This window comes from Ranitomeya variabilis, chromosome 7 (genome assembly GCF_051348905.1).
Source record: "Ranitomeya variabilis isolate aRanVar5 chromosome 7, aRanVar5.hap1, whole genome shotgun sequence".
NCBI classification, from domain to species: domain Eukaryota; kingdom Metazoa; phylum Chordata; class Amphibia; order Anura; family Dendrobatidae; genus Ranitomeya; species Ranitomeya variabilis.
Window position 1 is genome coordinate 245708164 of NC_135238.1, and position 144179 is coordinate 245852342.

Here is a 144179-nt window from a genome sequence, read left to right on the forward strand (position 1 = left end):
ACTTTCCTAAATGGTCAGTGCAGGGGCGCCGCTATCATGGGGCAAGTTGAGCCCTTTGCTTCAGGCGGCAGTCGTCACTGAAGGACAGGGGGCGGCAGAGCGGCGGTCAGAGCACCTGGTGCCGACTCCCCATAATCACTGACACTTGCAGTCAGTCACTAGCGCGCCCCTGCTCACAACCCACCAGCCGGTCATCCCTGCACCGTGGCTGCTCTGTGCAAACAGGACCTGTGATGAGGTCACAGGAGGGGAGGAGTCAGAGGTCACATGATCAGGGCCTCCATAGATTGCAGGACTCTGCTGTGCTGGTTGCCATGGTAAGTGTGTGTGTGCTAGGTGTATGGAGCGGAGCCAGGTGTGTATGAGGTGTACGGAGCGGAGCCGTGTGTGTATGAGGTGTATGGAGCGGAGCCGCGTGTGTATGAGGTGTATGGAGCAGAGCCGGGTGTGTATGAGGTGTATGGAGCGGAGCCGCGTGTGTATGAGATGTATGGAGCAGAGCCGGTTGTGTATGAGGTGTACGGAGCGGAGCCGTGTGTGTATGAGCTGTATGGAGCGGAGCCGCGTGTGTATGAGGTGTACGGAGCGGAGCCGTGTGTGTATTCAGTGTATGGAGCAGAGCCGGGTGTGTATGAGGTGTATGGAGCAGAGCCGGGTGTGTATGAGGTGTATGGAGCAGAGCCGGGTGTGTATGAGGTGTATGGAGCAGAGCCGGGTGTGTATTCAGTGTACGGAGCAGAGCTGCATGTGTATGAGGTGTATGGAGCGGAGCCGGGTGTGTATGAGGTGTATGGAGCGGAGCCAGGTGTGTATTCAGTGTATGGAGTGGAGCCAGGTGTGTATTCAGTGTATGGAGCAGAGCCGGGTGTGTATGAGGTGTACGGAGCGGAGCCGGGTGTGTATGAGGTGTACGGAGCAGAGCCGTGTGTGTGTATGAGGTGTATGGAGCTGACCTGCATGTGTATGAGGTGTATGGAGCGGAGCCAGGTGTGTATTCAGTGTATGGAGCAGAGCCGGGTGTGTATGAGGTGTACGGAGCGGAGCCGGGTGTGTATGAGGTGTACGGAGCGGAGCCAGGTGTGTATTCAGTGTATGGAGCGGAGCCAGGTGTTTATTCAGTGTATGGAGCAGAGCCGGGTGTGTATTCAGTGTACGGAGCGGAGCCGGGTGTGTATGAGGTGTACGGAGCAGAGCCGTGTGTGTGTATGAGGTGTACGGAGCTGAGCTGCATGTGTATGAGGTGTATGGAGCGGAGCCAGGTGTGTATTCAGTGTACGGAGCTGAGCTGCATGTGTAAAGAGGAGTGGGTCAGAGACCCAAAAACGACCCAAAATTCACAAATACCAATATATAAAAATAGTCTTTATTAGAAAACATTTATTAAAATGAAAACAGGTAGGGGCATGGCGCCGCATGGCGCACAAAACACACCGCACAGTCATGTATAGTTACCAAGGGCGCATGGAACCGAGAAACCAAACATCCATAATCAAACTACAATTCAGCAGAGAACCATATTTTCCCCGTAATGGGTGAGTTAACATGTAATGTATAGTATAACATGCTACGCTGCCCCCTGAGGAAGGTGTGTTACCGAAACGCGCGTCGGGGTGGGTGCACGGACCCTGGAAGTCTTGCATCCTATTTAGAGGTAATGAGCACTCCTTATATATTATGGTATTTACATTGAGATAGTGCATCCATTTTGTAGCATGTTATACTATACATTACATGTTAACTTACCCATTACGGGGAATATATGGTTCTCTGCTGAATTGTAGTTTGATTATGGATGTTTGGTTTCTCGGTTCCGTGCGCCCTTGGTAACTATACATGACTGTGCGGTGTGTTTTGTGCGCCATGCGGCGCCATGCCCCTACCTGTTTTCATTTTAATAAATGTTTTCTAATAAAGACTATTTTTATATATTGGTATTTGTGAATTTTGGGTCGTTTTTGGGTCTCTGACCCACTCCTCTTTGTTAATATAATTAGCGACTAGTTCGTTCATTTAGTCCTCACGTTTATTAGCATAGCCATATTTTTCTTTATTGTATTAGGTTTTTTCTGAGGATATCTGTATTATGCTGACTTTTGTCGTGTTCCTGTTTAAATGTGTATGAGGTGTACGGAGCAGAGCCGGGTGTGTATGAGGTGTATGGAGCAGAGCTGGGTGTGTGCGAGGTGTATGGAGTGGAGCCGCGTGAGTAAGGAGTGGAGCCATGAGTGCAAGGTGTAGGGGAGCGCAGCCGTGTGTGTAGGAGTAACTATGTGTGGCCATTATACAGTATGGAGCATCATGTGGGACCATTATACAGTATGGCACATCATGTGTGCCCATTATACTGTATGGCACATCATGTGTGCCCATTATACTGTATGGACCATCATGTGTGACCATTATACAGTATGGAGCATCATGTGTGCCCATTATACTGTATGGAGCATCATGTGTGGCCATTATACAGTATGGAGCATCATGTGTGCCCATTATACTGTATGGAGCATCATGTGTGACCATTATACAGTATGGAGCATCATGTGTGCCCATTATACTGTATGGAGCATCATGTGTGGCCATTATACAGTATAAAGCATCATGTGTGCCCATTATACTGTATGGAGCATCATGTGTGGCCATTATACAGTATGGCACATCATGTGCGGTCATTATACAGTATGGAGCATCATGTGTGCCCATTATACTGTATGGAGCATCATGTGTGACCATTATACAGTATGGAGCATCATGTGTGCCCATTATACTGTATGGAGCATCATGTGTGGCCATTATACAGTATGGAGCATCATGTGTGCCCATTATACTGTATGGAGCATCATGTGTGGCCATTATACAGTATGGCACATCATGTGCGGTCATTATACAGTATGGAGCATCATGTGTGACCATTATACAGTATGGAGCATTATGTGTGTGCCCATTATACAGTATGGAGCACTGTGTGGCCATTATACAGTATTGAGCATAATGTGTGGCTATTATACAGTATGGAGCATCATGTGTGACCATTATACAGTATGGAGCACTGTGTGGCCATTATACAGTATGGAGCATCATGTGTGGCTATTATACAGTATGGAGCATCATGTGTGACCATTATACAGTATGGAGCACTGTGTGGCCATTATACAGTATGGAGCATCATGTGTGGCCACTATACAGTATGTAGCACCATGTGGGGCCACTATACAGTATGGAGCATCATGTGTGGCCATTATACAGTATGGAGCACTGTGTGGCCATTATACAGTATGGAGCATCATGTGTGACCATTATACAGTATGGAGCACTGTGTGGCCACTATACAGTATGTAGCATCATGTGTGACCATTATACAGTATGGAGCATCATGTGTGGCCACTATACAGTATGTAGCATCATGTGTGGCCATTATACTGTATGGAGCACTGTGTGGCCATTATATTGTATGGAGCATCATGTGGGGCTCATACTGTATGGAGCAATATATGGGGCTCATTATACTGTATAGAGCAATATATGGGGCTCATTATACTGTATAGAGCAATATATGGGGCATGTTATTCTGTATGGGGCGCTGTGCGGTGCCCACAATACTGTATGGAGCAATATATGGGGCTCATTATACTGTATGGAGCAATATATGGGGCTCATTATTCTGTATGGAGCACTGTGGTGCCCAGAATACTGTATGGAGGACTATACTGTCTTATTTATGACCTATTGTAGAATGTACAATATGTATCACTCATGTAATGTATGGGGGGACTGTATATGAGATGGGAGCCCTATAGGGGGGCTGTACTGTATATGTGTTTGGGGGGGCGCCGTTTTGAAGTTCGCCTCAGGCAGCAGTGTGGCTAGGTTCACCCCTGGGTCAGTGCAAATGACAGTCAGTCTAATAAGTCATCACCCGTTAGATTATACATCACATTTTATTGAAGAAACCTCCCAATGATAACAGTATAATCTCCACAATGAATAAAACCCCACAATGCACTGCTCCATGTTATTAGGCCCAGTAGAATTTCTAGACATTTGATATGTTTTAACCCCTTAATGACCGCCAATCCGTCTTTTTACTGACCGGAGATATAAGAGCGTATCATCCCCATACAGGTACAATCCCGCAGCTGTCGGCTGTACACTACAGCTGACAACTTGCTGCATCAGCCACGATCAGTGTTTGCACCGTCCAAATCTGTGTTAACCCCATAGATGCTGCTCTCAATAGTGACTACATCATTATAAATGGTTAACAGAGTGTGGGGGCTTCTCCCTCTTTATCCCAGTTGGTGCCCTCAGATCATGATTGTGTGGTCCTGATGTTTGCCGGCAATTCATGACCAAATAGCGGCCTCGGAGTCTGACTGTAGTAATCTGTTCAGAAGTTACCGACATGTAGGTGGTAAAAATACACATTCTCATTTCTGTCATGTCACTTTTTATTAATTCCTGAAAATCACCTGAAGGGTTAATAAATAAATACCTGACTGCAGTTTTCAATATGTCAGGGGGTGCTGTTTTTAAAATGGTATCACTTTTGGGGGTTTCCCAATATATGGGACCCCTAAAGGCACTTCAAACATGGATAATTACCTAAAAAAATAAATGTTGTAAATTTCATTGAAGAAATAAAAAATTGCTGCTACATTTTTAAACCTCCTAAAATGCTAACAAAATAAAAGAACATTTTACAAATGGCGCTGATGTAAAGCCGACATGTGGGAAATGTTATTTATTAATTTTTTGCTGTGGTCTGACCATCTGGATTAAAGGGATAATCATTCAAACTTTGAAAATTGCTAATTTTTTTACATTTTTCTCAAATTTTTGATATTTTTAATAAATAAAAACAAAACATATTGACCTAAATTTACCATTATCATAAAGTATAATGTGTCACGAAAAAACAATCTCAAAATCACTGGGATTTGTTGAAGCATTTCAGAGTTATTACTACATCAAGTGACACCGGTCAGATTTCAAAAATTTGGCTCCGTCACTAAGGGGTTAAAGAACTGAAAATGCTCATTTGTGGAATTTGCAGCATTAGGAGGTCACATTCACCGAACAAAAAAGCTATTTAACTCCAGAACCTCCTAACAGGCCACATTACATGTAACATAGGAGCCTTCTTTGATGTCACCTTCATAATTCTTGCATCCATTGAACTTGTGAGTTTTTGGAGAGTTTCTGCTTGTATTTCTTCCCTCCCTGAGCTGCTGTTTTGATGTGAACGGCCTCCCACCCTCATAGATCTTTGGCTTGATGATCCTCCAAAGGTTCTCTATAGGGTTGAGGTCAGGGGAAGATGGTGGTCACTCCATGAGTTTATCTCTTTTTATGCCCATATCAGCCAATGGCTCAGAGGTTTTCTTCACAGCATGAGATGGGGCATTGTCAGCATGAAGATGATGTTGCTCCTGAAGGCACGTTTCTGCTTTTTATACCATGGAGGAAAGTTGTCAGTCAGAAACTCTATATACTTTGCAGAGGTCATATTCACACCTTCAGGAACCTTAAAGGGCCCTACCAGCTGTTTCTCCATGATTCCGGCCAAAAACATGACTCCTCCACATCCTTGCTGACATTACAGCCTTGTTGGGACATGGTGGCCATCCACCAATCATCCACTATTCCATCCATCTGCACCATCCAGGGTTGCTCAACACTTATCAGTAAACAAGACTGTTTGGAAATTAGTCTTCATGCATGTGTGGGCCCAATACAACAATTTCTCCTTGTGAACACTGTTTAGGGGTGTCTGAATGGTAGGTTTATGCACCACAGCAAGCCTTTGAAGGAGCCTACACCTTGAGGTTCGAGGGACTCCAGAGGCAACCAGCAGCTTCAAATATCTGTTTGCTGCTTTGTATTGGCTTTTTAGCAGCTGCTCTCTTAATCCGATGAACTTGCCTGGCAGAAATCTTCCTCATTATGCCTTTATCAGCACGAACACATTTGTGCTCAGATACAGCCACAAATCTCTTAACAGTATGATGATCACTCTTAAGTTTTTGGGAAATTTCTAATGTTTTCATCCCTTTACCAAGGCATTGCACTATTTAATTTTATTTAATTTTATTTAATTAATTATCACATGTGTTTAAGATTGACTTCAGTGATCCATTGAGCCCTGAGACACAATACCATCCACGAGGTTATTTGAAAAACAAAACAATTAAATCTTTATGACACTTAAATCCAATTTGCATAATAATTTGGAACACAGTGTATGTGGATCAGTCACCAAAACTTAACCAAACGTGGATGTGGAAACCACAAATATGACAAAAACTATCCAATATACAGGACAGACCAAAAGTTTGGACACACCTTCTCATTTAAAGATTTTTCTGTATTTTCATGACTATGAACATTGTACATTCACACTGAAGGCATCAAAACTATGAATTATCACATGTGGAATTATATACTTAACAAAAAAGTGTAAAACAACTGAAATTATGTCTTATAGTCTAGGTTCTTCACAGTAGCCACCTTTTGCTTTGATGACTGCTTTGCACACTTTTGGCATTCTCTTGATGAGCCAAGGACCGGCAAAAATGTAAGGACCCTTGACGTGGGTTGTCGGCTTACGTATTGAGGCCCCAATATAAACTAATACCTTACATACATTTATATGTGCTTTTTTGCACTTTATCTTGCAGGGCGCAGTAGGACCAAGATGGCTCTGTAAACTGTAGGCCTCTATTCACACAGCATGCATTTTGTAGCACTGGGCAGCCCGCCTGTATGTGCATTAGTAATAGGCTGTAGACCAGATGCTCTGCATTGCTTGTGTGAACAATGCCACATACAGACTATTATCGCTTATCTCTTTGTGCACTAGTGCCAAACAACCAATACTGGATTGAAAGTGGTTGTTTCATCAGTATTTTTTGCACCTGTGTTGTTGCCATCATTAATCGGGTCCGATGCGCCCTGCTGGTGCATTTGTTTGGAGGCTTCAGCAGGTAACCATCTCTGCTTTTTTCTCTGAGCTTCAAGAGGTAGTCACCGGGAATGGTCTTCACTTCACAGGTGTGCCCTGTCAGGTTTAATAAGTGGGATTTCTTGCCTTATAAATGGGGTTGGGACCATCAGTTGTGTTGAGCAGAAGTCTGGTGGATACACAGCTGATAGTCCTACTGAATAGACTGTTAGAATTTGTATTATGGCAAGAAAAAAGCAGCTCAGTAAAGAAAAACGAGTGGCCATCATTACTTTAAGAAATGAAGGTCAGTCAGTCCGAAAAATTGGGAAAACTTTGAAAGTGTCCCCAAGTGCAGTTGCAAAAACCATCAAGCGCTACAAAGAAACTGGCTCACATGAGGACCGCCCCAGGAAAGGAAGACCAAGAGTCACCTCTGCTTCTGAGGATAAGTTTATCCGAGTCACCAGCCTCAGAAATCGCAGGTTAACAGCAGCTCAGATTAGAGACCAGGTCAATGCCACACAGAGTTCTAGCAGCAGACACATCTCTACAACAACTGTTAAGAGGAGACTTTGTGCAGCAGGCCTTCATGGTAAAATAGCTGCTAGGAAACCACTGCTAAGGACAGGCAACAAGCAGAAGAGACTTGTTTGGGCTAAAGAACACAAGGAATGAACATTAGACCAGTGGAAATCTGTGCTTTGGTCTGATGAGTCCAAATTTGAGATCTTTGGTTCCAACCACCGTGTCTTTGTGTGATGCAGAGAAGGTGAATGGATGGACTCTACATGCCTGGTTCCCACCGTGAAGCATGGAGGAGGAGGTGTGATGGTGTGGGGGGGCTTGGCTGGTGACACTGTTGGGGATTTACTCAAAATTGAAGGCATACTGAACCAGCATGGCTACCACAGCATCTTGCAGCGGCATGCTATTCCATCCGGTTTGCATTTAGTTGGACCATCATTTATTTTTCAACAGGACAATGACCCCAAACACACCTCCAGGCTGTGTAAGGGCTATTTGACCAAGAAGGAGAGTGATGGGTGCTACGTCAGATGACCTGCCCTCCACAGTCACCAGGCCTGAACCCAATCGAGATGGTTTGGGGTGAGCTGGTCGCAGAGTGAAGGCAAAAGGGCCAACAAGTGCTAAGCATCTCTGGGAACTCCTTCAAGATTGTTGGAAAACCATTCCCGGTGACTACCTCTTGAAGCTCATCAAGAGAATGCCAAGAGTGTGCAAAGCAGTCATCAAAGCAAAAGGTGGCTACTGTGAAGAACCTAGAATATAAGACATATTTTCAGTTGTTTCACACTTTTTTGTTAAGTATATAATTCCACATGTGTTAATTCATAGTTTTGATGCCTTCAGTGTGAATGTACAATGTTCATAGTCATGAAAATACAGAAAAATCTTTAAATGAGAAGGTGTGTCCAAACTTTTGATCTGTACTGTATACAGTGCCTTGCGAAAGTATTCAGCCCCCTTGAACTTTTCAACCTTTTCCCACATATCGTGCTTCAAACATAAAGATACCAAATGTAAATTTTTGGTGAAGAATCAACAACAAGTGGAACACAATTGTGAAGTTGAACGAAATTTATTGGTTATTTCAATTTTTTGTGGAAATTCAAAAACTGAAAAGTGGGTGTGCAATATTATTCGGCCCCTTTACGTTCAGTGCAGAAGTTCATTGTGGATCTCTGAATGATCCAATGTTGTCCTAAATGCCTAATGATGATAAATATAATCCACCTGTGTGTAATCAAGTCTCCGTATAAATGCACCTGCTCTGTGATAGTCTCAAGGTTCTCTTTGAAGCACAGAGAGCATCATGAAGACCAAGGAACACAACAGGCAGGTCCGTGATACTGTTGTGGAGAAGTTTAAAGCCAGATTTGGATACAAAATGATTTCCAAAACTTTAAACATCCCAAGGAGCACTGTGCAAGCGATCATATTGAAATGGAAGGAGTATCATACCACTACAAATCTACCAAGACCCGGCCGTCCCTCTAACCTTTCATCTCAAACAAGGAGAAGGCTGATCAGAGATGCAGCCAAGAGGCCCATGATCACTCTGGATGAATTGCAGAGATCTACAGCTGAGGTGGGACAGTCGGTCCATAGGACAACAATCAGTCATACACTGCACAAATCTGGCCTTTATGGAAGAGTGGCAAGAAGAAAGCCATTTCTCAAAGATATCCATAAAAAGTGTCGTTTAAAGTTTGCAACAAGCCACCTGGGAGACACCAAACATGTGGAAGAAGGTGCTCTGGTCAGATGAAGCCAAAATCGAACTTTTTGGCAACAATGCCAAACGATATGTTTGGCGTAAAGGCAACACCACTAATTAGCCTGAATACACCATCCCCACTGTCAAACATGGTGGTGGCAGCATCATGGTTTGGGCCTGCTTTTCTTCAGCAGGGACAGGGAAGATGGTTAAAATTGATGGGAAGATGGATGGAGCCAAATACAGGACCATTCTTGAAGAAAACCTGTTAAAGTCTGCAAAAGACCTGAGACTGGGCTCGTATAAGGAGAAGGTGAAGGAGCAGGTAATGGAGCAGCCATAGCTCCTGTATATGAGAAAGCACAGCCTCAGCTCAGACAGCGGTGTGCTCAGGACGGTGAGTATAAGGAGAAGGTGAAGGAGCAGGTAATGGAGCAGCCATAGCTCCTGTATATGAGAAATCACAGCCTCAGCTCAGACAGCGGTGTGCTCAGGACGGTGCGTATAAGGAGAAGGTGAAGGGGCAGGTAATGGAGCAGCCATAGCTCCTGTATATGAGAAAGCACAGCCTCAGCTCAGACAGCAGTGTGCTCAGGACGGTGAGTATAAGGAGAAGGTGAAGGAGCAGGTAATGGAGCAGCCATAGCTCCTGTATATGAGAAAGCACAGCCTCAGCTCCGACAGCGCTGTGCTCAGGACGGTGCGTATAAGGGGAAGGTGAAGGAGCAGGTAATGGAGCAGCCATAGCTCCTGTATATGAGAAAGCACAGCCTCAGCTCAGACAGCGGTGTGCTCAGGACGGTGCGTATAAGGAGAAGGTGAAGGAGCAGGTAATGGAGCAGCCATAGCTCCTGTATATGAGAAAGCACAGCCTCAGCTCAGACAGCAGTGTGCTCAGGACGGTGAGTATAAGGAGAAGGTGAAGGAGCAGGTAATGGAGCAGCCATAGCTCCTGTATATGAGAAAGCGGAGCCTCAGCTCAGACAGCGGTGTGCTCAGGACGGTGAGTATAAGGAGAAGGTGAAGGAGCAGGTAATGGAGCAGCCATAGCTCCTGTATATGAGAAAGCACAGCCTCAGCTCAGACAGCGGTGTGCTCAGGACGGTGCGTATAAGGGGAAGGTGAAGGAGCAGGTAATGGAGTAGCCATAGCTCCTGTATATGAGAAAGCACAGCCTCAGCTCAGACAGCGCTGTGCTCAGGACGGTGAGTATAAGGAGAAGGTGAAGGAGCAGGTAATGGAGCAGCCATAGCTCCTGTATATGAGAAAGCACAGTTTCAGCTCAGACAGCGGTGTGCTCAGGACGGTGAGTATAAGGAGAAGGTGAAGGAGCAGCCATAGCTCCTGTATATGAGAAAGCACAGCCTCAGCTCAGACAGCGCTGTGCTCAGGGTGGTGCGTATAAGGGGAATGTGAAGGAGCAGGTGATGGAGCAGCCATAGCTCCTGTATATGAGAAAGCACAGCCTCAGCTCAGACAGCGGTGTGCTCAGGGTGGTGAGTATAAGGAGAAGGTGAAGGAGCAGGTAATGGAGCAGCCAAAGCTCCTGTATATGAGAAAGCACAGCCTCAGCTCAGACAGCGCTGTGCTCAGGGTGGTGCGTATAAGGGGAAGGTGAAGGAGCAGGTAATGGAGCAGCCATAGCTCCTGTATATGGAGAAAGCACAGCCTCAGCTCAGACAGCGGTGTGCTCAGGGTGGTAAGTATAAGGAGAAGGTGAAGGAGCAGGTAATGGAGCAGCCATAGCTCCTGTATATGAGAAAGCACAGCCTCAGCTCAGACAGCGCTGTGCTCAGGGTGGTGCGTATAAGGGGAATGTGAAGGAGCAGGTGATGGAGCAGCCATAGCTCCTGTATATGAGAAAGCACAGCCTCAGCTCAGACAGCGGTGTGCTCAGGGTGGTGAGTATAAGGAGAAGGTGAAGGAGCAGGTAATGGAGCAGCCAAAGCTCCTGTATATGAGAAAGCACAGCCTCAGCTCAGACAGCGCTGTGCTCAGGGTGGTGCGTATAAGGGGAAGGTGAAGGAGCAGGTAATGGAGCAGCCATAGCTCCTGTATATGGAGAAAGCACAGCCTCAGCTCAGACAGCGGTGTGCTCAGGGTGGTGAGTATAAGGAGAAGGTGAAGGAGCAGGTAATGGAGCAGCCAAAGCTCCTGTATATGAGAAAGCACAGCCTCAGCTCAGACAGCGCTGTGCTCAGGGTGGTGCGTATAAGGGGAATGTGAAGGAGCAGGTAATGGAGCAGCCATAGCTCCTGTATATGAGAAAGCACAGTCTCAGCTCAGACAGCGGTGTGCTCAGGACGTGTTATGACCCCAATGGCGAGGGTCTCAGAGGTACGTGGAAGTCTGCAGAATACAAAAATCCAGCTCATAGGGCAGTGGTAACTGGGTTGACCATATATCTACTCCTAACGCCAACACTAGAAGTAGCCGGGGATCATTCCTACGTTGATTCTAGATGACACGCTCCAGCCGGAGAATCTAGCTACCCCTAGTAGAGGAAAACAAAAGACCTTTCTTGCCTCCAGAGAAGGGGACCCCAAAGCTGGATAGAAGCCCCCCACAAATAATAACGGTGAGGTAAGAGGAAATGACAAACACAGAAATGAACCAGGTTTAGCACAGAGAGGCCCGCTTACTGATAGCAGAATAAAGAAAGGTAACTTATATGGTCAACAAAAACCCTATCAAAATCCACACTGGAAATTCAAGAACCCCCGAACCGTCTAACGGTCCGGGGGGAGAACACCAGCCCCCTAGAGCTTCCAGCAAAGGTCAGGATATAGATTTGGAACAAGCTGGACAAAAATACAAAACCAAAACAAATAGCAAAAAGCAAAAGGCAGACTTAGCTGATATAACTGGAACCAGGATAAGTAGACAAGAGCACAGCAGACTAGCTCTGATAACTACGTTGCCAGGCATAGAACTGAAGGTCTAGGGAGCTTATATAGCAACACCCCTAACTAACGACCCAGGTGCGGATAAAAGGAATGACAGAAAAACCAGAGTCAAAAAACTAGTAACCACTAGAGGGAGCAAAAAGCAAATTCACAACAGTACCCCCCCCTTAGTGAGAGGTCACCGAACCCTCACCACGACCACCAGGGCGATCAGGATGAGCGGCATGAAAGGCACGAACTAAATCGGCCGCATGAACATCAGAGGCGACCACCCAGGAATTATCCTCCTGACCATAGCCCTTCCACTTGACCAGGTACTGAAGCCTCCGCCTGGAGAGGCGAGAATCCAAGATCTTCTCCACCACGTACTCCAACTCGCCCTCAACCAACACCGGAGCAGGAGGCTCAGCAGAAGGAACTACAGGCACAATGTACCGCCGCAACAAGGACCTATGAAATACATTGTGAATAGCAAACGACACAGGAAGATCCAGACGAAAAGATACAGGATTAAGGATTTCCAATATCTTGTAAGGCCCAATAAAACGAGGTTTAAATTTGGGAGAGGAGACCTTCATAGGAACAAAGCGGGAAGAAAGCCATACCAAATCCCCAACGCGTAGTCGGGGACCCACACCGCGGCGGCGGTTGGCAAAGCGCTGAGCCCTCTCCTGTGACAACTTCAAGTTGTCCACCACATGATTCCAGATCCGCTGCAACCTATCTACCACAGAATCCACCCCAGGACAGTCAGAAGGCTCCACATGACCCGAAGAAAAGCGAGGATGGAAACCAGAGTTGCAGAAAAAAGGCGAAACCAAGGTGGCGGAACTAGCCCGATTATTAAGGGCAAACTCAGCCAACGGCAAGAATGTCACCCAATCGTCCTGATCAGCAGAGACAAAACACCTCAAATAAGCCTCCAAAGTCTGATTGGTTCGCTCCGTCTGTCCATTAGTCTGAGGATGGAAAGCAGACGAAAACGACAAATCAATGCCCATCCTACTACAAAAGGATCGCCAGAACCTAGAAACGAACTGGGATCCTCTGTCTGACACAATATTCTCAGGGATGCCGTGCAAACGAACCACGTTCTGGAAAAACACAGGAACCAGATCGGAAGAGGAAGGCAGCTTAGGCAAAGGAACCAAATGGACCATCTTGGAGAAGCGATCACATATCACCCAGATAACGGACATGCCCTGAGATAGCGGAAGATCAGAAATGAAATCCATGGAGATATGTGTCCAAGGTCTCTTCGGGACAGGCAAGGGCAAGAGCAAACCGCTGGCACGAGAACAGCAAGGCTTAGCTCGAGCACAAGTCCCACAGGACTGCACAAATGACCGCACATCCCTTGACAAGGAAGGCCACCAAAAGGACCTGGCCACCATATCTCTGGTGCCAAAAATTCCCGGGTGACCTGCCAACACCGAGGAATGAACCTCGGAAATGACTCTGCTGGTCCATTTATCCGGGACAAACAGTCTGTCAGGTGGACAAGACTCAGGCCTATCAGCCTGAAATCTCTGCAACACACGTCGCAGATCCGGAGAAATAGCTGACAAGATAACTCCATCTTTAAGAATACCAACAGGATCAGCGACTCCAGGAGCCTCAGGCACAAAGCTCCTAGAAAGAGCATCGGCCTTCACATTCTTTGAACCTGGTAAATACGAGACAACAAAATCAAAGCGGGAGAAAAACAATGACCAGCGGGCCTGTCTCGGATTAAGGCGTTTAGCAGACTCGAGATACATCAGATTTTTGTGATCAGTCAAGACCACCACACGATGCTTAGCACCCTCGAGCCAATGACGCCACTCCTCAAATGCCCATTTCATGGCCAACAACTCCCGATTGCCCACATCATAATTTCGCTCGGCAGGCGAAAACTTCCTGGAGAAAAAGGCACAAGGTTTCATAACAGAGCAACCAGGGCCTCTCTGCGACAAAACGGCCCCTGCTCCAATCTCTGAAGCATCCACCTCAACCTGAAAGGGAAGTGAGACATCGGGCTGGCACAAAACAGGCGCCGAAGTAAACCGGCGCTTCAACTCCTGGAAAGCCTCCACGGCAGCAGGAGCCCAGTTAGCTACATCGGAGCCCTTCTTGGTCATATCCGTCAACGGTTTCACAATGCTAGAAAAATTAGCGATAAAACGACGGTAGAAGTTAGCGAAACCCAAGAACTTCTGAAGACTCTTAACCGACGAGGGCTGAGTCCAATCAAGAATAGCTCGGACCTTGACTGGGTCCATCTCCACAGCAGAAGGGGAAAAAATGAACCCCAAACAGGGAACCTTCTGTACACCAAAGAGACACTTTGAGCCCTTGACAAACAAAGAATTTTCACGCAAAATTTTAAAGACCAACCTGACCTGCTCCACATGCGAATCCCAATCATCAGAAAAAACCAAAATATCATCCAGATAAACAATCAAAAATTTATCCAGATACTTCCGGAAAATGTCATGCATAAAGGACTGAAAAACTGAAGGCGCATTGGAGAGCCCAAAAGGCATCACCAAGTACTCAAAATGACCTTCGGGCGTATTGAATGCGGTTTTCCATTCATCACCTTGCTTAATGCGCACAAGGTTGTACGCACCACGAAGGTCTATCTTGGTGAACCACTTGGCACCTTTAATCCGGGCAAACAAGTCAGACAACAGCGGTAAAGGATACTGAAATTTGACAGTGATCTTATTTAAAAGCTGATAATCAATACAAGGTCTCAAAGATCCGTCCTTTTTTGCCACAAAAAAGAATCCCGCACCAAGGGGGGAAGAAGACGGACGAATATGTCCTTTCTCCAGAGACTCCCTGATATATGAACGCATAGCGGTATGTTCAGGTACCGACAGATTAAACAGTCTTCCCTTAGGAAACTTACTGCCTGGGATCAAATCTATAGCACAGTCACAGTCCCTATGAGGAGGCAGTGCACTGGACTCAGACTCACTGAAGACATCCTGATAATCAGACAAATACTCCGGAACTTCCGAAGGCGTAGAAGAAGCAATAGACACAGGCAGGGAATCCCCATGAATACCACGACAGCCCCAACTTGAGACTGACATAGCCTTCCAGTCCAGGACTGGATTATGGGTCTGTAACCATGGCAGCCCTAAAACAACCAAATCATGCATTTTATGTAAAACCAGGAAACGTATCACCTCGCGGTGTTCAGGAGTCATGCACATGGTAACCTGTGTCCAATACTGCGGTTTATTTGCTGCCAATGGCGTAGCATCAATACCCCTAAGAGGAATAGGATTTTCTAATGGTTCAAGAGTAAAACCACAGTGCTTAGCAAATGACAGATCCATAAGACTCAGGGCGGCACCTGAATCTACAAACGCCATGACAGGATAAGACGACAGTGAGCAAATCAAAGTTACAGACAGAATAAATTTAGGTTGCAAATTACCAACGGTGACAGGACTAACAACCTTAGCTATACGTTTAGAGCATGCTGAGATAACATGTGTAGAATCACCACAGTAGTAGCACAAGCCATTCCGGCGTCTATGAATTTTCTGCTCATTTCTAGTCAGGATTCTATCACATTGCATTAAATCAGGTGTCTGTTCAGACAACACCATGAGGGAATTTGCGGTTTTTCTATCACATTGCACCGAATTAGGTGTCTGTTCAGACAACACCATGAGGGAATTTGCGGTCTTGCGCTCCCGCAACCGCCGGTCAATTTGAATAGCCAGTGCCATAGTATCATTGAGACCTGTGGGAATGGGAAAACCCACCATAACATTCTTAATGGCTTCAGATAGGCCATTTCTAAAATTAGCGGCCAGTGCACACTCGTTCCAATGTGTCAGCACGGACCATTTCCGAAATTTTTGGCAATACACTTCAGCCTCGTCCTGCCCCTGAGACATAGCCAGCAAGGCCTTTTCTGCCTGAATCTCAAGATTGGGTTCCTCATAAAGTAAACCGAGCGCCAGAAAAAACGCATCAATATCAGCCAATGCCGGATCTCCTGGCGCCAGCGAAAAAGCCCAATCCTGAGGGTCGCCCCGTAAGAACGAAATAACTATTTTTACTTGCTGAGCAGAGTCTCCAGATGAACAGGGTCTCAGGGACAAAAACAATTTACAATTATTCACAAAATTCCTAAACTTAAACCTGTCTCCAGAAAACAGTTCAGGAATCGGTATTTTAGGTTCTGACCTAGGATTTCTGATAACATAGTCTTGTATGCCCTGCACACGAGTAGCCAGCTGGTCCACACTTGTAATCAAGGTCTGGACATTCATGTCTGCAGCAAGCATAGCCACTCTGAGGTAAAGGGGAAGAAGAAAAAAAAAAACTCAGAATCTTCTTTCTTATAATCCCTCTTCTGCAATGCATTAAACATTTAATACTGGCCTGGCAAACTGTTATGACCCCAATGGCGAGGGTCTCAGAGGAACGTGGAAGTCTGCAGAATACAAAAATCCAGCTCATAGGGCAGTGGTAACTGGGTTGACCATATATCTACTCCTAACGCCAACACTAGAAGTAGCCGGGGATCATTCCTACGTTGATTCTAGATGACACGCTCCAGCCGGAGAATCTAGCTACCCCTAGTAGAGGAAAACAAAAGACCTTTCTTGCCTCCAGAGAAGGGGACCCCAAAGCTGGATAGAAGCCCCCCACAAATAATAACGGTGAGGTAAGAGGAAATGACAAACACAGAAATGAACCAGGTTTAGCACAGAGAGGCCCGCTTACTGATAGCAGAATAAAGAAAGGTAACTTATATGGTCAACAAAAACCCTATCAAAATCCACACTGGAAATTCAAGAACCCCCGAACCGTCTAACGGTCCGGGGGGAGAACACCAGCCCCCTAGAGCTTCCAGCAAAGGTCAGGATATAGATTTGGAACAAGCTGGACAAAAATACAAAACCAAAACAAATAGCAAAAAGCAAAAGGCAGACTTAGCTGATATAACTGGAACCAGGATAAGTAGACAAGAGCACAGCAGACTAGCTCTGATAACTACGTTGCCAGGCATAGAACTGAAGGTCTAGGGAGCTTATATAGCAACACCCCTAACTAACGACCCAGGTGCGGATAAAAGGAATGACAGAAAAACCAGAGTCAAAAAACTAGTAACCACTAGAGGGAGCAAAAAGCAAATTCACAACAGGACGGTGCTTATAAGGAGAAGGTGAAGGAGCAGGTAATGGAGCAGCCATAGCTCCTGTATATGAGAAAGCACAGCCTCAGCTCAGACAGCGGTGTGCTCAGGACAGTGAGTATAAGGAGAAGGTGAAGGAGCAGGTAATGGAGCAGCCATAGCCCCTGTATATGAGAAAGCACAGCCTCAGCTCAGACAGCGGTGTGCTCAGGACGGTGCGTATAAGGAGAAGGTGAAGGAGCAGGTAATGGAGCAGCCATAGCCCCTGTATATGAGAAAGCACAGCCTCAGCTCAGACAGCGCTGTGCTCAGGGTGGTGCGTATAAGGGGAAGGTGAAGGAGCAGGTAATGGAGCAGCCATAGCTCCTGTATATGGAGAAAGCACAGCCTCAGCTCAGACAGCGGTGTGCTCAGGGTGGTAAGTATAAGGAGAAGGTGAAGGAGCAGGTAATGGAGCAGCCATAGCTCCTGTATATGAGAAAGCACAGCCTCAGCTCAGACAGCGCTGTGCTCAGGGTGGTGCGTATAAGGGGAATGTGAAGGAGCAGGTGATGGAGCAGCCATAGCTCCTGTATATGAGAAAGCACAGCCTCAGCTCAGACAGCGGTGTGCTCAGGGTGGTGAGTATAAGGAGAAGGTGAAGGAGCAGGTAATGGAGCAGCCAAAGCTCCTGTATATGAGAAAGCACAGCCTCAGCTCAGACAGCGCTGTGCTCAGGGTGGTGCGTATAAGGGGAAGGTGAAGGAGAAGGTAATGGAGCAGCCATAGCTCCTGTATATGGAGAAAGCACAGCCTCAGCTCAGACAGCGGTGTGCTCAGGGTGGTGAGTATAAGGAGAAGGTGAAGGAGCAGGTAATGGAGCAGCCAAAGCTCCTGTATATGAGAAAGCACAGCCTCAGCTCAGACAGCGCTGTGCTCAGGGTGGTGCGTATAAGGGGAATGTGAAGGAGCAGGTAATGGAGCAGCCATAGCTCCTGTATATGAGAAAGCACAGCCTCAGCTCAGACAGCGGTGTGCTCAGGACGGTGCTTATAAGGAGAAGGTGAAGGAGCAGGTAATGGAGCAGCCATAGCTCCTGTATATGAGAAAGCACAGCCTCAGCTCAGACAGCGGTGTGCTCAGGACAGTGAGTATAAGGAGAAGGTGAAGGAGCAGGTAATGGAGCAGCCATAGCCCCTGTATATGAGAAAGCACAGCCTCAGCTCAGACAGCGGTGTGCTCAGGACGGTGCGTATAAGGAGAGGGTGAAGGAGCAGGAAATGGAGCAGCCATAACTCCTGTATATGAGAAAGCACAGCCTCAGCTCAGACAGCAGTGTGCTCAGGACGGTGCGTATAAGGGGAAGGTGAAGGAGCAGGTAATGGAGCAGCCATAGCTCCTGTATATGAGAAAGCACAGCCTCAGCTCAGACAGCGGTGTGCTCAGGACGGTGCTTATAAGGAGAAGGTGAAGGAGCAGGTAATGGAGCAGCCATAGCTCCTGTATATGAGAAAGCACAGCCTCAGCTCAGACAGCGGTGTGCTCAGGACAGTGAGTATAAGGAGAAGGTGAAGGAGCAGGTAATGGAGCAGCCATAGCCCCTGTATATGAGAAAGCACAGCCTCAGCTCAGACAGCGGTGTGCTCAGGACGGTGCGTATAAGGAGAGGGTGAAGGAGCAGGAAATGGAGCAGCCATAGCTCCTGTATATGAGAAAGCACAGCCTCAGCTCAGACAGCAGTGTGCTCAGGATGGTGCGTATAAGGGGAAGGTGAAGGAGCAGGTAATGGAGCAGCCATAGCTCCTGTATATGAGAAAGCACAGCCTCAGCTCAGACAGCGCTGTGCTCAGGACGGTGAGTATAAGGGGAATGTGAAGGAGCAGGTAATGGAGCAGCCATAGCTCCTGTATATGAGAAAGCACAGCCTCAGCTCAGACAGCGCTGTGCTCAGGGTGGTGCGTATAAGGGGAATGTGAAGGAGCAGGTAATGGAGCAGCCATAGCTCCTGTATATGAGAAAGCACAGCCTCAGCTCAGACAGCGGTGTGCTCAGGACAGTGAGAATAAGGAGAAGGTGAAGGAGCAGGTAATGGAGCAGCCATAGCTCCTGTATATGAGAAAGCACAGCCTCAGCTCAGACAGCGGTGTGCTCAGGACGGTGCGTATAAGGAGAGGGTGAAGGAGCAGGAAATGGAGCAGCCATAACTCCTGTATATGAGAAAGCACAGCCTCAGCTCAGACAGCGGTGTGCTCAGGACGGTGCGTATAAGGGAAAGTGAAGGAGCAGGTAATGGAGCAGCCATAGCTCCTGTATATGAGAAAGCACAGCCTCAGCTCAGACAGCGCTGTGCTCAGGGTGGTGCGTATAAGGGGAATGTGAAGGAGCAGGTGATGGAGCAGCCATAGCTCCTGTATATGAGAAAGCACAGCCTCAGCTCAGACAGCGGTGTGCTCAGGGTGGTAAGTATAAGGAGAAGGTGAAGGAGCAGGTAATGGAGCAGCCATAGCTCCTGTATATGAGAAAGCACAACCTCAGCTCAGACAGCGCTGTGCTCAGGACAGTGAGTATAAGGAGAAGGTGAAGGAGCAGGTAATGGAGCAGCCATAGCTCCTGTATATGAGAAAGCACAGCCTCAGCTCACACAGCGATGTGCTCTGGATGGTGAGTATAAGGGGAAGGTGAAGGAGCAGGTAATGGAGCAGCCATAGCTCCTGTATATGAGAAAGCACAGCCTCAGCTCAGACAGCGGTGTGCTCAGGACGGTGAGTATAAGGGGAAGGTGAAGGAGCAGGTAATGGAGCAGCCATAGCTCCTGTATATGAGAAAGCACAGCCTCAGCTCAGACAGCGGTGTGCTCAGGACGGTGAGTATAAGGAGAAGGTGAAGGAGCAGGTAATGGAGCAGCCATAGCTCCTGTATATGAGAAAGCACAGCCTCAGCTCAGACAGCGGTGTGCTCAGGACGGTGCGTATAAGGAGAAGGTGAAGGAGCAGGTAATGGAGCAGCCATAGCTCCTGTATATGAGAAAGCACAGCCTCAGCTCAGACAGCGGTGTGCTCAGGACGGTGAGTATAAGGGGAAGGTGAAGGAGCAGGTAATGGAGCAGCCATAGCTCCTGTATATGAGAAAGCGGAGCCTCAGCTCAGACAGCGGTGTGCTCAGGACGGTGCGTATAAGGAGAAGGTGAAGGAGCAGGTAATGGAGCAGCCATAGCTCCTGTATATGAGAAAGCCCAGCCTGAGCTCAGACAGCGCTGTGCTCAGGATGGTGAGTATAAGGAGAAGGTGAAGGAGCAGGTGATGGAGCAGCCATAGCTCCTGTATATGAGAAAGCACAGCCTCAGCTCAGATAGCGCTGTGCTCAGGACGGTGAGTATAAGGGGAAGGTGAAGGAGCAGGTAATGGAGCAGCCATAGCTCCTGTGTATGAGAAAGCACAGCCTCAGCTCAGACAGCGGTGTGCTCAGGACGGTGCGTATAAGGGGAATGTGAAGGAGCAGGTAATGGAGCAGCCATAGCTCCTGTATATGAGAAAGCACAGCCTCAGCTCAGACAGCGCTGTGCTCAGGACGGTGAGTATAAGGGGAAGGTGAAGGAGCAGGTAATGGAGCAGCCATAGCTCCTGTATATGAGAAAGCACAGCCTCAGCTCAGACAGCGCTGTGCTCAGGACGGTGAGTATAAGGGGAAGGTGAAGGAGCAGGTAATGGAGCAGCCATAGCTCCTGTATATGAGAAAGCACAGCCTCAGCTCAGACAGCGGTGTGCTCAGGACGGTGAGTATAAGGAGAAGGTGAAGGAGCAGGTAATGGAGCAGCCATAGCTCCTGTATATGAGAAAGCACAGCCTCAGCTCAGACAGCGGTGTGCTCAGGACGGTGAGTATAAGGAGAAGGTGAAGGAGCAGGTAATGGAGCAGCCATAGCTCCTGTGTATGAGAAAGCACAGCCTCAGCTCAGACAGCGGTGTGCTCAGGACGGTGAGTATAAGGGGAAGGTGAAGGAGCAGGTAATGGAGCAGCCATAGCTCCTGTATATGAGAAAGCACAGCCTCAGCTCAGACAGCGGTGTGCTCAGGACGGTGAGTATAAGGAGGAGGTGAAGGAGCAGGTAATGGAGCAGCCATAGCTCCTGTATATGAGAAAGCACAGTCTCAGCTCAGACAGCGCTGTGCTCAGGACGCTGCGTATAAGGGGAAGGTGAAGGAGCAGGTAATGGAGCAGCCATAGCTCCTGTATATGAGAAAGCACAGCCTCAGCTCAGACAGCGCTGTGCTCAGGACGGTGCGTATAAGGGGAAGGTGAAGGAGCAGGTAATGGAGCAGCCATAGCTCCTGTATATGAGAAAGCACAGCCTCAGCTCAGACAGCGGTGTGCTCAGGATGGTGCGTATAAGTGGAAGGTGAAGGAGCAGGTAATGGAGCAGCCATAGCTCCTGTATATGAGAAAGCACAGCCTCAGCTCAGACAGCGGTGTGCTCAGGACGGTGAGTATAAGGAGAAGGTGAAGGAGCAGGTAATGGAGCAGCCATAGCTCCTGTGTATGAGAAAGCACAGTCTCAGCTCAGACAGCGGTGTGCTCAGGACGGTGAGTATAAGGGGAAGGTGAAGGAGCAGGTAATGGAGCAGCCATAGCTCCTGTATATGAGAAAGCACAACCTCAGCTCAGACAGCGGTGTGCTCAGGACGGTGCGTATAAGGAGAGGGTGAAGGAGCAGGAAATGGAGCAGCCATAACTCCTGTATATGAGAAAGCACAGCCTCAGCTCAGACAGCAGTGTGCTCAGGACGGTGCGTATAAGGGGAAGGTGAAGGAGCAGGTAATGGAGCAGCCATAGCTCCTGTATATGAGAAAGCACAGCCTCAGCTCAGACAGCGCTGTGCTCAGGGTGGTGCGTATAAGGGGAATGTGAAGGAGCAGGTAATGGAGCAGCCATAGCTCCTGTATATGAGAAAGCACAGCCTCAGCTCAGACAGCGGTGTGCTCAGGACAGTGAGAATAAGGAGAAGGTGAAGGAGCAGGTAATGGAGCAGCCATAGCTCCTGTATATGAGAAAGCACAGCCTCAGCTCAGACAGCGGTGTGCTCAGGACGGTGCGTATAAGGGAAGATGAAGGAGCAGGTATTGGAGCAGCCATAGCTCCTGTATATGAGAAAGCACAGCCTCAGCTCAGACAGCGCTGTGCTCAGGGTGGTGCGTATAAGGGGAAGGTGAAGGAGCAGGTAATGGAGCAGCCATAGCTCCTGTATATGAGAGAGCACAGCCTCAGCTCAGACAGCGGTGTGCTCAGGGTGGTAAGTATAAGGAGAAGGTGAAGGAGCAGGTAATGGAGCAGCCATAGCTCCTGTATATGAGAAAGCACAGCCTCAGCTCAGACAGCGGTGTGCTCAGGGTGGTAAGTATAAGGAGAAGGTGAAGGAGCAGGTAATGGAGCAGCCATAGCTCCTGTATATGAGAAAGCACAACCTCAGCTCAGACAGCGGTGTGCTCAGGACGGTGAGTATAAGGAGAAGGTGAAGGAGCAGGTAATGGAGCAGCCATAGCTCCTGTATATGAGAAAGCACAGCCTCAGCTCAGACAGCGATGTGCTCAGGATGGTGAGTATAAGGGGAAGGTGAAGGAGCAGGTAATGGAGCAGCCATAGCTGCTGTATATGAGAAAGCACAGCCTCAGCTCAGACAGCGGTGTGCTCAGGACGGTGAGTATAAGGGGAAGGTGAAGGAGCAGGTAATGGAGCAGCCATAGCTCCTGTATATGAGAAAGCACAGCCTCAGCTCAGACAGCGGTGTGCTCAGGACGGTGAGTATAAGGGGAAGGTGAAGGAGCAGGTAATGGAGCAGCCATAGCTCCTGTATATGAGAAAGCCCAGCCTGAGCTCAGACAGCGCTGTGCTCAGGATGGTGAGTATAAGGAGAAGGTGAAGGAGCAGGTAATGGAGCAGCCATAGCTCCTGTATATGAGAAAGCACAGCCTCAGCTCAGACAGCGGTGTGCTCAGGATGGTGCGTATAAGGGGAAGGTGAAGGAGCAGGTAATGGAGCAGCCATAGCTCCTGTATATGAGAAAGCACAGCCTCAGCTCAGACAGCGGTGTGCTCAGGACGGTGAGTATAAGGAGAAGGTGAAGGAGCAGGTAATGGAGCAGCCATAGCTCCTGTGTATGAGAAAGCACAGTCTCAGCTCAGACAGCGGTGTGCTCAGGACGGTGAGTATAAGGGGAAGGTGAAGGAGCAGGTAATGGAGCAGCCATAGCTCCTGTATATGAGAAAGCACAGTCTCAGCTCAGACAGCGGTGTGCTCAGGACGGTGCGTATAAGGAGAAGGTGAAGGAGCAGGTAATGGAGCAGCCATAACTCCTGTATATGAGAAAGCACAGCCTCAGCTCAGACAGCGGTGTGCTCAGGGTGGTGCGTATAAGAAGAAGGTGAAGGAGCAGGTAATGGAGCAGCCATAGCTCCTGTATATGAGAAAGCACAGCCTCAGCTCAGACAGCGGTGTGCTCAGGACGGTGCGTATAAGGAGAAGGTGAAGGAGCAGGTAATGGAGCAGCCATAGCTCCTGTATATGAGAAAGCACAGCCTCAGCTCAGACAGCGGTGTGCTCAGGACGGTGAGTATAAGGAGAAGGTGAAGGAGCAGGTAATGGAGCAGCCATAACTCCTGTATATGAGAAAGCACAGTCTCAGCTCAGACAGCGGTGTGCTCAGGACGGTGAGTATAAGGAGGAGGTGAAGGAGCAGGTAATGGAGCAGCCATAGCTCCTGTATATGAGAAAGCACAGCCTCAGCTCAGACAGCAGTGTGCTCAGGACGGTGCGTATAAGGGGAAGGTGAAGGAGCAGGTAATGGAGCAGCCATAGCTCCTGTATATGAGAAAGCACAGCCTCAGCTCAGACAGCGGTATGCTCAGGGTGGTGCGTATAAGGAGAAGGTGAAGGAGCAGGTAATGGAGCAGCCATAGCTCCTGTATATGAGAAAGCACAGCCTCAGCTCAGACAGCGGTGTGCTCAGGACGGTGCGTATAAGGGGAAGGTGAAGGAGCAGGTAATGGAGCAGCCATAACTCCTGTATATGAGAAAGCACAGCCTCAGCTCAGACAGCGGTGTGCTCAGGATGGTGAGTATAAGGAGGAGGTGAAGGAGCAGGTAATGGAGCAGCCATAGCTCCTGTATATGAGAAAGCACAGCCTCAGCTCAGACAGCGGTGTGCTCAGGACGTTGAGTATAAGGGGAAGGTGAAGGAGCAGGTAATGGAGTAGCCATAGCTCCTGTATATGAGAAAGCACAGCCTCAGCTCAGACAGCAGTGTGCTCAGGACGGTGCGTATAAGGGGAAGGTGAAGGAGCAGGTAATGGAGCAGCCATAGCTCCTGTATATGAGAAAGCACAGCCTCAGCTCAGACAGCGGTGTGCTCAGGACGGTGCGTATAAGGAGAAGGTGAAGGGGCAGGTAATGGAGCAGCCATAGCTCCTGTATATGAGAAAGCACAGCCTCAGCTCAGACAGCGGTGTGCTCAGGACGGTGCGTATAAGGGGAAGGTGAAGGAGCAGGTAATGGAGCAGCCATAGCTCCTGTATATGAGAAAGCACAACCTCAGCTCAGACAGCGGTGTGCTCAGGACGGTGAGTATAAGGGGAAGGTGAAGGAGCAGGTAATGGAGCAGCCATAGCTCCTGTATATGAGAAAGCACAACCTCAGCTCAGACAGCGGTGTGCTCAGGACGGTGCGTATAAGGAGAAGGTGAAGGAGCAGGTAATGGAGCAGCCATAGCTCCTGTATATGAGAAAGCACAACCTCAGCTCAGACAGCGGTGTGCTCAGGACGGTGCGTATAAGGAGAAGGTGAAGGAGCAGGTAATGGAGCAGCCATAGCTCCTGTATATGAGAAAGCACAGCCTCAGATCAGACAGCAGTGTGCTCAGGACGGTGCGTATAAGGAGAAGGTGAAGGAGCAGCCATAGCTCCTGTATATGAGAAAGCGGAGCCTCAGCTCAGACAGCGCTGTGCTCAGGACGTTGAGTATAAGGAGAAGGTGAAGGGGCAGGTATTGGAGCAGCCATAGCTCCTGTATATGAGAAAGCACAGCCTCAGCTCAGACAGCAGTGTGCTCAGGACGGTGCGTATAAGGAGAAGGTGAAGGAGCAGGTAATGGAGCAGCCATAGCTCCTCTATATGAGAAAGCACAGCCTCAGATCAGACAGCAGTGTGCTCAGGGTGGTGAGTATAAGGGGAAGGTGAAGGAGCAGGTAATGGAGCAGCCATAGCTCCTGTATATGAGAAAGCACAGCCTCAGCTCAGACAGCGGTGTGCTCAGGACGGTGAGTATAAGGAGAAGGTGAAGGAGCAGGTAATGGAGCAGCCATAGCTCCTGTATATGAGAAAGCACAGCCTCAGCTCAGACAGCGGTGTGCTCAGGACGGTGCGTATAAGGAGAAGGTGAAGGAGCAGGTAATGGAGCAGCCATAGCTCCTGTATATGAGAAAGCACAGCCTCAGCTCAGACAGCGGTGTGCTCAGGACGGTGCGTATAAGGGGAAGGTGAAGGAGCAGGTAATGGAGCAGCCATAGCTCCTGTATATGAGAAAGCACAACCTCAGCTCAGACAGCGGTGTGCTCAGGACGGTGCGTATAAGGAGAGGGTGAAGGAGCAGGAAATGGAGCAGCCATAGCTCCTGTATATGAGAAAGCACAGCCTCAGCTCAGACAGCGGTGTGCTCAGAAATGTTGGTAGAAAAACCTTCTCTCCTCCAGACGCAGAGAATGCCCCTTGTGACCGTCACCTTCCTTGGTATAAACAGATCCTTGGAGAGATATTTGTATTGTCCCCTTCACCAATGCCAGGTTGTATTCTCCAGCTCACGGCCTCATCTGCAGAGCATCGCTCTTCTGTGCACATGGGAATACGGAAACATCTGCAACTGAATGCACAAGTTCAAATGAAATTTCACAGCAAAGTCGAATACGTGCAGCTCAATTTGTGTCAGGAAAAGAAGATATCATGTCTTACTGTCTGCTCCATGTCAGCTCCTCAGGTTCAGATCTTAATGCTTCATCTGATGGAGAGTGGCCACAAGCCTGACAAGCCATGGTTCAGCCAGAGTTCAGAGAACCACAGAGAAGCCCTTCCAGCTCCTCCGCCACCCTCTGCTTTATATTGCACACACTGTGTAAAACACAATATTCTGTTTCCTGTTGATAGGAGCCTCGCAGCCCACCATATTGTCTGCAAGAAGAGCCTAGTCTTCACAAACTCAAGATGATCACATGTGCCTGACTCCACGACATGTGCCCAGTGTCCGGTGCGGAGCGTGGACGACCAATAGCCCCACTCCTCATCCTGATGTCTCATCGGTGCAGCTCTGGGCATTGTCTACTGGACGCTCTGTGCTGAAAGGAGAGAAGTCTCAAAAGTGACAGAAGTCTGGTTCTTCAAAGCTGAGATCCCAGGGACCAAAACCTTACACTTCCCTGCAGGGGACTCCACAGTTTACATCACCATCTAAACTCAGCCTCCTCCTTTATAAGGTGATAGATGACGTTGATGTCCTCTGCACGAGCAGTCTCTGACTCATCCCAGAGTGCCGTATAAGTGCAGCGCCCCAGAGTCCTGGTCGTTGCAGTACTGATGCTCCGCCGCTAAGGGGAGTGTTGGTACGTCTGATGGCACTGAAGGAGTTCACCTGACCAGGTATCACAGACACCAATACACTTCACAGTCTGGCCTCCAGGGGGAGCTAAGGGTGCTATGTATTAGGCCACTCCTCACAATCTGGTAAAACTGGGGGTTAGATAGAAAGTTAGACAGAAGCTGACTGGGTTGGAACCAGGCAACATCCTGTGGCAGAGGGTGTTGCAGGGGAAGATTCAGGGGGGTCCCTGTCAGGGGTGGGATCCTGACAGAGGCCTAGCGAACAGAAAGAACGTTACGGGACCGCGCCTGCACTTCATTGCGGCGGTACCCCAAGAAAGGACAAGAAGCGAGGTATATTGTGAAGAGTGAGAAACGAGATCAACGCAACAAGGAGAAAACACCAGTAGGAGTCGTGCTGTAAGATCGAGGCAACATCCTACTGAGGCGCGTAGCCAGTGGCCGGAAACGCCGAGGAAGTACTGGCTCCAAGCCTTACTTCAAACCAATGGCAGGACAGTCAGTTATAGGTTGGCTGTCTCACCTAAATCACCTAAGCAGACATAGGGGGCAACAGTGGGAGAGGGCGACTCTAGGGTCCCGGAAGAACTCCAGGCCTACCCGTCATACAGGTGCGTCCTAGCCATATCATCTGGGGGACGAAGAAGAACATCAGAATCAGTTGTGAGGGAACATCAGAAACAGACACAACAGTTGTGAGGACTATCCCGTAAGCACAGCAGGGAAGGACTACAACACACAAGCGCTAGAAGGTAGGCACAGATTTCCACCTGCAAAGGGAACTCTGGAGGTGCCATCGGACCGGCCGGTCTCAGACAGCCCTGTTAACCGTACTCTGGATTGAGGATCCTGAAGCCTTCAGTAAAGAGGTAAAGAGACTGCAACTCTGTGTCCTCGTTATTCATCGCACCCTGCACCACACTTCATCATTCTCAACTTTTATTGGATGCTCCTTAGCAGGGTCACGGACCGGGTCTAGCCACCGTGAAAATCCCAGAACCGAGACAGAGAGGCCCGGTACCGGGTACCCCTCGGCCCTGTGACAGTGGGGGCGCTCCATATGCGTCCGCCCATCCCAGAGTGCCGTATATATGCGTCCGCCCATCCCAGAGTGCCGTATATGCGTCCGCCCATCCCAGAGTGCCGTATATATGCGTCCGCCCATCCCAGAGTGCCGGATATGCGTCCGCCCGCTTCACATCCTTTTATTTTAGCTATTGATCTTTTCTATTAACTTTTATTTGTTGATGATACTCACCATCGCCTCCAGCCACCGCCGCCTCACAACCGCGCTCTTCTCCACAGTGGCTTTACACCCACGCTCTCCGCTGCCATCACCTCATGTCCTCACTCTCCGTTACCTCACTCCCACGCTCTTCGCCGTTTCACACCTGCACTCTCAACTGCCATTGTTTTACACCCATGCTCTCCGCCACCATTGCCTCATGTCCGTGCTCTCTGCCTCCATTGCCTCATACCCAGGTTCTACGTGACCTCACGCCTGCTCTCTCTGCTGTCCTCGCATCACGGCCTCGCTTTCTGTCACTTCATACCCACTTTCTCCACCGCTGTCGCCTCATGCCTGCTTTCTCTTCCGCCATTGCCTCATGTCTGTGCTCTCCGCCACTGTTATCTCAAGCCCAGGTTCTCTGTTATCTCATGCTCGCCCTCTCTGCTGCCTTCGCATCATGTCTTCACTTTCCGTCACTCCACACCCACTCTCTCTGCCTCATGTCCTTGCTCTCTGCTGCTGTTGCCTTTTGTCCACATTTTTTGTTGCCTCATGCCCATGCTCTCCACTGCCGTCGCCTTATGCTCCGCTTCTCCATCGCCTCACACCTGTGGTCTCTGCCACTTTCAGTTAACACCCACACTCTCTGTTGGCATCGCCTTGAAGCGATAACCGGGGGACCACCACGGTGCAGGAAGTCTACTGTACACAAGATGAGGTGCAAACAACAAAGGGTAGATTTATTGGGAGGCAAGGGCTGAAGGGAATGAGAAAGATGCAAACAGGGGTTTACAATGGCAAAAGACAATTTACAAGAGTAATAAACTTTATCTTTTCCATAAAATAGCACGGTGCGCTCCAACTATTACAGACTCAAAATATGTCTAACCAGCAAATGTAAACAATAACCAAGTGATGATGCTACTCTACGTATAACCTCCCTGGCCTTTACTAAGCAGGCCACACGGCTCCCGTGTACTGACTATTGAAGCCTACACTAGGCCCTAACAGGTGCACCAAACAGGAACAAACTCATGGTGATGTTGGAGAATCAGCTCCAGTCCCAGGGGGGCCCCCAGCAGTTTAATATGGTGGTGCGCACAGCTTCCTGTCAGCTCTGTGAAGCGTGGTCTTCTCCTTGCTTCTGGATCCTAGGGATGCTCTTGGAAACTGTAAATCCCTTTCTCTGTATCTTCGTGGCTCTCTTGCAGCTATATCAGGACACAGTTCTCTCTTTCAGCTATCAGCACAAAAAGTCCTCTCTGCAGCATCAGTTCACACACCCTGCTACAACTCCACACCTGCACAGAGTAGTTCATTACACCGAATATTGCAGGGGAGAAGCAGAACATTCCATCACGCCAGACAAGGGGGTGCAGCCTCTTAAAGTGACAGCGTGTTCCTTACTGTCCATAACAGCATCACCCTCTTACATGCCTCCCTTCTTAATGATGGTCGTCCTCGGCCATCACAGCATCAGGGTCAAAGTGTAATGGAGGAACGTGCAATGCGGAAACAGCACCTATAGAGGAGGCAACAAAGGTGTAAAAACAGACAGGGCACACTGTTCTACATATCGGACTGGTAGAACCCCTGCATTAGACCTCTGGGTGTAATAATTATAGGGGATAACTCAGGAGACTCTGCGTGGAACAAGACAACTACAGGACACAGTTTTATAAGTGGTAAAGTCTATATTATCACACGGTGATTCAAACAGGTGCAGAGAGAAACTCAAGTCCACAACACTTGATGCAAATATCAAATGCAGCTCAGCAGTCTATAGAAACTTCAGAGGAAAATGCAATCACGCAGAAAGTCTATGAAGCACAATTATTCTTGAGGATACTTGACACGAAAAAGTCCTTGCTTAGTCCAAAACACAGATAGATATGTTATAAGGCAGTTCAAATAATATCTTAGCTCAACCAGGGAGGTCTGGGTAATAGTCTCAGGTTCTTGCAGAGCAGAAACAGGGGAGTGCAGCGCCCCAGAGTCCTGGATGCTGCAGTAATGTCACTCTTCCACCAGGGGGAGTGATATTACATCTGAAGGTAACAAAGGAGATCTTCCTACCAGGTATCACAAACCATACACTACACTTCACACTCCAGACCACCAGGGGGAGCCTTGCTCCTATCTACTAGGGCACTCCTCACAGAAGGGTAAAACTGGTGGGCTGGATAGAAAGAGGGAGAGATGCTGGCTGGGCTTTGCCCAGGCAACACCTGTCAGACAGACAGGAGGAAAGGAGGAACATCTGAGCTGCAGACAGAGGGTCCCTGTCAGGGGTGGGATCCTGACAGAGGCCTAACAAGACAGAAAGCCACAGAGCTGCGCCTGCCCCACGTGCGGCAGCATCCTAAGAAAGGACACAAAGTGAATTGTATTGTAGCACAAGGAGAAAACACCGGGAGGAGTTCTGCCCTGAAATAGGCTGCCTCCTTCTGAGGCGCGTAGCCTGTGGCCGGAACACCGAGGGAGTAATTGACTCTACACATTACTTCAGAGACCGGCAGGACAGTCAATTCCAAGTTGGCTGCCCGACCTTAATACCTAAGAAGACACGGTGGCAAATTGTGGGGGTCGGGGCATCTCTAGGGTCCCTATAAACAAGCCTCAGGCCATCAGTCATACGGGATTGTCCTATCCATACCATCTGGGGGACAGAGAGGAAGAAATAACATCTAGAACATCTACAAGAGTCGTGAGGACCTTACCGAGTTTCTCAGCAGGGAGGGACTACAAACACACAGGCGCTAGTAGGAAGGCTACTGATTTCCACCTGGATAAGGGGACTCTGGATTTGCCTTCGGACCGGCCGGACTCTGCCTGCCCTGTGGTCTGTACCCTGGACTGTGGATGCTGAAGCCTCCAGTAAAAGGTAAAGAGACTGCAACCTTGTGTTCTCGTTATTCCCGGCGCCTTACATCATCCACCATCACCATCTACACTTCTGGGAAGCCCTTGAGACACACTTCACCTGTGGGAAGGTATACCATCTAGCTACCATAACATCACCCCAGCGAACCCCTCACCGCAGCGTCGGTCACCCTGACCAAATACCACAGGTGGCGTCACAAACTTCCCCTTTAAAGACCTTTCCCAAAACCATAAAAACTCTATTCCTTTATTGGACGCCTCTCAAAGGGCCACGGACCGGGTCGGGCCACCGTGACATCCCCCGAACCGAAGGACCCGGTGCCGAGTACCCCATTGCCCTAACGTGGGGGCGCTCCAGTACTACCAGAAAGCCTGAGAGTGGACTTACCAGGTAGGTCAGAAGGTGTGGGTGCTGGTCCCCATACCAAAAGACAAACTTCAGGTGGCCTGGGAAGGCCCGTACATCATACACCAACAGCTCAACCCAGTCATCTATGGAGCGCCCCATCAGGGCCGCGGGGTACTATTTACCGGGTCCTGCGGTTCACAGGGGGATGTCACGGTGGCTGACCCGGTCCATGGCCCTGGGACAGCCGTATAAAAAGGGAAAGGTCTTTAAAGGGATAAAGCTTATGTTCGTGACGCCACCTGTGGTATTCGGTCCAGGTGACCGACACTGCTTTAAGGGGTCTGCTGGGGTGATGTTATGGCAGCTAGATGGTATACCTTCCCACAGGTGAAGTATATCCCCAGGGCTTCCCCATGTGTAGATGGTAGAATGGTGAGAGGTGCGGTGAAGAACGAGGACACAGGTTTGCAGTCTCTTTACCTCGTTTACTGAAGTCTTCAGCAGCCACAGTTCAGGGCACCAGATCACAGGGCAGGAAGAGTTTGACGCACATAAAGGAGCAGGCGTCTGCAGCCGAGGAAGAGGAAAGCCTTGATGACAGTCAGCCATTGTCTGGTCAGGGCCGTGTAGAGGACGCGGTAGCGGGCGAAGAGGAGGAGGAGGACGAGGAAGATGATGGGGATGAGTACTTTTTTAATGAGGAAGCTTCTCCTGGGCCAACAGAAATTAGTGGCGTTGCAAGGCCGGGTTCTGTTTTTGTAAGGGAGACAAGTGACATAGATTTGCCTGTAACTGCCCCTCAAACCAGCACAACCGCAGATTTGCCAACTGGAACTTTGGCCCACATGGCGGATTATGCCTTACGTATCCTCAAAAAGGACCCACGCATTATTAAAATGATGAGCGATGACGATTACTGGTTGGCCTGCATCCTTGACCCTCGCTATAAAGGCAAATTGCAAAATATTATGCCACATGAGAACCTCGAACAAATATTAGCAACCAAACAAGCTACTCTTGTAGACCATTTGATTCAGGCATTCCCAGCACACAGCGCCGGTGATGGTTCTCACACGAGCTGCAGGGGGCTACAGGGCAGAGGTGTTAGAGGTGCACAGATCAGAAGTGGCGTTGGACAGAGGGGTTTTCTGACCAGGTTGTGGAGTGATTTCGCAATGACCGCAGACAGGACAGGTACTGCAGCATCTATTCAAAGTGACAGGAGACAACATTTGTCCAGTATGGTTACTAACTATTTTTCATCCCTTATCGATGTTCTCCCTCAACCGTCATTCCCATTTGATTACTGGGCATCCAAATTAGACACCTGGCCTGAATTGGCAGAATATGCGTTGCAGGAGCTTGCTTGCCCAGCAGCTAGTGTGCTATCAGAAAGAGTATTCAGTGCTGCTGGTTCAATATTAACCGAAAAAAGTACTCGTCTGGCTACCCAAAATGTGGATGATCTCACCTTCATTAAAATGAACCACTCCTGGATTTCAAATTATTTTGCCCCACCTTTCCCGGCTGACACCTAGCTTTCCTATAAAAAGGTCTTGCTTGTGGACTGGTCTTACTGAGTGTTCCAATCTGTTAATTTGCAGCAGCTGTTTGTCCAGCATACGACATGTTTACACCTCCCCCAATGGGAAAAATCCCCCCACGGGGCCGTTGTCTCACTCTCGACACTTGGCGCAAGCCCCCGTTAGTTACAGTGCTGATTGTCTGAAGAGGTGGGTGTGCTCGCTTTTGGTCGACGGCACTGCCACTGGGTCCCTCATAGTACAATGTAGTGTCTCTGGCGGTGGTGGCGCGCACCCAACGTCAGACACACCATTGTAACATGAGGGGCCCTGGGGCGGTACCGCCGGCCACAAGAGAGTTCCCCCCCCCCCCAGCTCAAACTGTGCTCTACCACGTGCAAAATTATCTCGCACAGCTCCACCAATGTTTAGTCTATGCGCTGACATCATTCAATGCCTGGCACTGACAAACAATACCAATTTGTTGACATCTATGATGATAGTTAAAGTAGTCTGGGTCAGTGTCCTATATTGACACCAGTAAATAGTAATTTACTGCCAAATTACTATGTCAGAAACTCAGCAGATGAGCCCACCCCTGTACCTAAGCATGCCACCTTTTTTTTATTTATAGTTGTTTTGCGTGACATTAACATCTATTTATTTTTTGGGAGTACTAACTGTGTCAGACACTCCTTGCAATACTCCTCCACTGACCACAATGCTGCCTGTGTATCCATGTAACCGATTTAAAACTGCCATGACTGCCTACTGTTTGTTATTTTAGGCCTTCGTTAGCCTGTCTGCGGCCCCTACTTGCAATACTCCTCCACTGACCACACCAATGCTGCCCGTGTACCCCTGGAACCTATTTAAAAGTTCATAGAGCCTAGTTATATATTTTATTTACTATTAATAAGGCCATGATGGACTACGCTGTACCACGCTACAAGCTAACCTGTCGACACTTCTTTTGCGAGAAAAGCCATCCCAACCCTCCACCAGCATGTAAAAGACCGCATTGTCCATGCACTCTGGCAATCTGTGAGTACAAAGGTGCACCTGACAACAGACGCATGGACCTGTAGGCATGGCCACGGAAGATTACGTGTCCATTACGGCGCAATGGGTTAATGTGGTGGATGCATGGTCCACAGGGGACAGCCTACTAAGTCTGTCTGCAGTCCCTAATTCAAATTGTCCTCCACTGTCTAAATCGGAGCTTCCACCTTCTGGCTTTCGGCCTATAGTATCAGAAATTAAACTGCATTTGGCCTTCAACTTTGGTTCCGGCCTACTAACGGTATCTGCCCCTCCCTGGTGTTTGTCCTCAACTGAATAAAGCTGAGCTTCAACCTTCTGGCTCTAATTTTTTTTTTTTTTTTTTAAGTGCTGGTTGGGGCATAATACCTCTGTTTGCTGCTCCCTGGTGTTGACCTCAACTGAATAAAGCTGAGCTTCCACCTTCTGGCTTTCGGCCTATAGTATCAGATATTAAACTGCATTTGGCCTTCAACTTTGGTTACGGCCTACTAACGGTGTCTGCCCCTGCCTGGTGTTTTTCCTCAACTGAATAAAGCTGAGCTTCAACCTTCTGGCTCTCATTAAGTGCTGTGTTTTTAAAAATTGGTGGTTCCAGCCTACTAACGGTGTCTGCCCCTGCCTGGTGTTGTCCTCAACTGAATAAAGCTGAGCTTCTACCTTCTGGCTTTCGGCCTATACTATCAGATATTAAACTGCATTTGGCCTACTAGTGTGGTTGGGCCCTTGAAACAGTGTCTGCTGCTCTTGGGTTTGCTACTCCACTGAACAAAGCAATGCCGCCTGTTTAGTCCTGTTACCAATTTTGAACTGCATTTAGCCCACTTTATTCTTTGGCCCTATATCTGTTTCCTCCTCATCCTGCCCATTGCCCAGCCACTGCTAGATGAGTCTGCTGGTACATTGACCTAGACCACTACATTCCCCTTATACTCTACACAGCCAGAATCTGACCCTGCTGAAAGTAAGGTTCCCCTTCCCGCATGTTATACCACCTTACACAGGGACAAAGAGGAAGGTGCAGATGAAAGTGCAGGTTCCTTCATCAGGTGGGGGGGGCATACTCGTTGGCGACGTCACTGGCACAGGGCCCCTCAGAGTACGCAAAAGTGTCGCTGCTGGTGGGAGGCGCCCCCGCCGTGCAAACACACCGCTGTACTTTGAGGGGCCCTGTGCCAGTGCCAATGCAAACGAGTGTGCCCCCCTGCTTGCTCAGGATCACAGCACTTGCAACGTTGAAATACTTACCTCTCCCTGCTCCACCGCCGTGACGTAGTCCACGATTCCTGGGCCCACTAAAACCTTGAACCAGCCCTACCCCCCACAACTTTTGCCAAATGACCCCCAAGTTCCATTGAACAACTATTATTATAAAGTTAATTAAGATTGACAAGCTTCAGAAACAAGAATGGATGTTTTTGGCATTAAAATGGGCACTGTAGGTGTTTTCCTGGCCTCCACTCACTGCCGACTATGCTTCCCCATTGACTTGCATTGGGTTTCGTGTTTCGGTCGATCCCCGACTTTTAGCGATAATCGGCCGACTGCACTCGACTCGACTCTGGACAAAGTCGGGTTTCACAAAACCCGACTCGATCTTTAAAAAATGAAAGTCGCTCAACCCTAATGGTAATAGCTGCTGCTGCAGTTTGTCTTGAGGGCAGGTTAAACGGGTATTGTTCTTGTGTTCTCTGAATGGAGAGAGGGGCAGTCAGACCCGAAGAACTCTGACTGCTGAGGGAGTTTGAGTTTTGCAAGTTAATCAGCATGTTGCTGCCATAGGGCCTAGTGCCCTCTCTGTTAAAGGGACATGAAAACTATGTTCCAGGGTTCCAACCCAGTGGCACCAGAATCATGATGACTCAAAGAGAGGAAGACATAATTCTGCTGGAGATGAAAAGTGTAAAAATGGTGTTTAATGTGTCATATTGTTTCTATGTGTTCCAGATGTCAGTATGGTCAGGGACAACCATCTTTAAAGTATGGAGATATGTAAGAGGGTGACCAAGGAGTCCTGTCCCCCTCAAGAAGATATCATGGCAAGAGTGCTGAAGGTTACTTTTCTGTATTGTTATATTTCTGCTTATAATGTAAGAAATGTATTTATCCCTATGGCTGTTGTCTGTGTCAGGTTCCTGCAGTGTTAACTGCGAGGCTAGCCTCTGGAGAGAAGGGGCAAAAGGTGGCCCTGTGGGCAAACCAGTGGGAAGGTTTTAGGAAGTAAGTAGTTAGTATTGAGGAGGAGAGTGTTGGAGAGGAGGTGAAAGGGAGAAGACAGGTTTACCCGTGGTGGACCTACAAAGCGCAGCATGGAAAGGAACTAGTTACAGAGGTGGCAGGACATCACAGGCAAGTGGGGACCCCTTGAAGAGGAAAGCTTATAAGTCTGGGAAATGTACTGTCCAGCAAAAAGGGAACCTTGAGACAAGGTAGCGCCCTGCTATGGGTACTGAAACAGGGAGCAACACCTCTACGAGCGGCCCCTGGGTCTGATATAGGCAAGGACTCAGGGTCAGGGTCATAGTGATACACCAAGACCGTATGACCCCACCCCAAGGAGAATGCAGGCAATTCCAACTTGCTCCCATTCCCCTGATATAAAATGCAGACTGTAACTCTAAGAAAGGAGCCGGTGTATTGTGTGGAAGATGGCGAAGGAGACTGTGCAACCTGTTATCCCGTTCACCATTTGGCCGTGCATAAAATGGACATTGTGAGAACTGGTCTGGCTTCCTGAATGAAAGGGTTGAAGGGAGTGATGGAGCACTAAGTACATCAAAATGGACGGTGGCGGTAGCATACACAGGGATAATGCACATCCACAACACTCATGTCTCTGAAGCGTGATGGCGTGTCGGACATTCGACACTCACTTATAGCTACTGCCCTGGGTACACTTACAATGGCCGCCCCTTCTTGTCTCATCAGAGCTGGGACTTATCACAATTTCTGAGTTTTACTTCTCACTCTCTGAGGATTGACCTCAGGGTTTCAATGGGACTGAGATCTGGGAGTTTCCAGCCGTGGACCCAAAAGATAAATGATTTGTTCCCTGAGCCACTTAGTGCTCACTTTTGCCCTGTGACGTGGTCCCCATCATGGGGGGAAGAAGGATCATCATCACATTGTCCTGAAGGAGGGGAGAAGTTGTTCTTGGAGGAGGTTTGCCCTACACACTGTGAGGGAGCCCCGCCATGGATGAGTAGCCCTCACACATTAGTGGTCTTAGAAGGCTTTATTGCCCACAGACACAGGACTCATGGTAACGTCACCTTCTTTTCTCCGGACACTTATTTTACATGATACCCCTATACTATATACATACGGTCCCTGCATGGCACAGCTTCCTCAGGCTGCAGACCTGTTTCCTTACTGCCATACATGGCTGGTCCTCCTGATCCGCAGCTGGCAGGGGCCCAGGGCCAGTTGACCAGACTTGGGCCGCAGACACAAGTAATGAGCTGTTTCTCCTCTCGTGTTGCATCAAAGGAAAGTTCTGATCTCCAGAAGTCAGTATCACTGAGGTGGATGAGGAGCTATGTGCGCCGGATGCCCGACATAACGCTCGGAGGAGAGCGCTGCTGGCCCGCTGCTCACAATCATTACCAGGCATTGTCTTGATTAAAATTCCTTTTGCTCGAGTTGGAGGAATGTATCTGTATCAGATGACAGGACGGTGCGATCACCTCTAATGAAGACATCTCTCATCCTGTCAGTGCAGAGCCGCTCACTTTACAGGAGACGAACTTCCAAATAATGGATCTTCTGAGGAAAAAACGGAGCGCACAACATTATATGGAAGATCAGATGTCCGCGCTGTGTGCCGTCACCCACAAAATCTCCACACGGCACCCAAGAAACCTCCACACTGCACCCAAGAAACCTCCACACTGGACCCAAGAAACCTCCACACTGGACCCAAGAAATCTCCACACTGCACACACAAAATCTCCACACTGCACCCAAGAAACCTCCACACTGCACCCAAGAAACCTCCACACTGCGCACACAAAACCTCCACACTGTACCCAAGAAACCTCCACACTGCACCCAAGAAACCTCCACACTGGACCCAAGAAACCTCCACACTGGACCCAAGAAACCTCCACACTGGACCCAAGAAATCTCCACACTGCACACACAAAATCTCCACACTGCACCCAAGAAACCTCCACACTGCACCCAAGAAACCTCCACACTGCGCACACAAAACCTCCACACTGCACCCAAGAAACCTCCATACTGCACACACAAAATCTCCACACTGCACCCAAGAAACCTCCACACTGCACCGAAGAAATCTCCACACTGCACCCAAGAAACCTCCACACTGCACACACAAAATCTCCACACTTCAGCCAAGAAACCTCCACACTGCGCCCACAAAATCTCCACACTGCACCCAAGAAACCTCCACACTGCACACACAAAATCTCCACACTGCACCCAAGAAACCTCCACACTGCACCCAAGAAATCTCCACACTGGACCCAAGAAATCTCCACACTGCACACACAAAATCTCCACACTTCAGCCAAGAAACCTCCACACTGCGCCCACAAAATCTCCACACTGCACCCAAGAAACCTCCACACTGCACCCAAGAAACCTCCACACTGCACACACAAAATCTCCACACTTCACCCAAGAAACCTCCACACTGCGCCCACAAAATCTCCACACTGCACCCAAGAAACCTCCACACTGCACCCAAGAAACCTCCACACTGCACACACAAAATCTCCACACTTCACCCAAGAAACCTCCACACTGCACCCAAGAAACCTCCACACTGCACCCAAGAAACCTCCACACTGCGCCCACAAAATCTCCACACTGCACCCAAGAAACCTCCACACTTCACCCAAGAAACCTCCACACTGCACCCAAGAAATGTCCAAACTGCACTCACAAAATCTCCACACTGGACCCACAAAATCTTCACACTGGACCCACAAAATCTCCAGACTACACCCAAGAAATCTCCACACTGCACCCAAGAAACCTCCACACTGCACCAAAAAAGTGTCCACACTGAATCCAAGAAACCTCCACACTGCACCCAAGAAACCTCCACACTGGATTCAAGAAACCTCCACACTGCACACACAAAATCTCCACACTTCACCCAAGAAACCTCCACACTGCACTCACAAAATCTCCACACTGCACCCACAAAATCTCCACACTGCACCCAAGAAACCTCCACACTGGATTCAAGAAACCTCCACACTGCACAAACAAAATCTCCACACTGCACCCAAGAAACCTCCACACTGCACACACAAAATCTCCACACTGGACCCAAGAAATCTCCACACTGCACCCAAAAAATCTCCACACTGCACCCAAGAAACCTCCACACTGCACACACAAAATCTCCACACTGGACCCACAAAATCTCCACACTGCACCCAAGAAATTGCCACACTGCACCCACAAAATCTTCACACTGGACCCACAAAATCTCCACACTGCACCCATGAAATCGCCACACTGCACCCAAGAAACCTCCACACTGCACCCAAGAAACCTCCACACTGCACACACAAAATCTCCACACTTCACCCAAGAAACCTCCACACTGCATACACAAAATCTCCACACTGCACCTAAGAAACCTCCACACTGCACCCAAGAAATCTCCACACTGCACACACAAAATCTCCACACTTCAGCCAAGAAACCTCCACACTGCGCCCACAAAATCTCCACACTGCACCCAAGAAACCTCCACACTGCACCCAAGAAACCTCCACACTGCACACACAAAATCTCCACACTTCACCCAAGAAACCTCCACACTGCGCCCAAAAAATCTCCACACTGCACCCAAGAAACCTCCACACTGCACCCAAGAAACCTCCACACTGCACACACAAAATCTCCACACTTCACCCAAGAAACCTTCACACTGCGCCCACAAAATCTCCACACTGCACCCAAGAAACCTCCACACTGCACCCAAGAAACCTCCACACTGCACCTAAGAAGCCTCCACACTGCACCCAAGAAACCTCCACACTGCACACACAAAATCTCCACACTTCACCCAAGAAACCTCCACACTGCACCCAAGAAATGTCCACACTGCACTCACAAAATCTCCACACTGGACCCACAAAATCTTCACACTGGACCCACAAAATCTCCAGACTACACCCAAGAAATCTCCACACTGCACCCAAGAAACCTCCACACTGCACCCAAAAAGTCTCAACACTGGATCCAAGAAACCTCCACTCTGCACCCAAGAAACCTCCACACTGGATTCAAGAAACCTCCACACTGCACATACAAAATCTCCACACTTCACCCAAGAAACCTCCACACTGCACACACAAAATCTCCACACTGCACCCAAGCAACCTCCACACTGCACACACAAAATCTCCACACTGCACCCAAAAAATATCCACACTGCACCCAAGAAACCTCAACACTGCACCCAAGAAACCTCCGGACTGCACACACAAAATCTCCACACTTCACCCAAGAAACCTCCACACTGCGCCCAAAAAATCTCCACACTGCACCCAAGAAACCTCCACACTGCACCCAAGAAACCTCCAGACTGCACCCAAGAAACCTCCACACTGCACACACAAAATCTCCACACTTCACCCAAGAAACCTCCACACTGCACCCAAGAAATGTCCACACTGCACTCACAAAATCTCCACACTGGACCCACAAAATCTTCACACTGGACCCACAAAATCTCCAGACTACACCCAATAAATCTCCTGTTATGGTTCTCAATGGCAAGAGAACATAGCCCAGCAAACATAAGAACTAGCTCTTGGAAGGATGGAAACTAAACTGACCATGAACTAAACCTGTCGCACAACTAACAGTAGCCGGGTAGCGTAGCCTGCATTTTATCCCTAGACGCCCAGCGCCGGCCGGAGGACTAACTAATCCTGGCAGAGGAAAATATAGTCCTGGCTCACCTCTAGAGAAATTTCCCCGAAAGGCAGACAGAGGCCCCCACAAATATTGGCGGTGATTATAGATGAAATGACAAACGTAGTATGAAAATAGGTTTAGCAAAATTGAGGTCCGCTTACTAGATAGCCGGAAGACAGAAAGGGCACTTTCATGGTCAGCTGAAAACCCTATTAAAACACCATCCTGAAATTACTTTAAGACTCTAGTATTGACTCATAACATCAGAGTGGCAATTTCAGATCACAAGAGCTTTCCAGACACAGAAACGAAACTACAGCTGTGAACTGGAACAAAATGCAAAAACAAACAAGGACCAAAGTCCAACTTAGCTGGGAGTTGTCTAGCAGCAGGAACATGCACAGAAAGGCTTCTGATTACAATGTTGACCGGCATGGAAATGACAGAGGAGCAAGGCTAAATAGCGACTCCCACATCCTGATGGAAACAGGTGAACAGAGAGGATGATGCACACCAGTTCAATTCCACCAGTGGCCACCGGGGGAGCCCAAAATCCAATTTCACAACAGTACCCCCCCCTCAAGGAGGGGGCACCGAACCCTCACCAGAACCACCAGGGCGATCAGGATGAGCCCTATGAAAGGCACGGACCAAATCGGAGGCATGAACATCAGAGGCAGTCACCCAAGAATTATCCTCCTGACCGTATCCCTTCCATTTGACCAGATACTGGAGTTTCCGTCTGGAAACACGGGAGTCCAAGATTTTTTCCACAACGTACTCCAACTCGCCCTCAACCAACACCGGAGCAGGAGGCTCAACGGAAGGCACAACCGGTACCTCATACCTGCGCAATAATGACCGATGAAAAACATTATGAATAGAAAAAGATGCAGGGAGGTCCAAACGGAAGGACACAGGGTTAAGAATCTCCAATATCTTGTACGGGCCGATGAACCGAGGCTTAAACTTGGGAGAAGAAACCCTCATAGGGACAAAACGAGAAGACAACCACACCAAGTCCCCAACACAAAGCCGAGGACCAACCCGACGCCGGCGGTTGGCAAAAAGCTGAGTCTTCTCCTGGGACAACTTCAAATTGTCCACTACCTGCCCCCAAATCTGATGCAACCTCTCCACCACAGCATCCACTCCAGGACAATCCGAAGATTCCACCTGACCAGAAGAAAATCGAGGATGAAACCCCGAATTACAGAAAAAGGGAGACACCAAGGTGGCAGAGCTGGCCCGATTATTGAGGGCAAACTCCGCTAAAGGCAAAAAAGCAACCCAATCATCCTGATCTGCAGACACAAAACACCTCAAATATGTCTCCAAGGTCTGATTCGTCCGCTCGGTCTGGCCATTAGTCTGAGGATGGAAAGCAGACGAAAAAGACAAATCTATGCCCATCCTAGCACAGAATGCTCGCCAAAATCTAGACACGAATTGGGTACCTCTGTCAGAAACGATATTCTCCGGAATACCATGCAAACGGACCACATTTTGAAAAAACAGAGGAACCAACTCGGAAGAAGAAGGCAACTTAGGCAGGGGAACCAAATGGACCATCTTAGAGAAACGATCACACACCACCCAGATGACAGACATCTTCTGAGAAACAGGAAGATCCGAAATAAAATCCATCGAGATGTGCGTCCAGGGCCTCTTCGGGATAGGCAAGGGCAACAACAATCCACTAGCCCGAGAACAACAAGGCTTGGCCCGAGCACAAACGTCACAAGACTGCACGAAGCCTCGCACATCTCGAGACAGGGAAGGCCACCAGAAGGACCTTGCCACCAAATCCCTGGTACCAAAGATTCCAGGATGACCTGCCAACGCAGAAGAATGAACCTCAGAAATGACTCTACTGGTCCAATCATCAGGAACAAACAGTCTACCAGGTGGGCAACGATCAGGTCTATCCGCCTGAAACTCCTGCAAGGCCCGCCGCAGGTCTGGAGAAACGGCAGACAATATCACTCCATCCTTAAGGATACCTGTAGGTTCAGAATTACCAGGGGAGTCAGGCTCAAAACTCCTAGAAAGGGCATCCGCCTTAACATTCTTAGAACCCGGCAGGTAGGACACCACAAAATTAAACCGAGAGAAAAACAACGACCAGCGCGCCTGTCTAGGATTCAGGCGTCTGGCGGACTCAAGATAAATTAGATTTTTGTGGTCAGTCAATACCACCACCTGATGTCTAGCCCCCTCAAGCCAATGACGCCACTCCTCAAAAGCCCACTTCATGGCCAAAAGCTCCCGATTCCCAACATCATAATTCCGCTCGGCGGGCGAAAATTTACGCGAGAAAAAAGCACAAGGTCTCATCACGGAGCAATCGGAACTTCTCTGCGACAAAACCGCCCCAGCTCCGATTTCAGAAGCGTCGACCTCAACCTGAAAAGGAAGAGCAACATCAGGCTGACGCAACACAGGGGCGGAAGAAAAGCGGCGCTTAAGCTCCCGAAAGGCCTCCACAGCAGCAGGGGACCAATCAGCAACATCAGCACCCTTCTTAGTCAAATCAGTCAATGGTTTAACAACATCAGAAAAACCAGCAATAAATCGACGATAAAAGTTAGCAAAGCCCAAAAATTTCTGAAGACTCTTAAGAGAAGAGGGTTGCGTCCAATCACAAATAGCCTGAACCTTGACAGGATCCATCTCGATGGAAGAGGGGGAAAAAATATATCCCAAAAAGGAAATCTTTTGAACCCCAAAAACGCACTTAGAACCCTTCACACACAAGGAATTAGACCGCAAAACCTGAAAAACCCTCCTGACCTGCTGGACATGAGAGTCCCAGTCATCCGAAAAAATCAAAATATCATCCAGATACACAATCATAAATTTATCCAAATAATCACGGAAAATGTCATGCATAAAGGACTGAAAGACTGAAGGGGCATTTGAAAGACCAAAAGGCATCACCAAATACTCAAAGTGGCCCTCGGGCGTATTAAATGCGGTTTTCCACTCATCCCCCTGCTTAATTCGCACCAAATTATACGCCCCACGGAGATCTATCTTAGAGAACCACTTGGCCCCCTTTATGCGAGCAAACAAATCAGTCAGCAGTGGCAACGGATATTGATATTTAACCGTGATTTTATTCAAAAGCCGATAATCAATGCACGGCCTCAAAGAGCCATCTTTCTTAGCCACAAAGAAAAAAACGGCTCCTAAGGGAGATGACGAAGGACGAATATGTCCCTTTTCCAAGGACTCCTTTATATATTCTCGCATAGCAGCATGTTCAGGCACAGACAGATTAAATAAACGACCCTTAGGGTATTTACTACCCGGAATCAAATCTATGGCACAATCGCACTCCCGGTGCGGAGGTAATGAACCAAGCTTAGGTTCTTCAAAAACGTCACGATATTCAGTCAAGAATTCAGGAATCTCAGAGGGAATAGATGATGAAATGGAAACCACAGGTACGTCCCCATGCGTCCCCTTACATCCCCAGCTTAACACAGACATAGCTTTCCAGTCAAGGACTGGGTTATGAGATTGCAGCCAAGGCAATCCAAGCACCAACACATCATGCAGGTTATACAGCACAAGAAAGCGAATAATCTCCTGATGATCCGGATTAATCCGCATAGTTACTTGTGTCCAGTATTGTGGTTTATTGCTAGCCAATGGGGTGGAGTCAATCCCCTTCAGGGGTATAGGAGTTTCAAGAGGCTCCAAATCATACCCACAGCGTTTGGCAAAGGACCAATCCATAAGACTCAAAGCGGCGCCAGAGTCGACATAGGCATCCGCGGTAATAGATGATAAAGAACAAATCAGGGTCACAGATAGAATAAACTTAGACTGTAAAGTGCCAATTGAAACAGACTTATCAAGCTTCTTAGTACGCTTAGAGCATGCTGATATAACATGAGTTGAATCACCGCAATAGAAGCACAACCCATTTTTTCGTCTAAAATTCTGCCGTTCACTTCTGGACAGAATTCTATCACATTGCATATTCTCTGGCGTCTTCTCAGTAGACACCGCCAAATGGTGCACAGGTTTGCGCTCCCGCAGACGCCTATCGATCTGGATAGCCATTGTCATGGACTCATTCAGACCCGCAGGCACAGGGAACCCCACCATAACATCCTTAATGGCATCAGAGAGACCCTCTCTGAAATTCGCCGCCAGGGCGCACTCATTCCACTGAGTAAGCACAGCCCATTTACGGAATTTCTGGCAGTATATTTCAGCTTCGTCTTGCCCCTGAGATAGGGACATCAAGGCCTTTTCCGCCTGAAGTTCTAACTGAGGTTCCTCATAAAGCAACCCCAAGGCCAGAAAAAACGCATCCACATTGAGCAACGCAGGATCCCCTGGAGCCAATGCAAAAGCCCAATCCTGAGGGTCGCCCCGGAGCAAGGAAATCACAATCCTGACCTGCTGAGCAGGATCTCCAGCAGAGCGAGATTTCAGGGACAAAAACAACTTGCAATTATTTTTGAAATTTTGAAAGCAAGATCTATTCCCCGAGAAAAATTCAGGCAAAGGAATTCTAGGTTCAGATATAGGAACATGAACAACAAAATCTTGTAAATTTTGAACTTTCGTGGTGAGATTATTCAAACCTGCAGCTAAACTCTGAATATCCATTTTAAACAGGTGAACACGGAGCCATTCCAGGATTAGAAGGAGAGAGAGAGAGAAAGGCTGCAATATAGGCAGACTTGCAAGAGATTCAATTACAAGCACACTCAGAACTAAAGGAAAAAAAAAAAAAAAATCTTCAGCAGACTTCTCTTTTCTCTCCTTTCTCTGTCAATTAATTTAACCCTTTTTGGCCGGTCAAACTGTTATGGTTCTCAATGGCAAGAGAACATAGCCCAGCAAACATAAGAACTAGCTCTTGGAAGGATGGAAACTAAACTGACCATGAACTAAACCTGTCGCACAACTAACAGTAGCCGGGTAGCGTAGCCTGCATTTTATCCCTAGACGCCCAGCGCCGGCCGGAGGACTAACTAATCCTGGCAGAGGAAAATATAGTCCTGGCTCACCTCTAGAGAAATTTCCCCGAAAGGCAGACAGAGGCCCCCACAAATATTGGCGGTGATTATAGATGAAATGACAAACGTAGTATGAAAATAGGTTTAGCAAAATTGAGGTCCGCTTACTAGATAGCCGGAAGACAGAAAGGGCACTTTCATGGTCAGCTGAAAACCCTATTAAAACACCATCCTGAAATTACTTTAAGACTCTAGTATTAACTCATAACATCAGAGTGGCAATTTCAGATCACAAGAGCTTTCCAGACACAGAAACGAAACTACAGCTGTGAACTGGAACAAAATGCAAAAACAAACAAGGACCAAAGTCCAACTTAGCTGGGAGTTGTCTAGCAGCAGGAACATGCACAGAAAGGCTTCTGATTACAATGTTGACCGGCATGGAAATGACAGAGGAGCAAGGCTAAATAGCGACTCCCACATCCTGATGGAAACAGGTGAACAGAGAGGATGATGCACACCAGTTCAATTCCACCAGTGGCCACCGGGGAGCCCAAAATCCAATTTCACAACAATCTCCACACTGCACCCAAGAAACCTCCACACTGCACCCAAAAGTCTCCACACTGGATCCAAGAAACCTCCACACTGCACACACAAAATCTCCACACTGCACCCAAGAAACCTCCACACTGCACCCAAAAAGTCTCCACACTGGATCCAAGAAACCTCCACACTGCACACACAAAATCTCCACACTGCACCCAAGAAACCTCCACACTGCATACACAAAATCTCTACACTTCACCCAAGAAACCTCCACACTGCACCCACAAAATCTCCACACTGCACCCACAAAATCTCCACACTGCACCCAAGAAACCTCTACACTGGATTCAAGAAACCTCCACACTGCACACACAAAATCTCCACACTGCACCCAAGAAACCTCCACACTGCACACACAAAATCTCCACACTGCACCCAAGAAACCTCCACACTGCACCCAAGAAACCTCCACACTGCACACACAAAATCTCCACACTGGATTCAAGAAACCTACACATTGCACAATCAAAATCTCCACACTGCACTCCAAAAATCTCCACACTGCGCCCAAGAAATCTCCACACTGCACCCACAAAATCTCCACACTGGATCCAAGAAACCTCCACACTGCACACACAAAATCTCCACACTGGACCCACAAAATCTCCACACTGCACCCAAGAAATCGCCACACTGCACCCAAGAAACCTCCACACTGCACCCAAGAAATGTCCACACTGCACTCACAAAATCTCCACACTGGACCCACAAAATCTTCACACTGCATCCAAGAAATCTCCACACTGCACCGAAGAAATCTTCACACTGCACCCAAGAAACCTCCACAATGCACACAAAAAAATCTCCACACTGCACCAAAGAAATTTCCACACTGCCCCCAAGAAACTTTCACACTGCACCCAAGAAATTTCCACACTGCACGAAAGAAATCTACACACTGCACCCCAGAAATCTCCACACAGCGCCCAAGAAATCTCCACACTGCACCCAAGAAATCTCCACACTGCGCCCAAGAAATCTCCACACTGCACCCAAGAAATTTCTACACTGCACCCAAGAAATCTCCACACTGCACTCAAGAAATCTCCACACTGCACCCAAGTAATCTCCACACTGCATCCAAGAAATCTTCACACTGCAACCAAGAAATCTCACTGTGCCCAAGAAATCTCCAAACTGCACCCAAGAAACCTCCACACTGAAATCACAAAATCTCACTGGACCCACAAAATCTTCACACTGCACCCACAAAATCTCCTCAGTGCACACACAAAATATCCAAACTGCACCCAAGAAAACTCCACATTGCACCCAAGAAACCTCCACACTCCACCCACAAAATCACCACACTGCACCCAAGATATCTCCACACTGCACCCACGAAATCTTCACACTGCACCCAAGAAACTTCCGCACTGCAGGAAAGAAATCTACACACTGCACCCAAGAAACTTCCACACTGCACGAAAGAAATCTCCACACTGCGCCAAAGAAATCTCCACACTGCGCCAAAGAAATCTCACTGTGACCAAGAAATCTCCAAACTGCACCCAAGAAAGCTCCACACTGCACCCAAGAAATCTCCACACTGAAATCACAAAATCTCCTCACTGGACCCACAAACTCTTCACACTGCACCCACAAAATCTCCACACTGCACACACAAAATATCCACACTGCACCCAAGAAAAGTCCATATTACACCCAAGAAATTTCTACACTGCACCCAAGAAATCGCCTCACTGCACCCACAAAATCTCCACACTGCACACACAAAATATCCACACTGCACCCAAGAAAAGTCCATATTGCGCCCAAGAAACCTCCACACTGCACCCAAGAAACCTCCACACTACACCCAAGAAACCTCCACACTACACCCAAGAAACCTCCACACTGCATCCAAGAAACCACTACACTGCACTTAAGAAATCTTCACACTGCACCCAGGAAACCTCCACACTGTGCCCAAGAAACCTCCACACTGGACCCACAAAACCTCCAACTGCACCTAAAAAAATCTCCACACTGCGCCCAAGAAATCTCCATACTACACTCAAGAAATCTCCACACTGCGCCCAAGAAATCTCCATACTGCACTAAAGAAAGCTCCACACTGCGCCCAAGAAATCTCCATACTGCATCCAAAAATCTGCACACTGCACCCAAGAAACCTCCAAACTGCACCCAGAAAATCTCTACACTGCGCCCAAGAAATCTCCACACTGCGCCCAAGAAATCTCCACACTACACCCAAGAAATCTCCATACTGCACCCAAGAAATCTCCACACTGCACCCAAGAAACCTCCACACTGCACCCAGGAAATCTCTACAATGCGCCCAAGAAATCTCCACACTGCACCCAAGAAATCTCCACACTGCACCCAAGAAACCTCCATACTGCACTCAAGAAATCTCCACACTGCGCCCAAGAAATCTCCATACTGCATCCAAGAAATCTCCACACTGCACCCGGAAACCTCCACACTGCACCCAAGAAATCTCCACACTGCACCCAAGAAATCTCCACACTGCGCCCAAGAAATCTCCACACTGAAATCACAAAATCTCCTCACTGGACCCAAGAAAAGTTCATATTGCGCCCAAGACATTTCTACACTGCACCCAAGAAATCGCCTCACTGCTCCCACAAAATCTCCACACTGCACGCACAAAATATCCACACTGCACCCAAGAAAAGTCCATATTGCGCCCAAGAAACCTCCACACTGCACCCAAGAAACCTCCACACTACACCCAAGAAACCTCCACACTACACCCAAGAAACCTCCACACTGCATCCAAGAAACCACTACACTGCACTTAAGAAATCTTCACACTGCACCCAGGAAACCTCCACACTGCACCCAAGAAACCTCCACACTGGACCCACAAAACCTCCAACTGCACCTAAAAAAATCTCCACACTGCGCCCAAGAAATCTCCACACTGCACTCAAGAAATCTCCACACTGCGCCCAAGAAATATCCATACTGCATCCAAAAATCTGCACACTGCGCCCAAGAAACCTCCAAACTGCACCCAGAAAATCTCTACACTGCGCCCAAGAAATCTCCACACTGCACCCAAGAAATCTCCACACTGCGCCCAAGAAATCTCCACTGCACCCAAGAAACCTCCACACTGCACCCAAGAAATCTCCACACTGCACCCAAGAAACCTCCACACTGCACCCAAGAAACCTCCACACTGCACCCAGGAAATCTCTACACTGCGCCCAAGAAATCTCCACACTGCACCCAAGAAATATCCACACTGCACCCAAGAAACCTCCATACTGCACTCAAGAAATCTCCACACTGCGCCCAAGAAATCTCCATACTGCATCCAAGAAATCTGCACACTGCACCCAAGAAATCTTACTGCGTCCAAGAAATCTCCACACTGCACCCAAGAAACCTCCACACTGCACCCAGGAAATCTCTACACTGCACCCAAGAAATCTCCACACTGCGCCCAAGAAATCTCCACACTGCATCCAAGAAATCTGCACACTGCACCCAAGAAATCTCACTGCGTCCAAGAAATCTCCACACTGCACCCAAGAAACCTCCACACTGCACCCAAGAAACCTCCACACTGGACTCACAAAACCTCCAACTGCACCTAAAAAAATCTCCACACTGCGCCCAAGAAATCTCCACACTGCACTCAAGAAATCTCCACACTGCGCCCAAGAAATATCCATACTGCATCCAAAAATCTGCACACTGCGCCCAAGAAACCTCCAAACTGCACCCAGAAAATCTCTACACTGCGCCCAAGAAATCTCCACACTGCACCCAAGAAATCTCCACACTGCGCCCAAGAAATCTCCACTGCACCCAAGAAACCTCCACACTGCACCCAAGAAATCTCCACACTGCACCCAAGAAACCTCCACACTGCACCCAAGAAACCTCCACACTGCACCCAGGAAATCTCTACACTGCGCCCAAGAAATCTCCACACTGCACCCAAGAAATATCCACACTGCACCCAAGAAACCTCCATACTGCACTCAAGAAATCTCCACACTGCGCCCAAGAAATCTCCATACTGCATCCAAGAAATCTGCACACTGCACCCAAGAAATCTTACTGCGTCCAAGAAATCTCCACACTGCACCCAAGAAACCTCCACACTGCACCCAGGAAATCTCTACACTGCACCCAAGAAATCTCCACACTGCGCCCAAGAAATCTCCACACTGCATCCAAGAAATCTGCACACTGCACCCAAGAAATCTCACTGCGTCCAAGAAATCTCCACACTGCACCCAAGAAACCTCCACACTGCACCCAAGAAACCTCCACACTGGACTCACAAAACCTCCAACTGCACCTAAAAAAATCTCCACACTGCGCCCAAGAAATCTCCACACTGCACTCAAGAAATCTCCACACTGCGCCCAAGAAATATCCATACTGCATCCAAAAATCTGCACACTGCGCCCAAGAAACCTCCAAACTGCACCCAGAAAATCTCTACACTGCGCCCAAGAAATCTCCACACTGCACCCAAGAAATCTCCACACTGCGCCCAAGAAATCTCCACTGCACCCAAGAAACCTCCACACTGCACCCAAGAAATCTCCACACTGCACCCAAGAAACCTCCACACTGCACCCAAGAAACCTCCACACTGCACCCAGGAAATCTCTACACTGCGCCCAAGAAATCTCCACACTGCACCCAAGAAATATCCACACTGCACCCAAGAAACCTCCATACTGCACTCAAGAAATCTCCACACTGCGCCCAAGAAATCTCCATACTGCATCCAAGAAATCTGCACACTGCACCCAAGAAATCTTACTGCGTCCAAGAAATCTCCACACTGCACCCAAGAAACCTCCACACTGCACCCAGGAAATCTCTACACTGCACCCAAGAAATCTCCACACTGCGCCCAAGAAATCTCCACACTGCATCCAAGAAATCTGCACACTGCACCCAAGAAATCTCACTGCATCCAAGAAATCTCCACACTGCACCCAAGAAACCTCCACACTGCACCCAAGAAACCTCTACACTGCACCCAGGAAATCTCTACACTGCGCCCAAGAAATCTCCACACTGCACCCAAGAAATCTCCACACTGCACCCAAGAAATCTCTACACTGCGCCCAAGAAATCTCCACACTGCGCCCAAGAAATCTCCATACTGCATCCAAGAAATCTGCACACTGCACCCAAGAAATCTCACTGCGTCCAAGAAATCTCCATACTGCGCCCAAGAAATCTCCACACTGCACCCAAGAAATCTCCACACTGCCCCTAAGAAATCTCCACACTGCACCCAAGAAACCTCCACACTGCGCCCAAGAAACCTCCACACTGCGCCCAAGAAATCTCCACACTGCGCCCAAGAAATCTCCACACGGCACCCAAGAAACCTCCATACTGCACCCAAGAAATCTCCACACTGCACCAAAGAAACCTCCACACTGCACCGAAGAAACCTCCACACTGCACCCAAGAAACCTCCACACTGAACTCACAAAATCTCTACAATGTACCCACAAAATATCCACACTGAACCCACAAAATATCCACACTGCACCCAAGAAACCTCCATATTGCACACAATTAATCTCCACACTGCACCCAAGAAATCTCCACACTGCACCCACAAAATCTCCACACTGTGCCCAGGAACCCTCCACACTGCACCCAAGAAATCGCCAAACTGCACCGAAAAAATTGCCACACTGCACTCAAGAAACCTCCACACTGCATTCAAGAAATCTCCACATTGCACCCAAGAAACCTCCACACTGCATCCAAGAAACCTCCACACTTCACCCAAGAAACCTCCACACTGTATTCCAAAAATCTCAACTCTGGTCCCACAAATCCTCCAAACTGCACCTAAAAAATCTCCACACGGCACGAAAGAAACCTCCATGCTGCACCCAAGAATCCTCCACACTGTATTCAAAAAATCTCAACTCTGGACCCACAAATCCTCCAAACTGCACCCAAGAAACCTCCACACTGCACTCAAGAAATCTCTATGCTGTGCCCAAGAATTCTCCATACTGCACTCAAGAAATCTCCACACTGCATCCTCAAAATTTCCACACTGTGCCCAAGAAACCTCCACACTGCACCCAATAAGTCTCCACACTGCACCCAAGAAACCTCCACACTGCACCCAAGAAACCTCCACACTGCATCCAAAAAACCTCTACACTGCACCCAAGAAATCTCCACACTGCACCCCAAAAAATCTCCACACTGCACCCAAGAAACCTCCACACTGCACCCAAGAAACCACTACACTGCACCTAAGAAACGTCCACACTGCACCCAAGAAACCTCCACACTTCATCCAAGAAATCTCCACACTGCACAAAAGAAACCTCCTCACTGCGCCCAAGAAACCTCCACACTGCACCCAAAAAACCTCCACACTGCACTCACAAAATCTTCAAACTGCACCTAAGAAACCTCCACTCTGCGCCCAAGAGATCTCACTGCATCCAAGAAATCTCCATACTGCTCCCAAGAAATGTCCACACTGCACTCACAAAAAATCTCCACACTGGACCCACAAAATCTCCACACTGAACCCAGGAAACCTCCACACTGCGCCCAGGAAACCTCCACAATGCACCCAAGAAATCTCTACACTGAACCCAAGAAACCTCCACACTGCACCCAAAAAAATATCCATACTGCACTCTCAAAATCTCCACACTGGACCCACAAAATCTCCACACTGCACCCAAGAAATCTCCACACTGCACCCATGAAATCTCCACACTGCGCCCAAGAGATCTCCATACTGCACTCAAGAAATCTCCACACTGCACCCAAGAAATCTCCACACTGCATCCAAGAAATCTCCACACTGCACCCAAGAAATCTCACTGGGTCCAAGAAATCTCCATACTGCACTCAAGAAATGTCCACACTGGACTCACAAAATCTCCACACTGCACCCAGGAAACCTCCACACTGCGCCCAAGAAACCTCCACAATGCACCCAGGAAATCTCCATACTGCACCCCAAAAATCTCCATACTGCACTCACAAAATCTCCACAGTGGACCCACAAAATCTCCACACTGTGCCCAAGAAACCTCCATACTGCACTCAAGAAACCTCCATACTGCATCCAAGAAATCGCCACACTGCACCCAAGAAATCGCCACACTGCACCCAAGAAAAATCCACACTGCACCCAAGAAATCTCCATACTGCACTCACAAATCTCCACACTGGACCCACAAAATCTCCACACTGCACCCAAGAACTCTCCACACTGCACCCAAGAAATCTCCACACAGCGCCAAAGAAATCTCCACACAGCGCCCAAGAAACCACACTGCACCCAAGAAACCTCCACACTGCACTCAAGAAATCTTTACACTGAATCCAAGAAATCTCCACACTGCGCCCAAGAAATTTCCTCACTGCGCCCAAGGAAACTCCACACTGCAACCGAGAAATCTCCACAATGCTCCCAAGTAATTTCCTCTCTGCACCCAAGAAACCTCCACACTGCACCCACAAAATCTTCACACTGCACCCAAGAAACCTCCTGTTAGAATCTGTTTAGTTTGTGACTATCATTTTCTTGTGGAGTTCTGGCTGCTGGTCTTTTTCCTCTGGTGCTGGGTTTGTCTTGGGTCAGGTGTTTGTTTCACTCTTTATTACCCAGCACCTTCCTCCCAGTCCTTGCTGGACAATAGTGTTTATCTGCTTGAGCTCTCAAGCTACTTTCACACTAGTGTCGTGCACTGCACGTCGCTATGCGTCGTTTTGTTGAAAAAATGCATCCTTCAAAAGTGCTTGGAGGATGCGTTTTTTCTACATAGACTTGCATTAGCGACGCAGTGCAACGCATTGCCACACGTCGCAACCGTCGTGCGAAGGTTGCGTCGTGTTGCGTTGGACCGTCGCCACCAAAAAACGTTGCATGTAACGTTTTTTGGTGCGTCGTGCCCGTCTTTTCTGACCGCGCATGCGCTGCCGGAACTCCGCCCCCTCCTCCCCACACATCACAATGGGGCAGCGGATGCTAGCATCGGTACGTCGCAACGACGCATTGCGACGTGCAGTGCACGACGCTAATGTGAAAGTAGCCTAGCTTGGTGCTTTGCTTTGTCTTCTGTGTGTGTTATTTGTGCAGTGCTGGTACCTCTGGTTCTGCTAGCCTTACTTTCTGTTTTTATTGGTTTCTGCAGCCTTCTCTTTGTTTTCTATTAGGAGGTGACCCGTTTTTGTACCCAGTCCTTAGTTCTTTTAGGGAACCCCTTCCCGTTATCTATAGGTCTTCGCTTGAGATTCTCCTAGGATCGTCGGTGGGTCTATTTGCAAGGAATGGGTCGCCCACTCCATCGTAGGGTTTCAGCCTAGTCATAGTGCAGGGTCAGTTTTCCCCCTTCTACCTGAGTCCTGTGTTGCAGATCCATAAGACCTCCACACTGCACCAAAGAAATCTCCACACTGCACCCACAAAATCTCCACACTGCACCCAAGAAACCTCCACACTGCACCCAAAAAATCTCCACACTAAGCCCAAGAAATTTCCTCACTGCACCCAAAAAATCTCCACACTGTGGCTAAGAAATCTCCACAATGCGCCCAAGAAATCTCCACACTGCGCCCAGGAAATTTCCACACTGGACCCAAGAAACCTCCACACAAGAAATCTCCACACTGCACCCAAAAAATCTCATTGCACCCAAGAAATCTCCACACTGCACCCACAAAATCTCCACACTGCGCCCAAGAAATCTCCACACTGCGCCCGGGAAATTTCCTCACCCAAGAAACATGTCAGAGACCGGGTGCCCCAGTTGGAAGAAGCTTGAATGCAAAACGGTGCTCGTTGGGCGCAGGGCTGGCCACAGCAGGCTCCCTCCATTGCCTTTCCATTCCATCTTTTTTCTTTTGTTGTTGTGCTGCTTATTATTCCTAAATCAGCCTTGATAGAGGCTGGTATGACTTCCTAAGTCACTTTAGGAAAAAAAACCTTTTCTTGTTCATGGCTTTTATTTATCTATTTGTATGTAGTCAGCCTAGATGGTGGCTTATTATGCATACTTCTAGCCCTCTATCTGTATAGCCACATTCAATTACATTTTTTTTTATATATATATAGTAGGTGCGTGTCTTTGTTAATTTTTGAGGAATCCTTTGCCCTCCCCTGGTTCTTTGGAGGTTGCTTTTCCCCTGTCTTCTTAACAATTTTTAACTTTGGATTAATAAAGAATCATTGATTTTATTCTTATATCCTTTCTAGTCACTTTGTATCACCATGGCACCTTTCCATGGTGGTTTTCTGTGTTAATTACTGTTTGAAGTGCATTTAGCCTGATTTAAAGAGGATTATGGGACAGCCTGAGAAATCTCCACCCTGCACCCAATAAATATCCACACTCTACTCAAGAAAACCCCACACTGCACCAAACAAATCTAAGTAAAAAAAAGGGGAGAAGCCAGCGCTGCTTAAGGTCAGAACGCAAACATAAAGTGCACATGCACATATTGATTTCTAACTGTATTTCAAAATGAGACATTTAGCAAACAATTGATCAATTCTTTGAGCCATCCCACCACGCCAAGGCATTCTCATAATGGGGCAGTCCTACTCTACGTTTTTTATATTCGCTGTGCCATTACGGCCTCCTAAATGTATTAAAAGCACGACCACATAAAATGCAAACTGTACCTAAAGCGTTTCTGGATCACTCCCATGGTGCCAGAAAGGGCAAGCGCAGATAAAGGTTGGCCAGGTCTGGACACAGACATTTTAGGACCAACCTCCACACTGCCTGACCAGCACCACAGATAAAGGGTGAGACAGGCTTGGATACAGGTGCACAATCAAAGAAAGGGTTTCAGAAATGCTTCATGTACAGTTTGCATATAATGTGGTCGTGCTTTTAATACATTTAGGAGGCCGTAATGGCACAGCGAATATAAAAAAAATGTAGAGTAGGACTGCCCCATTATGAGAATGCCGTGACATGGCGGGGTGGCTCAAAGAATTGATCAATTGTTTGCTAAATGTCTCATTTTGAAATACAGTTATAAATCAATATGTGCATGTGCATTTCATGTATTGTGTTCTGACCTTAAGCGGCGCTGGCTTCTCCCCTTTTTTTTAACAAAGAAATCTCCCACACTGCACCAGACTCTCCTCCTGGGTATTTTGGCCATTGCCTGGTGCAGCCTCTCTTGAGTGTTTTCGCCATCACCTGGTGCAGCCTCTCCTCCTCTGTAGGGTTGAGCGAAACGGATCGGACAAATTGAAAAATCGCCGACTTTCAGCAAAGTTGGGTTTCATGAAACCAGACCCGATCCCAGTGTGGGATCGGCCATGCGGTCGGCGATCTTCGCGCCAAAGTCGCGTTTCGTATGACGCGTTCAGCGCCATTTCTCAGCCAATGAAGGAGGACGCAGAGTGTGGGCAGCATGATGACATAGGTCTCGGTCCACACCATCTTAGAGAAGGGCATGACAGTGATTGGCTTGCTTTCTGCGGCGTCACAGGGGCTATAAAGGGGCGTTCCCGCCGACCGCCATCTTACTTCTGCCGATCTGAGCATAGCCAGAGTTTGCTGCAGCTTCGTCAGAAGCAGGGATATAGTTAGGGAGGGAAGATTAACCCCCAAACCGCTTTTGCTGTAGCGATTTCCACTGTCCAACACCTTTTCTTTGCAGGGACAGTGGAGGCTATATTTTTGTGCTTCAGCTCTGTAGCTTATTAGGCTCCCTGATAGCTGCATTGCTGTGTGTACGCCGCTGTGCAAACCAACTGCTTTTTTAAAAGCAAAAATCCTGTTGCTCCTTTCTGCAGTTATCTTGTTTATTTGTCCACACTTTTGTGTGCAGCAGTCCTTTTTATTGCTGCCATACTTGTCCTGAGATCATTGTAGGGAGATTGTTATTGTACTACAGTCCTTGTATTTTTTCATATATCTTCCAGCCACGTTCTGCCACTTACATTGTGTAGTGTAATACAGTGGGCCTGATTTTTGCAACAGTCTCCCACACAAAAAAGGAAGATTTAAATTGCGAACAAGTTTATATACACCTTCTACCTTGTTTTACAGTACCATATAATGTTTGTTAGTTTGGTTACATTTTCCCAAAAATGAGGAAGTCTGGTGGAAGAGGCCGTGGGCGGTCGTTGCCAGCTGGTAATGATGGTGGTGGTGGTGGTGGTGGTGGAGCATCTGGTGGTAGTGGGAAAAAGCACAATAGCACCTAAGGCTGGAGGTGTTGAGCCAGCGTCATCGTCTGGCTACACAAGGCATCAAAGGCTCCCTTATCTGGGAGTAGGAAAACATCTTTTAAAGCCGGAGCAGCAGGAACAAGTTTTGGCTTTCATTGCTGACTCAGCCTCTAGCTCTTTCGCCTCCTCTTCAGAAAGTTCGAAATATAAAAGCAGCGCGTCGTCAGTGGATGCTCCCGGTCAGGAACAAGATGCTTCCTTGTGTCCTTCACCCAGAACAACAGTGAAGGATGCGTCAGGCGACACAACAGGTTACTCCATGGAGCTCTTTACACATACCGTGCCTGGGTTAGAAAGGGAAATAGTTCACAGCCCATTACAAGATGACATGGAGTGCACTGATGCACAGCTACAGCTAGATTATTATGCTGTTCCATTGACTCAGATCACTACATTGCCCTAGCAGTGTACTGAGCCAGAATCTGACCCTGATGAGACTATGGTGCCACGTCCCGAACGCTATAGCCCCTTACACGGTGACACAGAGGAAGGTGCACATGACATTGAAGAGGAGGTGATAGATGACCCAGTTGTTGACCTAGATTGGCAGCCATTTTGGGAACAGGGTGCCGCTGGCAATAGCTCAGAAGCAGAGGAGGATGATCCGCAGCAGTCATCTACATCGCAACAGCTGTCATCTGGCAGGCCCGTATCAGGCCAAAAACGTGTGTCTAAAACAAAAACAGTTTTAGGACAGCGTGGCCCTCCGGTGAAAGTAGCACAGCGTGCAATGCCTGAAAAGGTATTCGATAGTAGGAAGAGTGCAGTGTGGCAATTTTTTAACCAAGATCCGAATGATCAGTGCAAAGTTATCTGTAAGAATTGCTCAAAGACCTTTAGCAGAGGGAAGAATCCCCTAAATTTAAATACAACGTGCATGCGTAGACATTTAACCAGCATGCACTTGCAAGCCTGGACTAACTATCAAACGTCCCGTAACGTTGGTGAACCTGCTCAGAATGAAGGTAGTCAGCAACGCTATATTGCTTCCCTCACTGTAAGCCCACCGGTTAGGACACCACCAGCAGCAAATGTGGAGGTATCGTCGCAAGACCAAGGCAGTCAGGGAATCACAAGGTTATTGGTAGGAAACATTGTATGTAGGCCAACATCAAGAATACCATCACCAACCCTCTCTCAATCTGCCATGTCCACCACCACCCCTGCTAGTCCCACCATATGCAGCTCTCCAGTCCAGCTCACCCTACAAGAGACTCTTGTTAGGAAAAGGAAGTACTCATACTCTCATCCATGTACACAGGGTTTGAACGCCCACATTGCTAGACTAATCTTGATAGAGATGATGCCCTACCGGTTGGTTGAAAGCGAAGCTCTCAAAGCCCTGATGGCCTACGCAGTACCACGCTATGACCTACCCAGTCGGCACTTCTTTGCGAGAAAAGCCATCCCAGCCCTCCACCAGCATTGTCCATGCACTCAGGCAATCAGTCAGTAGAAAGGTGCATCTCACAACAGATGCATGGACCAGTAGGCATGGCCAGGGACGTTACGTGTCCATCACGGCGCACTGGGTTAATGTGGTGGATGCAGGGTCCACAGGGGACAGCCATAGTGGGACTGTAATAATTATAGGGGATAACTCAGGAGACTCTTTTGGTGGATGCAGGGTCCACAGGGGACAGCCATAGCGGGACTGTAATAATTATAGGGGATAACTCAGGAGACTCTTTGCATGGAACAAGACAACTACAGAACACAGTTTTATAAGTGATAAAGTCTATATTATCACACGGTGATTCAAACAGGTGCAGAGAGAAACTAAAGTCCACAATAGGGTTGAGCGACTTTTATTTTTATAGGATCGGGTCGGGTTTCACGAAACCCGACTTTCTCAAAAGTCGGGTCGAGTGAAATCGGACGATCCTATAAAAAAAGTCGGGGTCGGGGTCGGCCGAAACATGAAACCCAATGCAGTGCAATGGGATACTATGGTTCTCTCTGTTGTCTGTATAAGTCCCCTCTATAAGTTGTAAAGCGCTGCGGAATATGTTGGCGCTATATAAATAAAATTATTATTATTATTATTATTATTAAACTCTCCTTCAGGCCCTGGGATCCATATTAATGTGTAAAATAAAGAATCAAAATAAAAAATATTGATATACTCACCCTCGGACGCGCCCCGGTACTAACCGGCAGCCTTCCTTCCTAAGAATGAGCACGTGAACGACCTGCGGTGACGTCGCGGCTTGTGATTGGTCGCGTGAGCGGTCACATGGGCGGTCACGCGACTAATCACAAGCCGCGACGTAATCTAAGGCCCTTCACGCGCTCATTCTTAGGAAGGAAGGCTGCCGGAAAGAAGCAGGGCGCGTCCGAGGGTGAGTATATACCTAATAGGAATATACTCACCCTCGGACGCGCCCTGCTTCTTTCCGGCAGCCTTCCTTCCTAAGAATGAGCGCGTGAAGGGCCTTAGATGACGTCGCGGCTTGTGATTGGTCGCGTGACCGCCCATGTGACCGCTCACGTGACCAATCACAAGCCGCGACGTCACCGCAGGTCATTCACGCGCTCATTCTTAGGAAGGAAGGCTTCCGGTTAGTACCAGGGCGCGTCCGAGGGTGAGTATATCAATATTTTGTATTTTGATTCTTTATTTTACACTTAAATATGGATTCCGATACCGATTCCCGATATCGCAAACATATCGGAACTCGGTATCGGAATTCCGATACCAGATTCAGAAGATCGCCGACCTCATGGCCGACCCCACACAGGGGTCGGGTCGGGTTTCATGAAACCCGACTTTGCCAAAAGTCGGCGACTTCTGAAAATGGCCGACCTGTTTCGCTCAACCCTAGTCCACAACACTTTGTGCAAATAATAAACGCAGCTTAACAGTCTATAGGAAACTTCAGAGGAAAATGCAATCAACCAGAAAGTCTATGAAGCACAGTTATTCTTGAGGATACTTGACACGAATAAATCCTTGTCTTAGTCCAGGCACAGATAGATATGCTTATAAGGCAGTTCAAATCATATCTTAGCTCAACCAGGGAGGCCTGGTTAAGTCTCAGGTTATTGCAAAGCAGAAACAGCTTACATGACCAGCAAATGCAGATGGAAGTAAACACGAGCAGCAGATGAAGGAGGATTACTGGAAACTTGTGTATGCAGCAGGAACTCAGAGCAGAGTAGCAGGATCACCACACAGGTTCACTGGAGCAGGTGTATAGCCATGGAGTAATCAGAGGTCAGGAGCTAGATGCAAGGCAGAATACTCTAGCACAGACTGAAGGCTGGGGTGGAGTTTTATAGCAGGAGACACAGTGCACATGAGAACAAAGATGCCATCTTGAAAAAGGGCAGTAATGCCCAAACTTTAAAAAATGTCCAGAGTCCTGACTTTACTCCCTCCTTAGAAGCGGCCTCAGGACGATCCTGTACCTGGTTTCTCAGGGAATCTCTGATGAAAACGAGAAATCTTCTGTTGGGCATTGATGTTTTCCACAGGTTCCCAAGAGTCTTCCCCAGGGGGATATCCCTGCCATCTTATCAGATATTGGAGCCGATTCCTGCGAATCCTGGAATCAATAATTTCCTCCACCACGAATTGTTCTTGCCCATCAATCACCACAGGCTGCGGAGGTGGCACAACACATCCCTGGAAGGTATTAGGAAATACAGGCTTTAGTAAAGATACATGAAAAACTGGGTATACCTTCATTGTCCTAGGCAGCTTCAGCCGGCAGGCCACAGAGCTCACAATACCGTTGATCTTGAAAGGGCCAATGAATTTCTGTCCAAGTTTTTGTGAAGGAACGTTTAACTTCAGATTCTTAGTTGGTAACCACACGGAATCTCCTACCTTGAACATGGGTGCAGGTTTATGGAATCTATCAGCCGATCTCTTATAACGTTCTTGAGCTGTGGTCAGGGATTCCTTGAGAACCTCCAGATTCTTTCTCATCGCAGTCAGCCTTTCCTCCACTGCCGGAACCGGAGAATTAATTGGAGACCTAGGTAAAATACACGTATGATAACCCAGATTGGCAAAGAAAGGTGTAAATTTAGTGGAGACGCTCTGAGAATTATTATATGAAAATTCGGCTAACGGCAACAACTCCAACCAATCGTCCTGGAGATGGCTGACATAACATCTTAGATATTGTTCCAGCGTTTGGTTGGTACGCTCTGTCTGACCATTTGTCTGGGGATGGTAAGCAGAAGAGAGACAGACATTAATATTGAGTGCAGAGCAAAACCCCTTCCAGAATCTTGAAGTGAACTGTACTCCACTGTCAGAGATGATCTCATCCGGAACCCCAGGCAAACGAAAGACATTCTGTATAACCAAGTTCACTGTATCTTTAGCTGAGGGGAGGCCGGTGCACGGAACAAAATGAGCAGCTTTAGTCAGGCGATCAACTACCACCATGATTGTATTCATGCCCCCCAATGTAGGCAGCTCCACAATAAAGTCCATTGATATAGACCCCCAAGGGTGGGACAGAACAGGTAATGGTTGTAGAAGACCTGTAGGTGCCACATGAGGAGTCTTGTAACGGGCACATACCTCGCAAGAGAGGACATAGTCCTTGGTATCCTTCAGGCAAGTTGGCCACCAGAAGAATCGGCTCAGGAACTCTTGTGTCTTCTGCACCCCCCTGTGACCAGCCAACTTGGAGTCATGTACCAACTTGAGGATCTGCAGACGGACGACCTCCGGGATCTAGATACGTCGATCTCTGAACCACATGCCACCCTTAAAGACAAGATTAATATCCACAGGTAAGTTGGCCAGAAATACATCACCTTCATAGGCCTCCCTGCACTCCTTCCACAAGTCCTGATCGTGGATTACTCCGATGAAATTGGCATCAGATAGAATGGTCTTGGACGGGGATCCAGGTGCGGAATCCGCAGCATGGATTCGGGATAAAGCATCAGCCTTCCCATTACGAGAACCTGGACGGTACGAGATAACAAAGTTAAATTGATTTAAAAATAAGTTCCAACGAGCCTGACGAGGAGAAAAACATCTAGCGGATCTAAGAAACTCTAGATTGCGATGGTCAGTTAGCACTATGATCTGTTGTGCAGCTCCTTGCAGATGATGCCTCCATTCTTTGAAAGCCGCAATAATAGCCAGCAATTCGTTGTCTCCCACATCGTAATTCTTCTCTGCTGAGGTTAGTCTACGGGAAAAGAAAGCACAAGGATGTAGCAGACCCTTCTCTGCAGTTCTTTGGGAGAGAATAGCCCCCAAAGCATTATCAGAAGCGTCCACCTCCACAATGAGAGGAAGTGTTGGATCTGGGTGTCTCAACAGCGGTGCTGATGTGAAACAGACTTTAAGCCGATCAAAAGCTTCTTGAGCCTGTGATGACCACTTAAAGGGCTTTTCCTTCTTTGTCAAGGAAGTAATGGGACGGACAATATCAGAAAAATTTCGAATGAAGCGTCTGTAGAAATTTGCAAAACCAATAAAACGTTGGACCTCCTTAACGTTCTTGGGTACCGGCCAGTCAAGGATAGTCTGAATCTTACCAGATTCCATGTTCAGCCCCTGGGGAGAGATGATATAACCTAAGAACTGTATCTCAGAACGATGGAACTCGCATTTCTCCGGCTTAATATACAGATGGTTCTCTTTCAGACGTCTTAAAACAGTGTTGACATGTTCTTCATGTTCCTGTAGAGAGTCAGAAAAGATTAGTATATCGTCCAAATAGATCACTACAAACTGGTCCAACAAATCTCTGAAACTGTCATTAGCAAGGTGTTGAAATGTTGCAGGGGCGTTACAAAGCCCGAAGGGCATCACAAGAGATTCAAAGTGTCCATATCGGCATCTGAATGCTGTCTTCCACTCATCCCCTGGACGAATACGCACCAAATTATAAGCCCCACGAAGATCCAGTTTAGAGAACACCTTAGCATGGCAGACTCTTTCCAGTAATTCGGGAATCAGAGGCAAAGGGTAACGGTTTCGTACGGTTACCTTATTGAGTTCTCGATAGTCAACACAGGGTCTCAGGGTCCCATCCTTCTTCTTTACAAAAAAGATAGGTGCCCCTGCTGGGGAGGAAGAAGGACGTATGAAGCCTTTGGCCAGATTTTCATCAATATACTCTTTTAAGGCTTGAAGCTCAGGTGCCGCCAAAGAGTATACGTTACCAAAAGGAATGGCTGCCCCGGGAAGCAGCTCAATGGGACAGTCATAATGCCTGTGTGGAGGAAGCTGATCTGCATTCTTCTTGTCACAGATGTCAGAGAACTCTTTATAAGCTGGAGGTAAAGAAAATACCTGTACATGTGGTTCCGCAGCCGTGGACTCAGGGACAGCTTCTGTTAACGCTGAGTTGCTCCTTGTTGGGAAGATAATCTCCTTGGTCTCCCAGTTGATAATTGGGTTCTGAGAACACAACCAAGGAATGCCTAAAATCACAGAAAAATGAGGAGAAGAAATTAGCAAGAAAGAAAGTTGCTCCTGATGCTTAGTCTCCAACAAAATTTCAAGGGGTACGGTCTCCTGATCCACAGGCCCAGAGATTAAAGATGACCCATCCACTGTGTCTATGGTAATTGGAAAGGCTCTTTGCTGAATTTTAATACCATGTTCCTTGGCAAATGCGATATCCATGAAATTTCCACCTGCACCAGAGTCAATCATAGCTGCACTGGAAATCCACTGTCCTGAACACAGGATCTTAATAGGGAGAGAACAGTGAGAGTTCTTTTCCTTCAGCTCCTTGGGGGGTGAAGTCATAGAAAGTGAATGGAATACAGCGTTTAAAGGCAGGCTACATTCAGAGATGTCAGATTCATCATCACAGTTGTCATACTCCCCTATTGCTGCTAGCACCTTGTTAGGCCGTCTAGGACACTTAGGACAATTGATCAAGAAGTGGTCAGACTGGCCGCAGTAAAAACATAGACTTTCACGCAGGCGATGCTCCCGGCGCTCATTGATCTCACGCCTCTGAACAGAATCAATTTGCATGGGCACCTCCTCCACCTCCCGAGAGGTTTTACCTGCAGGCTCTTTGGAAGGAGGGGAAAAGTTAGAAACACGGTTATATGCAGCAAATTTCTCCTGCCAACGCTCAGTATGGCGAGTGTCTATGCGCACACAATGCTGTATAAATGTCTCTAGCTCTTGTAGTGACTCAGAGCGGGCTAGTTCATCTTTTACAATACTAGACAGACTCCTTTTAAAAATATGTTTGTAGAACAACTTGGCACACACGTGATACGATGCAAATGTGGTTTTTTAATAAGAGAGTACATACATAGTGACGTTTCGGTCATAGACCTTCTTCAATGTACCTCTCTCAAGAAGATAACAGGTGAACGGATTTTATCAGGTAAATAACCCCTGGTTTTGGTATAGTTAGGTTCAGTCTGTGTGCTTTCAAGGCACTAATGGTTCCTGCACTGGACGCGGCATCCACCGTTAGTCCTGGAGGTCCTGAAGGACCTCCAGGACTAACGGTGGATGCCGCGTCCAGTGCAGGAACCATTAGTGCCTTGAAAGCACACAGACTGAACCTAACTATACCAAAACCAGGGGTTATTTACCTGATAAAATCCGTTCACCTGTTATCTTCTTGAGAGAGGTACATTGAAGAAGGTCTATGACCGAAACGTCACTATGTATGTACTCTCTTATTAAAAAACCACATTTGCATCGTATCACATGTGTGCCAAGTTGTTCTACAAAGAGATACGGTTTGGGCACCTACTTGTGCACCACCCCCAATAGTAGTGCCTACTAGGGTTGAGCGACTTTCATTTTTTTAAGATCGAGTAGGGTTTTGGGAAACCCGATTTTGTCCAGAGTCGAGTCGAGTGCAGTCGGCCGATTATCGCTAAAAGTCGGGGATCGACCGAAACACGAAACCCAATGCAAGTCAATGGGGAAGCATAGTCGGCAGTGAGTGGAGGCCAGGAAAACACCTACAGTGCCCATTTTAATGCCAAAAACATCCATTCTTGTTTCTGAAGCTTGCCAATCTTAATTAACTGTATAATAATAGTTGGGCATAGGGAATTGGGGGAAAGTTGTGGGGGGAGTAGGGCTGGCTCAAGTTTTTCGTGGGCCCAGGAAATGCGGACTACGTCACGGCGGTGTTGCAGGGAAAGGTAAGTATTTAAAAGTTGCAAGTGCTGTGATCCTGAGCAAGCAGGGGGGGCCCACTCGTTCGCATTGCCACTGGCACAGGGCCCCTCAAAGTACGGCGGTGTGTTTGCATGGCGGGGGCGCCTCCCACCAGCAGCGACACTTTTGCGTACTCTGAGGGGCCCTGTGCCAGTGACGTCGCCAACGAGTATGCCCCCCCACCTGATGAAGGAACCTGCACTTTCATCTGCACCTTCCTCTTTGTCCCTGTGTAAGGTGGTATAACATGCGGGAAGGGGAACCTTACTTTCAGCAGGGACAGATTCTGGCTGTGTAGAGTACAAGGGGAATGTAGTGGTCTAGGTCAATGTACCAGCAGACTCATTTAGCAGTGGCTGGGCAATGGGCAGGATGAGGAGGAAACAGATATAGGGCCAAAGAATAAAGTAGGCTACATGCAGTTCAAAATTGGTAACAGGACTAAACAGGCGGCATTGCTTTGTTCAGTGGAGTAGCAAACCCAAGAGCAGCAGACACTGTTTCAAGGGCCTAACCACACTAGTAGGCCAAATGCAGTTTAATATCTGATAGTATAGGGCGAAAGCCAGAATGTGGAAGCTCAGCTTTGTTCAGTTGAGGACAACACCAGGGAGGGGCAGACACCTTTAGTAGGCCGGAAAAGCCTATTGCATTTTTTAAAATGGTAATTTGGAGCAGAAGGTTGAAGCTCAGCTTTATTTAGTTGAGGGCAACACCAGGGAGGGGCAGAAGCCGTTAGTAGGCCCTAACCACCATTTTTTTTTTTTTTAAAACCACTTAATGAGAGCCGGAAGGTTGAAGCTCAGCTTTATTTAGTTGAGGACAACACCAGGGAGGGGCAGAAGCCGTTAGTAGGCCCTAACCACCATTTTTTTTTTAAAACCACTTAATGAGAGCCGGAAGGTTGAAGCTCAGCTTTATTTAGTTGAGGACAACACCAGGGAGGGGCAGAAGCCGTTAGTAGGCCCTAACCACCATTTTTTTTTTTTAAACCACATAATGAGAGCCGGAAGGTTGAAGCTCAGCTTTATTTAGTTGAGGACAACACCAGGGAGGGGCAGAAGCCGTTAGTAGGCCCTAACCACCATTTTTTTTTTTAAAACCACATAATGAGAGCCGGAAGGTTGAAGCTCAGCTTTATTTAGTTGAGGGCAACACCAGGGAGGGGCAGAAGCCGTTAGTAGGCCCTAACCAAAGTTGAAGGCCAAATGCAGTTTAATTTCTGATACTATAGGCCGAAAGCCAGAAGGTGGAAGTTCCGATTTAGACAGTGGAGGACAATTTGAATTAGGGACTGCAGACAGACTTAGTAGGCTGTCCCCTGTGGACCATGCATCCACCACATTAACCCATTGCGCCGTAATGGACACGTAATCTTCCGTGGCCATGCCTACAGGTCCATGCGTCTGTTGTCAGGTGCACCTTTGTACTCACAGATTGCCAGAGTGCATGGACAATGCGGTCTTCTACATGCTGGTGGAGGGTTGGGATGGCTTTTCTCGCAAAAGAAGTGTCGACTGGTTAGCTTGTAGCGTGGTACAGCGTAGTCCATCATGGCCTTATTAATAGTAAATAAAATATATAACTAGGCTCTATGAACTTTTAAATAGGTTCCAGGGGTACACGGGCAGCATTGGTGTGGTCAGTGGAGGAGTATTGCAAGTAGGGGCTGCAGACAGGCTATCAAAGGCCTAAAATAACAAACAGTAGGCAGTCATGGCAGTTTTACATCGGTTACATGGATACACAGGCAGGCACTCCAGGCAGCATTGTGCTCAGTGGAGGAGTATTGCAAGTAGGGGCCGCAGACAGGCTATCAAAGGCCTAAAATAACAAACAGTAGGCAGTCATGGCAGTTTTACATCGGTTACATGGATACACAGGCAGGCACTCCAGGCAGCATTGTGGTCAGTGGAGGAGTATTGCAAGTAGGGGCCGCAGACAGGCTATCAAAGGCCTAAAATAACAAACAGTAGGCAGTCATGGCAGTTTTACATCGGTTACATGGATACACAGGCAGCTAGGTGGTGAGTGGAGGAGTATTTAAAGTAAGGACCGCAGACAGGCTATCAAAGGCCTAACATAACAAACAATAGGCTCATGGCAGTTTTACAGCGGTTACATGGATACACGGGCAGGCAGCTTGGTGGTGAGTGGAGGAGTATTTAAAGTATGGACCGCAGACAGGCTTCGAAGGCCTAACACAATAAAATGGGCTGGCTGTAGGCACTTTAAAATTGGTTCCAGGGGTACACGGGCAGCAGTGGTCTGGTCAGTGGAGGCCTAGTGGAAGTATGGACCGCAGACAGGCTTCGAAGGCCTAACACAATAAAATGGGCTGGCTGTAGGCACTTTAAAATTGGTTCCAGGGGTACACGGGCAGCAGTGGTCTGGTCAGTGGAGGCCTAGTGGAAGTATGGACCGCAGACAGGCTTCGAAGGCCTAACACAATAAAATGGGCTGGCTGTAGGCACTTTAAAATTGGTTCCAGGGGTACACGGGCAGCAGTGGTCTGGTCAGTGGAGGACTAGTGGAAGTATGGACCGCAGACAGGCTTCGAAGGCCTAACACAATAAAATGGGCTGGCTGTAGGCACTTTAAAATTGGTTCCAGGGGTACACGGGCAGCAGTGGTCTGGTCAGTGGAGGCCTAGTGGAAGTATGGACCGCAGACAGGCTTCGAAGGCCTAACACAATAAAATGGGCTGACTGTAGGCACTTTAAAATTGGTTCCAGGGGTACACGGGCAGCAGTGGTCTGGTCAGTGGAGGACTAGTGGAAGTATGGACCGCAGACAGGCTTCGAAGGCCTAACACAATAAAATGGGCTGGCTGTAGGCACTTTAAAATTGGTTCCAGGGGTACACGGGCAGCAGTGGTCTGGTCAGTGGAGGACTAGTGGAAGGAGGGAGCGCAGAAAGGCTTCAAAGGCCTAACATAACAAACAATAGGCTCATGGCAGTTTTACAGCGGTTACATGGATACACGGGCAGGCAGCTTGGTGGTGGTGAGTGGAGGAGTATTTAAAGTAGGGACCGCAGACAGGCTATCAAAGGCCTAACATAAAAAAACAATAGGCTCATGGCAGTTTCACAGCGGTTACATGGATACACGGGCAGGCAGCTTGGTGGTGGTGAGTGGAGGAGTATTTAAAGTAGGGACCGCAGACAGGCTATCAAAGGCCTAACATAACAAACAATAGGCTCATGGCAGTTTTACAGCGGTTACATGGATACACGGGCAGGCAGCTTGGTGCTGAGTGGAGGAGTATTTAAAGTATGGACCGCAGACAGGCTTCGAAGGCCTAACACAATAAAATGGGCTGGCTGTAGGCACTTTAAAATTGGTTCCAGGGGTACACGGGCAGCAGTGGTCTGGTCAGTGGAGGCCTAGTGGAAGGAGGGACCGCAGACAGGCTTCGAAGGCCTAACACAATAAAATGGGCTGGCTGTAGGCACTTTAAAATTGGTTCCAGGGGTACACGGGCAGCAGTGGTCTGGTCAGTGGAGGCCTAGTGGAAGTATGGACCGCAGACAGGCTTCGAAGGCCTAACACAATAAAATGGGCTGGCTGTAGGCACTTTAAAATTGGTTCCAGGGGTACACGGGCAGCAGTGGTCTGGTCAGTGGAGGACTAGTGGAAGGAGGGAGCGCAGAAAGGCTTCAAAGGCCTAAAATAACAAACAATAGGCTCATGGCAGTTTTACAGCGGTTACATGGATACACGGGCAGGCAGCTTGGTGGTCAGTGGAGGAGTAGGGACCGCAGACAGGCTATCAAAGGCCTAAAATAACAAACAATAGGCTCATGGCAGTTTTACAGCGGTTACATGGATACACGGGCAGGCAGCTTGGTGCTGAGTGGAGGAGTAGTGCAAGGAGTGTCTGTCCCAGTACTCCCAAAATATAAATAGATGTTAATGTCTCGCAAAACAACCAAAACAAAAAAAAAGATGGCATACTTAGGTACAGGGGTGGGCTCATCTGCTGTGTTTCTGACATAGTAATTTGGCAGTAACTATTTAATGGTGCCAATATAGGACACAGACACAGACTACTTTAAGTTGCATCATAGATGTCTACAAATTTGTATTGTCAGTGCCAGACATTGAATGATGTCAGCGAATAGACTAAAGATTGGTGGAGCTGTGCGACATAATTTTGCACGTAGTAGAGCCCAGTTTGAGCTGGGGTAGGGGGGAACTCTCTTGAGGCCGGCGGGACCGCCCCAGGGCCACTCATGTTACAACGGTGTGTCTGACGTTGGGTGCGCACCACCACCGCCAGAGACACTACATTGTACTATGAGGGACCCAGTAGCAATGCCGTCAACCAAAAGCGAGCACACCCACCTCTTCAGACAAACAGCAGTCTCACGGGTGCTTGCGCCAAGTCGCGATACCACGGCCCCGTGTGGGGAGTTTGGCCATTTAGGGAGGTGTAAACATGTCGTATGCTGTACAATCTGCAGCAGCAAATTAGACATTAGAAAAGTAATTCACAGGCAAGAGCTTTTCATAGGAAAGCTAGGTGTCGGCCGGGCAAGGTGGGGCAAAAGATTTTGAAATCCAGTTGTGGTTCATTTTAATGAATGTTAGATCGTCAACATTTTGGGTAGCCAGACGAGTCCTTTTTTCGGTTAATATTGACCCTGCAGCACTGAATACTCTTTCTGATAGGACACTTGCTGCCGGGCAAGCAAGCTCCTGCAATGCATATTCTGCCAATTCTGGCCAGGTGTCTAATTTGGAGGCCCAGTAATCAAATGGGAATGACGGTTGAGGGAGAACATCGATAAGGGATGAAAAATAGTTAGTAACCATACTGGACAAATGTTGTCTCCTGTCACTTTCAATTGATGCAGCAGTACCTGTCCTGTCTGCGGTCATAGCAAAATCACTCCACAACCTGGTCAGAAAACCCCTCTGTCCAACGCCACTTCTGATGTGTGCACCCCTAACACTCCTAGTCTGCTGCCCCCTGGAGCTCGTGTGAGAACGATCACGTGCGCTGTGTGCTGGGAATGCCTGAAGCAAACGGTCAACAAGAGTTGATTGTTTGGTTGCTAATATTAGTTCCAAGTTCTCATGTGGCATAATATTTTGCAATTTGCCTTTATAGCGTGGATCAAGGAGGCAGGCCAACCAGTAATCGTCATCGTTCATCATTTTCGTAATGCGTGTGTCCCTTTGTAGGATACGTAAGGCATAATCCGCCATGTGGGCCAAAGTTCCACTTGTCAAATCTCCGGTTGTGATTGGTTGAGGGGCAGTTGCAGGCAAATCTACGTCACTTGTGTCCCTCAAAAAACCAGAACCCGGCCGTGACACGCAACCAATTTCCTGTGCCCCCGTGAAAGTTTCCGCATTAAAAATATACTCATCCCCATCATCCTCCTCGTCCTCCACCTCCTCTTCGCCCGCTACCTCGTCCTGTACACTGCCCTGACCAGACAATGGCTGACTGTCATCAAGGCTTCCCTCTTCCTCTGGTGCAGACGCCTGCTCCTTTATGTGCGTCAAACTTTGCATCAGCAGACGCATTAGGGGGATGCTCATGCTTATTACGGCGTTGTCTGCACTAACCAGCCGTGTGCATTCCTCAAAACACTGAAGGACTTGACACATGTCTTGTATCTTCGACCACTGCACACCTGACAACTCCATGTCTGCCATCCTACTGCCTGCCCGTGTATCCTCCCACAAATAAATAACAGCACGCCTCTGTTCGCACAGTCTCTGAAGCATGTGCAGTGTTGAGTTCCACCTTGTTGCAACGTCTATGATTAGGCGATGCTGGGGAAGGTTCAAAGACCGCTGATAGGTCTGCATACGGCTGGCGTGTACAGGCGAACGTCGGATATGTGAGCAAAGTGCACGCACTTTGAGGAGCAGGTCGGAGAACCCAGGATAAGTTTTCAATAAGCACTGCACCACCAGGTTTAAGGTGTGAGCCAGGCAAGGAATGTGTTTCAGTTGGGAAAGGGAGATGGCAGCCATGAAATTCCTTCCGTTATCACTCACTACCTTGCCTGCCTCAAGATCTACTGTGCCCAGCCACGACTGCGTTTCTTGTTGCAAGAACTCGGACAGAACTTCCGCGGTGTGTCTGTTGTCGCCCAAACACTTCATAGCCAATACAGCCTGCTGACGCTTGGCAGTAGCTGGCCCATAATGGGACAACTGGTGTGCAACAGTGTCATCTGCCGATGGAGTGGTTGGCCGACTGCGTTCTGTGGAAGAGCTGTAGCTTCTGCAGGAGGACGAGGAGGAGGAGGAGGGGGTGCGAACGCCTACAGCCAACTGTTTCCTAGACCGTGGGCTAGGCACAACTGTCCCTAAATTGATGTCGCCTGTGGACCCTGCATCCACCACATTCACCCAGTGTGCCGTGATGGACACATAACGTCCCTGGCCATGCCTACTGGTCCATGCATCTGTAGTCAGGTGCACCTTTGTACTCACAGATTGCCTGAGTGCATGGACGATGCGCTGTTTAACATGCTGGTGCAGGGCTGGGATGGCTTTTCTGGAAAAAAAGTGTCGACTGGGTAGCTCGTATCGTGGTTCAGCGTACTCCATCAGGGCTTTGAAAGCTTCGCTTTCAACTAACCGGTAGGGCATCATCTCTAACGAGATTAGTCTAGCTATGTGGGCGTTAAAACCCTGTGTACGCGGATGCGAGGATAAGTACTTCCTTTTTCTAACCAGAGTCTCATGTAGGGTGAGCTGGACTGGAGAGCTGTAGATCGTGGAACTTTCGGGTGTGCCGGTGGACATGGCAGACTGAGAGACGGTTGGAGACGGTATTGTTTCCGCCGGTGCCCTACATGCAATATTTCCTCCTACAAAACTGGTGATTCCCTGACCCTGACTGCTTTTGGCTGGCAAAGAAACCTGCACAGATACTGCCGGTGGTGCGGAAAATGGTGGCCTTACAGTGACGGAAGGGATGTTGCGTTGCTGACTAGCTTCATTGGCCGAGGGTGCTACAACCTTGAGGGACGTTTGGTAGTTAGTCCAGGCTTGAGAATGCATGGTGGTTAAGTGTCTATGCATGCAACTAGTATTTAGACTTTTCAGATTCTGACCTCTGCTTAAGCTAGTTGAACATTTTTGACAGATGACTTTGCGCTGATCAGTTGGATGTTGTTTAAAAAAATGCCAGACTGCACTCTTCCTAGACTCTGATCCCTTTTCAGGGATTGCAGACTGAGCTTTAACCGGATGGCAACGCTGTGCTCCAACAGGTTTTGGCTTTGACACGCGTTTTGGTCCAGATACGGGCCCGGCAGATGGAACCTGTTGCGATGTTGATGCCTGCTGCGGCCCCTCCTCCACCTCCGCTTCTGAACTACTGCCGCCTGCACCCTGTTCCCCCAATGGCTGCCAATCGGGGTCAATAACTGGGTCATCTATTACCTCCTCTTCGAGCTCGTGTGCAACTTCGTCTGTGTCACTGTGTCGGTCGGTGGTATAGCGTTCGTGGCGGGGCAACATAGTCTCATCAGGGTCTGATTGTGGATCTGTACCCTGAGAGGGCAATGTGGTGGTCTGAGTCAAAGGAGCAGCATAGTACTCTGGCTGTGGCTGTGCATCAGTGCACTCCATGTCAGAATCTACTTGTAATGGGCATGGCCTGTTAAATGTTTCACTTTCTAAGCCAGGGACGGTATGTGTAAAGAGCTCCATGGAGTGACCCGTTGTGTCGCCTGCTGCATCCTTCTCTCTTGTTGTAGTTTTTGCTGAGGAGGACAAGGAAGCGACTTGTCCCTGACCGTGAACATCCACAAGCGACGCGCTGCTTTTACATTTACCAGTTTCGGAAGAGGAGGCAAAAGAGCTAGAGGCTGAGTCTGCAATGTAAGCCAAAACTTGCTGTTGCTGCTCCGCCTTTAAAAGCGGTTTTCCTACTCCCAGAAAAGAGAGCGTTCGAGGCCTTGTGTAGCCTGACGACGAAACTGGCTCCACAGCTCCAGACTTAGGTGGAATATTTTTATCCCCACGACCACCTGATGCTCCACTACCACTACCATCATTACCAGCTGACAATGAACGCCCACGACGACCTCTTGCACCAGACTTCCTCATTGTTTTAAAATCTTAACCAAAGTAACTTTATTTGTTGCTATCAAACAACTTACACGGTGAGCTATAACTTCAGTATGATTTCAATATCCCTTAACAGGTTGGTGAGACCACAAGGAAAATCAGGCACAATGTTACACACTCTGTTTTCTGTGGCACAAAATCACAGAGATGACACACACGCAGGACTGTCACTCAAGCACTAATGTCAATATTAATCTCCCACCTAATTTATTTATTTTTTTTTCTCAGGGAGACTTTAGAAACCAAATAATATTAAAAAAAAAAAAAAAAAAGGCTTTCTATGGCCCACAATTAGAGAGAGAGAGGTGGCACAACCAGGAGTCAAGACTGGCGCACAAGCTGAAAGGGCAATATTACTCTCCCACTGTTTTTTATGTTTTTTTTGTTTTTTTCAGGGAGACTTTAGAAACCAAATAATATTAAAAAAACCAAAAAAAAAAAAGGCTTTCTATGGCCCACTGAATGAGAGGGAGAGAGGTGGCACACCCAGGAGTCAAGACTGGCACACAAGCTGAAAGGGCAATATTACTCTCCCACTGTTTTTTTATGTATTTTTTGTTTTTTCAGGGAGACTTTAGAAACCCAATAATATTTAAAAAAAAAAATAAATAGGCTTTCTATGGCCCACTGAATGAGAGGGAGAGAGGTGACACACCCAGGAGTCAAGACTGGCACACAAGCTGAAAGGGCAATATTACTCTCCCACTGTTTTTTTAGGTTTTTTTTTTTTTTTCAGGGAGAATTAGAAACCAAATAATATTAAAAAAAAAAAAAAAATAGGCTTTCTATGGCCCACTGAATGAAAGGGAGAGAGGTGGCACACCCAGGAGTCAAGACTGGCACACAAGCTGAAAGGGCAATATTACTCTCCCACTGTTTTTTTATGTATTTTTTGTTTTTTCAGGGAGACTTTAGAAACCCAATAATATTTAAAAAAAAAAATAAATAGGCTTTCTATGGCCCACTGAATGAGAGGGAGAGAGGTGACACACCCAGGAGTCAAGACTGGCACACAAGCTGAAAGGGCAATATTACTCTCCCACTGTTTTTTTAGGTTTTTTTTTTTTTTTCAGGGAGAATTAGAAACCAAATAATATTAAAAAAAAAAAAAAAATAGGCTTTCTATGGCCCACTGAATGAAAGGGAGAGAGGTGGCACACCCAGGAGTCAAGACTGGCACACAAGCTGAAAGGGCAATATTACTCTCCCACTGTTTTTTTATGTATTTTTTGTTTTTTCAGGGAGACTTTAGAAACCCAATAATATTTTTAAAAAAAAAAAAGGCTTTCTATGGCCCACAATTAGAGAGAGAGAGGTGGCACAACCAGGAGTCAAGACTGGCGCACAAGCTGAAAGGGCAATATTACTCTCCCACTGTTTTTTATGTTTTTTTTGTTTTTTTCAGGGAGACTTTAGAAACCAAATAATATTAAAAAAACCAAAAAAAAAAAAGGCTTTCTATGGCCCACTGAATGAGAGGGAGAGAGGTGGCACACCCAGGAGTCAAGACTGGCACACAAGCTGAAAGGGCAATATTACTCTCCCACTGTTTTTTTATGTATTTTTTGTTTTTTTCAGGGAGACTTTAGAAACCCAATAATATTTAAAAAAAAAAAATAAATAGGCTTTCTATGGCCCACTGAATGAGAGGGAGAGAGGTGGCACACCCAGGAGTCAAGACTGGCACACAAGCTGAAAGGGCAATATTACTCTCCCACTGTTTTTTTAGGTTTTTTTTGTTTTTTCAGGGAGACTTTAGAAACCCAATAATATTTAAAAAAAAAAATAAATAGGCTTTCTATGGCCCACTGAATGAAAGGGAGAGAGGTGGCACACCCAGGAGTCAAGACTGGCACACAAGCTGAAAGGGCAATATTACTCTCCCACTGTTTTTTTATGTATTTTTTGTTTTTTTCAGGGAGACTTTAGAAACCCAATAATATTTAAAAAAAAAAATAAATAGGCTTTCTATGGCCCACTGAATGAGAGGGAGAGAGGTGGCACACCCAGGAGTCAAGACTGGCACACAAGCTGAAAGGGCAATATTACTCTCCCACTGTTTTTTTAGGTTTTTTTTTTTTTTTCAGGGAGAATTAGAAACCAAATAATATTAAAAAAAAAAAAAATAGGCTTTCTATGGCCCACTGAATGAAAGGGAGAGAGGTGGCACACCCAGGAGTCAAGACTGGCACACAAGCTGAAAGGGCAATATTACTCTCCCACTGTTTTTTTATGTATTTTTTGTTTTTTCAGGGAGACTTTAGAAACCCAATAATATTTAAAAAAAAAAATAAATAGGCTTTCTATGGCCCACTGAATGAGAGGGAGAGAGGTGGCACACCCAGGAGTCAAGACTGGCACACAAGCTGAAAGGGCAATATTACTCTCCCACTGTTTTTTTAGGTTTTTTTTTTTTTTCAGGGAGACTTTAGAAACCAAATAATATTAAAAAAAAAAAAAAAAAAAAAAAAATAGGCTTGCTATAGCCCACTGAATGAGAGATAGCACACACAGCAGTGGCACACAAGCCCTGACTGAGGCCAATATTTTTCTCCCACTGATTGATGTAGTGTTTTTGTGTTGAGGTAGAATTTAGAACACAAATCACGGAAAAAATAAATAGGCTTTCTATGGCCCACTGAATGAAAGGGAGAGAGGTGGCACACCCAGGAGTCAAGACTGGCACACAAGCTGAAAGGGCAATATTACTCTCCCACTGTTTTTTTATGTATTTTTTGTTTTTTCAGGGAGACTTTAGAAACCCAATAATATTTAAAAAAAAAAAAAAGGCTTTCTATGGCCCACAATTAGAGAGAGAGAGGTGGCACAACCAGGAGTCAAGACTGGCGCACAAGCTGAAAGGGCAATATTACTCTCCCACTGTTTTTTATGTTTTTTTTGTTTTTTTCAGGGAGACTTTAGAAACCAAATAATATTAAAAAAACCAAAAAAAAAAAAGGCTTTCTATGGCCCACTGAATGAGAGGGAGAGAGGTGGCACACCCAGGAGTCAAGACTGGCACACAAGCTGAAAGGGCAATATTACTCTCCCACTGTTTTTTTATGTATTTTTTGTTTTTTTCAGGGAGACTTTAGAAACCCAATAATATTTAAAAAAAAAAATAAATAGGCTTTCTATGGCCCACTGAATGAGAGGGAGAGAGGTGGCACACCCAGGAGTCAAGACTGGCACACAAGCTGAAAGGGCAATATTACTCTCCCACTGTTTTTTTAGGTTTTTTTTTTTTTTCAGGGAGACTTTTGAAACCAAATAATATTAAAAAAAAAAAAAAAAAAAAAATATAGGCTTGCTATAGCCCACTGAATGAGAGATAGCGCACACACAGCAGTGGCACACAAGCCCTGACTGAGGCCAATATTTTTCTCCCACTGATTGATGTAGTGTTTCTGTGTTGAGGTAGATTTTAGAACACAAATCACGGAAAAAATAAATAGGCTTTCTATGGCCCACTCAGTGAGAGATGGCACACACAGGGATGGCACTGTAGCAGAAATGCCAATCTTAATCTCCCACAAAAAAAAAACAAAAAAAAAAAAAAAACTGTCCTACAATTACTATCTCCCTGCAGTAATGTAAGCCAGGTATGGCAGGCAGCAATAGGAGTGGACTGATGCACAAATTAAATAAAAAGTGTGGACAAACAAAAAAGATAGCTGTGCAGAAAGGAAGGAACAAGAGGATATGTGCTTTGAAAAAAGCAGTTGGTTTCCACAGTGGCGTACACACAGCAATACAGCTATCACGGAGCCTTCTAGGGCAGCCCAATGAGCTACAGCGCTGAGGGGAAAAAAAAAAAAAAATAGCTTCCACTGTTCCTGCACACCGAAGGTGGTGTTGGACAGTGGAAATCGCTGCAGCACAAGCGGTTTGGTGGTTAGTGGACCCTGCCTAACGCTCTCCCTGCTTCTGATGAAGCGGCAGCAACCTGTCCCTAAGCTCAGATCAGCAGCAGTAAGATGGCGGTCGGCGGGAACGCCCCTTTATAGCCCCTGTGACGCCGCAGACAGCAAGCCAATCACTGCAATGCCCTTCTCTAAGATGGTGGGGACCAGGATCTATGTCATCACGCTGCCCACACTCTGCGTTCACCTTCATTGGCTGAGAAATGGCGCTTTTCGCGTCATTGAAACGCGACTTTGGCGCGAAAGTCGCGTACCGCATGGCCGACAAGCACAGGGGTCGGATCGGGTTTCATGAGACGCCGACTTAGCCAAAAGTCGGCGACTTTTGAAAATGATCGACCCGTTTCGCTCAACCCTAGTGCCTACGGCTATCTACCATATCCTTTTAAAAATAGGCAATTGTGCATAACTGTCCCAACTGGTATCTACCGCCAATCTCCTGAATTCAGTGGCATACTCAATAACAGAACGTTTAGCCTGGCGTAAAGACAACAAAGCAGATTCAGCAGTTGCACGGTGATTAGGGTCATCAAACATTAATGCCATAGCGGCCAAGAAATCATCCAAGTCATTTAACACGAGACTCAATCATCGGATACGCCCAGGCGAGCGCTCGTGAGGTCAGTAGCATTATTACACATAATACTTTGGATCTATCAGTAGGAAAACGGTCAGCATGCACATCAAAATATAGCATATATTGATTCACAAAGCCACAAAATTTGTCGCGATCACCATTAAATCTGAATGGGGGCAACTTAGGTGGGCCAGCCGGTGGCGGTTGCCCACAGGGTAAAGTCACTTGTGCAGCTATTTGCGTGCTTATGTCCTGAAAAGCCCATCCATACTGGGACTCTATGCCAGCAAATTTGTTTTCCTGGGCTGCCATGCAGTTGCTCAAGTCCTGCAAAGTTTGTGCAAACACTTGTTGATTGTGTTCAAAGCTTCCAAACTTCTTTTGCAGACCTTCCACTTCTTTCTGCAGTGATCTAATTATGGAAAACACCTGCTCTAATTTGCTTTCTGCAGTCATTGTTCCAGCAGTCTCCTTTTTTTTTTTTAGGCTAGAGTATCCTGTAATAATTATAGGGGATAACTCAGGAGACTCTTTGCGTGGAACAAGACAACTACAGGACACAATTTTATAAGTGGTAAAGTCTATAATATCACACGGTGATTCAAACAGGTGCAGAGAGAAACTAAAGTCCACAACACTTGGTGCAAATAATAAACGCAGCTTGGCAGTCTATAGGAAACTTCAGGGGAAAATGCAATCACGCAGAAAGTCTATGAAGCACAGTTATTCTTGAGGATACTTGACACAAATAAATCCTTGTCTTAGTCCAGGCACATATAGATATACTTATTAGGCAGTTCAAATCATATCTTAGCTCAACCAGGGAGGTCTGGTTAATAGTCTCAGGTTATTGCAAAGCAGCAACAGCTTACATGACCAGCAAATACAGATGGAAGTAAACACGAACAGCAGATGAAGGAGGATTACTGGAAACTTGTGTATGCAGCAGGAACTCAGAGCAGAGTAGCAGGATCACCACACAGGTTCACAGGAGCAGGTGAATAGCCAGGGAGTAATCAGAGGTCAGGAGCTGGATGCAAGGCAGAATACTCTAGCACAGTCTGAAGGCTGGGGTGGAGTTTTATAGCAGGAGACACAGTGCACATGAGACCAAAGACGCCATCTTGAAAAAGGGCAGTAATGCACAAAAGGTAAAAAATGTTCAGAGTCCTGACAGGGACAATTCTGCCTAGCCCACGGTCTAGGAAACAGTTGGCAGTAGGCGTTCGCCACCCCTCCTCCTCCTCCTCCAGAAGCAACAGCTCGTCCACAGAGCGCAGTCGCACGACCACTCCATCCGCAGCTGCCAGAGTTGCACAAGAGGTGTCCCATTATGGAACAGCTAGTGGTAAGCGTCAGCAGGCTGTGTTGGAAATGAAGTGTTTGGGCGATAACAGACACACCGCGGAAGTACTGGCCGAGTACTTGCAGCAAGAAACTCAGTCATGGCTGGGCAGTGTACATCTTGAGGCAGGCAAGGTAGTCAGTGATAACGGAAGGAATTTTATGGCTGCCATAGCCCTTTCAGAACTGAAACACATACCTTGCCTGGCTCACACCTTGAACCTGGTGGTGCAGTGCTTCCTGAAAAGCTATCCAGGGTTACCAGCCCTGCTCCTGAAGGTGCGAAGACTTTGCTCGCACATGCGCCGGTCGCCCGTACACTCCAGCCGTATGCAGAACCATCAGCGATCGCTGAAGCTTCCCCAGCACCGCCTAATAATTGACGTTGCAACAAGGTGGAACTCCACACTGCACATGCTTCAGAGGCTGTGCGAACAGAGGCGTGCTGTAATCTATTTGTGGGAGGATACACATACACGGGCAGGCAGTTGGATGGCAGACATGGAGTTGTCAGGTGTGCAGTGGTCGAAGCTACAAGACCTCTGTCAAGTCCTTCAGTGTTTTGAGGAATGCACACGGCTGGTAAGTGCGGACGACGCCATCATAAGCATGAGCATCCCCCTAATGCGTCTGCTGATGCAAAGTTTGACGCACATTAAGGAGCAGGCATCTGCAGCCGAGGATGAGGGAAGCCTTGATGACAGTCAGCCATTGTCTGCTCAGGGAACTCTCCTGGATGAGGTGGCGGACGAAGAGGAGGAGGAGGAGGATGATGGGGATGAATATTTATGGGAGGAGAATGCTTCTCAGGGGGCAATAGAAACTGGTACAGGGTTTTTGCGGGAGACAAGTGATGTTGATTTGCAAGAAAGTGCTCCTCAACCCAGCACAAGCAGTGAATTGACACCTGGAACATTGGCCCACATGGCTGATTATGCCTTGCGTATCCTAAAAAGGGACCCCCGCATTATAAAAATGATGACTGATGGCGATTACTGGTTGGCCTGCCTCCTGGATCCACGCTACAAAGGGAAATTACAAAATATCACATGAGAACCTTGAGCAAATATTGGCTACCAAACAAGCAACTCTTGTAGACCATTTGGTTCAGGCATTCCCAGCACACAGCGGCGGTGATGGTTCTCACACGAGCTGCAGGGGCAACATGGCACAGGTGTTAGAGGTGCACAAATTCGAAGTGGTGTTGGACAGAGGGGTTTTATGACCAGGTTGTGGAGTGATTTCGCAATGACCGCAGACGCGACAGGTACTGCTGCATCAATTCAAAGTGACAGGAGACAGCATTTGTCCAGTATGGTTACGAACTATTTTTCCTCCCTTATCGATGTTCTCCCTCACAGGTCTTTCCCCTTTGATTACTGGGCATCTAAAATAGACACCTGGCCTGAATTGGCAGAATATGCATTACAGGAGCTCGCTTGCCCAGCTGCTAGTGTGCTATCAGAAAGAGTCTTCAGTGCTGCTGGTTCAATACTGACCGAAAAATGGACTCGTCTAGCTACCCAAAATGTTGATGATCTAACCTTCATTAAAATAACCCAATCATGGATTTCAAATTATTTTGCCCCACCTTCCCCTGCTGACACGTAGCTTGCCTGAAAATGTCTTGCTTTTGGCCTCCTCTTACTGACTTCTCCAATTCCTCCGTTTGCAGCTGCTGAATGTCCACCATAGGCCATTTTTTTACCTCCCTAAATGGGCTGACTCCCCCCACAGGGCAGTGGTCACCACCTAGCGCAAGCACCCGTGCGAGTGCCGTTTGCCTGGACAGGTGGGTGTGCCCACTCTTGGGCGACGGCACTGGCACAGGGTCCCTCATAGTGCAATGCAGTGTCTCTGACGGTGGTGGTGCACAACCAACGTCAGACACACCGTCTTAATATGACGGGCCCTGTGCCAGTGCGCCGCCCACGAGTGTTCCCCCCAGCTCAAACAGTGCTCTACCACTTGCAAAACTTACCTCTCACTGCTCCACCACTGTTTAGTCTGTGCTGTTAAATCCTTCAATGGCACTGCCAATACAAATTTGTTGAAATGATAGATGATAGTTAAAATATACAGGGGCCCTGGCCTCCATTTAGACTAGTTAATACTTTGTGCCTACTACCACTGTCTGCTACTCAGCAGAGGAGCCCACCCCTGTACGTAGCTATGCCACCTGTTTATTTTGGAAAGAAATTTTGGCAGACATTTACCTCACTTTAGTATTTTGGCCTACTAACTGTGTCAGCCACTCCTTACAGTTGTCCTCCACTGAACAAAGCTATGCCGCCAGTTTACTGCTGTTACCAATTTTGAACTGCATTTAGCCTACTTACTTTTTTGGGCCTACTAACTGTGTCTGCCACTCCTTACAATTGTCCTCCGCTGAACAACGCTATGCTGCCAGTTCACTCCTGTAACCCGTTTTGAACTGCATTGAGCCTACTTTTATATTTTAGGCCTACTACCTGTGTCTGTCTGCGCCACTCATTACAATCGTCCTCCGCCGAACAATGCTATGCAGCCTGTGTACCCCTGTAACCAATTTTAAACTGCATTTGGCCTACTTGTTTGGTTGGGCCTACTAATGGTGTCTGCCGCTCCTTGCTTTTCTCCTCCACTGAGCAAAGCTGAGCTTCAATTTTCAGCCTATATCACATATTAAACTGCATTTGGCCTACTTGTTTGGTTGGGCCTACTAACGGTGTCTGCCGCTGCTTGTTGTTCTCCTCCACTGAACAAAGCTGAGCTTCAATTTTCAGCCTATGTCAAATATTAAACTGCATTTGGCCTACTTGTTTGGTTCGGTCTACTAACGGTGTCTGCCGCTCCTTGCTTTTCTCCTCCACTGAACAAAGCTGAGCTTCAATTTTCAGCCTATATCACATATTAAACTGCATTTGGCCTACTTGTTTGGTTGGGTCTACTAACGGTGTCTGCCGCTCCTTGCTTTTCTCCTCCACTGAACAAAGCTGAGCTTCAATTTTCAGCCTATATCACATATTAAACTGCATTTGGCCCACTTTATTACTTGGCCCTACTAACTGTGTCTGCCACTCCTTACAGTTGTCCTCCACTGAACAAAGCAATGCCGCCAGTTTACTCCTGTTACCAATTTTGAACTGCATTTAGCCTACTTACTTTTTTGGGCCTATATCTGTGTTTCCTCCTCATCCTGCCCATTGCCCAGCCACTGCTAGATGAGTCTGCTGGTACATTGACCCAGACCACTACATTCCCCTTGCATTCTACACAGCCAGAATCTGACCCTGCTGAGAGTCAGGTTCCCCTTCCCGCATACTATGCCACCTTACACGGGGACAAACAGGAAGGTGCAGATGAAAGTGCAGGTTCCTTCATCAGGTGGGGGGCATACTCGTTAGCAACGTCACTGGCACAGGGCCCCTCATAGTACGCAAAAGTGTCTCCGCCGGTGGGAGGTGCCCCCGCCGTCAAACACACCGCCATACTTTGAGGGGCCCTGTGCCAGTGCCAATGCGAACGAGTGAGCCCCCCCTGCTTGCTCAGGACCACAGCACTTGCAAAGTTGAAATACTTACCTCTCCCTGCTCCACCGCCGTGACGTAGTCCGCGTTTCCTGGGCCCACGGAAAACTTGAACCAGCCCTACCCCCCCACAACTTTAGCCAAATGACCCCCAATTTTCAATGCCTAACTATTACTATAAAGTAAATTAAGATTGACAAGCTTCAGTAATAAGAATTTATGTTTTTGGCATTAAAATGGGCACTGTAGGTGTTTTCCTGTCCTCCACTCTCTGCCGACTTTGATTCCTCATTGACTTGCATTGGGTGTCGTGTTTCAGTCGGCCCCCGACTTTTCGCAATAATCGGCCGATTTCACCCAACCCGACTTTTGACAAAGTCGGGTTTCGCGAAACCCGACTTGATCCTAAAAAAGTATAAGTCGCTCAACTCTACTCCTGGGTATTTCGACCATTGCCTGGTGCAGCCTCTCCTCCTGGGTATTTTGGCCATCACCTGGTGCAGCCTCTCCTCCTGGGTATTTTGGCTATTGCCTGGTGCAGCTTCTCCTCCAGGGTATTTCGACCATTGCCTGGTGCAGCCTCTCCTGCTGGCTATTTTGGCCGTCACCTGGTGCAGACTCTCTTCCTGGTTATTTTGGCTATTGCCTTGTGCAGCCTGTCCTCCAGGCTATTTTGACCATCACCTGGCACAGCCTCTCCTCCTGGGTATTTTGACCATTGCCTGGTGCGACCTCTCCTCCTGGGTGTTTTGGCCATCACCATGGACAGCCTCTCATCTTGGGTATTTTGGCCATTGCCTGGTGCAGCCACTCGTCCTGGGTATTTTGGCCATCACCTTGTGCAGCCTTTCCTCCTGGGTATTTTGGCTACTGTCTGGTGCAGCCTCTCCTCGGTATTTTAGCCATCACCTGGTGCAGCCTCTCCTTCTGGGTATTTTGGCCATTGCCTGTTGTAGCCTTTCTGCCTTGGTATTTTTGCTACTGCCTGGTGCAGCCTATCCTCCTGGGTATTTTGACCATCACCTGGTGCAGCCTCTCCTCCTGGATATTTTAGCCATCACCAGGTGCAGCCACTCCTCCTTGGTATTTTGACCATCACCTGTTGCAGCCTCTCCTCCTGGGTGTTTTGACCATCACCTTATGCAGCCTCTTCTGGATATTTTAGCCATCACCTTGTGCTGCCTCTCCTCCTGGGTATTTTGGCCATCACCTTGTGCAACCTCTCCTCCAGGGTATTTTGGCCATCACCTTGTGCAACCTCTCCTCCAGGGTATTTTGGCCATCACCTTGTGTAGCCTCTCCTCCTGGGTATTTAGGCCATCACCTGGTGCAGCTTCTTCTACAGGATATTTTATCCATCACCTTGTGCTGCCTCTCCTCCTGGGTATTTTGGCCATCACCTTGTGCAACCTCTCCTCCAGGGTATTTTGGCTATTGCCTTGTGCAGCCTGTCCTCCAGGCTATTTTGACCATCACCTGGCACAGCCCCTCCTCCTGGGTATTTTGACCATTGCCTGGTGCGACCTCTCCTCCTGGGTGTTTTGGCCATCGCCATGGACAGCCTCTCATCTTGGGTATTTTGGCCATTGCCTGGTGCAACCTCTCCTCCTGGGTATCTTGACCATCACCTTGTGCAGCCTCTTCTACAGGATATTTTAGCCATTGCCTGGTGTAGCATCTCCTCCTGGGTATTTTGGCCATCACCTGGTGCAGCCTCTCCTGGGTATTTTGGCTATTGCCTGGTGCAGCTTCTCCTCCTGGGTATTTTGACCATTGCCTGGTGCAGCCTCTCCTCCTGGGTATTTTGGCCATTGCCTGTTGCAACCTCTCCTCCTCTCCTCCTGGGTATCTTGACCAACACCTTGTGCAGCTTCTTCTCCTGGAAATTTTAGCCATTGCCAGGTGCAGTGTTATGATCCGGTGACCTTGGAGCCGCATGAAAACTTTCTCTGGAGTCGGTGGAACCTGTACTGACCGCAAATCCTGAACTAACACCGCAACTAGAAGTAGCCGTGGGGTGTGCCTAACAAACCCTAGACACCTCGACACAGCCGGAGGACTAAATACCCCTATAGATGGAAATAGGTATGCTATCTTGCCTCAGAGCAGACCCCCAAAGGATAGGCAGCCCCCCACGAATAATGACTGTGAGTGGGAGAAGAATAGACACACGCAGGTAGAAAACAGGATTTAGCAAAAGAGGCCACTCTAGCTAAATAGGAAAGGATAGGACAGATTACTAGGAGGTCAGTATTAAAACCCTTCCAAAAATATCCACAACAGATAATACAAAAAGTTCCACAATCTAACTAAAGACATGGAATGTATATCTGCCACTCCAGAGAATCCAGCAAGACTGAGAAAATACTGACACAATCTAAGCTGGACAAGAAAACACAAAGAATAGCACTGAATTGTGAAGCACACAGCATGTGTGCCACAGGAAAAAAAACTCAGACACTTATCTTTGCTGATTTGGCAGAAAGACAGGAGGAACCAGGCAGAGGTCCAACACCTCCCAACAATAATTGACAACTGGCAAGGGCTAATGAATCCTGCACACCTAAATACCCCAGTCAGAACTGCAATCAGCAGACACACCTGACCAGGACTGCAACCCAGGGACAACTGCATTACCACCTACTACCACCGGAGGGAACCCAAAAGCAGAATTCACAACAGTACCCTCCCCTTGAGGAGGGGTCACGGAACCCTCACCAGCGCCCCCAGGCCGATCAGGACGAGCCAGATGAACGGCACGGACCAAATCAGCAGCATGGACATCAGAAGCAAAAACCCAAGAATTATCCTCCTGGCCATAACACTTCCATTTGACAAGGTACTGAAGCCTCCGCCTCGAAAAACAAGAATCCAAAATCTTCTCAACCACATACTCCAACTCCCCATCAACCAAAACAGGGGCCAGAGGATCAACAGAGGGAACAACGGGCACCACATATTTCCGCAATAAAGATCTATGGAAGACATTATGGATAGCAAAAGAGGCCGGAAGCGCCAATCGAAAAGACACCGGATTAATAATCTCAGAAATCCTATAAGGACCAATAAACCGAGGCTTAAACTTAGGGGAAGAGACCTTCATAGGAACATGACGGGAAGACAACCAAACCAAATCCCCAACCCGAAGCCGGGAACCAACACACCGACGATGGTTAGCAAAACGTTGAGCCTCCTCCTGAGACAACACCAAATTGTCCACCACATGAGCCCAAATCTGCTGCAACCTGTCAACCACAGAATCCACACCAGGACAGTCAGAAGGCTCAACCTGCCCAGAAGAAAAATGAGGATGAAAACCAAAATTACAAAAAAAAGGCGAAACCAAAGTAGCCGAACTAGCCCGATTATTAAGGGCAAACTCGGCCAATGGCAAAAAGGCCACCCAATCATCCTGATCGGCAGACACAAAGCATCTCAAATAAGTCTCCAAAGTCTGATTAGTTTGTTCGGTCTGGCCATTTGTCTGAGGATGAAATGCAGAAGAAAAAGACAAATGAATGCCCAGCATAGCACAAAAAGCCCGCGAAAACCTAGAAACAAACTGGGAACCTCTGTCGGACACAATATTCTCCGGAATACCATGCAAACGAACCACATGCTGAAAAAACAAAGGAACCAACTCTGAAGAGGAAGGCAATTTAGGCAAAGGCACCAAATGAACCATCTTAGAAAACCGGTCACAAAAAACCCAGATAACCAACATCCTCTGGGAAACCGGAAGATCAGAAATAAAATCCATAGAAATATGCGTCCAGGGCCTCTCAGGGACCGGCAATGGCAAAAGTAACCCACTAGCACGGGAACAACAATGCTTGGCCCGCGCACAAGTCCCACAGGACTGCACAAAAGAACGCACATCACGTGACAACGAAGGCCACCAAAAGGACCTACCAACCAAATCTCTGGTACCAAAAATACCAGGATGACCAGCCAACACAGAACAGTGAACCTCAGAAATCACTCTACTAGTCCATCTGTCAGGAACAAACAATTTCCCCACAGGACAGCGGTCAGGTCTATCAGCCTGAAATTCCTGAAGAACCCGCCGTAAATCAGGGGAAATGGCAGAAAGGACCACCCCTTCTTTCAGAATGCCAACCGGTTCAAGGACCTCAGGAGAATCAGGCAAAAAACTCCTAGAAAGGGCATCAGCCTTAATATTCTTAGAACCCGGAAGATACGAAACCACAAAATCAAAACGGGAAAAAAACAAGGACCATCGAGCCTGTGTAGGACTCAGCCGTTTGGCAGACTCGAGGTAAATCAAATTCTTATGATCGGTCAGGACCACAATACGGTGCTTAGCTCCCTCAAGCCAATGTCACCACTCCTCAAACGCCCACTTCATAGCCAACAACTCCCGATTGCCGACATCATAATTGTGTTCAGCAGGCGAAAACTTGCAGGAGAAGAAGGCACACGGTTTCATCAAAGAACCAACATAATCCCTCTGAGACAAAACGGCCCCTGCCCCAATCTCAGAAGCATCAATCTCAACCTGAAACGGAAGAGAAACATCTGGTTGGCGCAACACCGGAGTAGAAGTAAATCGGCGTTTAAGCTCCTGAAAGGCAGAGACAGCCGCAGAGGACCAATTCGCCACATCAGCGCCTTTTTTCGTCAAATCAGTCAAGGGTTTAACCACGCTGGAGAAGTTAGCAATGAACCGGTGATAAAAATTTGCAAAACCCCAAAATATCTGAAGGCTCTTCACGGATGTGGGTTGAATCCAATCATGAATGGCCTGAACCTTAACCGGAGCCATCTCCATAGATGAGGGAGAAAAAATAAAGCCCAAAAAAGAAACCTTCTGCACCCCAAAGAGACACTTAGATCCCTTCACAAACAAAGCATTGTCACGAAGGATCTGAAATACCATCCTGACCTGTTCCACATGAGACTTCCAATCATCGGAAAAAATCAAAATATCGTCCAAATATACAATCAAGAATTTATCAATATAAGTCCGGAAGATATCATGCATGAAGGATTGAAAAACAGATGGAGCGTTAGTGAGCCCGAATGGCATCACAAGGTATTCAAAATGGCCTTCGGGCGTATTAAACGCAGTTTTCCATTCATCACCCTGCTTAATACAAACAAGATTATATGCCCCCCAAAGGTCAATCTTCGTAAACCAACTAGCCCCCTTAATCCTAGCAAACAAATCGGAAAGCAAAGGTAAAGGGTATTGAAACTTGACCGTGATCTTATTCAAGAGGCGATAATCAATACAAGGTCTCAAGGAGCCATCCTTTTTAGCAACAAAAAAAAAAACCTGCTCCCAACGGTGAAGAAGATGGCCGAATATGCCCTTTCTCCAAAGACTCCCTAACATAACTCCGCATGGCGGTATGTTCAGGCACAGACAGGTTGAAAAGTCGGCCCTTAGGAAACTTACTGCCTGGAATCAAGTCAATCGCACAATCACAGTCCCTGTGTGGTGGAAGGGAACTGGACTTGGGCTCATCGAATACATCCTGAAAATCAGACAAAAACTCTGGAATTTCAGAAGAGGAAGAAGAGGAGATTGACATCAAAGGAACATCATTATGAACCCCCTGACAACCCCAACTAGTCACAGACATAGTTTTCCAATCCAACACAGGATTATGTACCTGCAACCACGGGAAACCCAGCACGATAACATCATACAAATTATGCAACACCAGAAATCGACAATCTTCCTGATGGGCTGGCGCCATGTGCATGGTCACCTTTGTCCAAAACTGGGGCTTATTTTTAGCCAAAGGTGTAGCATCAATCCCCCTTAAAGGAATAGGGTTCTGCAAAGGCTGCAAGGGAAAACCACAACGCCTGGCAAACTCAAAATCCATTAAGTTCAAGGCGGCGCCTGAATCCACAAACGCCATGACAGAAAATGATGACAATGAGCAGATCAAGGACACCGATAACAGAAATTTAGGTTGTACAGTACAGATAGTAAACGAACTAGCGATCCTTTTTGTCCGCTTAGGGCAGACTGAAATGACATGAGAAGTATCGCCACAATAATAACACAACCTATTCTGACGTGTGAATCCTTGTCGCTCCGTTCTAGACAAAATCCTATCACACTGCATTGGCTCAGGACTTTGCTCTAAGGACGACGCCACAGCGCGCACAGTTCTACGCTCCCGCAAACGCTGACCAATCTGAATGGCCAGAGACATAGAATCACTCAGACCGGAAGGCGTGGGAAACCCCACCATAACATCTTTAACGGATTCAGAAAGACCCTTTCTGAAAACTGCCGCCAAAGCATCATCATTCCATTTAGTCAACACAGACCATTTTCTAAATTTCTGACAATACAATTCTGCCGCCTCTTGACCCTGAGACAGGGCCAACAAGGTTTTCTCCGCTTGATCCACAGAATTCGGTTCATCATATAATAATCCTAAAGCCTGAAAAAAGGAATCTACATTAAGCAAGGCCGGATTCCCAGATTCCAGGGAAAATGCCCAATCCTGTGGATCGCCACGCAGCAGGGAGATGACAATTTTGACCTGCTGAATGGAATCACCGGAGGATCGCGGTATCAGAGCAAAAAACAGTTTACAATTGTTTTTAAAACCCCAAAATTTGGACCTATCACCAAAAAACAAATCAGGAGTAGGAATCTTCGGCTCTAAAGCAGGAGTCTGAACAATATAATCAGAAATATCCTGTACCCTAGCAGCAAGCTGGTCTACACGAGAAGCTAATTCCTGAACATCCATGGTGGCACAAGACTCCTCAGCCACCCATAAATAAAGAGGGAAGAGAAGACAAAACAGACTGCAGAAAAAAAAATGGCTCAACACATTTCTTCCCTTCTTCTGAGATGCATTTAACTCATTATTGGCCATTTGTACTGTTGTGATCCGGTGACCTTGGAGCCGCATGAAAACTTTCTCTGGAGTCGGTGCAACCTGTACTGACCGCAAATCCTGAACTAACACTGCAACTAGAAGTAGCCGTGGGGTGTGCCTAACAAACCCTAGACACCTCGACACAGCCGGAGGACTAAATACCCCTATAGATGGAAATAGGAATGCTATCTTGCCTCAGAGCAGACCCCCAAAGGATAGGCAGCCCCCCACGAATAATGACTGTGAGTAAGAGAAGAATAGACACACGCAGGTAGAAAACAGGATTTAGCAAAAGAGGCCACTCTAGCTAGATAGGAAAGGATAGGACAGATTACTAGGAGGTCAGTATTAAAACCCTTCCAAAAATATCCACAACAGATAATACAAAAAGTTCCACAATCTAACTAAAGACATGGAATGTATATCTGCCACTCCAGAGAATCCAGCAAGACTGAGAAAATACTGACACAATCTAAGCTGGACAAGAAAACACAAAGAATAGCACTGAATTGTGAAGCACACAGCATGTGTACCACAGGAAAAAAAACAGACACTTATCTTTGCTGATTTGGCAGAAAGACAGGAGGAACCAGGCAGAGGTCCAACACCTCCCAACAACAATTGACAACTGGCAAGGACTAATGAATCCTGCACACCTAAATACCCCAGTCAGAACTGCAATCAGCAGACACACCTGACCAGGACTGCAACCCAGGGACAACTGCATTACCACCTACTACCACCGGAGGGAACCCAAAAGCAGAATTCACAACAGTGCAGCCTCTCCTCTTGGGTATTTTGGCCATCGCCATTTGAAGCCACTCTTCCTGGGTATTTTAACTATCACCTGGTGCAGCCTCTCCTCCTGAATATTTTGGCCATTGCCTGGTGCAGTTTCTCCTCCTGGATATTTTGGCCATCACCTGGTGCAGCATCTGCTCCTGGGTATTTTGGCTATTGCCTGGTGCAGCTTCTCCTCCTGGGTATTTCGACCATTGCCTGGTGCAGCCTCTCCTACTGGCTATTATGACCATCACCTGGTGCAGACTCTCTTCCTGGTTATTTTGGCTATTGCCTGGTGCAGCCTCTCCTCCTGGCTATTTTGACCATCACCTGTGCAGCCTCTCATCCTGGGTATTTTGGCCATTGCCTAGTGCAGCCTCTCCTCCTGGGTATTTTGGCCATCACCTGGTGCAGCCTCTACTCCTGGGTATTTCGGCTATTGCCTGGCGCAGCCTCTCCTCCTGGGCATTTCGACCATTGCCTGGTGCAGCCTCTCCTCCTGGGTATTTTGGCAATCACCTGGTGCAGCCTCTCCTCCTGGGTATTTTGGCCATTACGTGGTGCAGCTTCTCCTCCTGGGTATTTTGGCAATCACCTGGTGCAGCCTCTCCTCCTGGGTATTTTGGCCATTACGTGGTGCAGCCTTTCCTCCTGGGTATTTTGGCTATTGTCTGGTGCAGCCTCTCCTCTTGGGTATTTTGACCATCACCTGGTGCAGCCTCTTCTCCTGGATATTTTAGCCATCGCAGGTGCAGCCTCTCCTCCTGGGTATTTTGGCCATTACGTGGTGCAGCTTCTCCTCCTGGGTATTTTGGCAATCACCTGGTGCAGCCTCTCCTCCTGGGTATTTTGGCCATTACGTGGTGCAGCCTTTCCTCCTGGGTATTTTGGCTATTGTCTGGTGCAGCCTCTCCTCTTGGGTATTTTGACCATCGCCTGGAGCAGCCTCTGCTTCTGGGTGTTTTGACCATCACCTTGTGCAGCCTCTCCTCCTGGGTATTTTGGCCATCACCTTGTGCAACCTCTCCTCCAGGGTATAAATTTTGGCTATTGCCTGGTGCAGCTTCTCCTCCTGGGTATTTCGACCATTGCCTGGTGCAGCCTCTCCTCCTGGGTATTTTGGCCATCACCTGGTGCAGCTTCTCCTCCTGGGTATTTTGGCTATTGCCTGGTGCAGCCTCTACTCCTGGGCATTTCGACCATTGCCTGGTGCAGCCTCTCCTCCTGGGTATTTTGGCAATCACCTGGTGCAGCCTCTCCTCCTGGGTATTTTGGCCATTACGTGGTGCAGCTTCTCCTCCTGGGTATTTTGGCCATCACCTTGTGCAGCCTTTTCTCCTGGGTATTTTGGCTATTGTCTGGTGCAGCCTCTCCTCTTGGGTATTTTGACCATCACCTGGTGCAGCTTCTTCTCCTGGATATTTTAGCCATCGCAGGTGCAGCCACTCCTCCTGGGTATTTTGACCATCACCTGGGGCAGCCTCTGCTCCTGGTTGTTTTGACCATCACCTTGTGCAGCCTCTTCTCCTGGATATTTTAGCCATCACCTTGTGCAACCTCTCCTCCTGGGTATTTTGGCCATCACCTTGTGCAACCTCTCCTCCAGGGTATTTTGGCCATCACCTTGTGTAGCCTCTCCTCCTGGGTATTTTGGCCATCACATGGTGCAGCCTCTTCTCCTGGGTGTTTTGGCTATTGCCTGGTGCAGCCTCTCCTCCTGGATATTTTAACTATTGCCTGATGCAGCCTCTCCTTCTGGGTATTTTTGCAATCACATGGTGCAACCTCTCCTCCTGGGTATTGTGATGCTGCGGTAGCATCGTAAACAGTTAAGAGGCAGTGACCCACAAAGTTCAAACACAAAAGTCTCTTTAATGTGTTACTTCACACATACAGGTGCATAGCATTTTTAGTACACGACATCAAAGTTCATTACACACAGTTCATCCTGACTCAGTGCCCGTTTCATAGCACTACAAATCATACGGCTTTAGATTGCAGTCCGTAAACAGACCAGACCTCTCTTTGTCCAGTATCCGTGGGGTGACCGCATGCCATATTACAGTCTCCAAACACAGCCTCATATGTTGCAGACACTACAGACACCAGCCCTCCTCTGACTAGTTCCCGTGGGTGGCCTTCATCACTGTATCACAGTCTCTTTACTCACACCGTCGTACACAGCCCAGGATATCCTCCGGATAGCAGCTGGGCACCATATCCAACTGTTTGCAATCGTTACACATGCTAGCCCGCTTTCGGGCACAGGACATCTACCTCAGGGCACTGGACTGTCCACATCTGACTCTTTTGGGCACAGGACATCCACTGTTATGGCTGGACCTGATGGTTAGGAGCACCAGGAATTACCTGATAGTCAAAACTGCAAAATAGAGCGAGCTCTGGGAAGTGGGAGCTCTGCTGACCGCAGCCCTAATCTATTATCACACACACTAGAATTAGCCGTGGATCGTACCTGACTCTGCCTAGACGACTCTTCACAGCCTGAGAGGTAACTACCCCTAAAGAGAAATATAGCCTCACCTTGCCTCAGAGAAATTCCCCAAAGGAAAAGAGCAGCCCCCCACATATATTGACTGTGAGTTAAGAGGAAGGCACAAACATAGGAATGAGACAGGTTTCAGCAAAGGAGGCCCGACTTACTAAATAGACAGAAGATAGATAAAGGGGTCTTTGCGGTCAGCATAAAAAACTACAAAAAGCCACGCAGAGTGAGCAAGAAACCCCCCGCACCGACTCACGGCGCGGTAGGTGCCACTCTGCAACCCAGAGCTTCCAGCTAGCGAGACAATATCATGATAGCCAGCTGGACAAAACTTAGCAGGTACTCAGAAATATATTCAGCACACAAATGAACAACAAATGAGCTTAACAGGGACTTAGCTTCTGCTGAAGTAGACAGGTCATCAGGAGATCCAAGTGAGATCTGAACCAGTACAGATACATTGACAACTGGCATCAGGTAACGATCTGAGCAGAGTTAAATAGAGGAACCAGCCCAGTCTTAAACGATGCAGCTGAGGAAGCCACCTCCAGACCAGCAGCTCCACTTTCAGCCACCAGAGGGAACCCACGGACAGAACTCACAGAAATACCATTCCTGACCACAGGAGGGAGTTCGAGAACAGAGTTCACAACAGTACCCCCCCTTGAGGAGGGGTCACCGAACCCTCACCAGAACCCCCCGGCTGATTAGGACGAGCAAAATGAAAGGCACGAACCAAATCGGCAGCATGGACATCAGAGGCAAGAACCCAGGAATTATCTTCCTGACCATAGCCCTTCCATTTGACCAGATACTGAAGTTTCCGTCTCGAGATACGAGAATCTAAAATCTTCTCCACCACATACTCCAATTCTCCCTCGACCAACACCGGAGCAGGAGGGTCAACGGAAGGAACCATAGGCGCCACATATCTCTGCAACAACGACCTATGGAACACATTATGGATGGCAAAAGAAGCTGGAAGGTCCAAACGAAATGACACAGGATTGAGGATTTCAGAAATCTTATAAGGCCCACAAAACGAGGCTTAAACTTAGGAGAAGAAACCTTCATAGGAACATAACGAGATGACAGCCAAACCAGATCCCCAACACGAAGTCGAGGACCAACATGGCGACGGCGGTTAGCGAAACGTTGAGCCTTCTCCTGTGACAATGTCAAATTGTCCACTACATGAGTCCAAATTTGCTGCAACCTGTCCACCACAGAATCCACACCAGGACAGTCCAAAGGCTCAACCTGCCCTGAAGAGAAACGAGGATGGAAACCAGAATTACAATAAAAAGGTGAAACCAAAGTAGCCGAACTGGCCCGATTATTAAGGGCGAACTCAGCCAATGGCAAGAAGGTCACCCAATCATCCTGATCAGCAGAAACAAAGCATCTTAGATAGGTCTCCAAAGTCTGATTGGTTCGCTCAGTTTGGCCATTTGTCTGAGGATGGAAAGCAGAAGAAAAAGACAAGTCAATGCCCATCTTAGCACAAAAGGACCGCCAAAAGCTCGAAACAAACTGGGAACCTCTGTCCGACACAATATTCTCCGGAATGCCATGCAAACAAACCACATGCTGGAAAAACAACGGAACCAAATCAGAGGATGAAGGCAACTTAGGCAAGGGTACCAAATGGACCATCTTAGAGAAGCGATCACAAACCACCCAGATGACCGACATCCTTTGAGAGACAGGGAGATCTGAAATAAAATCCATGGAAACATGCGTCCAGGGCCTCTTCGGGACCGGCAAGGGCAAAAGTAACCCACTGGCACGAGAACAGCAGGGCTTCGCCCGAGCACAAGTCCCACAGGACTGCACAAAAGCACGCACATCCCGGGACAAGGAAGGCCACCAAAAGGACCTAGCCACCAAATCTCTGGTACCAAAAATTCCAGGATGACCAGCCAACACCGAACAATGAACCTCCGAGATAACCCTACTAGTCCATCTATCAGGGACAAACAGTCTCTCTGCAGGACAGCGGTCAGGTCTATCCGCCTGAAACTCCTGCAGAACCCGCCGCAAATCAGGTGAGATGGCAGACAAAATCACCCCCTCTTTGAGAATACCAGCCGGCTCAGAAACTCCCGGAGAATCAGGCACAAAACTCCTTGAAAGGGCATCAGCCTTCACATTCTTAGAACCCGGAAGGTATGAAACCACGAAATCGAAACGGGAGAAAAACAGTGACCATCGAGCCTGTCTAGGGTTCAACCGCTTGGCAGACTCGAGATAAGTCAAATTCTTGTGATCCGTCAAGACCACCACGCGATGCTTGGCGCCCTCAAGCCAATGTCGCCACTCCTCGAATGCCCACTTCATGGCCAACAACTCCCGATTGCCAACATCATAATTACGCTCAGCAGGCGAAACCTTTCTAGAAAAGAAAGCACATGGCTTCATCACAGAGCCATCAGAACTTCTCCGAGACAAAACAGCCCCTGCTCCAATCTCAGAAGCATCAACCTCGACCTGAAAAGGGAGCGAAACATCTGGCTGACACAACACAGGAGCCGAAGAAAAACGACGTTTCAGCTCCTGAAACGCCTCAACGGCCGCAGAGGACCAATTCACCACATCCGCACCTTTCTTGGTCAAATCAGTCAGTGGTTTGACAACACTAGAAAAATTAGCGATAAAGCGACGGTAAAAATTCGCAAAGCCCAGGAATTTCTGAAGGCTCCTAACAGATGTAGGCTGAGTCCAATCATAAATGGCCTGGACTTTAACTGGATCCATCTCGATAGTAGAAGGGGAAAAAATGAAGCCCAAAAAGGAAACCTTCTGAACTCCGAAGAGACACTTAGACCCCTTTACAAACAAGGAATTAGCACGAAGGACTTGGAACACCATTCTGACCTGCTTCACATGAGACTCCCAATCATCCGAAAAGACCAAAATATCATCCAAATATACTATCATGAATCTATCCAGATACTTTCGGAAGATGTCATGCATAAAGGACTGGAATACAGATGGCGCATTAGAAAGCCCGAATGGCATCACCAGATACTCAAAATGGCCCTCGGCGTATTAAATGCGGTTTTCCATTCATCGCCCTGCTTAATACGCACAAGATTATACGCTCCTCGAAGATCTATCTTGGTAAACCAACTAGCCCCCTTAATCCGAGCAAACAAATCAGACAATAGAGGCAAAGGGTATTGAAATTTGACCGTGATCTTATTAAGAAGGCGGTAATCTATACAAGGTCTCAGAGAACCATCCTTCTTGGCCACAAAAAAGAACCCTGCTCCCAACGGTGACGACAACGGGCGAATATGCCCTTTCTCCAAGGACTCCTTTATATAGCTCCGCATAGCGGCGTGTTCTGGCACAGATAAATTGAAAAGTCGGCCTTTAGGAAACTTACTACCAGGAATCAAATTAATAGCACAATCACAATCCCTATGAGGAGGCAGGGCACTGGACTTGGGCTCATCAAATACATCCTGGTAATCCGACAAAAACTCAGGTACTTCAGAAGGAGTGGAAGAAGAAATTGACAACGCTGGAACATCACCATGGGCCCCTTGACAACCCCAACTGGACACAGACATAGATTTCCAGTCCAATACTGGATTATGGACCTGTAGCCATGGCAAACCCAACACGACCACATCATGCAAATTATGCAACACCAAAAAGCGAATATCTTCCCGATGTGCAGGAGCCATGCACATGGTCAACTGGGTCCAATACTGAGGCTTATTCTTGGCCAAAGGCGTAGCATCAATTCCCCTTAATGGAATAGGATGCTGCAAGGGCTCCAAGAAAAACCCACAGCGCCTGGCATACTCTAAGTCCATCAAATTCAGGGCTGCGCCTGAATCCACAAACGCCATAACAGAGTAGGATGACAAAGAGCAAATCAAAGTAACGGACAAAAGAAATTTAGGCTGTATAGTACCAATAGTGACAGACCTAGCGGACCGCTTAGTGCACTTAGGACAATCAGAGATAGCATGAGTGGAGTCACCACAGTAAAAACACAGCCCATTCTGACGTCTGTGCTCTTGCCGTTCAGTTCTGGTCAAAGTCCTATCACATTGCATAGGCTCAGGCCTCCGCTCAGACGACACCGCCATATGGTGCACAACTTTCCGCTCCCGCAAACGCCGATCGATCTGAATAGCCAAGGACATTGATTCATTCAGACCAGCAGGCATGGGGAACCCCACCATAACATCCTTAAGGCCCTCAGAAAGACCCTTTCTGAAAATCGCTGCCAGAGCACACTCATTCCATTGAGTAAGCACAGACCACTTTCTAAACTTCTGACTAGGGTTGAGCGACCTTTAGTTTTTTAGGGTCGAGTCAGGTTTTGTGAAACCCGACTGTCTTAAAAGTCGAGTCGAGTGAAATCGGCCGACCACCGTGAAAAGTCGGGTTTCGGCCGAAACACGAAACCCAATGAAGATTTTTTTTTTTCTCTCCCTCTCTCTCTCTCTCTCTCTCTCTCTCCCCCTCCGTCCCAGCACAGAAAATTTTGTTTTCACATTCCAAATCCCTACTGCGCACAAGCGATAACATGACGATAGGCGTTCACTCCCCTAAGACCTATGTCATCACTCTGCCCACACTCATTCATTGGCTGTAAAAATGGCGCTAAACGCGTCATACGAAACGCGACTTTGGCGCCAAGATTGCGTACCGCATGGCCGACCCCGCACAGGGATCGGGTCGGGTTTCATGAGACGCCGACTTTGCCAAAAGTCGGCGACTTATGAAAATGAACGACCCGTTTCGCTCAACCCTACTTCTGACAATACATTTCAGCATCATCCTGACCCTGACAGAGAGCCAGCAAGATTTTCTCTGCCTGATCCACAGAATTTGGTTCGTCATAGAGCAATCCAAGCGCCAGAAAAAACGCATCTACATTAAGCAATGCAGGATCTCCTGGTGCAAGGGAGAATGCCCAGTCTTGAGGGTCACCACGCAACAAGGAAATAATGATTTTTACTTGCTGACTAGGGTCACCAGAGGAGCGAGGTTTCAGGGCAAGAAACAGTTTACAATTATTCTTGAAATTCAGAAACTTTGATCTATCCCCAGAAAACAAATCAGGAATTGGAATTCTAGGCTCTAACATAGGATTCTGAACTATATAATCCTGAATGCCTTGTACCCTTGCAGTGAGATTATCTACACAAGAGGACAGACCTTGAATGTCCATATCTACACCTGAGTCCTGAACCACCCAGAGGTTTAGGGGAAAAAAAACAAACTAAACACACTGCAGAGAAAAAAAAATGGTCTCAGAACTTCTCTTATCCCTCTATTGAGATGCATTAACACTTTATGGCCAGTTGTACTTTTATGGCTGGACCTGGTGGTTAGGAGCACCGGGAATGACCTGATAGTCAAAACTGCAAAATAGAGCGAGCTCTGGGAAGTGGGAGCTCTGCTGACCGCAGCCCTAATCTATTATCACACACACTAGAATTAGCCGTGGATCGTACCTGACTCTGCCTAGACGACTCTTCACAGCCTGAGAGGTAACTACCCCTAAAGAGAAATATAGCCTCACCTTGCCTCAGAGAAATTCCCCAAAGGAAAAGAGCAGCCCCCCACATATATTGACTGTGAGTTAAGAGGAAGGCACAAACATAGGAATGAGACAGGTTTCAGCAAAGGAGGCCCGACTTACTAAATAGACAGAAGATAGATAAAGGGGTCTTTGCGGTCAGCATAAAAAACTACAAAAAGCCACGCAGAGTGAGCAAGAAACCCCCCGCGCCGACTCACGGCGCGGTAGGTGCCACTCGGCAACCCAGAGCTTCCAGCTAGCGAGACAATATCATGATAGCCAGCTGGACAAAACTTAGCAGGTACTCAGAAATATACTCAGCACACAAATGAACAACAAATGAGCTTAACAGGGACTTAGCTTCTGCTGAAGTAGACAGGTCATCAGGAGATCCAAGTGAGATCTGAACCAGTACAGATACATTGACAACTGGCATCAGGTAACGATCTGAGCAGAGTTAAATAGAGGAACCAGCCCAGTCTTAAACGATGCAGCTGAGGAAGCCACCTCCAGACCAGCAGCTCCACTTTCAGCCACCAGAGGGAACCCACGGACAGAACTCACAGAAATACCATTCCTGACCACAGGAGGGAGTTCGAGAACAGAGTTCACAACAATCCACCTCCGGGCATAGGACTGTCCACATCTGACTCTTTTGAGCACAGGACATCCACCTCCGGGCACAGGACTGTCCACATCCGAGACCAGTACCATGGACGACTTGCATCGCTGTATACGCTTTGGGTGCCAGGTTATTCAGCTGCCCTGGGTGCTGGTTCCGCTGGCCTGTGCCTCCATACAGTCATCCAGCACTCTGCAGGCCTTTGCTCTGCACAAGAGCACACACCAGACTGACGCTGACTTGCACCTCACACCTGACACACCCCATACCCCTTACTGTAGGGATTTTAACACACATACCTGTGGCCTTCAGCCACATGGAAAACCTGGACCGGAAATCCATGACACCCATGCACATCAATGGACTTCATTCATCTCCATGCACAACCTGGGGAGAACACACAGTGACCCCTACCTGGAACACAAGTCACTACCTCACATTGCAATCACAGCTACACCTGTGACTGCCAGGTACACCTATGGCCTTCATACGCCTCTATGCGTATTCTGGGGAGCACAAACAGCACCCCATAGCTGTAACAGGGGTTACTGCCTCACATATCCTCCCCCCGTTCATACTTGTAGGGTTGAACACTTGTTACCCCATATGGGCGAGAGATAGGGCATCCGTATGACCTTGTGACATCCCCACTCAAAACAACATTTTCAGTTTCTCCTGCCAATACCTCTAGGGGGAACGTATTGGAATTACACTCTCACCCTAATTTGGTGACCCCCATGACAGGTATTTCAACGTTTTCGGATTCTACGCCCGACACAGTACATAAACACATTCTCTGCTGCAACTGCAGTGCCTTTTGCTGCTGCTGCTAGAAATGCAGCTCCTGCTGCGGCAGAACCTCTTGCTACGCAGACTTCATGCCCGCCGATCCACAGTAAATCTTCGTAACCCCACCGAGTTACCATCAGAAGCCTTCAATCTTCATGGCACCGTCGAGCCACAGCAAGCTGTCTTTTCCAGCAGCTTTTGCACAAGACTATGCAGCACACTTCGGGGTATGCCTCAGCTCACACTGCCCGCATTCTTTCCACCATATGTGATGCTGAGGTAGCATCGTGCGCAGTGAAGAGGCAGTGACCCACAAAGTTCAAGCACAAAAGTCTCTTTAATGTGTTACTTCACACATAAAGGTGCATAGCATTTTTAGTCTACGACATCAAAGTTCATTACACACAGTTCATCTTGTCTCAGTGCCCGTTTCATAGCACTACACATCATACGGCTTTAGTTTGCAGTCCATAAACAGGCCAGACTTCCCTTGTCCAGGTTCCCTGGGTGACCGCACACCATATTAAAGTCTCCATACACACAGCTTTACATGCTGCAGACACTACACACATCAGTCCTCTTCTGACTAGTTCCCGTGGGTGTCCTGCACCGCTGTATCACAGATTCTCTACTCACACAGCCGTACACAGCCCAGGATATCCACCTGTTTGCAATCGTTACACATGCTTGACCTTTTTCGGGCACAGGACATGTGCAGCCTCTCCTCCTGGGTATATTGACCATCACCTGGTGCAGCCTCTCCTCCTGGGTATTTTGACCATCACCTGGTCCAGCCTCTCCTTCTAGGTGTTTTGGCCATCACCTGGTGCAGCCTCTCCTCCTGGGTATTTTGAACATCACCTGGACCAGCCTCTCCTCCTAGGTGTTTTGGCCATTAAGTGGTGCAGCTTCTCCTCTTGGGTATTTTGGCCATCATCTGGTGCAGCCTCTCCTCCTGGCTATTTTGGCCATCACCTGGTGCAGCCTCTCCTCCTGGAAATTTTGGCCATCACCTGGTGCAGCCTCTCCTCCTGGATATTTTGGCCATCACCAGGTGCAGCCTCTCCTCCTGGGAATTTTGGCCATCACCTGGTGCAGCCTCTCCTCCTGGATATTTTGGCCATCACCAGGTGCAGCCTCTCCTCCTTGGTATTTTGGCCATCACCTTGTGCAGCCTCTCCTCCTGCATATTTTGACCATCACCTGGTCCAGCCTCTCCTCCTGGGTGTTTTGGCCATTACGTGGTGCAGCTTCTCCTCCTGGGTATTTTGGCCATAACCTGGTGCAGCCTCTCCTCCTGTTAATTTTGGTCATCACCTGGTGCAGCCTCTTCTCTTGGATATTTTGGCCATCACCTGGTGCAGCCTCTCCTCCTGCTTATTTTGGCCATCACCTTGTGCAGCCTCTCCTCCTGCGTATTTTGACCATCACCTGGTCCAGCCTCTCCTCCTGGGTGTTTTGGCCATTACGTGGTGCAGCCTCTCCTCCTGGGTATTTTGGCCATCACCTGGTGCAGCCTCTCCTCCTGGATATTTTGGCCATCACCTGGTGCAGCGTCTCCTCCTGGGTATTTTGGCAGTTGCCTCATGCAGCCTCTCCTCCTAGCTATTTTGGTTTATGACCTTTTCATCTTATATGAAGAATGATCACTGATGCTCTTATGGACATTAGGAGTTAACTTCTTTCTTGTTTTTGAGCCTGACAATAAGTTGCCTGTATTTTCAGAGGATTTTTCATGTTGGGGTTGGGGCTCACAGCGAGAACCTGCACGTGTACAGTGAAGTTGCCAACATGGAAAGAGATAATATTTGGTGATGACTTTGCGGTTCATAGCAGGGATGCACGGCCACTTGTGTTATACATTATCTGTGTATTGAAGTGTCAGGGAAGCCCAGGACCTTGGAGAGAGAATGGCCACTCAGCAGCTCCACCGTGTTATCTGTTAGTCATTAGATTGCAAGCCTTCTTAAGATCACTTTTTCTATTTCCACGTTGTTTCCTTCCAGCGTTGCTCGGCCCGAACTCATCTCTAGGGACGGAACAGGAATTTTACGGATCACGCACTTGTGTCTGTGAAGAGACTGGTGAAGACAGGACTGGCAATATGGGGGTTAAGGAAGAGAAGGGCCACTTGGGCACAGGCTGAAAACACCATAATGAGTTACATACTCTACCCGCAGTATGTCGGAGTCCCAGGCGCAGTGTATGGTTACATGTCACTCCTCCACATTTCATGCTGGATTAACAGACTTACATTTCTCATGTATGCTCGACTCACTGAGAGCAAAACAGCCAAACTGCAAAACCTCAGCGAACAATATGGCCGAACGTTAAGTGAGAGATGTACCTGACCTTGTTATTATTATTATTATTATTATTATTATTATTAGGCATCATTGACTCCCAGTCCTGTGAGTGAGAATGGGTTACATGCAAAATACAAATTACAGTGAACAAACTAGCAATGACAGATGAGAACAGAGGTGAGAGGGCACGGTCATTCCGAGTTTACATCAGACCTGGGCAAACAGCAGCCCGCAGGCCACATCCTGCCCTCTGGCTGTTTCAGTCAGGCCCGTGGATTAAGACAGCCGAAGGGGTTAAGGCAGTGGCATAAGGGACGCACCATGCCCTCGCCCGCTGGCAAACGCTATCACCTCTCTCTCCAACCTCAGGATGCAGACAGCAGTGAATACATTGATGGAGGACGGTTCTGACGGCTCCTTCTTCCACCAATCAGTGTCTCAGACAGCAGATATGATGACATAATTTCACCATATTAGTTGTGCACTGTGGAGAATCAGTGCACCGAAGAGAGCAGAGGCAGAACGCCGAGGAACGGGAGCCAAGTGAGTGTGTGGTGTTGTTTTATTCATGTGTATGGGATGTTTACATATAGGAGGCTATGTGGGGGCTTATGCTGTATACAGGAGGCTATGTGGGGGCTTATGCTGTATACAGGAGGCTATGTGGGGGCTTATGCTATATATAGGAAGCTATGTGGGGCTCCTGCTATATACAGGAGGCTATGTAGGGGCTTATGCTGTATACAGGAGGCTATGTGGGGGCTCATGCTATATACAGGAGGCTATGTGGGGGCTCACACTGTATACAGGAGGCTATACGGGGGCTTATGCTGTATACAGGAGGTTATGTGGGGGCTCATGCTATATACAGGAAGCTATGTGGGGGCACATGCTGTATACAGGAGGCTATGTGGGGGCTCATGCTATATACAGGAGGCTATGTGGGGGGCTCATGCTATATACAGGAGGCTATGTAGGGGCTTATGCCGTATACAGGAGGCTACGTGGTGCTCATGCTACATACAGGAGGCTATGTGGGGGCACATGCCGTATACAGGAGGCTATGTGGGGGCTCATGCTATATACAAAAGGCTGTGTGGGGGCTCATGCTGTATACAGGAGGCTATGTGGGGGCTCATGCTGTATACAGGAGGCTATGTGGGAGCTCATGCTGTATACAGGAGGCTATGTGGGGCTCATGCTATGTACAGGAGGCTATGTAGGGGCTTATACTGTATACAGGATGCTATGTGGGGGCTCATGCTATGCACAGGAGGCTTTGTGGGGGTTCATGCTGTATACAGGAGGCTATGTCGGGCTCATGCTATATACAGGAAGCTATGTGGGGGCTCATGCTGTATACAGGAGGTTATGTGGGGGCTCATGCTATATACAGGAGGCTATGTGGGGGCTCATGCTGTATACAGGAGGCTATGTGGGGGCTCATGCTATATACAGGAGGCTAGGTGGGGGCTCATGCTCTATACAGGAGGCTATGTGGGGCTCATGCTATATAGAGGAAGCTATGTGGGGGCTCATGCTGTATACAGGAGGCTATATGGGGGCTCATGCTATATACAGGAGGCTATGTGGGGGCTCATGCTATATACAAAAGGCTGTGTGGGGGCTCATGCTGTATACAGGAGGCTATGTGGGGGCTCATGCTGTATACAGGAGGCTATGTGGGAGCTCATGCTGTATACAGGAGGCTATGTGGGGGCTCATGCTATGTACAGTAGGCTTTGTGGGGGTTCATGCTGTATACAGGAGGTTATGTGGGGCTCATGCTATATACAGGTAGCTATGTGGGGGCTCATGCTGTATACAGAAGGTTATGTGGGGGCTCATGCTATATACAGGAGGCTATGTGGGGGCTCATGCTGTATACAGGAGGTTATGTGGGGCTTATGCTGTATACAGGAGGCTATGTGGGGGCTCATGCTATATACAGGAGGCTATGTGGGGGCTCATACTGTATACAGGAGGTTATGTGGGCGCTCATGCTATATACAGGAGGCTATGTGGGGGGCTCATGCTATATACAGGAGGCTACGTGGGGCTTATGCTATATACAGGAGGCTATGTGGGGGCTCATGCTGTATACAGGAGGCTATGTGGGGGCTCATACTGTATACAGGAGGTTATGTGGGCGCTCATGCTATATACAGGAGGCTATGTGGGGGGCTCATGCTATATACAGGAGGCTATGTGGGGCTTATGCTATATACAGGAGGCTATGTGGGGGCTCATGCTGTATACAGGAGGCTATGTGGGGGCTGATGCTGTATACAGGAGGCTATGTGGGGGCTCATACTGTATGCAGGAGGCTATGTGGGGGCTCATGCTATATACAGGAGGCTATGTGGGGGGCTCATGCTATATACAGAAGGCTATGTGGGGCTTATGCTATATACAGGAGGCTATGTGGGGGCTCATGCTGTATACAGGAGGCTATGTGGGGGCTCATGCTATATACAGGAGGCTATGTGGGGCTTATGCTATATACAGGAGGCTATGTAAGGGCTTATGCTGAATACAGGAGGCTATGTGGGGGCTCATGCTATATACAGAAGGCCATGTGGGGGCTCATGCTGTATACAGGAGGCTATGTGGGGCTCATGCTATATACAGGAGGCTATGTAGGGACTCATGCTATATATAGGAGGCTATGTGGGGGCTCATGCTATATACAGGAGGCTATGTGGGGCTTATGCTATATACAGGAGGCTATGTGGGGCTTATGCTATATACAGGAGGCTATGTGGGGGCTCATGCTGTATACAAGAGGCTATGTGGGGGCTCATGCTATATACAGGAGGCTATGTGGGGGCTCATGCTATATATAGGAGGCTATGTGGGGGCTCATGCTATATACAGGAGGCTATGTAGGGCTTATGCTATATACAGGAGGCTATGTAGGGGCTTATGCTGAATACAGGAGGCTATGTGGGGGCTCATGCTGTATACAGGAGGCTATGTGGGGCTCATGCTATATACAGGAGGCTATGTGGGGACTCATGCTATATATAGGAGGCTATGTGGGGGCTCATGCTGTACGCAGGAGGCTATGTGGGGGCTCATGCTGTATACAGGAGGCTATGTGGGCTCATGCTATATATAGGAAGCTATGTGGGGCTCATGCTATATACAGGAAGCTATGTTCGGCTCATGCTGTATACAGGAGGCTATGTGGGGGCTCATACTATATACAGGAGGCTATGTGGGGGCTCATGCTGTATGCAGGAGGCTATGTGGGGGCTCATGCTGTATACAGGAGGCTATGTGGGCTCAAGCTATATACAGGAGGCTATGTGGGGGCTCATGCTATGTACAGGAGGCTATGTAGGGGCTTATGCTATATACAGGAGCCTATGTGGGTGCTCATGCTATATACAGGAGGGTATGTGGGGCTCATGCTATGTACAGGAGGCTATGTAGGGGCTTATGCTATATACAGGAGCCTATGTGGGGGCTAATGCTATATACAGGAGGCTATGTGGGGGCTCATGCTGTATACATGAGGCTATGTGGGGCTCATGCTATATACAGGAGGCTATGTGGGGGGCTCATGCTATATACAGGAGGCTATGTGGGGGCTCATGCTGTATACAGGAGGCTATGTGGGGGCTCATGCTATATATGGGAGGCTATGTGGGGGCTCATGCTGTATACAGGAGGCTATTTGGAGGCTCATGCTGTATACAGGACGCTATGTGGGGGCTCATGCTATATACAGGAGGCTATGTGAGGGCTCATGCTGTATACAGGGGGCTATGTGGGGGCTCATGCTGTATACAGGAGGCTATGTGGGGGCTCATGCTGTATACAGGAGGCTATGTGGGGATCATGCTATATACAGGAGGCTATGTAGGGGATTATGGTGTATACAGGAGGCTATGTGGGGGTTCATGCTGTATACAGGAGGCTATGTGGGGGCTCATGCTGTATACAGGAGGCTATGTGGGGGTTTATGCTATGTTTAAAAGGCTATGTGAGGCTCATGCTGTATATAGGAGTCTATGTGGGGGCTCATGCTGTATATGACAGGCTATTTAAGGGCTCATGCTGTATATAAAAGGCTATGTGGGGCTCAAGCTGTATATGAGAGGCTATGTAGGTTTCATGATGTATATAGGAGGCTATGTGGGGCTCGTGGTGTATGCGAGAGGGTATCTCAGAAGAAGGGAAGAAAGGTGTTGAGCCATTTTTTTTTCTGTAGCCTGTTTTGTCTTTCCTTCCCTCTTTTTCTCTGGGTGGCTGAGGAGTCTTGTGCTAGCATGGATGTTCAGGGATTAGCTTCTCGTGTAGACCAGCTTGCTGCTAGGGTACTGGATATTTCTGATTATATTGTTCAGACTCCAGTTTTAGAGCCTAAGATTCCTACTCCTGATTTGTTTTTTGGGGACAGGTCCAAATTTTTGAGTTTTAAAAACAACTGTAAACTGTTTTTTTCTCTGAAACCTCGATCCTCTGGTGATTCCATTCAGCAGGTTAAAATTGTCATCTCCCTGCTGCGTGGCGATCCTCAGGATTGGGCATTTTCCCTGGAATCTGGGAATCCGGCCTTGCTTAATGTAGATGCCTTTTTTCAGGCTTTAGGATTATTATATGATGAACCAAATTCTGTGGATTAAGCGGAGAAGACCTTGTTGGCCCTGTCTCAGGGTAAAGAAGCGGCAGAATTGTATTGTCAGAAATTTAGAAAATGGTCTGTGTTGACTAAATGGAATGATGATGCTTTGGCGGCAATTTTCAGAAAGGGTCTTTCTGAATCCATTAAAGATGTTATGGTGGGGTTTCCCACGCCTTTCGGTCTGAGTGATTCTATGTCTCTGGCTATTCAGATTGATCGGCGCTTGCGGGAGCGCAGAACTGTGCGTGCTGTGTCGTTGTCCTCAGAGCAGATGCCTGAGCCAATGCAGTGTGATAGGATTCTGTCTAGAACGGAACAACAAGGATTCAGACGTCAGAATAGGTTGTGTTTTTATTGTGGCGATGCTTCTCATGTCATTTCAGTCTGCCCTAAGCGTACAAAGAGGATCGCTTGTTCATTTACCATCAGTACTGTACAACCTAAATTTCTGTTATCTGTGTCCTTGATCTGCTCATTGTCGTCATTTTCTGTCATGGCGTTTGTGGATTCAGGCGCCGCCCTGAACTTAATGGACTTTGAGTTTGCCAGGCGTTGTGGTTTCCCCTTGCAGTCTTTGCAGAACCCTATTCCTTTAAGGGGCATTGATGCTACACCTTTGGCTAAAAATAAGCCCCAGTTTTGGACACAGGTGACCATGTGCATGGCACCAGCCCATCAGGAAGATTGTCGTTTTCTGGTGTTGCATAATTTGCATGATGCTATCGTGCTGGGTTTTCCGTGGTTGCAGGTACATAATCCTGTGTTGGATTGGAAGTCTATGTCTGTGACTAGCTGGGGTTGCTGGGGGTTCATAATGACGTTCCTTTGATGTCAATCTCCTCTTCTTCCTCTTCTGAAGTTCCAGAGTTTTTGTCTGATTTTCAGGATGTATTCGATGAGCCCAAGTCCAGTTCCCTTCCACCGCATAGGGACTGTGATTGTGCGATTGACTTGATTCCAGGCTGTAAGTTTCCTAAGGGCCGACTTTTCAACCTGTCTGTGCCTGAACATACCGCCATGCGGAATTATGTTAAGGAGTTTTTGGAGAAAGGGCATATTCGGCCATCTTCTTCACCATTGGGAGCGGAATTTTTTTTGTTGCTAAGAAGGATGGCTCCTTGAGACCCTGTATTGATTATCGCCTCTTGTATAAGATCACGGTCAAGTTTCAATACCCTTTACCTCTGCTTTCCGATTTCTTTGCTAGGATTAAGGGGGCTAGTTGGTCTACGAAGATTGACCTTCGGGGGCATATAATCTTGTTCGTATTAAGCAGGGTGATGAATGGAAAACTGCGTTTAATACGCCCGAAGGCCATTTTGAATACCTTGTGATGCCATTCGGGCTCTCTAATGCTCCATCTGTTTTTCAGTCATTCATGCACGATATCTTCCGGACTTATCTTGATAAATTCATGATTGTATATTTGGACGACATTTTAATTTTTTCCGATGATTGGGAGTCTCATGTGGAACAGGTCAGGATGGTATTTCAGATCCTTCGTGATAATTCTTTGTTTGTGAAGGGGTCTAAGTGTCTCTTTGGAGTGCAGAAGGTTTCTTTTTTGGGTTTCATTTTTTCTCCCTCATCTATGGAGATGGATCCGGTTAAGGTTCAGGCCATTCATGATTGGATTCAACCCACATCCGTGAAGAGCCTTCAGAAATTTTTGGGCTTTGCTAATTTTTATCGCCGTTTCATTGCTAACTTCTCCAGTGTGGTTAAACCCTTGACCGATTTGACGAAGAAAGGCGCTGATGTGACAAATTGGTCCTCTGCGGCTGTCTCTGCCTTTCAGGAGCTTCAACGCCGATTTACTTCTGCCCCAGTGTTGCGTCAACCGGATGTTTCTCTTCCGTTTCAGGTTGAGGTTGACGCTTCTGAGATTGGGGCAGGGGCCGTTTTGTCTCAGAGGGATCCTGTTGGTTCCTTGATGAAACCATGTGCTTTCTTTTCCCGTAAGTTTTCGCCTGCTGAACGCAATTATGATGTCGGCAATCGGGAGTTGTTGGCTATGAAGTGGGCGTTTGAGGAGTGGCGACATTGGCTTGAGGGAGCTAAGCACCGTATTGTGGTCTTGACCGATCATAAAAATCTGATTTACCTCGAGACTGCCAGACGGCAGAATCCTACACAGGCTCGATGGTCCTTGTTTTTTTCCCGTTTTGAGTCCGTGGTCTCGTATCTTCCGGGTTCTAAGAATATTAAGGCTGATGCCCTCTCTAGGAGTTTTTTGCCTGATTCTCCTGAGGTCCTTGAACCGGTCGGCATTCTGAAAGAAGGGGTGGTCCTTTCTGCCATTTCCCCTGATTTACGGCGGGTTCTTCAGAAATTTCAGGCTGACAAACCTGACTGCTGTCCAGTGGGGAAACTGTTTGTTCCTGATAGATGGACTAGTAGAGTGATTTCTGAGGTTCATTGTTCTGTGTTGGCTGGCCATCCTGGTATTTTTGGTACCACAGATTTGGTTGGTAGGTCCTTTTGGTGGCCTTCTTTGTCACGTGATGTGCATTCTTTTGTGCAGTCCTGTGGGACTTGAGCGAGGGCCAAGCCCTGTTGTTCCCGTGCTAGTGTGTTGTGAACTCTATTTCTGGGCTCCCTCTTGTGGTCACAAGTGGTACTGTGTGAGTGCTGTCTTTCTGCAGGTTTGTGACTGGCATCAGCTGTCTCGTTATCTGTGGGCTGGTTTTCTATTTAAGCTCACTTGGAATCTCAGTCTATGCCTGCTGTCGTTGTATTCAGTGCTATTCTGTTTGCTCCTGTCTACATCCGTTACCAGTCTCTTCAAGAGAAGCTAAGTTCTGTTTGCTTATTCTTGCTCATCTATGTTCAATATGTTCCTAGAATATTATGAGTTTTGTCCAGCTTGCTAATATGTGATTTCTCTGCTTGCTGGTAGCTCTGGGGTGCTGAGTTGCTCCCCCCACATCGTTAGTTGGTGTGGGGGTTCTCGCATTCTCTGCGTGGATATTTTTGTATAGGGTTTTTTACTGACCGCACAGATCCCTTGCTATTTTCTGCTATCTAGTGTTAGCGGGCCTCATTTGCTTAACCTGTTTCATCTCTGCGTTTGTCTTTTCCTCTTAACTCACCGTTATTATTTGTGGGGGGCTGTTCTATTTCTTTGGGGTTATTTCTCTGAGGCAAGTGAGGTCTTACTTTATCTCTAGGGGTAGTCAGTTTCTCAGGCCGTGAAGAGACGTCTGGGATTTCAGGAAACGTTCCACGGCTACCTTTAGTGTGTTTGGTTAGGATCAGCTTTGCGGTCAGTCCAGTTACCACATCCCCAGAGCTCGTCCTATTGTCTCTGACTTAGCTGGTTAGATTTGTGATCCTAAGCCACTGGGATCATAACAGTACAGCAGGCCCTAAAGTGTTTAATGCATCGCAGAAGTGGGATAAGAGAAGTCCTGAGTACAATTTTTTTTTTTTCCTCTCCCTTTGCTGCAGTCTGTCCAGCTTCTCTCATCCCCTTAATCTCTGGGTGGCTTTGGGTTCAGCTGCAGACATGGATATTCAGAGTCTGACTTCTAGTGTGGATCATCTTGCTGCAAGGGTGCAAAGCATTCAGGATTTTGTTGTTCACAGTCCTATGTCTGAGCCAAAAGTACCTATTCCTGAGTTGTTTTCTGGAGATAGATCTGGGTTTCTGAATTTTAAGAATAATTGTAAATTATTTCTTTCTTTGAGACCTCGTTCCTCTGGTGATTCCGCTCAGCAAGTTAAAATTGTTATCTCCTTGTTACGCGGCGACCCTCAAGATTGGGCTTTCTCCCTGGCGCCAGGAGATCCTGCATTGCTGAATGTGGATGCGTTTTTTTCTGGTGCTTGGACTGCTTTATGAGGAACCTAATCTTGAGAACCAGGCAGAAAAGGCCTTGCTGGCTCTCTCTCAGGGCCAGGATGAAGCTGAGGTGTATTGTCAATAATTTCGGAAATGGTCGGTGCTTACTCAATGGAATGAGTGTGCCTTGGCTGCAAATTTCAGAGAAGGTCTTTCTGAAGCCATTAAGAATGTTATGGTGGGGTTCCCTACGCCTGCAAGTCTGAATGACTCAATGGCTTTGGCCATTCAGATTGATCGGCGTTTGCGGGAGCGTAAATCTACGCACCATCTGGCGTTGTTTTCTGAACAGAGACCTGAGTCTGTGCAATGTGACCGAATTCTGACCAGAATTGAGCGGCAAAATCATAGACGTCAAAATGGGTTGTGCTTTTACTGTGGTGATTCAACTCATGTTATCTCAGCATGCTCTAAGCGCGTAAAAAAAATCGCTAAATCTGTCACCGTTGGTACTATACAGCCTAAATTCATTTTGTCTGTTACTTTAATTTGTTCTTTGTCATCCTACTCGGTTATGGCTTTTGTGGATTCGGGTGCTGCCCTGAACCTGATGGATGTGTCGTTTGCCAGGCGCTGTGGTTTTGTCCTGGAGCCTTTGGAATTCCCTATTCCACTGAGGGGTATTGATGCTACACCATTGTCTGAGAATAAGCCTCAGTACTGGACTCAAGTGACCATGTGCATGACTCCTGTACATCAGGAGGTGATTCGCTTTCTTGTGCTGCATAATCTGCATCATGTTGTCGTTTTGGGTCTGCCATGGCTGCAGGCCCATAATCCAGTTCTGGATTGGAAAGCTATGTCTGTTTCAAGTTGGGGTTGCCAGGGGATTCATGGCGATGCTCCTTTGGTGTCAATTGCTTCTTCCACTCCTTCTGAGGTCCCTGAGTTTTTGTCGGACTACCAGGATGTATTTGATGAGCCCAGATCCGGTGCCCTGCCTCCTCACAGGGATTGTGATTGTGCTATAAATTTGATTCCTGGTAGTGTTCCCCAAGGGATGACTTTTTAATTTGTCTGTACCAGAACATGCCGCAATGCGGAGTTATATAAAGGAGTCTTTAGAGAAGGGACATATTTGCCCGTCCTCCTCCCCTCTTGGTGCTGGATTCTTTTTTGTGGCCAAGAAGGATGGTTCTCTGAGACCTTGTATAGATTATCGTCTTCTAAGTAAAATCACGGTCAAATTTCAGTATCCTTTGCCATTATTATGTGATCTGTTTGCTCGGATTAAGGGGTCCAGTTGGTTCACCAAGATAGATCTTCGTGGTGCGTATAACCTTATGCGTATTAAGCAGGGGGATGAATGGAAAACAGCATTTAATACGCCCGAGGGCCATTTTGAGTACTTGGTGATGCCTTTTGGACTCTCTAATGCTCCTTCTGTGTTCCAGTCCTTCATGCATGACATCTTCCGAGAATATCTGGATAAATTTATGATTGTGTATCTGGATGACATTTTGGTCTTTTCTGAGGACTGGGAGTCCCATGTGAAGCAGGTCAGGATGGTATTTCAGGACCTGTGTGCTAATGCCTTATTTGTGAAGGGCTCAAAATGTCTCTTCACAGTACAGAAGGTTTCCTTTTTGGGTTTTATTTTTTCTCCTTCTACTATTGAGATGGACCCAGTCAAGGTCCAGGCTATTCATGACTGGACTCAGCCTACATCTGTTAAGAGTCTTCAGAAGTTCTTGGGTTTTGCTAATTTTTACCGTCGCTTCATTGCTAATTTTTCTGGCGTGGTTAAACCCTTGACGGATTTGACCAAGAAGGGTTCTGATGTGACTAATTGGTCTCCTGCGGCCGTGGAAGCCTTTCGGGAGCTGAAGCGCTGGTTTTCTTCGGCTCCAGTTTTGTGTCAGCCTGATGTCTCTCTTCCTTTTCAGGTCGAGGTTGATGCTTCTGAGATTGGAGCAGGGGCTGTTTTGTCGCAGAGAAGCTCTGATGGCTCTGTGATGAAGCCTTGTGCTTTCTTTTCAAGAAAGTTTTCGCCTGCCGAGCGGAATTATGATGTTGGCAATCGGGAGTTGTTGGCTATGAAGTGGGCATTTGAGGAGTGGCGACATTGGCTCGAGGGAGCTAAGCATCGTGTGGTGGTCTTGACTGATCACAAAAATCTGATTTATCTCGAGTCTGCCAAGCGGCTGAATCCTAGACAGGCTCGTTGGTCGTTGTTTTTCTCCCGTTTCGATTTCGTGGTCTCGTACCTGCCTGGTTCGAAGAACGTGAAGGCTGATGCTCTTTCTAGGAGTTTTGTGCCTGACTCTCCGGGAGTTTCAGAGCCGGCTGGTATCCTCAGAGAGGGAGTGATTTTGTCTGCCATTTCCCCAGATTTGCGACGAGTGCTGCAGAAATTTCAGGCGGATAAACCTGACCGTTGCCCACCAGAGAGACTGTTTGTCCCAGATAGATGGACCAGCAGAATTATTTCCAAGGTTCATTCTTCGGTGTTGGCAGGACATCCTGGGATTTTTGGTACCAGGGATTTGGTGGCTAGGTCCTTCTGGTGGCCTTCCTTGTCGCGGGATGTGCGTTCCTTTGTGCAGTCCTGTGGGATTTGTGCTCGGGCTAAGCCTTGCTGTTCTCGTGCCAGCGGTTTGCTTTTGCCTTTGCCTGTCCTGAAGAGGCCTTGGACGCACATTTCCATAGATTTTATTTCGGATCTTTCAGTCTCTCAGAGAATGTCTGTCATCTGGGTGGTGTGTGATCGTTTTTCTAAAATGGTCCATTTGGTGCCCTTGCCTAAGTTGCCTTCCTCCTCTGATTTGGTTCCTCTATTTTTTCAGAATGTGGTTCGCTTGCACGGCATCCCTGAAAATATTGTGTCTGACAGAGGATCCCAGTTTGTGTCCAGATTTTGGCGGATCTTTTGTGCTAAGATGGGCATTGAGTTGTCTTTTTCGTCGGCCTTCCTGTTATGACCCCAATGGCAGAGGGTCTCAGAAATAATTACTAAGTCTGCAAACACAAAAAAACAGCTCATAGGGCAGTGGTAACTGAGCTGACCATATCTCTAATCCTAGCACCACAAATAGCAGCAGCCGGGGAACGTGCCTACGTTGGTTCTAGACGTCTCGCGCCAGCCGGAGAACTAACTAACCCTAGAAGGGAAAAGAAAGACCTTTCTTGCCTCCAGAGAAAAGACCCCAAAAGTTGGATACAAGCCCCCAACAAATAATAACGGTGAGGTAAGAGGAAAAGACAAACGTAAGAATGAGCTAGGTATTTAGCAAAGAGAGGCCCACTAGCTAATAGCAGAATATAGTAAGATGACTTATATGGTCAGCAAAAACCCTATCAAAATATCCACGCTGGATATTCAAGAACCCCCGAACCGTCTAACGGCCCGGGGGGAGAACACCAGCCCCCTAGAGCTTCCAGCAAGGTCAGGAATCACATTTAGTACAAGCTGGACAAAAATGAGAGCAAGGAAATTAACCAAAAAACAAAGAAGCAGGACTTAGCTTAATTTTGCACGAACCCGGACCAGCAGACAGGAGCAAACAGAAAGGATCTGATTACAACGATGCCAGGCACTGGACTAAGGATCCAGGAAGCTTATATAGCAACTCCCCTGGACTAACGACCCAGGTGGGTGCCAAACTGAGGAAAGACAATCCCAGAGTCATATCACTAGTAACCACAAGAGGGAGCCAAAAAGTCTAATTCACAACAGTACCCCCCCCTTAAGGAGGGGTCACCGAACCCTCACCAAGACCACCAGGGCGATCAGGATGAGCAGCGTGAAAGGCACGAACTAAATCGGCCGCATGCACATCAGAGGCACCACCCAGGAATTATCCTCCTGACCATAGCCCTTCCACTTGACCAGATACTGAAGCCTCCGTCTGGAGAGACGAGAATCCAAGATCTTCTCCACCACGTACTCCAACTCGCCCTCAACCAACACCGGAGCAGGAGGCTCAACAGAAGGAACCACAGGTACAACGTACCGCCGCAACAAAGACCTATGGAACACGTTGTGAATGGCAAACGACACCGGAAGATCCAAGCGAAAGGACACAGGATTAAGGATTTCCAATATCTTGTAAGGACCGATGAAGCGAGGCTTAAATTTAGGAGAGGAGACCTTCATCGGAACAAATCGAGAAGACAGCCATACCAAATCCCCAACACGAAGTCGGGGACCCACACCGCGGCGGCGGTTGGCAAAACGATGAGCCTTCTCCTGTGACAACTTTAAGTTGTCCACCACATGATTCCAGATCTGCTGCAACCTATCCACCACAGAATCTACCCCAGGAAAGTCAGAAGGCTCCACATGTCCCGAGGAAAAACGAGGGTGGAAACCAGAGTTGCAGAAAAATGGCGAAACCAAAGTAGCGGAACTAGCCCGATTATTAAGGGCAAACTCAGCCAACGGCAAGAAGGTCACCCAATCATCCTGATCTGCCGAAACAAAACACCTCAAATAAGCCTCCAGAGTCTGATTAGTTCGCTCCGTTTGTCCATTAGTCTGAGGATGAAAGGCAGACGAAAACGACAAATCAATGCCCATCCTAGCACAAAAGGATCGCCAGAACCTGGAAACAAACTGGGATCCTCTGTCAGACACAATATTCTCAGGAATGCCATGTAAACAAACCACATTCTGAAAGAACACAGGAACCAGATCGGAAGAGGAAGGCAGCTTAGGCAAAGGCACCAAATGGACCATTTTAGAAAAGCGATCACACACCACCCAGATGACAGACATGCCCTGAGACACCGGGAGATCTGAAATGAAATCCATGGAAATGTGTGTCCAAGGCCTCTTCGGGACAGGCAAGGGCAAGAGCAGCCCGCTGGCACGAGAACAGCAAGGCTTAGCTCGAGCACAAGTCCCACAGGACTGCACAAATAACCGCACATCCCGTGACAAGGAAGGCCACCAAAAGGACCTAGCCACCAGATCTCTGGTGCCAAAAATTCCCGGATGCCCTGCCAACACCGAGGAATGAACCTCGGAAATGACTCTGCTGGTCCACTTATCAGGAACAAACAGTCTGTCAGGTGGACAAGAGTCAGGTCTACCAGCCTGAAATCTCTGCAACACACGTCGCAAATCAGGAGAAATGGCCGACAAGATAACTCCCTCTTTAAGAATACCAACTGGTTCTGCGACTCCAGGAGAGTCAGGCACAAAGCTCCTTGAAAGAGCATCAGCCTTCACATTCTTTGAACCTGGTAAATACGAGACCACAAAGTCAAAACGGGAGAAAAACAATGACCAGCGGGCCTGTCTAGGATTCAGGCGTTTAGCAGCCTCGAGATACATCAAATTTTTGTGATCAGTCAAGACCACCACACGATGCTTAGCACCCTCGAGCCAATGACGCCACTCCTCAAATGCCCACTTCATGGCCAGCAACTCCCGATTGCCAACATCATAATTCCGCTCAGCAGGCGAAAACTTCCTAGAGAAGAAAGCACATGGTCTCATTAGCGAGCAACCAGGGCCTCTCTGCGACAAAACGGCCCCTGCCCCAATCTCAGAAGCATCCACTTCGACCTGAAAGGGAAGTGAGACATCAGGCTGGCACAAAACAGGCACCGAAGTAAACCGGCGCTTCAACTCTTGGAACGCCTCCACGGCTGCAGGAGCCCAGTTAGCAACATCAGAACCTTTCTTGGTCATATCCGTCAAAGGTTTAACAACGCTAGAAAAATTAGCGATAAAACGACGGTAGAAGTTAGCAAAACCCAAGAACTTCTGAAGACTCTTAACTGACGTGGGTTGAGTCCAATCATGAATAGCTCGGACCTTGACTGGGTCCATCTCCACAGCAGAAGGGGAAAAAATAAACCCCAAAAAGGGAACCTTCTGTACTCCAAAGAGACACTTTGAGCCCTTAACAAACAAAGCATTCTCACGCAAAACCTGAAACACCATCCTGACCTGCTCCACATGTGAGTCCCAATCTTCAGAGAAAACCAGAATATCATCCAGATAAACAATCATAAATTTATCCAGATACTTCCGGAAAATATCATGCATAAAGGACTGAAACACTGAGGGAGCATTCGAGAGCCCAAAAGGCATCACCAAGTACTCAAAATGACCTTCGGGCGTATTAAATGCTGTCTTCCATTCATCTCCTTGCTTAATGCGCACAAGGTTGTACGCACCACGAAGATCTATCTTGGTGAACCACTTGGCACCTTTAATCTGGGCAAACAAGTCCGACAACAGAGGCAAAGGATACTGAAATTTAACAGTGATTTTATTCAGAAGCCGATAGTCAATACAAGGTCTCAAAGATCCATCCTTCTTGGCCACAAAAAAGAATTCCGCACCAAGAGGGGAAGAGGATGGACGGATATGCCCCTTCTCCAGAGACTCCTTGATATACGAACGCATTGCGGCATGCTCAGGTACAGACAGATTAAATAGTCTTCCCTTAGGAAATTTACTACCTGGAATCAAATTTATGGCGCAGTCACAGTCCCTATGAGGAGGCAGAGCACTGGACCTGGACTCGCTGAATACATCCTGATAATCAGACAAATACTCAGGAACTTCCGAAGGAGTAGAGGAAGCAATAGACACTGGCGGGGAATCAGCATGAATTCCCTGACAGCCCCAACTTGACACAGACATTGCCTTCCAATCCAAGACTGGATTGTGGGTCTGTAACCATGGCAGACCCAAAATGACCAAATCATGCATTTTATGCAGAACAAGAAAACGAATCACCTCCCGATGTTCAGGAGTCATGCACATGGTTACCTGTGTCCAAAACTGCGGTTTATTTTCCGCCAATGGCGTAGCATCAATACCTCTAAGAGGAATAGGATTTACCAACGGTTCAAGAACAAAACCACAGCGCTTGGCAAATGACAGATCCATAAGACTCAGGGCAGCACCTGAATCCACAAACGCCATAACAGGGTAAGAAGACAATGAGCAAATTAAAGTCACAGACAAAATAAATTTAGGTTGCAAATTACCAATGGCGACAGGACTGACAACCCTTGTTAGGCGTTTAGAGCATGCTGATATAACATGTGTAGAATCACCACAGTAAAAACACAACCCATTCTGACGTCTATGATTCTTCCGCTCATTTCTAGTCTGAATTCTATCACATTGCATTAAATCAGGTGTTTGTTCAGACAACACCACCAGAGGATTAGCGGTTTTGCGCTCCCGCAAACGCCTGTCAATTTGAATAGCCAGCGCCATGGAATCATTCAGACTTGTAGGAATGGGGAAACCCACCATCACATTCTTAATGGCTTCAGAAAGGCCATTTCTGAAATTTGCGGCCAGAGCACACTCATTCCACTGAGTAAGCACGGACCATTTCCGAAATTTTTGGCGATACACTTCAGCTTCATCCTGGCCCTGAGAAATAGCCAGCAAGGCTTTTTCTGCCTGAACTTCAAGATTGGGTTCCTCGTAAAGCAATCCGAGCGCCAGAAAAAACGCATCAATATTTGCCAATGCCGGATCTCCTGGCGCTAGTGAGAAGGCCCAATCCTGAGGGTCGCCCCGTAAAAAAGAGATAACAATTTTAACTTGCTGAGCTGAATCTCCAGATGAACGGGGTCTCAGAGATAGAAACAATTTACAATTATTCCTGAAATTCCTAAACTTAAATCGGTTTCCAGAAAACAGTTCAGGAATAGGTATTTTAGGTTCAGACATTGGACTACAGGTAACAAAATCTTGTATGCCCTGCACACGAGCAGCAAGCTGGTCTACACTTGTAATCAAGGTCTGGACATTCATGTCTGCAGCAAGCACAAGCCACTCAGAGGTAAAGGGGAGGAAGAGAGGAAAAAAAAAAAAAAACTCAGAATTTCCTTTCTTATAATCCCACTTCAGCAATGCATTAAACATTCAATGTTGGCCTGGCATACTGTTATGACCCAAATGGCAGAGGGTCTCAGAAATAATTACTAAGTCTGCAAACACAAAAAACCAGCTCATAGGGCAGTGGTAACTGAGCTGACCATATCTCTAATCCTAGCACCACAAATAGCAGCAGCCGGGGAACGTGCCTACGTTGGTTCTAGACGTCTCGCGCCAGCCGGAGAACTAACTAACCCTAGAAGGGAAAAGAAAGACCTTTCTTGCCTCCAGAGAAAAGACCCCAAAAGTTGGATACAAGCCCCCAACAAATAATAACGGTGAAGTAAGAGGGAAAGACAAACGTAAGAATGAGCTAGGTATTTAGCAAAGAGAGGCCCACTAGCTAATAGCAGAATATAGTAAGATGACTTATATGGTCAGCAAAAACCCTATCAAAATATCCACGCTGGATATTCAAGAACCCCCGAACCGTCTAACGGCCCGGGGGGAGAACACCAGCCCCCTAGAGCTTCCAGCAAGGTCAGGAATCACATTTAGTACAAGCTGGACAAAAATGAGAGCAAGGAAATTAACCAAAAAACAAAGAAGCAGGACTTAGCTTAATTTTGCACGAACCCGGACCAGCAGACAGGAGCAAACAGAAAGGATCTGATTACAACGATGCCAGGCACTGGACTAAGGATCCAGGAAGCTTATATAGCAAAAGTCTAATTCACAACACCTTCCATCCTCAGACGAATGGCCAAACCGAGCGAACTAATCAGACCTTGGAAACTTATTTAAGATGTTTTGTTTCTGCTGATCAGGATGATTGGGTGACTTTTTTGCCATTGGCCGAGTTTGCCCTTAATAATCGGGCTAGTTCTGCTACTTTGGTTTCGCCTTTTTTCTGCAATTCTGGTTTTCATCCTCATTTTTCCTCGGGTCAGGTTGAACCTTCTGACTGTCCTGGGGTGGATTCTGTGGTGGATAGGTTGCAGCAGATTTGGAACCATGTGGTGGACAATTTGAAGTTGTCACAGGAGAAGGCTCAGCGCTTTGCCAACCGCCGTCGCGGTGTGGGTCCCCGACTTCGTGTTGGGGATTTGGTATGGCTGTCTTCTCGGTATGTTCCTATGAAGGTTTCCTCTCCTAAATTCAAGCCTCGCTTCATCGGTCCTTATAAGATTTTGGAAATCCTTAACCCGGTGTCATTTCGTTTGGACCTCCCAGCGTCGTTTGCCATTCATAACGTGTTCCATAGGTCTTTGTTGCGGAGGTATGTGGTGCCTGTGGTTCCTTCTGTTGAGCCCCCTGCCCCGGTGCTGGTGGAGGGCGAATTGGAGTACGTGGTGGAGAAGATCTTGGATTCTCGTTTTTCTAGACGGAGGCTTCAGTATTTGGTTAAGTGGAAGGGCTATGGTCAGGAGGATAATTCCTGGGTTGTCGCCTCTGATGTTCATGCGGCCGATTTGGTTCGTGCCTTCCATGTGGCTCGTCCTGATCGCCCTGGGGGTTTTGATGAGGGTTCGGTGACCCCTCCTCAAGGGGGGGTACTGTTGTGAACTCTATTTCTGGGCTCCCTCTTGTGGTCACAAGTGGTACTGTGTGAGTGCTGTCTTTCTGCAGGTTTGTGACTGGCATCAGCTGTCTCGTTATCTGTGGGCTGGTTTTCTATTTAAGCTCACTTGGAATCTCAGTCTATGCCTGCTGTCGTTGTATTCAGTGCTATTCTGTTTGCTCCTGTCTACATCCGTTACCAGTCTCTTCAAGAGAAGCTAAGTTCTGTTTGCTTATTCTTGCTCATCTGTGTTCAATATGTTCCTAGAATATTATGAGTTTTGTCCAGCTTGCTAATATGTGATTTCTCTGCTTGCTGGTAGCTCTGGGGTGCTGAGTTGCTCCCCCCACATCGTTAGTTGGTGTGGGGGTTCTCGCATTCTCTGCGTGGATATTTTTGTATAGGGTTTTTTACTGACCGCACAGATCCCTTGCTATTTTCTGCTATCTAGTGTTAGCGGGCCTCATTTGCTTAACCTGTTTCATCTCTGCGTTTGTCTTTTCCTCTTAACTCACCGTTATTATTTGTGGGGGGCTGTTCTATTTCTTTGGGGTTATTTCTCTGAGGCAAGTGAGGTCTTACTTTATCTCTAGAAGTAGTCAGTTTCTCAGGCCGTGAAGAGACGTCTAGGATTTCAGGAAACGTTCCACGGCTACCTTTAGTGTGTTTGGTTAGGATCAGCTTTGCGGTCAGTCCAGTTAACACATCCCCAGAGCTCGTCCTATTGTCTCTGACTTAGCTGGTTAGATTTGTGATCCTAAGCCACTGGGATCATAACACTAGTGGGTTGCTTTTGCCTTTGCCGGTCCCTGAGAGGCCCTGGACGCATATTTCTATGGATTTTGTTTCTGATCTTCCGGTTTCCCAGAGGATGTCGGTTATCTGGGTTGTTTGTGACCGGTTCTCTAAGATGGTTCATTTGGTGCTTTTGCCTAAATTGCCTTCCTCTTCTGATTTGGTTCCGTTGTTTTTTCAGCATGTGGTTCGTTTGCATGGTATTCCGGAGAATATTGTGTCCGACAGAGGTTCCCAGTTTGTTTCTAGGTTTTCGCGGGCCTTCTGTGCTAGGCTGGGCATTGATTTGTCTTTTTCTTCCGCATTTCATCCTCAGACAAATGGCCAGACCGAGCGAACTAATCAGACTTTGGAAACTTATTTGAGATGCTTTGTGTCTGCTGATCAGGATGATTGGGTGACTTTCTTGCCATTGGCCGAGTTTGCCCTTAATAATCGGGCTAGTTCGGCTACCTTGGTTTCGCCCTTCTTTTGTAATTTTGGTTTTCATCCTCGTTTTTCTTCGGGGCAGGTTGAGCCTTCTGACTGTCCTGGTGTGGATTCTGTGGTTGACAGGTTGCAGCAGATTTGGGCTCATGTGGTGGACAATTTGGTGTTGTCTCAGGAGGAGGCTCAACGTTTTGCTAACCGTCGTCGGTGTGTTGGTTCCCGGCTTCGGGTTGGGGATCTGGTCTGGTTGTCTTCCCGTCATGTTCCTATGAAGGTTTCTTCCCCTAAGTTTAAGCCTCGGTTTATTGGTCCTTATAGGATTTCTGAGATTATTAATCCGGTGTCTTTTCGTTTGGCCCTTCCGGCCTCTTTTGACATCCATAATGTTTTCCATAGATCTTTATTGCGGAAATATGTGGTGCCCGTTGTTCCCTCCGTTGATCCTCCTGCTCCTGTGTTGCTTGATGGGGAGTTGGAGTATGTGGTTGAGAAGATTTTGGATTCTCGCTTTTCAAGGCGGAGGCTTCAGTACCTTGTCACATGGAAGGGTTATGGCCAGGAGGATAATTCTTGGGTTTTTGCCTCTGATGTCCATGCTGCTGATTTGGTCCGTGCCTTTCATCTGGCTCGTCCTGATCGGCCTGGGGGCTCTGGTGAGGGTTCGGTGACCCCTCTTCAAGGGGGGGTACTGTTGTGAATTCTGCTCTTGGGCTCCCTCCGGTGGTTGTTGGTGGTAGTGCAGTTGTCTTGGGGTTGTAATCCAGGGCAGGTGTTTCTGCTGATTGCAGCTCTATTAGGTATTTAGGTGTGCTGGATCCATGAGTCCGTGCCAGTTGTCCATTGTACTTGGAGGGATTGCATCTCTCTCTGGTTCCTCATGCCCTGCTGCCAAATTCAGCTAAGATAAGTGTCTGGTTTTTGTCTCTGTGCACACATGCAGTGTGCTTTGCAATTCAGTGCAATTCATTGTGTTTTTGTCCAGCTTAGACTTTGTTTGGATTTTTCAGTCATGCTGGATTCTCAGGAGATGCAGATATACTTTCTATGTCTTTAGTTAGATGTAGAATATTTGTATTATCTGCTGTGGCTATTTTTAGGATTTTTATACTGACCGCTTAGAATTCTGTCCTATCCTTTTCTATTTAGCTAAAAGTGCCTCTTTTGCTAAATCCTGTTTTTCTGCCTGCGTGTGTCTTTCCTCTTATACTCACAGTCAATATTTGTGGGGGGGCTGCCTATTCTTTGGGGTTCTACTCTGAGGCAAGATAGAATTCCCATTTCCATCTATAGGGGTATTTAGTCCTCCGGCTGTGTCGAGGTGTCTAGGACGTGTTAGGTACATCCCACGGCTACTTCTAGTTGCGGTGTTAGTTTAGGGTTTGCGGTCAGTACAGGTACCACCTACTCCTGAGAAAGTCTCTCATGCGGCTCCAAGGTCACCGGATCATAACAGTGTATGTTGTCGCCCAAACACTTCATTTGTAACACAGCCTGCTGACGCTTACCACTAGCTGTTCCATAATGAGACACCTCGTGTGCAACACTGGCAGCTGTGGATGGAGTGGTCGTGTGACTGCGCTCTGTGGGCGAGCTTTTGCTTCTGGAGGAGGAGGAGGAGGAGGAGGGGTGGCGAACGCCTACAGCCAATTGTTTCCTAGATCGTGGGCTAGGCAGAACTGTCCCACTATGGCTGTCCCCAGTGGACCCTGCATCCACCACATTAACCCAGTGCGCCGTGATGGACACGTAACATCCCTGGCCATGCCTACTGGTCTATGCATCTGTTGTGAGGTGCACCTTTCCACTGACTGATTGCCTCAGTGCATAGACAATGCGGTCTTTGACATGCTGGTGGAGGGCTGGGATGGCTTTTCTCGCAAAGAAGTGTCGACTGGGTAGGTCATAGCGTGGTACTGCATAGGCCATCAGGTCTTTGAAAGCTTTGCTTTCAACAAACCGGTAGGGCATCATCTCTAACGAGATTAGTATAGCAATGTGGGCGTTCAAACCCTGTGTATGCGGATGAGAGGATGAGTACCTTCCTTTCCTAACGAGAGTCTCTTGTAGGGTGAGCTGGAATGGAGAGCTGCATATGGTGGAACTAGCAGTGGTGGTGGTGGACATGGCGGATTGAGAGAGGGTTGGTGATGGTATTCTTGATGTTAGCCTACATGCAGTGTTTCCTACCAATAACCTTGTGATTCTCTGACTGCTTTGGCCTTGCGACGATACCTCCACATTTGCTGCTGGTGGTGGCCTAACCGGTGGGCTTACCGTGAGGGAAGCAATGTAGCGTTGCTGACTACCTTCATTCTGAGCAGGTGCACCAACGGTACGGGACGTTTGGTAGTTAGTCCAGGCTTGCAAGTGCATGCTGGTTAAATGTCTACGCATGCACGTTGTATTTAAATTTTGAAGATTCTTCCCTCTGCTAAAGGTCTTTGAGCATTTCTTACAGATAACTTTTGACTGATCATTCGGATCTTGGTTAAAAAATTGCCACACTGCACTCTTCCTACTATGGAATACCTTTTCAGGCATTGCACGCTGTGCTACTTTCACGGCCACGCTGTCCTAAAACTGTGTTTGTTTTTGACACACGTTTTTGGCCTGATACGGGCCTGCCAGATGACAGCTGTTGCGATGTAGATGGCTTCTGCGGATCATCCTCCTCCGCTTCTGAGCTACTGGCAGCGGCACCCTCTTCCCCCAATGGCTGCCAATCTGGATCAACAACTGGGTCATCTATCACCTCCTCTTCAATGTCATGTGCACCTTCCTCTGTGTCACCGTGTAAGGTGCTATAGCGTTCGGGACGGGGCACCATAGTCTCATCAGGGTCAGATTCTGGCTCAGTACACTGCGAGGGCAGTGTAGTGATCTGAGTCAATGGCACAGCATAATAATCTAGCTGTGGCTGTGCATCAGTGCACTCCATGTCCGATTCATCTTGTAATGGGCTGTTAGCAATTTCTCTTTCTAACCCAGGCACGGTATGTGTAAAGAGCTCCATGGAGTAACCTGTGGTGTCGCCTGACGCATCTTTCACTTTTGGTTTGGGTGAAGGACACAAGGAAACGTCTTGTTCCTGACCGGGAGCATCCACTGACGACTCGCTGCTTTTATATTTGGAACTTTCTGAAGAGGAGGCGAAAGAGTTAGAGGCTGAGTCAGCAAGGAAAGCCCAAACTTTTTCTTGCTGCTCCGGCTTTAAAAGCGGTTTTCCTACTCCAAGATAAGGGAGCCTTCGAGGCCTTGTGTAGCCAGACGATGACGCAGGCTCAACACCTCTAGCCTTAGGTGCTATTTTGCTTTTCCCACTACCACCAGATGCTCCACCACCACCATCAGTACCAGCTGGCAACGACCGCCCACGGCCTCTTCCACCAGACTTCCTCATTTTTGGGAAAATGTAACCAAAATAACAACCGTTATATGGTACTGTAAAACAAGGTAGAAGGTGCGTATATATATATATATATATATATATATATATATATATATATATATATATATATATATATATATATGTACTTTGGGAGAATTTGAATCTCACTTTTTTGGGGGGAGACTGAACCCAAACTCAGGCCCAGTGTATAAAACAATGCAATGTGAGTGGCAGCAAGTGGCTGGAAGATATATGAAAAAATACAAGGACTGTAGTACAATTTCAATTTCCCTACAATGTTCTGCCCTGAAATAGGCTGCCTCCTTCTGAGGCGTGTAGCCGGTGGCCGGGACACCGAGGGAGTAATTGACTCTACATATTACTTCAGAGACTGGCAGGACAGTCAATTCCAAGTTGGCTGCCCGACCATAATACCTAAGAAGACACGGTGGCAAATTGTAGGGGTCGGGGCATCTCTAGGGTCCCTATAAACAAGCCTCAGGCCATCAGTCATACGGGTTTGTCCTATCCATACCATCTGGGGGACAGAGAGAGAAAGACATCTAGAAGATCTACGAAAGATGTGAGGACCTTACTGAGTTGCTCAGCAGGGAGGTGTTATGATCTGGTGGCCTAGGAGCAGCATGGACGAGCTCTGGAGTAGGTGGCCTCTATACTGACCGCAGACCCTGAACTTAACACCGCAACTAGAAGTAGCTGTGGGATGTTCCTGTCACTCCCTAGACACCTCAGCATAGCCGGAGGACTAATTACCCCTAAAGAAAGAAACAGGAAAACTATCTTGCCTCAGAGAAAATTCCCAAAGGAAAGACAGCCCCCCACAAATATTGACTGTGAGAGGAGAGGGAAATTACAAACGCAGACTGAAAACAGAATTTAGCAAAGGAGGCCTTGCTACCTAGAAAGAAAAGACAGGGCAGAGTACTGTGCGGTCAGTATTAAAATACTACAAAAATCCACCACAGAGAATACAAAAATCTCCACACCTAACTAAAGGCATGGAGGTTAACTCTGCAACTCCAGAGCTTCCAGCTTGGCTGAATAAATCCTTACACAGACAAAGCTGGACAAGAAAAAACATAGCAATTCACTGAACTATAAAGTCCACCGCATGTGGACTGCAAAAACAAAGCCAGGACTTATCTTTGATGATTTGGACAATCCAGCAGGAGAAACCAAGCAGAGATGTGAATTCTCCAGAAGACAATGGACAACTGGCACTCACCAAAGGGTGAGGCCAGACTAAATAGCCCCGTCCAAAGTGGTCGCACCTGATGACTGCTGTGAAGGACAAACAGCAGCACTACCACTTATAACCACAGGAGGGAGCCCAAGAGCAGAACCCACAACAGAATTCACAACAGTACCCCCCCCTTGAGGAGGGGTCACCGAACCCTCACCAGAGCCCCCGGGCCGATCAGGACGAGCCAAATGGAAGGCACGAACCAAATCGCCAGCATGAACATCGGAGGCAACAACCCAAGAATTATCCTCCTGGCCATAACCCTTCCACTTAACAAGGTACTGAAGCCTCCGTCTTGAAAAACGAGAATCCAAGATCTTCTCCACAACATACTCCAACTCCCCATCAATCAACACCGGGGCAGGAGGATCAACAGAGGGAAGCACGGGCACCACATATTTCCGCAACAAAGATCTATGAAAAACATTATGGATGGAAAAAGAGGCTGGAAGCGCCAAACGAAAAGACACTGGATTGATAATCTCAGAAATCCTATAAGGACCAATAAACCGAGGTTTAAACTTCGGGGAAGAAACCTTCATAGGAACATGACGGGAAGACAACCAGACCAAATCCCCAACCCGAAGCCGGGAACCCACACGCCGACGACGGTTGGCAAAACGCTGAGCCTCCTCCTGAGACAACACCAAATTGTCCACAACATGAGCCCAAATTTGCTGTAACCTGTCAACCACAGAGTCCACCCCAGGACAGTCAGAAGACTCAACCTGCCCTGAAGAAAAACTAGGATGAAACCCAGAATTACAAAAGAAGGGTGAAACCAAGGTAGCAGAACTAGCCCGATTATAAAGGGCAAACTCGGCCAATGGCAAGAAAGCCACCCAATCATCCTGATCAGCAGACACAAAGCATCTCAAATAAGTCTCCAAAGTCTGGTTAGTTCGCTCGGTTTGACAGTTTGTCTGAGGATGAAATGCGGAAGAAAAAGACAAATCAATGCCCAGCTTAGCACAAAAGGACCGCCACAACCTAGAAACAAACTGGGAACCTCTATCGGACACAATATTCTCCGGAATGCCATGCAAACGAACCACATGCTGAAAAAACAACGGAACCAACTCAGAAGAGGAAGGCAATTTAGGCAAAGGTACCAAATGAATCATCTTAGAAAACCGGTCACAGACCACCCAGGTAACCGACATCCTCTGGGAATCAGGAAGATCCGAAATAAAAATCCATAGAAATATGCGTCCAAGGCCTCTCAGGGACCAGCAAAGGCAAAAGCAACCCACTGGCGCGGGAGCAGCAAGGTTTAGCCCGCGCACAAGTCCCACAGGACTGCACAAAATAACGCACATCCCGTGACAAAGAAGGCCACCAAAAGGACCTACTAACCAAATCTCTGGTACCAAAAATCCCAGGATGGCCAGCCAACACAGAACAGTGAACCTCAGAAATGACCTTACTAGTCCATCTGTCAGGAACAAACAGTTTCCCCGCTGGACAGCGATCAGGTTTATCAGCCTGAAACTCCTGAAGAGCCCGTCACAAATCAGGGGAGATAGCAGAAAGAATCACCCCCTCCTTCAGGATACCAACCGGCTCAAGAACCCCAGGGGAATCAGGCAAAAAACTCCTAGAGAGGGCATCAGCCTTAACATTCTTAGAACCCGGAAGATACGAGACAACAAAATCAAAACGAGAGAAAAACAGGGACCATCGAGCCTGTCTAGGATTCAGCCGCTTGGCCGACTCGAGGTAAATAAGATTCTTATGATCGGTCAAGACCACAATACGGTGCTTGGCCCCCTCAAGCCAATGTCGCCACTCCTCAAATGCCCACTTCATAGCCAACAACTCACGATTACCGACATCATAATTGCGTTCCGCAGGCGAGAACTTCTGAGAGAAGAAGGCACACGGTTTCATCGAGGAACCATCAGAATTCCTCTGAGACAAAACGGCCCCTGCCCCAATTTCAGAAGCGTCAACCTCAACCTGAAAAGGAAGAGAAACATCCGGCTGACGCAACACAGGGGCAGAAGTAAATCGGCGCTTAAGCTCCTGAAAGGCAGAAACAGCCTCAGAGGACCAATTCGTTACATCAGCGCCCTTCCTCGTCAAATCGGTCAGGGGTTTAACCACACTAGAGAAGTTGGCAATAAAACGGCGATAAAAATTAGCAAAGCCCAAAAATTTCTGAAGGCTCTTCACGGATGTGGGCTGGATCCAATCATGAATGGCCTGAACCTTAACCGGATCCATTTCTATAGATGATGGAGAAAAAATGAAGCCCAAAAAAGAAACCTTCTGTACTCCAAAGAGGCACTTAGACCCCTTCACAAACAAGGCATTATCACGAAGGACCTGAAATACCATCCTGACTTGTTTCACATGAGACTCCCAATCATCTGAAAAAATCTAAATATCATCCAAATATACAATCATGAATTTATCAAGATAATTCCGAAAAATATCATGCATGAAGGACTGAAACACAGATGGGGCATTAGAGAGTCCAAATGGCATCACAAGATATTCAAAATGGCCCTCGGGCATATTAAACGCAGTTTTCCATTCGTCACCCTGCTTAATACGAACAAGATTATATGCTCCTCGAAGGTCAATCTTAGTAAACCAACTAGCCCCCTTAATCCTGGCAAAAAAATCAGAAAGCAAAGGCAAAGGGTATTGGAATTTGACCATGATCTTATTCAAGAGGTGATAATCAATACAGGGTCTCAAGGAGCCATCCTTCTTGGCAACAAAAAAAAAACCTGCTCCCAATGGAGAAGAAGATGGCCGAATATGTCCCTTCTCCAAAGACTCCTTAACATAACTCCGCATGGCGGCATGTTCAGGCACAGACAGGTTGAAAAGTCGGCCCTTAGGGAACTTACAGCCAGGAATCAAGTCAATAGCACAATCACAGTCCCTATGCGGTGGAAGGGAACTGGACCCGGGCTCATCGAATACATCCTGGAAATCCGACAAAAACTCAGGAATTTCAGAAGAGGGGGAGGAGGCAATTGACATCAAAGGAACGTCACCATGAACCCCCTGACAACCCCAACTAGTCACAGACATAGATTTCCAATCCAACACCGGATTATGTACCTGTAACCATGGAAACCCCAGCACAATAGCATCATGCAAATTATGCAACACCAGGAAACGACAATCTTCTTGATGGGTTGGCGCCATGCACATGGTTAACTGTGTCCAAAACTGAGGTTTATTTTTAGCCAATGGTGTAGCATCAATGCCCCTCAAAGGGATAGGACTCTGCAAAGGCTGCAAGGGAAAACCACAACGTCTGGCAAATACTAAGTCCATTAAATTTAAAGCAGCACCTGAATCCACAAATGCCATGACAGAAAATGACGATAATGAGCAGATCAGGGTCACAGATAACAGAAATTTAGGTTGTACAGTACTGATGGTAACGGAATTAGCGATTCTCTTGGCACGCTTAGGGCAATCAGAAATAACATGAGCAGAATCGCCGCAGTAAAAGCACAACCTATTCTGACGTCTGAATCCTTGGCGTTCAGCTCTAGACACAATCCTATCACACTGTGCAGCGCCCCAGAGTTCTGGTCGTTGCAGTACTGTGGCTCTGCCACTAAGGGGAGCCATGGTACGTTCGATGGCACTGAAGGAGTTCCTCCAATCAGGTATCACAGACACCAATATGTTTCACAGCAGGGCCTCCGGGGGGAGCTAAGGGTGCTATTGATTAGGCCACTCCCCACCATAGTGGGTAAACTGGGGGTCAGGCAGGAAGTTAGATGAGAACGCTGACGGGATTGAACAGAGCAACACCCTGTGGCAGAGGGTGTTGTGAAGGGAGAGACTGTAGGGTCTCTGCCAGGGGTGGGATCCTGGCAGAGGCTTGGCATTGAGAGAACGTAACGGGACCGTGCCTGCTCAGCTTAGCGGCGGTGCCCAAGAAAGGACTAGAAGCGAGGCAGATTGTGCTGAGTGAGAAACGAGATCAAGCAGAAGGAGAATACCAGCAGGGGTTTTGTTGAAAGAGGCAGCACCCTGCTGAGGCGCAATACCGGTGGCCGGAACGCCGAGGGAGTGGATTAGAATACAGCTTCAAGCCATACTCCAAACAGCGGCAGGACAGTCGGTCTCAGGCGGGCTGTCTACCACATATCACCTATGAAGTCTTGGGGGGCAATTGCGGGAGAGGGGCGTCTCTAGGGTCCCGGAAGAACTCCAGGCCTACCTGACAAACGGGTGCCATTCCAACCTGAATACAGGGAAGGGGTGGATTACAGAGGAACATCAAATCGAGTTGTGAGGGAACTTAAGAAACAGACACAACCGTTGTGGGGTCACTTTCCGTGAGCACAGCAGGGAAGGACTACAACACATAGCGCTAGAAGGAAGGCACTGATTTCCACCTGAGAGGAGGACTCTGGAGGTGCCATTGGACCGGCTGGACTTGCGTAGCCTGGTGAACCGTGTTCTGGACTGAGGACTCAGAGATCTCCAGTAAAGAGGTAAAGAGACTGCAACCTGGTGTCCTTGTTATTTACCGCGACCTGCACCCCACAACTGCACCGCTACACCACCATTAGCACCACTTATTTCACCGGACGTCCCCCACTGACGGACAGGGCCACGGACCGGGTCTAGCCACCGTGACAACCCCAGGACTGAGACCTAGAGGCCCGGCTCCGGGTACCCCTCGGCCCTGCGGCGGTGTGGGGGCGCGCCGCAACTTGGCGTCACGAACAGGATCTACTTAAGCCTGAAGAATCAGGTCATGTGTGCCTAGAGACTGTGATTTACTGTGCTTGAACTGTACTTTATTGAGAGGACTGTGTGTTGTGCTATTTGCCGCCAAAATCCGCCGCCATTGCAGCGCTGAGGAGAGCGCAGGAAGAGAAGAAGGGCGTGGAAGTGGGCGTGAACAAGCTGAAGAGCGCGAAAGACAATGGCCGCCCAGTCTAAATATCTCGGCCCCTTGAGGACGTGTCCGTCAGCAGCCGAGATCCGCCTCCTGATCCTTAATGGTGGGCAGAGACAACGAAAACGAAACCGCCCACGAAGAAGAGAGCGGGAAAAGGACCAGGAAGAAGGAGCGAGCGACATGGAGGACGCCATGGCGAGCCGCCCGGAGCCGGAGCGTGGGGTCGGAGCAGAGGACTCCCCCAGCCACCCGGAGGGGCACCGCAACCAGGCCTCCACCGCTGATGCTGAATTCCTGCAGGCCGGAGTGGACGAGCTCAGCGACCGACCCCGGCGGACGCAGCTGAGCACCGAGGCCGGGTGGAAGAAGGCCATCATCAGGAGCCTCACCGGACATCTGTCGGCAGCCTCATCTGGTCCGGAGCAGGGAAGAAGTCCCAGCGCTCCGAAGCTGGAAAGCAAGGCCCTGCCGGAAAGCGAGGTGCTGCAAGCAGAGATGACAGCGTCGCAGAACAAGGCCCTGCAGCCAGCGTTCCAGACCCCAGCGGAGACGGAGCAGACCGGCACCGGAGGAACCGCATCTGAAGCAGGTAGGAAGAGCCACCCTGCCCTGACGACCGACACCACCCCAGCGACTGCTAGTGCCACAGCTGCTGACTCCGTTCCAGTGACTGATCTTGCAGCAGCCGCTACCTCTGCTGCAGCAGATGCCCATACTCAAGCTGCGCAGACCTCCATCGCTGCGCATGATTTAATCGTACATGAAAGACGGATTAACGGCGTTTGTCCAGCACTGGGTGTAACCCTGGACCTCACTTTGCCCAGGCCAAGAAGGGTTAAGTGCCAGGTGCAGCCCTGGAAGCCGTCCAACTAAGCCTCGGAAACCTGAAACTGTAAATAGTTAACTGTTTATTTCCTTGCTGTTTTGCTGCTAAAACCCGTCCTGGGTTAACTCTTAAAGGGATCCCTTTGTTTACCCGGGATCCCTATTGCTTTTTATTTTTGCTTTCACTTTCATTTTTGCTTTTTGTTCCACAATGTTATAAAAACTGCTGAATCATGAACAGTGCATGATTCGAACTTCCTTGTAAATAGTTGCACCTTCTTAAGGGTGCCTCCTACTGGTTTTAGTAAAAGACACTTTGCGAAGATACCTTTCCTATTGGTTTTAGTTAAAAGACACTTTGCGAAGATGCCATTCCAGAGCCTTTGCGTGGACTGGTAGGCTGAGAAGACGAGCTACCTCAGAAAGGCTTGGTCCCCTCTTAAAGGGGATGCGTGGAATTGAACTTGAAAGCGATACTGTTTTAGAACGGTAACATGATGATGCTTTGAGAAAAAGAATGTAACTGTTTTACATGAAAAGTTATATGTGTTTAAATTGTTTGAATTGTGAAATCTGAAAATAATGTTTTGTGAAAGGAAAAGATGCAGAGAGCCCGCAGGGGTAGAAGTAGAGATCTGCGTAGTTGAAAGTAAAGAAGTAATGATGAAGGTGAGGATAGAAGGTAAACCCTGCGTCCCCATAGAAAGTTACTTTGTTACTAAGGACAGAAAGCGAACCCGTAGGGGTTAGAGAGTGAGTCCTTAAAGGAGCCGAGTAGAGCTGGCTCAGAGTTCTTTAAACGAAAGGAATGTTATGTCTATACTATGTATAGTAGCGAAAGGCAGTAGGCTCTGGCTGAACGGGGCGGTCCTGTAAAAGAAAGGAGAGGCAGTAGGTCTGGTGCCATAGGGACAGGCGGTCCTGCAGGTTCAAAGTAGGAGAATGTGAAGTTACCCTACCCTGTAATGTGATTATAGGAAGGCCTTTGGTAAACTAAGAGTGTATGTTTCTTAAAGGCAATGTTAATTTATTGTTCCAGAATTTGCACTAAGTAGAATACCCGGTTGGGTAACAGGAGTTATGTATAGCCTGTAATTTATAATGTTGACTATGTTTGTAACGTTAAAAGTGTCCTCACCTCCCATAAAGGGAAGCCTGTTCAAGTATACTTATTGTTTTGCACTCAACAAAATTGTATGTCTGTTTACTAATCTGTATTGTTGTTTTTCTTCCCAGTCCCGGAGTACTGTGTTTAACCAGGGGGGAGTGCAGCTCCCCAGAGTTCTGGTCGTTGCAGTACTGTGGCTTCGCCGCTAAGGGGAGCCATGGTACGTTCGATGGCACTGAAGGAGTTCCTCCAATCAGGTATCACAGACACCAATATGTTTCACAGCAGGGCCTCCGGGGGGAGCTAAGGGTGCTATTGATTAGGCCACTCCCCACCATAGTGGGTAAACTGGGGGTCAGGCAGGAAGTTAGAAAAGAACGCTGACGGGATTGAACAGAGCAACACCCTGTGGCAGAGGGTGTTGTGAAGGGAGAGACTGTAGGGTCTCTGCCAGGGGTGGGATCCTGGCAGAGGCTTGGCATTGAGAGAACGTAACGGGACCGTGCCTGCTCAGCTTAGCGGCGGTGCCCAAGAAAGGACTAGAAGCGAGGCAGATTGTGCTGAGTGAGAAACGAGATCAAGCAGAAGGAGAATACCAGCAGGGGTTTTGTTGAAAGAGGCAGCACCCTGCTGAGGCGCAATACCGGTGGCCGGAACGCCGAGGGAGTGGATTAGAATACAGCTTCAAGCCATACTCCAAACAGCGGCAGGACAGTCGGTCTCAGGCGGGCTGTCTACCACATATCACCTATGAAGTCTTGGGGGGCAATTGCGGGAGAGGGGCGTCTCTAGGGTCCCGGAAGAACTCCAGGCCTACCTGACAAACGGGTGCCATTCCAACCTGAATACAGGGAAGGGGTGGATTACAGAGGAACATCAAATCGAGTTGTGAGGGAACTTAAGAAACAGACACAACCGTTGTGGGGTCACTTTCCGTGAGCACAGCAGGGAAGGACTACAACACATAGCGCTAGAAGGAAGGCACTGATTTCCACCTGAGAGGAGAACTCTGGAGGTGCCATTGGACCGGCTGGACTTGCGTAGACTGGTGAACCGTGTTCTGGACTGAGGACTCAGAGATCTCCAGTAAAGAGGTAAAGAGACTGCAACCTGGTGTCCTTGTTATTTACCGCGACCTGCACCCCACAACTGCACCGCTACACCACCATTAGCACCACTTATTTCACCGGACGTCCCCCACTGACGGACAGGGCCACGGACCGGGTCTAGCCACCGTGACAACCCCAGGACTGAGACCTAGAGGCCCGGCTCCGGGTACCCCTCGGCCCTGCGGCGGTGTGGGGGCGCGCCGCAACTGCATTGGCTCAGGACTCCGCTCGGAAGACAACGCCATAGTGTGCACAACTCTGCGCTCACGCAAGCGCCGATCAATTTGAATGGCCAGAGACATAGAATCACTCAGACCTGCAGGCGTGGGAAACCCCACCACAACATCTTTAACAGATTCAGAAAGACCCTTTCTGAAAATTGCCGCCAAAGCATCCTCATTCCGTTTAGTAAGCACAGACCATTTTAAATTTCTGGCAATATGATTCTGCCGCTTAATGACCCTGACACAGGGCCAACAAGGTTTTCTCAGCATGATCCACAGAATTAGGTTCATCATACAATAACCCAAGCGCCTGAAAAAAGGTGTCTACATTAAGCAAGGCCGGATTCCCAGATTCCTGGGAAAATGCCCAATCCTGAGGGTCACCACGCAACAGAGATATGACAATTTTTACCTGCTGGATGGGATCACCAGAGGAACGGGGCTTCAGAGCAAAAAACAGTTTACAATTATTTTTAAAGCTCAGAAATTTGGACCTGTCCGCAAAAAACAGATCAGGGGTAGGAATTCTAGGCTCCAAAACAGGAGTCTGCACGATATAATCAGAAATACCCTGTACTCTAGCAGCAAGTTGATCCACACGAGAAGCAAGTCCCTGAACATCCATATCAGCGCTTAACTCTTGAGCCACCCAGAGGTAAAGAGGGGAAAAAAAAAACACAGAGTACAGAAAGAAAAAAAAAATGGCTCAGCACTTTCCCTTCTTTTGAGAGGCGGTTAACTCATTGTTGACGCCAGTTGTACTGTTATGATCTGGTGGCCTAGGAGCAGCATGGACGAGCTCTGGAGTAGGTGGCCTGTTGTGATTCGGTTCGTGGGCTCCCCCGGTGGTCTCTTGTGGTACTGGTGTCCTGCAAGCTTTGCCTTCTCAGTTCACCTGTTCCTATCAGGATGTGGGAGTATCCTATTTAACCTTGCTCCTCAGTCATTCTAATGCTGGCCATCAATGTATCCAGAGTGATTCTGTTGCATGTTCCTGCTCCCAGTTTTCTGCTCAGCTAAGTTGGACATTTTAGTCCTTAAGTCTATTTTTGTATGTTTTGTCCAGTTTGCACTTATGTGAATCTCTGCAGCTGGAAGCTCTTGTTGGGCTGAAATTGCCACTCCAGTGGCATGAGTTGTCACATGAGTTAAGGTAATTTCAGGATGGTGTTTTGAAGGGTTTTGCAGCTGACCGCGAAGTCCTCTGTTGTATCTTTCTGCTATTTAGTTAGCGGGCCTCTCTGTGCTAAATCTGCTTTCATACTACGTGTGTCTTTTCATCTGCTCTCACCGTTATTATATGTGGGGGGCTGCTATCTCCTGTGGGGACATTCTCTGGAGGCAAGCCAGGACTGTGTTTTCTTCTACCAGGGGTAGTTAGTTCTCCGGCTGGCGCGCGGCATCTAGAGACAACGCAGGAATGCCCCCTGGCTACTTCTAGTGTGGTGTGTAGGTTTAGCATCGCGGTCAGCTCTAGTTTCCATCACCCGAGAGCTTGTCCGTTTATTCTATGCTTCTGATGTTTCCTTGCCATTGGAAACCATAACAGTATGGCCAGCCCAAATGTTTAATCTATAGGCTGAAGCAGGAGAGAAAAGGAACTGTGTGAAACCTTTTTTTTTTTTTTTCCTTCCTCTGAAGTTGCACTCCAGCTCTAATTGCAGTCTCCTGTTTTCCTCTCCTCTTAACCCCTGAATGGCTCAGACTTTATCTGTTGAAATATGGATCCCCAGAGTCTGGCTACCAATTTGAATAATCTTGCCTCTAAAGTTCAGAATATACAAGATTTTTTGTTACATGCTCCTCGGTCTGAACCTAAAATTCCTATACCGGAGTTTTTTTCTGGAGATCGATCTTGTTTTCTAAATTTTAAATACAATTGTAAATTGTTTCTTTCGCTGAGATCTCATTCTGCTGGAGATCCTGCCCAGCAAGTAAAAATTGTTATTTCTTTACTGCGGGGTGACCCCCAAAATTGGGCATTTTCATTGGCACCAGGGGATCCTGCGTTGCTCAATGTGGATGCGTTTTTTCTGGCTTTGGGGTTGCTTTATGAGGAACCAAATTTGGAGATTCAGGCTGAGAAAGCCCTAATAGCCCTCTCTCAGGGGCAAGATGAAGCCGAAATATATTGCCAAAAATTTCGAAAATGGTCTGTGCTTACTCAGTGGAATGAGTGCGCTCTGGCGGCAATTTTCAGAGAAGGTCTCTCTGATGCTGTAAAAGACGTCATGGTGGGGTTTCCTGCGCCTACTGGTCTGAATGAGTCCATGACAATGGCAATTCAGATTGATCGGCGTTTACGGGAACGCAAACCTGTGCACCAGTTGGCGGTGTCTTCTGAAGAGGCACCACAGAGTATGCAATGTGATAGCTTTCTGTCCAGAAGCGAACGACAGATTTATAGGCGCAAAAATCATTTGTGCTTCTATTGTGGAGATTCTGCTCATGTTATATCAGCATGCTCTAAACGAACAAAGAAAGTTGATAAATCCTCTGCTATTGGCACTTTGCAGTCCAAGTTTATTTTGTCTGTAACTCTTATTTGTTCGTTATCTTCTATTGTTGCGGATGTGTATGTGGATTCTGGCGCCGCTTTGAGTCTTATGGATTGGTCCTTTGCCAGGCGCTGTGGGTTTGATCTAGAGCCTCTGGAAGTTCCTATACCTTTAAAGGGTATTGATTCTACACCATTGGCTAGTAATAAACCACAATACTGGACACAAGTGACTATGCGTATGACTCCAGACCATCAAGAGGTGATTCGCTTCCTTGTACTGTATAATCTACATGATGTGTTGGTGCTGGGATTGCCATGGTTGCAAACTCATAACCCAGTCCTTGACTGGAAAACAATGTCTGTACTAAGCTGGGGATGTCAGGGAAATCATGGGGACACATCTTTGGTCTCCATTGCTTCATCTATTCCCTCTGAAATTCCTGAGTTTTTGTCTGATTATCATGAGGTTTTTGAGGAATCTACTCTTAATTCTCTTCCTCCTCACAGAGATTGCGATTGCGCCATAGATTTGATCCCTGGCAGTAAATTTCCTAAGGGTCGTCTATTCAATCTGTCTGTACCTGAACATGCTGCCATGCGAGAGTATATTAGGGAGTCCTTGGAAAAGGGACATATTCGTCCTTCTTCGTCTCCTCTTGGAGCGGGGTTCTTTTTCGTAGCTAAAAGCGATGGTTCTTTGAGACCTTGTATTGATTATAGACTCTTGAATAAGATCACAGTCAAGTATCAGTATCCTTTGCCATTGCTGACAGATTTATTTGCTCGCATTGAGAGGGCGAAGTGGTTCTCTAAGATTGATCTTCGCGGTGCGTATAATTTGGTGCGAATTAAGCAGGGGGATGAGTGGAAAACCGCATTTAATACGCCCGAGGGCCATTTTGAGTATTTGGTGATGCCTTTTGGTCTGTCAAATGCCCCTTCGGTCTTTCAGTCTTTTATGCACAATATTTTCCGTGAATATCTGGATAAATTTATGATTGTGTATTTGGACGATATCTTGATTTTTTCGGATGACTGGGAATCTCATGTTCAACAAGTTAGGAGGGTTTTTCAGGTTTTGCGGACCAATTCTCTGTTTGTTAAAGGTTCAAAGTGTGTTTTTGGGGTTCAGAAGATTTCTTTTTTGGGGTACATTTTTTCCCCCTCTTCTATTGAGATGGATCCTGTGAAGGTTCGGGCTATTTGTGACTGGACGCAACCGACTTCTCTTAAGGGCCTTCAGAAATTTTTGGGCTTTGCTAACTTTTATCGTCGATTCATAACTGGTTTTTCTAGCGTTGTCAGGCCTTTGACTGATTTGACTAAAAAGGGTGCTGATGTTGCAGATTGGTCTCCTGCTGCTGTGGAGGCCTTTCGGGAGCTTAAGCGCCGTTTTTCTTCTGCTCCGGTGTTGTGCCAGCCTGATGTTTCTCTTCCTTTTCAGGTGGAAGTTGATGCTTCCGAGATCGGAGCGGGGGCGGTTTTGTCGCAGAAAAGTTCAGATTGTTCAGTGATGAGACCTTGTGCGTTCTTTTCTCGAAAATTTTCGCCCGCCGAGCGAAATTATGACGTCGGTAATCGGGAGCTTTTGGCGATGAAGTGGGCATTCGAGGAGTGGCGTCATTGGCTTGAGGGTGCTAAACATCAGGTGGTGGTCTTGACTGATTACAAAAATTTGATTTATCTTGAGTCGGCCAGACGTCTGAATCCTAGACAGGCGCGCTGGTCGTTGTTTTTCTCCCGGTTTAATTTTGTGGTTTCGTATCTGCCAGGTACTAAGAATGTGAAGGCGGATGCCCTTTCTAGGAGTTTTGAACCTGATTCCCCTGGTGATTCTAAACCTACGGGTATACTTAAGGATGGGGTGATATTGTCTGCTGTCTTCCCAGACCTGCGACGTGCTTTACAAGAGTTTCAGGCGGATCGGCCTGATCGTTGTCCGCCTGGTAGATTGTTTGTGCCGGATGAGTGGACCAATAGAGTCATCTCGGAGGTTCATTCTTCTGCGTTGGCAGGTCATCCGGGAATTTTTGGCACCAGAGATTTGGTGGCTAGGTCCTTCTGGTGGCCTTCCCTGTCTCGGGACGTGCGTACTTTTGTGCAGTCTTGCGATGTTTGTGCTCGGGCCAAGCCTTGTTGTTCTCGGGCTAGTGGGTTGTTGTTGCCCTTGCCTGTTCCTAAGAGGCCTTGGACGCACATCTCTATGGATTTTATTTCTGATCTCCCTGTTTCTCAGAAGATGTCCGTCATTTGGGTGGTGTGTGACCGCTTTTCTAAGATGGTTCATTTGGTGCCCTTGCCCAAGCTGCCTTCCTCATCTGAGTTGGTGCCCCTGTTTTTTCAGAATGTGGTTCGGCTGCATGGTATTCCGGAGAATATCGTTTCCGACAGGGGATCTCAGTTTGTGTCCAGATTTTGGCGGGCGTTTTGTGCCAGGATGGGCATTGATTTGTCTTTTTCGTCTGCATTTCATCCCCAGACAAATGGCCAGACGGAACGTACTAATCAGACCTTGGAGACTTATTTGAGGTGTTTCGTGTCTGCTGATCAGGATGACTGGGTCTCCTTTTTGCCGTTGGCTGAGTTTGCCCTTAATAATCGGGCCAGTTCTGCCACTTTGGTCTCCCCTTTCTTTTGCAATTCAGGGTTCCATCCTCGTTTTTCATCTGGTCAGGTGGAGTCTTCGGATTGTCCTGGAGTGGATACCATGGTGGATAGGTTGCATCGTATTTGGGGGCAGGTGGTGGACAATTTGGAGTTGTCCCAGGAGAAGACTCAACGTTTTGCTAATCGCCATCGTCGTGTTGGTCCTCGTCTTCGTGTTGGGGACTTGGTGTGGTTGTCCTCCCGTTTTGTCCCTATGAGGGTCTCTTCTCCTAAGTTTAAGCCTCGGTTCATCGGTCCTTATAAGATTTTGGAAATTCTTAACCCTGTGTCTTTTCGTTTGGACCTCCCAGCATCTTTTGCTATCCATAATGTCTTCCATCGGTCATTATTGCGGAGGTATGAGGTACCACTTGTGCCTTCTGTTGAGCCTCCTGCTCCTGTGCTGGTTGAGGGTGAATTGGAGTACGTGGTGGAGAAAATCTTGGACTCCCGTGTTTCCAGACGGAGACTTCAATATCTGGTGAAATGGAAGGGCTACGGTCAAGAGGATAATTCTTGGGATACAGCTTCTGATGTTCATGCTTCTGATTTGGTCCGTGCCTTTCATAGGGCTCATCCAGATCGCCCTGGTGGTTCTTGTGAGGGTTCGGTGCCCCCTCCTTAAGGGGGGGGTACTGTTGTGATTCGGTTCGTGGGCTCCCCCGGTGGTCTCTTGTGGTACTGGTGTCCTGCAAGCTTTGCCTTCTCAGTTCACCTGTTCCTATCAGGATGTGGGAGTATCCTATTTAACCTTGCTCCTCAGTCATTCTAATGCTGGCCATCAATGTATCCAGAGTGATTCTGTTGCATGTTCCTGCTCCCAGTTTTCTGCTCAGCTAAGTTGGACATTTTAGTCCTTAAGTCTATTTTTGTATGTTTTGTCCAGTTTGCACTTATGTGAATCTCTGCAGCTGGAAGCTCTTGTTGGGCTGAAATTACCACTCCAGTGGCATGAGTTGTCACATGAGTTAAGGTAATTTCAGGATGGTGTTTTGAAGGGTTTTGCAGCTGATCGCGAAGTCCTCTGTTGTATCTTTCTGCTATTTAGTTAGCGGGCCTCTCTGTGCTAAATCTGCTTTCATACTACGTGTGTCTTTTCATCTGCTCTCACCGTTATTATTTGTGGGGGGCTGCTATCTCCTGTGGGGACATTCTCTGGAGGCAAGCCAGGACTGTGTTTTCTTCTACCAGGGGTAGTTAGTTCTCCGGCTGGCGCGCGGCATCTAGAGACAACACAGGAATGCCCCCTGGCTACTTCTAGTGTGGTGTGTAGGTTTAGCATCGCGGTCAGCTCTAGTTTCCATCACCCGAGAGCTTGTCCGTTTATTCTATGCTTCTGATGTTTCCTTGCCATTGGAAACCATAACAGTGGCCTCTATACTGACCGCAGACCCTGAACTTAACACCGCAACTAGAAGTAGCCGTGGGATGTTCCTGTCACTCCCTAGACACCTCATCACAGCCGGAGGACTAATTACCCCTAAAGAAAGAAACAGGAAAACTATCTTGCCTCAGAGAAAATTCCCAAAGGAAAGACAGCCCCCCACAAATATTGACTGTGAGAGGAGAGGGAAATTACAAACGCAGACTGAAAACAGAATTTAGCAAAGGAAGCCACGCTACCTAGAAAGAAAAGACAGGGCAGAGTACTGTGCGGTCAGTATTAAAATACTACAAAAATCCACCACAGAGAATACAAAAATCTCCACACCTGACTAAAGGCATGGAGGGTAACTTTGCAACTCCAGAGCTTCCAGCTTGACTGAATAAATCCTTACACAGACAAAGCTGGACAAGAAAAAACATAGCAATTCACTGAACTATAAAGTCCACCGCATGTGGACTGCAAAAACAAAGCCAGGACTTGTCTTTGATGATTTGGACAATCCAGCAGGAGAAACCAAGCAGAGATGTGAATTCTCCAGAAGACAATGGACAACTGGCACTCACCAAAGGGTGAGGCCAGACTAAATAGCCCCGTCCAAACTGGTCGCACCTGATGACTGCTGTGAAGGACAAACAGCAGCACTACCACTTATAACCAAAGGAGGGAGCCCAATAGCAGAACCCACAACAGAATTCACAACAGGGAGGTACTACATCACACAGGCGCTAGAGGAAGGCTACTGATTTCCACCTGGATAAGAGAACTCTGGATTTGCCTTCAGACCGGCCGGACTCTGCCTGCCCTGTGGTCTGTACCCTGGGCTGTGGATGCTGAAGTCTTCAGTAAAAGGTAAAGAGACTGCAACCTTGTGTTCTCATTATTCACTGCGCCTTACACCATCACCATCTCCACTTCTGGGAAGCCCTGGGGATACACTTCACCTGTGGGAAGGTATACCATCTAGCTGCCATAACATTACCCCAGCGGACCCCTCACAGCAAAGTCGGTCACCCTGACCGAATACCACAGGTGGCGTCACGAACATTAGACAAACTACACCTTTAATTGGGCACCCCTCAAAGGGCCACGGACCGGGTCAGGCCATTGTGACATCCCCCGAACCAAAGGACCCGATACCGAGTACCCCATTGCCCTTACGTGGGGGCGCTCCAATTGCACTTCAAAAGACAGGAGGATAAGGGAGGTTAGAGGTTGTTAGAAAGGAGAAGACCAACTCCACCACCATGTCTATTGCCAGGGCATGGAGTGGTTGAAGTGACCTCCACTGTAATACAGCACAGCAGGTGAGACTATGTCGGAGGGAGTAAGCCATGTTTCAATGAGGCCCAGGAAGGATAGGTTATGAGAGGTAAAGAGGTTGTGGATGAAGACACAGATGTTATTGCAGACCAAACGGGCGTTCCAAAGCAGTCCAGAAAAAGAGAGTGGGGGCCAAAGAAATGGGTTTTATGTTGGAAAGAGTGTGACATTTTCTGGCAGGTTATGAGAGAGAATTAGGGGGGTATCAGCTGTGTCACTGGATTGGGAGATATGTCACCAGCAGAGAGGAGAAGCAGAGGTATATGAGGTTGAGAGCAGGTTTGCTGATGAGGTCAGGTGGGAGTTAAGAGGGAAGGTGAGATAAATATTTGTGTGGAGAGTGCTGAGGTTTGGGGATAGCGAAGGAGAGTGACAATTAGTGGAGCAAAAAGTGAAAGGGTCGATGTAAACCTGGTGAAAAGTAAGTATGGGAGAGTAATAGCAGTTACTTTCTGCTCACTTCTGGGACATTTCTAGTATATTTCTAATGTGCACTTAAAACCTGCTCTTGACAATGCTTCACACACAGCAGCATAACAATTTGCCTATTATCTACAATTTGTACTTGGAAAAACAGTTACAATGACTTAGGACTTAAATGATAAAGCTAAAAGTGAGCAAAACAAAGGCAGCTAGTGCTCTGCATTGTTTATTTTATTTTTGGATCAAACAGAAGATAGATTTGTCCATCTTACTTAGGAGCTGCAAAGAACAGCTGAGAAGCCATCCCGAGGAACCACATGAATGAACTGATGACCTGCTGCACATAGCAGAGTCAAGGAACCACAAGGTAGAGCTGAGAAGCCACATGGAAAAACTGATGAATTATTGCACATAGAAGAGCTAAGGAGCCACAGAGTAGAGCTGAGGAGCCACAGAGTAGAGCTGAGTAGCCACAGAGTGGAGCTGAGGGGCCACAGAATAGAGCTGAGGAGCCACAGAGTAGAGCTGAGGAGCCACAGAGTAGAGCTGAGGAGCCACAGAGTGGAGCTGAGGAGCCACAGAATAGAGCTGAGGAGCCACAGAGTAGAGCTGAGGAGCCACAGAGTAGAGCTGAGGAGCCACAGAGTAGAGCTGAGGAGCCACAGAATAGAGCTGAGGAGCCACAGAGTAGAGCTGAGGAGCCACAGAGTAGAGCTGAGGAGCCACAGAATAGAGCTGAGGAGCCACAGAGTAGAGCTGAGGAGCTGGACAGAAGAGATAAGGAGCCACACAGAAGAGCTGAGGAGCTGCACGAAAGAGATAAGGAGCTGCACGAAAGAGATGAGAAGTCGCATGGAAGAGCTCAGGAGCCGCATGAAAGAACTAAGGAGCCACACAAAAGAGCTGAAGTCCTGAACATAAGTACTGAGGAGCCACACAGAAGATCTGAGGAGCTGCACAGAAGAGATAAGGAGCCACATGGGAACGATAAGAAGTCGCACGGAAGGGATTAGGGTTAGGGGTGTGTTGGGGTTAAGGGTGTGGTTTGGGTTAGGGTTTCAGTTAGAATTGGGGGTTTCAATGTTTAGGCACATCAGGGGCTCTCCAAACGCAACATGGCGTCCCATCTCAATTCCAGTCAATTTTGCATTGAAAAGTCAAATGGCGCTCCTTCCCCTTCTGAGCTCTGCCGTGCATCCAAACAGGGGTTTCCCCCACATATGGGGTATCAGCGTACTCAGGACAAATTGGACAACAACTTTTAGGGTCCATGTTCTCCTGTTACCCTTGGTAAAATAAAAAAATTGGAGCTGAAGTAAATTTTTTGTGAAAAAAAGTTAAATGTTCATTTTTTTTTTAAAACATTCCAAAAATCCCTGTGAAACACCTGAAGGGTTAATAAACTTCTTGAATGTGGTTTTGAGC